The following is a 129,584-nucleotide window of genomic DNA, read 5'->3' on the forward strand; positions in this document are numbered from 1 at the left end:
TTTTAACTATATTTATTCTTCCAACCCATGAGCATGGAATGTTTTACCATTTCTTTATGTCTTCTTCAATGTCCTTCATAAGTTTTCTATAGTTTTCATCATACAGATCTCTTGTATCCTTGGTTAGGTTTATTCCTAGGTACTTTATGGTTTTTTGTGCAATTGTGAATGGGATCAGTTTCTTGATTTCTCTTTCTGTTGCTTCATTGTTGGTGTATAAAAATGTGACCGATTTCTGTATGTTGATGTTGTACCCTGCAACTTGGCTGAATTCTTGGATCAGTTCTAGTAGGCTTCTGGTGGAGTCTGTTGGGTTTTCGATGTAGAGTATCATGTCATCTGCGAAGAGGGAAAGTTTGACTTCCTCTTTGCCAATTCTGATGCCTTTGATTTCCTTTTGTTGCCTGATGGCTGATGCTAGGACTTCCAGCACTATGTTAAACAACAGTGGTGAGAGTGGACATCCCTGTCGTGTTCCTGATCTCAGGGGGAAAGCTCTCAGTTTTTCCCTGTTGAGGATGATGTTAGCTGAGGGCTTCTCAAAGATGGCTTTTATGATGTTTAAATAAGTTCCTTCTATCCCGAATTTCTCGAGGGTCTTTATTAAGAAGCGATGCTGTATTTTGTCAGATGCTTTTTCTGCATCTATTGACAGGATCATATGCTTTTTGTCTTTTCTTTTGTTGATGTGATGTATCACATTTATTGATCTTCAAATATTGAACCAGCCCTGTAGCCCAGGAATGAATCCCACTTGATCTTGGTGGATAATTCTTTTTATGTGCTGTTGAATTCGATTTGGGAATATCTTGTTGAGGATTTTTGCATTTGTATTCATCAAGGATATTGGCCTGTAGTTCTCCTTTTTTGCTAGGTCTCTGTCTGGCTTGGGAATCAAAGTGATGCTGGCCTCATAAAATGCATCTGGAAGTTGTCCTTCGATTTCTATTTTTTGGAATAGTTTGAGAAGAATAGGTATTAATTCTGTTTTAAATGTCTGGTAGAATTCCCCAGGGAAGCCATCTGGCCCAGGGCTCTTATTTGTTGGGAGATTTTTGGTAACTGATTCGATTTCCTCACTTGTTATGGGTCTGTTTAGGTTCTATCTCTTCCAGTGTGAATTTTGGTAGTGAGTGTGTGTTTAGTAATTTGTCCATTTCTTCTAAGTTATCTAGTTTCTTGGCATATAGTTTTTCATAGTATTCCCTGATAATTGTTCATATTTCTGAGGGGTTGGTTGTAATCAGTCCATTTTCATTCATGATTTTGTCTATTTGGGTGCTCTCTCTCTTCTTTTTGAGAAGCCTGGCTAGAGGTTTGTCAATTTTGTTTAATTTTTCAAAAAACCAACTCTTGGTTTCATTGATCTATTCAACTGTTTCTTTGGTTTCCATATTGTTTATTTCTGCACTGATTTTTATTATTTCTCTTCTTCTACTGGGTTTGGGGTGCTCTTGTTGCTCTCCCTCTAGTTGCTTTAGGTGCGCTGTTAGATTTTTCACTTGTGCTTTTTCTAATTTCTTGAAATAGGCCTGGAGTGCAATGTACTTTCCTCTTAGGATTGCTTTCACTGCATCCCATAGATTTTGGATTGTTCTATTCTCATTTTCATTTGTTTCCATATATTTTCAAATTTCTTCTCTAATTGCCTGATTGGCCCATTTGTTCTTAAGTAGGGTGTTATTTAGCCTCCATGTTTTGGGGGGTTTTCCAGACTTCTTCCTATGATTGATTTCGAGTTTCTTAGCATTTTGATATGAAAATGTGCATGGTATGATCTCAGTTCTTTTATATTTATTGAGGGCTGCTTTTATGTCCCAGTCTGTGATCTATCTTGGAGAATGTGCCATGCGCACTTGAGAAGAATGTGAATTCCATAGCCTCAGGATGTAGAGTTCTAAATATATATGTGAGATCCATCTGGTCCAATGTGTCATTCAAGTCTATTGTGTCTTTATTGATTTTCTGTCTAGTTGATCTGTCCATTGATGTAAGTGGAGTATTAAAGTCCCCTACTATTAGCACATTCTTAAAAATAAGAATGTTTCTGTTTGTGATTAATTGTTTTATGTATTTAGGTGCTTCCATATTTGGTGCATAGACATTTATAATTGTTAGCTCTTCCTGATGGATAGACCCTGTAATTATTAAATAATGCACTTCATCATCCCTTATTACTGTCTTTACTTTAAAGTCCAGTTTGACTAATATAAGAATAACTACACCAGCTTTCTTTTGACTTTCTGTAGCATGATAGATATTTCTCCATCCCCTCACTTTCAATCTGAGGGTGTCCTGCTGTCTAAAATGAGTTTCTTGTAGACAGCAAATAGATGGATTTTGTTTTTTTATCCACTCTGCTACCCTTTGTCTTTTGCTTGGGGCATTTAGTCCATTTACATTCAGTGTTATTATTGAAATAAATGGGTTTAGAGTCATAGTGTCATTTGTGGGATTCATGCTTGTGGTGTGTCTCTAGCATCTTGGGTTCCTTGCAACATTTCCCTCAGAGAGTCCCCCTCAGGATTTCTTGTAGAGCTGGTTTAATGGTGACAAATTCTTTCAATTCTTGTTTATTTGGAAAGACTGGAAAGACTTTTATCTCTCCTATTTTGAATGACAGGCTTGTTGGATAGAGGATTCTTGGCTTCCTATTTTTTCTGTTCATCACATTGAAGATCTCCTGCCATTCCTTTCTGGCCTGCCAAGTTTCAGTAGATAGGTCTGTCACCACTCTGATAGGTTTCCCTTTTTTTCTTAGGGCCCTTTTCTCCCTAGCTGCTTTCAAAATTCTCTCTTTGTCCTTATATCTTGCCATTTTCACTACGATATGCCATGCAGAAGATCAATTCAAGTTACGTCTGAGGGGAGTTCTCTGTGCCTCTTGAATTTCAACGTCTAGTTCACTCCCCAGGTTGGGAAAGTTCTCTGCTATAATTTGTTCCAGGACTCCTTCAGCACCTTTCCCTCTCTCTTCCTCTTCTGGGATTCCTATGATATGGATATTTTTCCGTTTGATTGTATAGCTGAGCTTTTGAACTCTTCTTTCATGTTCCTGGATCAGTTTATGTCTTTTTTTCTCAGTTTCTTCTTTTTCTATAATAATGTCTTCTAAATCACTTATTCTCCTTTCTGCCTCTTCAATCCGTGCATTGAACGCCTCCATTTTATTATGTATCTCATTTATCACATTTTTAAATTCATCATAACTATATTTAAGCTCTATAGTGTTTATAGCCATAGTTCCTCTGATGTCCTCCATTCTTTTTCAAGCCAAGCAATTAATTTTATGATTATTGTTCTAAATTCCTGTTCAGTTATTTTGCTTATATCTGTTTTGAGCAGTTCTTTAGCTGTCGATTCTTCCTGGAATTTCTTTGGAGGAGAGCTCTTTCGTTTCATCATTTTGGTTAGCTTTCTATCTCTTGTTAGTTTTAAAAGCTTGTTATGCTCTCTGCACCTGTGAGTGCTGCTGTACCAAAGAAGGCTCTTTGACTGTCCAGGGCCTATCCATTCAGAAAGTGTTCTTTGAATGGTTTTTCTTGGTCTCTCTTGTTGAGACCTTGGTTATTTTATTTTCCTACTCGTAGTGGTATTTGGGACTCTCCACCATGTGTACTTTGGCTTTTTCTTGAGGTAGCCCTGGAAAAGAAAACAGACAAACAAACACACAGGGAACAAAGGCACACAAATGCACAGACAAATCCAACAAACATGCAAACTGAAAGGGAAAACGAAAAAGAAAAGAGAAAAGAGGAAGGAGGGAAGGTGAATAAGAAGAAATAAAAATACATAAAAAAGAAGAAAAGAAGAAAAGAAAAGGAAAAAAGAAGAAACCCAATAGACAAAGAACAGTTTAAAGCCTATAACCAGATTTCCCAGCTACAAATAAATAGCTGGGTGTATGCAGTGCTAGTTGAAGAGCACAGAGAAAGAGAAATGACAGGGCAGGGATGAGGTGAAATTGGAAATGAAATGAACAGGCAGAAGGAATAAGTTTTTTTCAAAGAGTGAAAGAGTAGAATATGGTTGGAGAAGAGGTGAAAGAAATGATGATGGTGTTATCCAGAGAAAGTATGTATTCTGATCACTCCAGAGAGAAAGAGATGAAAAGGTAGGTAGGTGTAGAATTTACATCTAGAGAATGGATTAAATGTGACTGTTTAATCAAGCCAGTGACCAGAATTAATCAGGGCAGTGCATCCATGTTGGTCTTGCCCCGGCTCTGGTAAAAAAATAATAATAATAATTTTTTTTAATAAATAAATAAATGAAAAAGGAAGAGGGCAGCTCTCTAGCAGTGATGGGCATGGTTTGATCCTATGCATCAGGTGGGAATTCTGCCTTGATGGTTGTGGGGAGAAGAGTGACTGCGCTCCAGTCCCTTCTTGAACCAAGTGCTGCAACTCACTTTTTTGGGTGTGTAAACCCCCTGTGCCAGGGACGCAGCCAAGGCGGGCCATGCTCTATATCCCAGGCCAGGCCTCGTTTCCAGATTCCAGTCCGCGCACCCCACTGAAATTGCTGGAAATATAAACTCCCAGGTGAGCTCCTCAGGGCAAGTCCAAGCCTCTTGCCTTCCTGCTGGGGATTGAGCCAGAAGCCGCTGCTCCCATCTCCTCCAAGTCGAGCTGGCAAGCAGGGAGTAGTTTCATCTGGGGGTTGCCTGGGACAAGTGTGTCCAGCCCAGGGTCAGCTGGAGAGCAGGAAACTGGGTCCCACTGGGTCCTGTTGCCCGAAACACAAACTCGCTGGCAAATCTCCCAGTTTTAAGCCCTTTGCCTCCCCTCTAGGGATTCAGCCGAGCCAGAAGCACAAAGGTGTGGGCGCCACGCATCCCCTCCAGGTCAAGCTGGCAAGGGGGGAGCAGTTTTCCCAAGGGTCGCCTGGGAGGCCTGCGTCCCACCTAGGGTCAACTGGAGAGCAGGAATCTGGATCCCTCTGTGTCCTGAGTGGAGGTCTTTCTCTTTTCCAGCAACAGGGACAGTGTCTTGAGCAGTTTTGGCCACTCTCCCCTCTAGACTCTCCACAGAGGGGGATGCCCCTTGTCCCTCTGTGTCTCCGGTCCCAGCCTGATTTTATCTTCCCCAGTTCACACTCACGCTAGAAGGTTTTCTCAGTGGACTCTGTCTCCTTTTTCTCCCAAACTCCTGGATTCTGTAAGTGTTCCTATGGCTTCAGGCCTTCTCCATGTGAGATATGGGGGCGAGTGCAATGTACGGAGTTCCCTACTTCTCTGCCATCTTGCCCCCTCCCGGGTTTTGTACTTTTAAAATCACATTAACATAGTCTAACAATACTAAGTAGTAAACACATATCCCAAGGAAAAGTGAATTCCCTCCTAGATTCATATTTACCAATTTATCGTAGTAGCTAGGAATATTTAATGTGGCTTACTGTGCACCTTACTTCCTACCAGATGGCTTAAGTATTGGCTCAGACTGAAATAATTTGAGTATATGGTTCTTATTAAAATTTTGGTCTTGTTTCATAGACATTAAAAAGTGTCAATCAAAAAATTTCAGGTAGCGTTTTTATTTGAAATGACTAAATTTTGTTATTTGTGAAGTTGATGTTGAAGTTGGTTCTAGCTTGTTCAGCATCAATACAGTAGATTTTTTAACTTTATAATGTATGAGATTTATTACCTTCAGTTCGAGAAAATATTAGATTTGTTTACATTATTATATGGAGGTTATTTACCTCTGCTATTGATTACTTCCTGATCTATAATCACATATAAACATTCATGTATTTCCGTTCATTCCCATTCAGCCATGTTTACACACCAAAACAAGTGGTAAAGTCATTGCCTCTCTTACTGATTACAAAGAATAGTAAGCTGCTTGCTCCAGGCTACCAGTGTCGACTTTGTTTGAAGGCATTTCGTCTTGGTCAACATACAAGATTGCTACCGTGTGCTCACAAGGTAGAGGTCACATCATTTTAGTTTGTCTTTCCTTATAGGGAAAAGGAAAATATAAATGTGTTTATAAATGAATGGACAGTTTAAGTCTCTCCTTTCACTTTTTAGTTGTATCATGTGCAGAGATGTTCATATTGAACAGTATGTGTAGAAGAGCTGTAGCAGAGACTATTGAGAAGGCAGCTCTGTCCCCTGTCAATGGATATCTATTGATTAGGACTCATTTTTGTATATGCTATCCAGAAAAGATAAATGGCTCTTCAAGTTAGATTATTTCATCTACTTCAGTTACTCACAGAAAGAAAAAGCTTATAGAATAATAACTTAATGTGCTTTGTGATTCTTAGGATGAAATACATGCTAAATTTGACATAGTTATTATTTCAAATAAATTCACTAGAATTAAAGTCTAATGTTTGATCATTATATATTTGGTAACCAGGGTTTTTTTTTTCTGAAATAAAGTTACTTTAACTAAATATTTATGGCTTTAGAGTCACTTTTATTTAAAATGTCTGATAGATTGTTTTCTTCCCAAGAATGTGATTTTTTTATACCTTTCTATTACCAGATATGTTTCCAAGTCTAGTTGGTTATAACTATTTTTATTATTTAATAAATGTCATTCATTAGAAAGCAACAGTGAAATTAATGACTTAAGTAGTAAGATTTAATGAGATTACAAAAATAATATCCATAAAAGGCTTTCCATTTTAATGTTGAAAATAGACATCAGTCCATAAGAAATTCCATTTTCCTCTTCAAAATATTTCCATAAAACTGGATAAATTATAATTATCTTCCATTTTGCAAGTTTTAATAATAATACAATAATGAAACTGGGAGAAACTTACATAGATAATGTACATTATAAACAAGACAATTATATATTTAATTAATTTATAACTTTTTTTTAAGTTTCATAGGAAATGTATTGACAGGTGGTTATTGCACAAATGCAATTCATGCCCTATTGATGGACAAGTTATATATAACCCTTTAATCTGGAAAGATAGAAAAGTAAATGGACACACCCATCAGTCCATTTCAAACGCAAACATCAGTCATCTGTCAAAACATGAAGAAACAGAACTTTTCATTCCTGGTACTGGATTAGTCTTAAAACCAAATAGACTTGGAATTTTACCTAGCATACCTCAACATAATTCTGAAAAGTTGAATACACCTGAAAGTCCAACAGATACCTCTCAGAATATAACAATAGATGATCTATTCTCCATCAAGTTAGATGATTCAAACTCAAGAAAATTAATTTATGAATATAAAATTAGCCAACATTTCCCCAAGTATCTTCAAGATTCACCCACTGGACCCATTGGAAAAATGTCATCTCAAACATTTCTTCCTTCTGTTGCTCACAAGAATATTATATGTCCCACTGCAATGGAAAGCTCATGCATCGAAGAAAAATACCACCCTAGTCAAAGCCAGAAGATGGCCAAGGACTGTAAACATATTAACCACAATCCAAAGAAGACTCTTGGTACTAGCATAAAAGAAGACAAGAGATCAAATACATCACTACAAGAAGATTTAAATCTTTTTGTCAGTTGGGGTACAAATAAAATTAGTTTGTCTGAAAGATGCAATAATTGCATGAGAAAAATTAGATAAAAATGTAATCTATCAAAGGCTGCATCTCACCCTTTAAATACAAAAAGTACTGAGCTATCTTTAATATTGGAAGGAGTTCAGTTATGAAGATGCATGTTTATTAACATCATAAAATGTTTGAATCTTGAACATAAAAATGTTTCATTTGTTTATGTATACATACACATCGTATACTCTTGACAAATGTGTATAGAATTCTTTGTTGTCATTTTGCCTACTTGTCTCTGAATGACTAGCTACACTTAAGTGATTCCACTCCTTACAAGACTTAAATCATTGGGTGTTTTGATCAATATGTTTAAGATATTATTAATTATTAATAATTTTTAGAAATTTTATTTCATATTGATTAAAATAACTATTTTCACTTAAATTAAGGAAATAGATTTTTCTCATATGGAGCCACTCTTTTTAAACATTGCACTTCATAACATGTAACATGGAAGGATTCTCTCCAGGTTCTTGTGTATTTTTTGCATTTTCTTGCATTAATATTCACCACAAACCTCTAAGAAAATCCAGATGGTAGTTGTCTCTTTCACTTTATCTCTATAAAAGTATTTTTATACATGAAAAGAAAGTAAAATATACTTATAGTGCTATAAGTAATGCCACATTTAGAATGGTTTCACTTATTTCAAGAAACTTAAGTACTACCAAATGTCCTGATACAATCAATATTAAAGCATCTGTTTTTTTAAGCCAGCCTTATTTCCAAAATAATGAACTATTGTTTCAAAATATTCATTTGAAAAATATAACCATTAAATTCTTATTTTGCTTATTTTTTAAAAAATTTATGGCTCAGTATCTTTTCAAATTTTTATATTAAAAACATCGGTAATTTCACTGATTTTTATTATCTATGATAAGGAAAAAACCTCACATAATATTTTTGTCATAGTGATAATGGAATACATAGTTCTATGAAACAAATCTTGAAAACATCAGAGAAAGTTCTTTGAAATAGCACTTGAATTTAAAGATGAAGTTAATCATAGACAGAAATCACTGCAATGTAGTTCAGAAATAGTAACCGAAGGCTCATTAGAACATGAGCTACATTTTTAAATGAATGGAAAATTTGGCCTATTTCTGATATGTGAATGGAGGATCAAATACATTTGTCAGCAATCCAAAATTTTATTAGCCTCTTTTCCCCCTTTGGTACGTTAGGGTGAAAGAAACTGCAAAATAACTTTCCAGTTAATCAAATGTTATTTATGTTCTAATTGATATTCTTTTTAAAAGAATTCTTCCCCAAAAGAGTATAGAAAATGCTTTGGAAAGCAAAATGTATGAAAGAGATATAAAAGAACCATAAGAAATTGGGATGCTAGTGGAGAAAAAAAGGTGTATTATTTACTTTAAAGAAAAATATAATATGAACACTGTTCCTATACTAGTCAAACTTATCATGATCGTTCTGCAATTATTTGAGTTTTTATTATTGCAGTAGTATACTATACACAAAATACTACACCCATGATTTTAAAAGGAGAGTAGGTAAGTACTGGAGTAAAAATTTCTTAGATTATGAACAAGCTTTGCCTTGAAAGAGTCAGGGATATGAATTAGGTGACAAAGAAGAGGAGGTTAAATAGTTCTTTGGTTTGTTATTTATTAGACAAAATAAATTTCACAGATGTCTGATTTCTAAGAATGAAGGTAATCCTATTTATGAAGAAGAAGATATGGCCTGAGACTAAGATAATAGACTCGAGGGCAGCGATGAATGACCTGGCAGACTGGTCAGGGACCTAGAAGAAGAAACATTTAAAGACTGCAGACAAATAGGTTAGGTGTGGATGGACACATGAGTATGGGTCCTGCCCAAAGGTCCACCCATTGGGAGAATTTTCTTTCACCACTGCCTTTTAAGGCTACTCCTAGTCAGGCTACGGGGCAGTTGGACATCCATTTTCAATCTGCACCTATATATCCAGCCAACCCATGCAGAACCCACATTTTTTTTCTCTGTCATAGATTATTAACCAAGGGAGAGACACTGGTCCAACATTAATATTGATGAACAACATGGAGGTCTGGGCTCTCTGCTCATGCAGCTTGCCTTCTGATATTGCTAATGCTCACTGGATGTACTGCTTCCACACTATGATGGTTTGCTGCTGGGCCCAACCAACTTTATGACATGGGGGCTCTAACAGATTCCAGCTTATGATGGGCATTTGTGGATACATGATAAATCTATTGGTACACCATGGTCAGAGGCTCCTCCACCAGAGCATGCATGAATTGTTTTTCAAAAGTCAGATTTCATGGCCTTGCTCCAAAACCTCAGAAACCACATGTGATTCCCCTCTACATGGGCTTGCCATGAGCTCCACTGGTCATGTTACTTATCATCAATACTTCTAATAGCAGGTGGGATGGCCGAAGCAACATTATTGCTTATATCACAGCCTAGATCTGTGAAAGAGCTCTTTTCTGCTCCAAGTGCCAAGCTGGTAGCCATTAGTGTCAGCCAGCATATGGGCCACAGCAGTATTCCCATAATGGAATGTACTGCTCTATAACTCGAAGATACTAACCAGGTATTAAACTTCCTTTTCTGTTGTGGGGAGTTCAAGATGTGATCACTTGTCTTTTATGTTGGAGTGGATATCCTGGCATTCCTCTGTCCATAGGAAACCCCAAATTTTACTAATGAGAAGACCCTGAATCTTCTCTCTGGAGCACCATGTGTCTACCAAGGAGTAGGGTCAGGTTTCCTGGCTACTACTTTGAAATTGCCACTTGTTGTAATGATTTCATCTACCTGGATTTTGATATTTAAGTACCACCACTTGGCCTTAACTTAGATCCAATCACCCCTCATTGCTATCAATGAGCCTATTAGTAAGAGCCTTTCCTACTGTCAGCCCTAGGGTATAGAACAGACCCACTGCTGAACTTTTAGTGATTCTGGTGCCTCAAAGCAACACAGTTTATAACTTTGGTAAATGGTATATTTTGGAGGCCTTTCATGGTGGGGCTCTTGACCTTACAAAGTGTATTTACTCCAGCATGCTGACTTCCATGAGTTTTTAAAGCTCTTGGTCTACTGTTTGCTATGGCGTTCTGATATTTCAACTTTACTCAGCACTGGGCATTGCCTTTTCTATGTCTCTAGGAGTCATCTCCATAGTGAGTACACCATCACCTGTAGTCCTCACCAAGCTGATTAATCCAATATCCCTAGAAAGCTCCTAAGTTAATAAACTCTCCCCTGCCCTATCATATATTCTGGTTCCCTTGATTAAGTACTCTCAGCATTCAGACCCACAGGTTCTCCTCCACTACTTGCCAGTACATAATGACTAGGTCTTACATATTATTTAGGATATTTGGCCTTATTAGCACCAGCATCTTCCTGAGCTTTTCTGTGACTTAACCTTAATTATATGCCTAGTGGCCATAACATGTAAGGGCAGATCCTGGAGGGGGGAAATGATGTTTTGTGGGGAGAGGACGCTGCATTGCCTTTAAGCAAGGGAGGTGGGCAGGCTAACTCTTAAGAGGAAGGCTTGGCTTACTTTTGCATTTTCAGAGAGTTCAGAAGAGTCAGGTGGTTCCAAATGTGCAGGGTCATCCACCCAAATGTTCTCTTCCCAAATGTCAAGATCCCTTTTTTTTCCCAACCAGACCCTGATCCTGTCATAATTAACCTGCCTTGATTGGGGATTTAACCCTATCTGAAGTTCTACCACTCCACTAACTCCTGATCCTCGGTATTTCCTCTGGCCCCTGCGGGAGAGTGTTTTTTTTTTTTAACATTTTTTTATTTATTTCTAGGAGAGAGAGAGACAGCGTGAACAGGGGAGGGTCAGAGAGAGAGGGAGTCACAGACTCTGAAACAGGCTCCAGGCTCTGAGCTGGCAGTCAGCACAGAGCCCAACGCAGGGCTCGAACCCATGAACCGCGAGATCATGACCTAAGTGAAAGTCGGACGCTTAACCGACTAAGCCACCCAGGCGCCCCTGTGGGAGAGTGTTTTTGTAAGCCACCAGAAATGTCTATTGGCTTTCACACATGGAGTTGCATCGTGCATCTTTTTCTCGGTAGGAATAGGGTTGACAATAGCCATCCCTTCTCATTGTCCTTATAATTAGTTTCCCCAGTACTTCTCAAAGGTCTGATACTATTTGCCAGGTAAGGCATATTTTCCTAACCCAGGGTATACCTTCATATCTCACCAAGAAAGAGAATTTTAATAATTGGGCATACACCCTATGTGCAGGATGTCTGTGTTCCATTTACCAATGACAGGGTCCTCATTGCCAGCTGAGCTGATTCATCTCCCAAATCCCAATATATCACCTAATTTCTCATATCCCTCCCATTGCCAACTGGCATAGGTTATATCTTCCAAAAGCAAATGTAGAAATAGAATTTGGTATGCAAAGTTTTTATTAACTATCAACACCTGTGGAAAGGAGGAGCACGATCTTGTCTTTATTTAAAATTTTTATGTTCTTCATTTCTTCTTACCCTGGTCCCTTTCCTGGGGAAAGAAAAGCAAATTTGTCAGAGGGAGAAGTAGAACTGTAAAGCTTTGTTCATACTCCTGCCACAATCAGTCATGGGATGTAGGCCATCACAGGAAGAGTATGCTCTTGGCCAAGGTAATGAAATGCTCTGCAGCTGAGGCAGACTCTAAAAGAAGAGACAGCTGCAGGCTGTTAGCAGACTGCACGCTCGGGAGCCAAGACAACAAGCCCTTCTTTGAAGGCGGATCTGGGTACTGCATCTCCAGTTCACTGTAAGTATAGAGAAAATTATTGAATTAAAGAAATACTTAGAAGGTGATTTGTAAGGGAAAGGAGGAAATAGAAGTCTAAAGAACTTTTTTCTGTGGTAGCTATTACTTGTGCTCAGAAATGTTTGGTTCCTTTCCGGCCATTTCCTGCACTCCCCAGCCCCTTTGTAGAACTCTGTGATTAGTTCAGATGAAGGAAATGGAAGAAAAAGTGAAGGCTGTCACTTCCTGCTAAAGAGAGTGAAAAGCTCCTCCACTACCCAGTCTCTCTTCTGCAGCTACAGTACTTGCACAGCCGCAGAAAGTTTGTTCCAGGTGATACAGCAACAAAAGAGTGGAGTGTCCCGTAGGCTGAATCCCTGAGGTAAGCATTTAAACAGAAGTTTGGAGGTCAGAAGAAGCTTGGGGTGAAAATATAAATTTAAGAGTCATGGGCATGCAGATGGAACCTAGGTGAATAGATACTAGCCAAGGAGTGAACACAGTAAGTGCGTGACACTGGACAGAGCTCTGAAGAATGCCAACATTAAAACTCAGGAGAATAGGCTAGCAAAGGAGGCTGAGAAAGAAAGAGTGAGAAATGTTCTCATGTGGGATCTAACAATATAACTATTCTACTGTCTTCATAGAACTTTGAAGACTCTGAAATTACTTAATCCTTCCCCCCACCCCTTAAAATATAAGATATTTGGGACAAGGACCTTGTCTTACTTACTGCTGTATGCTTAGCATACAGTGCTTGACAAACATGAGTATTCTGTATTTGTTGAACCACTGAATTATGAAGACAAGTGACAAGATAGGAGGGAGGCAAAAAGAAAAAATTATGTGGTATTAGCAAATCAAAGCAAAAAAAATGTCAGTTAAATAGGTATTGGTCAGGTAAGGTCAGGACTGAAAAATGTAATTTTGTTTTAGCAATAAGAATATTAGTGACCTTAGCTAGGAGAGTTTTGGCGGGTGGTGGGCGCAAAGTCCAGATAGGATTGGGTTGAAGAGAAAATGGCAGGTGTGACATGGAAACGGAGTATATACAACTCAAGACAAGAGATTATGAATGAGAGAAGCGCAAAAAGTAACTGTAAACAGATGTTTGTTTCAGGGTTGTTGTTGGTTTTTTTTAAGCTACAACTTAAACCTATTTAAATGTCATTAAAGATATATCTGGTGGGTGTGATCATTGGTAGCAGACAGATACAGCTGGTGTGTATGATAATTGATAAAGACAGAAGGCTCTAGAGCATAGGTGTCAGGATAGCCTACAGCAGGATGCAGGTGTATAACCAAAGAGGGTGGTGCCTATTATAGATATAGATAGGTTTAGATGCAGAAGGTGGTGAAATTGCAGTCTAAGTCAGCAGAGAATGAAGAAGGAAGTGGTTTAAGGTCACTGGAAAAGGATTAAAGAAACTATTTTCTTGAAATAAATGGAAAGTGAACTGGTGAAACATGGTAGCAATTCAGACAATTTTAAGGTCTTTTTAAGTTTGCTGGCTATGAATTTATACAGTGTTACCAACCTGACTTATTTGGATGATGTTCAGCTACACAATGCAATCTATGTGTAACTGTAGAGAAGTTGGAGGGTTGAATTCATCATGGTTTGCGTTTCAGCAGGCAATTACAATTAAAATGAGCAAAGGAGTTTGAGGCCTCAACAAGGGAGAGATCAAAGGGACTCAAAATCTGAACCAGTTAGAAGAAATTATAGGAAAAGGCTGATTCATAAGAAAAGATAAATGAGTAAATGAATTGGAAGGCTAAGATTGGTCAAATAGAAGTACTTAGGCAGGCAAGCTGCAAAAATAGGAGGTGTGGGTCGGATAAAGTATTACCCGAAGAAGAGATTTCAGACAGAGGCAGGTTTCAGTGAGGTTCCAGATATGGCCACAGGTTGGTGGAGGTGACAGAAAGAACCTGCAAGAATGAAAACATGAAGGAAGATGAGAAGCAATGGCAGTAACTGGATCAACCTCATAGACATTACAGCCTTCTTGATAAGAGGAATTAGGGAGGAAGAAAGTTCATAAATCTGTTGCCAAAAGTCCTCAGTAGGGGAGTGTCTACAAAGGAAAGGATATGTATAAAATGAGCGAAATCAAAAAATGGTAAACCTTCAAGGAAACTGGCATTTTTATAAGAAAGTCTGGAGCTGTGATCTGAAAACATCAACGAGGAGTACAGAGAACTTGACCCACTCCCTGTTCCTTTTTTAAATTTTTTTTTAATGTTTCATTTATTTCTTGAGAGAGAGACCGTGTGAGCAGGGGAGGGGCAGAGAGAGAGGGAGACACAGAATCTGAAACAGCCTTCAGGCTCTGAGCTGGCTGTCAGCACAGAGCCCGACGCGGGTTAAAACCCATGAACCAGGAGATCATGACCTGAGGTGAAGTCAGACACTTAACCAACTGAGCCACCCAGGCGTCCCTTCCCCACTCCCTGTTCCTGATGCAAGGACAGTATGAGAAAATATGTTTTCTGACAAGGCTGCAGGGAAGCAAAGTTCTCAGATGGAATGCAGGTTAAAGCAAGGGGGGCCGGGGGGGACGGGAATGAAGCATTTTATGAAAAGACTACAGGTGTACCGAGCTCTTGGTAGTGGAATCAGAAGTTCAGAGAAAAAAGGCAGGGGTTTGAGTTGGGAAGGGGAGTGTGCTGTTAGGGAATTGTGGGGAAGAAAGGAAACACAAGGTATTATAGAAATAAAGGGGGCTTTGCTTAGAAATGACCAACAAATGGAAATTTGAGGCCGAGTTAACAGATCATTTCAAAGATTGACTTGGTTAGTTGCCACTCTGTTGTGGACAGGTGGGGAGACTCACAGGTAGATGTGACCTTCAGCACTGGATGATCTTTACACTCAATATCTCAGTCACAAATTTCTGAGGCTCAGTAGTGTTGCCAGGTGTTATGGTAACGAAGGCACGTAGTGAGGCGGCAGGAGTCTAAATCAATGGAAGGTTGCTGGGCGGTGCGGCTGTGCCCTGGTGGAAAGTAGCTCAAAACCCAGGGGGATCATGGCAGGAGACTTGGGTGTAAAGGGACTGGCTGGTTAGTTGGCTCAAACCCTCTCCTGTGTCTCTTAATTTCACCTGTCAGAGTGTAAGAGCTAAAAGAATTTGGAGGAATCCTGGGGTTTTTTTTTAATGAGGAAAAGAAAATTTAAAGGGTTTTAATGTCAAACCCAAGGTGAGAAGGCAAAACAACAACAAAAAGTCAATTTTCTTGCTTCTAGTCTGAAACTAGAGCATAGTGTGCTTTCTCAGTCTCTTTCTCCAAGTTTCTCTTAGTTTTTAATTGAGGAAGTATTATATTATCCCATTTTAAACCTTTTTTTTATTTTTATGTTTTCTAGAGATTGTAAAGACAAAATATTGTTCTTAACAGTGAAGTGTAGTTATGGAGTCAGTGTTAATATAGAGCACATACCTTCATGAATATTATCATGTTCAATCACCACGTATATAATGTGTTCCTTTACACATGGTAATAAATATTTTATTCAAAGCCATTAAAATGAAATATTCAGAGGTACACATTTGCAACATTTCCAAAAGCAATTAGAAGATTCGAACTGATGGAACTATTTTCTAAGTGATGTCTACTGTGAAACAACTTTTAATCTGTTCTTTGAAGAGGATGACCTTTTTTTTTAAGTTAAATTGTCATATGGCTGGATGAGTGAGTGATCCCTTTGGGGTGGAAGGAGCATTTTTCAAGTTGGAGTAGGAAACATTGATTCATATAAGACAATTTGGCATATCCTAGATGTTTAAATCATTGAAGAGACTCTGGTGTTTGAAAGTTAAATTTCAGCTGGTGAATAAATTTTACTGTTTTGTGGCCATCTGTTCCATAACTGAAACACATTCGTTAGATGTATACTTGTTCAAATATTTGAAATCCTGAGAGAAAGAACTGGAAGATGAAACACTAAAGATAAAATTGTGCTTCAGATGCAACTTAATTAGCATGTTATTCTTATAGTGTAAAGGAGCAAGGTAGTTAAAAAAAATTAAATATTTTAAGTAGTTGCTTTTATTTGAAAAATGTCAGGGGCACCTGGGTGGCTCAGTCAGTTAAGGGTCCTTTGGCTCAGGTCATGATCTCATGGTTTGTGGGTTCGAGCACCGCGTCAGACTCTGTGCTCCCAGCTCAGAGCCTGGAGCCTGTTTCAGAGTCTGTATCTCCCTCTCTCCCTGACCCTCCCCTGCTCATGCTGCCTCTCCCTCTCTCTCAGAAATAAATAAAAAAAAATTTTTTTAAATGTCAATAATTAACCTGAGGTATTTCAGTGATATTTCAATAATATCTGAAAAAAGAGTGCCTGGGTGGCTCATTTGGCTAAACATCTGACTCTTAATTTTGGCTCAGGTCATGATCTTATAGTTATGAGATCAAGCCCTGCATCAGGCTCTGCACTGAACATGGAGACTGCTTAAGATTCTCTTAAGCCTGGGTGGCTCAGTTGATTAAGCATCTGACTCAATTTTTGCTCAAGTCATGATTTCGCCATTCTTGAGATTGAGGCCTGCATCAGGCTCTATGCTGACAGCAAAGAGCCTGCTTGGGATTCTCTCTGTCTCCCTCTTTCTCTGCCCTTCCCTTGCACTCACTTTCTATCTCTCCTCCCACCAAAAAAAAAAAAAAAAAAAAAAAAAGAATTAGAAGAAGAAGAAATAAACTTTAAAAAAAAAACACAAAGTAGTTGGTGTTAATTACAGATAATATCAGTTGTTCACACTGAATATTTTAGAACTTTATACCTTTCCTAAAGTAATAGTTAAAACTCTGATTCAATTCCGAAAATGCATTCAAGGGGCTCCTGGGTGGCTCTGTCGCTTAAGCATCCAACTTCTGCACAGGTCATGATCTCACGGTTTGTGAGTTAGAGCCCCACATCAGGCTCTGTGCTGACAGCTCAGAGCCTGGAGCCTGCCTCAGATTCTGTATCTTCCTCTCTACCCCTCCCCTGCTTGCACTCTGTCTCTCTGTCTCTCTCTCTCTGTCTCTCTCTCTCTGTCTCTCTCAAAAAGAAAAAAAAAAGAAAAATTAAAAAGAAAAAAGAAAATGCATTCAAGAGCATACACAATTACATTTATTGTTCTATTAGAGATTTGACCAAAATAATTTTTAAAAATTAAGGCATTAATTAAGGCATTAATATCCTGTTTATATAGCATCATGATGTGTTTTTGAACTGGAAATATTGTAAAATATTTTTGAGTTTTAAATATTTTGCATTTGTAAGATAAACCAGGTGAAGAAATCTAGTCAACACTTAGCTAGTCTGACACAAACATTGCACCATATTAGATATTCTGAGATTTTTTTAAAAAGCCATTTGCTTCTTGATGCTTGAAAGTAATCTTTTTAGAGATGATGGCCTTATAGTTTTTGCCAATATGTGTAATTCTTATAATTGCTATAAATGTTTTGCAGTTACAAGACCTAGAAAAATTGCTTTTAAGATTCAACCAAGTAGAACCAGTAAACGGTTTTTGGAGTGTGTTGTCTTTGTGTTTGGTAGGACTTTATGAAATGAACGGGGATTAGGAAAGGAGAAGGAGCCACCTGAAGGAATAGTACTCAGCTTACTGATGTTAGGAAGGAGCACACTGTTTCTACAGGGTAATGTTTTATTTCCTTTGTCCTATTCTGTCCCAATGCCAGGAGTTACACAGCCCCTTGAAATGGAGCATTTTGATGGTGATGGTTAATGCCCAGATAATGCGCTCCGGACCAAGGCTAAGGATGCATCCTTACTCTATACATTTCTAGAAAGAATATGAGTTAATGTCCATTAGCCTCCAAATGGTACATTTCAGCAGCTACTTAGAGAAGGTGGTGGGGAAAAGTTGAGGGTCTGGGGAATCATTTCCTTAAAGCAAGATTTAAGAAACCTGGAAAGTTTTTAAGACCTAGTATGAAAATGAAAGCTAACTTGTTTGGCATCTAACCTGGTTTTCCTTGGATTAAAAAAAAAAAAAAAAGTTGTTTTTATTGAAATAAAATTTGCCCTAAACCCTGTATTAGTTTCAGGCATACAGAATAATGATTTGATATATGTATATATTGCAAAATAATTACTATAATAAGTCTAGTTAACATCCATCACCACACATAGTTATATTTTTCTCTTATGAGAACTTTTAAGAACTACTCTCATCAAATTTCAAGTATACAACACAATATTATTAACTAAAGCACCATGTAGTACATTCCAACCCTATTGCCTATATGTAACTGGAACTTTGTATCTTTTGACCACCTATTTCACAGATAACCCACCCCCCAGCAACCACCAATCTGTTCACTGTATCTGTAAGTTTGGTTGGTTGATTGTTTTTAAGGTTCCACATATGAGTGAAATGACACAGTAGTTATCCTCTGTCTGATTTATTTCATTTAACATAATGCCTGCAAGGTCCATCCATGTTATCCAAAATCTACACACACACACACACACACACACACACACACACTTACTCACACACTCACACACCACATTACATTTTCTTTGGCTATTTCCATCAATGGAAACAGGTTTCCATGGCTTGGCTATTGTAAATAATGCTGCAGTGAAAATGCAGGTACAGTTTTGGTATATTATATTTCCATTTTCATTTCTTATAAGGTCTTTTTGACTTCTCTTTTAAATTTTAACTTCTTTTTTGACCTATTGGTTGACTATAGCATATTGTTTAATCTCTGTATTTTTGTGCATTACAATTGTCTTATAATTTCTAATTCCATACCACTGTGGTCAGAATAGATGTTTGATATGATTTCAATCTTCTTAAATTTATAAGAATTATTTGTGATCTATCTTAGAAAATGTTCCATGTATTCTTGAGAAGGATGTATATTATGCTGCTGTTCAATGAATTGTCCTGTAAATGTCTGTTAAATTCATTTTGTTTAATGTGTTGTTTAGGTCCAATGTTTTCTTATTGATTTTCTGTCTGGGTGATTAATCCATTGATAAAAGTGGGCATTAAGGCCCTCTACTACTGTATTGCTATCTATTTCTCACTTCAGTTGTGTTAATACTTTGTATATTAGGTGCTTCTATATGAGATACATAAATATTTACAAATATTATAATCTTAGAGTGACAGTTTTATCATTACATAATGACTTTTAACTTTTTACGTTGCTTTCTTTTTGAAGTATAGTTGACACACAATGTTACATTAGTTTCAGATATATGACACAGTGCTTTACCAACCCATATGCTATGTTATGCTCGCTACCAAGTGTAGCTACAGTGCTAGTACCACTTACTATATTCCCTTCGTTGTGCCTTTTATCCTCATGACTTTATTCCATAAATGAAAGCTTGTGTCTCCCACACCCCTTTACCCATCTTTGCCATTCCCCCACCCCCTTTTCTTACAATCTTAAGTTTATTCTCTGTATTTATGAACCTGTTTCTGCTTTTGTTTATTCATTTGTTTTTTAGATTCCACATATAAGTAAAATCATATGATATTTGTCTTTCTCTGATGTTTTCCCCAGCATAATACCTTTAGGTCCACCCTTGTTATTGCAAATGGTGAAATCTCTTTTTTCTTCATGGCTGAGTAATATCCCTGTGTATGTGCGCGCGAACATGCGCACATGTCCTTTTTATCAATTCATCTGTCAATGGACACTTGGGTTACTTCTATATCTTAGCTATTGTAAACACTGTGCAGTAAACAGAGGTGCATATATCTTTTGGAATTAATGTTTTCATTTTTTTTCCGGGTAAATGCACAGTAGTGGAATTACTGGATCATACAGTAATTGTAATTTTAATTTTTTAAGGAGACTCCCTACTGTTTTCCATAGTGGCTGTACCAGTTGCGTTCCCACCAAAAGTGCATGACGGTTCCTTTTTCTCCATATCCTCATCAACACTTGTTATGTCTTGTCTTTTTATTTTAGCCACTCTGACAGGCATAAGGTGATGTCTCATTGTAGTTTTCATTTGAATTCTACATTTGAATTCATTGTGATATCGAGCATCTTTTCATATGCCTATTGGCCATCTGCATGTCTTCTTTGGGAAAATATCTATCCAAGTCCTCTGCACATTTTTAAATCAATTATTTGGTTGTGTTGTGTTGTGTTGTTGTTTGCTGTTGATTTTAAGTTCTTTATTTATTTTGGGTAGTAACTCCTCATCAGATATGTTGTCTGCAAATATCTTGTCCCATTCAGTAGGTTGCTTTTTCATTTTGTTTTTTTTTTTTTCCACTGTGCAAAAGCTTTTAATTTTGGTGTAGTCCTGATATTTTATTTCTGCTTTTGTTTCCCTAGCCTGAGAGGAGATATCTAGAAAAATGTTACTAAGGTCAATGTCAAAGAAATTACTGCCTGATTTATTCAGAGATTTTTATGGTTTCAGGTCTCACCTTTAGATCTTGAATCTATTTTGAATTTATTTTTGTGTATGGTGTAAAAAAGTGGTCCAGTTTTATTCTTTTGCATGTAGATGTCCAGTTTTTCCAACACCTATTTGTTGAAGAAACCATCTTTTCCCCATTGTATATTCTCTTTTCTCATAGATTGACCATAGAGATTTGGGTTGTTTCTGGGGTCTCTGTTCTGTTGATCTATGTGTCTATTTTTGTGTCAGTATTTTACTGTATTGATTACTACAGCTTTGTATATATCTTCAGATCTGGAATTGTGATACCTCTGGCTTTGTTTTTTCTATCTCTAGATTTCTTTGGCCTCTCTAGATTTCAGGGTCTTTTGTGGTTCCATAAAAATTTTAAGATTATTTGTTATAGTTCTGTGAAAAATGTTGTTAGTATTTTGATAGACATTGCATTGACTCTATAGATTGCTTTGGGTTGTATGGGCATTTTGATACTAATTCTTTCAATCCTAGAGCATGGAATATCTTTCTATTTGTCATATTCAATTTCTTTCAATTGTGTTTTAAAGTTTGCATAATAGAGGTCTTTCATCTCCTTAGCTAAGTTTATTCCTAGGCATTTTATTCTTTCTGGTGCAATTGTAAATGAATTTTTTTTTATTTCTCTGATATTTCATTATCAGAATATAGAAAAACAACCAATTTCTGTGTATTAATTTTGTATCCTGCAAATTTGCTGAGTTCATTTATTAAAGTTGTTTTTTGGCAGAATCTAGGGCTTTCTCTGTATAGTACCATGTTATCTGTGAATAGCGACGATTTAATGTCTTCCTTAATAATGTGGATGCCTTCCTAATTCTTTCTCTTGTCTGATTGATGTGGCTAGGACTTCTAATAATATGACGAATAAAAGTAGCAAGAGTTGCCATTCTTGTCTCATTCCTGATCTTAGCAAGGAAAGCTCTGTTTTTCACCATTGAGTATGATGTCAATTGTGTCTTTTTTACATATGGCCTCTATTAGATTGAGGTATATTCTCTCTAAATCCACTTTCTTGAGTTTTTATTATCAATACTATGAATTTTATCAAATGTTTTTATGCGCCTATTGAAGAAATAATATGATTTTTATCGTTGCTAATGTGGTATATCACTTTGATTAGCAAATACTGAACCACTTTGCTGAATGATACTTTTCACTGTACTCTTGAATGCAGTTTGCTAATATTTGGTTGATGATTATTGCATCAATGTTCCTCAGGGATAATAATGATCTTTTAAATATTATTATAACATAATTAATATTATTAGAAATTAATACAATAATATTGTGCAAATTGTCATGGAACAGTTTACTAGAGAATGATTTACTTAAGGTCATAAAAATTCTTGCCATCATTAAATGTCAAACAGTTTTGACCCTTATTAAAAAAGAGAAGCCAGCCAATGTTGAGTCAAGGTAAATAATGTAGTATTTTAGGAAGTTCAGCTTGCAGGAGTCTGGGGAATAGGTTGGGGATGGTGGAATACAAGAGATACGAATACCAGTGAGATTGTTGCTATAGCCCAGGCAAGGCAAGAGTCAAGGTAGAACATGGTGCAAAAGAACCATCCCAGGCAATGTCACCAAGTTGAAGTTCAGATGCTGGCTTTATCACTTATCAACCATGTAGTATGGGGGAGTCATTTCTATATTCTCAGGATCAATGATCAATTTTATAGTGACCTTCTTTTCTGTAATCAGTCTTTATCCTGAAGTCTATTTTGCCTGAAATAAATATAACTTTAGTTTTCTTTTAGTTTCCATTTGCATGGAATATCTATTTCCATTGTGACACCTGTAGTCTGTTCATTCCATTGGTCTCTGTATTTGTTTTTGTGCCAGCACCTTACTGTTTTGAATACTATAGCTTTATAATATAGCTTAAAATCAAGAAGAATGATGCCTTCAGGAAGAATGATGCTTCCAGCTTTGTTTTTTCTTTCTCAGGATCGCTTTTGCTATTTAGGACTTTTTTGGTTCCATACAAGTTTTAGGATTTGTTTCTACTCTGTAAAAAATGCCATGGGAATCTATATAGGAATTTCATTGGACCCCTATAGGTGGCTTTTCATAGTATAAATATTTTAATAGTATTCTTCCAATCCATGAACATGGGATAATTTATTTGTATCCTCCTTTTCTTTCATTAATGTCTTACAGTCCTCAGTATAGAGATCTTTTACCTCCTTGATTAAGTTTATCTCTAAGTATTTTATTGTTTTTGATGGGGATCAACTTCTATATTTTTTTGATAATTTATGGTTAGTGTTTAGAAATGCTACTGATTTCAATTTAACTTTGTATCCTGAAAATTTTTTTAATTCATTTATTTGGTCTAGTATTTTGGTGGGGTCTTTAGGATTTTATACATATAAAATATATCATCTGCAAATGGAGACAATTTTACTTTAGTTCTTTTTTTTAACTTTTTAAATTTTTTAAAAAATGTATCAGCAAGTTAGCTAACATGTAGTATGTACAGTGTGCTCTTGGTTTCAGCAGTAGATTCCCATGATTCATCGCTTACATACAACACCCAGTGCTCCTCCCAAGTACCCTCCTCAATGGCTATCACCCATTAGCCCCTCTTCCCTGCCCCCCCCCATCAACTCTCAGTTTGTTCTCTGTATTTAAGATTTTCTTATGGGTTTGCCTTTCTCTCCGTTTGAAACTATTTTTCTCCTTTCCCTTCCCCTATGGTCTTCTGTTAAGTTTCTCAAGTTCTAATATAAGTAAGAACATATCTGTCTTTTTCTGACTATTTCACTTAATATAATGCCTGCAGTTCCATCCACACTGTTGCAAATGGCAGGATTTCATGCTTCCTCACTGCCAGGTAATATTCCATGCATATATAAACCACATCTTTATCCATTCATCAGCTGATGGACATTTGAGCTCTTTTCATGATTTGGCTATTGTTGAAAGCACTGCTATAAACATTGGAATGCAAGTGCCCCTATTAATCAGCACTCCTGTATGCTTTGGATATATACCTAGTAGTGCTATTGCTGGGTCATAGGGTAGTTCTATTTTTAATTTTTTGAGAAACCTCCACACTGTTTTCCAGAGCAGCTGCACCAGTTTGCATTCCCACCAACAGTGCAAGAGGGTTCCTGTTTTCACATTTTCACCAACAGTTGTTGTTTCCTGAGTTGTTAATTTTAGTCATTTGTACTGGTGGGAGGTGTTATCTCAGTGTGGTTTTGATTTGTATTTCCCTTATGATGAGTGATGTTGAGCATCTTTTCATGTGTCTTTTGGCCATCTGGATGTCTTCTTTGGAAAATTGTCTATTCATGTCTTCTGCCCATTTCTTCACTGGATTATTTGTTTTTCAGGTGTTGAGTTTGGTAAATTCTTTATAAATTTTGGATACTAACCCTTTATCTGATACGTCATTTGCAAATATCTTCTTGTATTCTGTCCTTTGCCTTTTAGTTTTGTTGGTTGTTTCCTTTACAATGCAGAAGTTTTTATCTTGATGAGGTCCCAATAGTTCATTTTCGTTTTCATTTCCCTTGCCTTCAGAGATGTGTTGAGCAAGAAATTGCTGCAGCTAAGATCAAAGAGGTTGTTGCCTGCTTTTTCCTCTAGGGTTTTGATGCTTTACTGTCTCAAGTTAGGTCTTTCATCCATTTTGACTTTATTTTTGTGTTTGGTGTAATAAAGTGGTCTAGTTTCATTCTTCTGCATGTTACTGTCCAGTTTTCCCAGCACAATTTGCTAAAGAGACTGTCTTTTATTGATTAGATACTCTTTCCTGCTTTGTCAAAGATTATCTGGCCACACATTTGTGGGTCCAATTCTGGGTTCTCTATTCCATTTGTCTATGTGTCTTGTTTTGTGCCAATACCATACTGTTTTGATGATTACAGCTTTGTAGTAGAGGCTAAAGTATGGGATTGTGATACCTCCCACTTTGGTTTCATTCTTCAATATTACTTTGGCTATTCAGGGTCTTTTGCAGTTCCATATAAAATTTAGGATTCTTCTAGTTCTGTGAAGAATGCTGGTGTTATTTTGATAAGGATTGCATCGAATGTGTAGATGCTTTGGGAAGTACTGACATTTTAACAATATTTGTTCTTCCAATCCATGAGCATGGAACATTTTTCCATTTCTTTGTGACTTCTTCAATTTCTTTCATAAGCTTTCTATAGTTTTCAGCATACAGATTTTTTACATCTTTGGTTAGGATATTCCTAGGTATTTTATGGTTCTTGTTACAATTATAAATGGGTAAGTTTCTTTATTTCTCTTTCTGTTGCTTCATCATTGGTTTATAGAAATGCAGCTGATTTCTGTACATTGATTTTTGTATCCTGTGACTTTGCTTAATTCATGTATCAGTTCTAGCAGCTTTTTGGTGAGGTCTTTCAGATTTTCCATGTAGACTATCGTGTCATCTGAAAAAAGTGAAAGTTTGACTTTTTTGCCAATTTGGATGCCTTTTATTTCATTTTGTTGTCTGATTGCTGAGGCTAGGATTTGCAACACTATATTAAACAACACTGTTGAGAATGGACGTCCCTGTCATGTTCCTGATCTCAGGGGGAAAGCTCTCAATTTTTCCCCATTGAGGATGTTAGCGATGGGCTTGTCATATATGGCCTTTATGGTGTTAAGGTATGTTCCTTCTATCCTGACTTTCTTGAGAATTTTTATTAAGAAAGGATGCTGTATTTTGTCAAATGCTTTTTCTGCATCTATTGACAGGATTATATGGTTCTTATCCTTTATCTTTTGTTAATGTGATATATCAGATTGATTTGCAAATATTGAACCAGCCCTTTAGCCCAGGAATGAATCCCACTTGATCGTGGTGAATAATTCTTTTAATATACTGTTGATTTCGATTTGCTAGTTATGTTGACAATTTTTAGACCCATGTTCATCAAGGATATTTGGCCTATAATTCTCCGTTTTGTGGGGTCTCTGTCTGGTTTGGGAACCAAGGTAATGCTAGTTTCATATAATGAGTCTGGAATCTTTCCTTCCTCTTCTATTTTTGGAACAGGTTGGGAAGGATAGGTATTAACTCTGTTTTAAATATCTGGTAGAGGGGAGCCTGGGTGGCTTAGTTGCTTGTGCATCCGACTTCAGGTCAGGTCATGATCTCGCAGTTCATGAGTTCAAGCCCCATGTCGGGCTCTGTGCTGCCAGCTCAGAGCCTGGAACCTGCTTTAGAGTCTGTGTTACCCTCTCTTTCTGCTCCTCCCCCCTTTATGCTCGGTCTCTGAAAAATAAATAAACCTCAAAAAAAAATTTAAATAAATAACTGGTAGAATTCCCTTGGGAAGCCATCTGGCCCAGGATTCTTACTTGTTGGGAGATTTTTGATAACTGATTCAATTTCTTCACTGGTTATGGGTCTGTTCAAAATTTTTGTTTCTTCCCATTTGAGTTTTGGTAGTGTGTGGGTGTCTAGGAATTTGTCAATTTCCTCCAAGTTGTCCAGTTTGTTGGCATATTTTTTTTCATAGTATTCTCTGATAATCATTTGTATTTCTGTGATGTTGGTTGTGATATCTCCTCTTTCATTCATGTTTTTATCTATTTAGGTCCTCTTTTTTCTTTTTGAGAAATCTGGCTAGGGATTTATCAATTTTGTTTATTTAAAAAAACAGCTCTTAGGTTCATTGATCTATTCTACAGGGTTTTTTTAGATTCCATATTGTTTATTTCTGCTCTAATCTTTATTATTTCTCTTCTCCTGCCTTTGGGATTTCTTTGTTGTTCTGCTGCTAATTCCTTTAGGTGTGCAATTAGGTTTTGTATTTGGGATTTTTCTGGTTTCTTGAGATAGGCCTGGAATGTATTTTCCCCTTAGGACTGCCTTTCCTGCATTCCAAAGGGTTTGGATTGTCATGTTTTGATTGGGGTTCCATATATTTTTTAATTTTTCTTTAATTTCTAGGTTGACCCATTCATTCTTTAGTAGGATGTTCTTTAACCTCCGTGCATTTGGAGGCTTTCCAAATTTTTTCTTGTGGTTGATTTCAAGTTTCATAGCACTGTGATCTGAAAATATGCATAGTATGATCTCAATTCTTTTATATTTATTGAGGGCTGTTTTGTGACACAGTATGTGATGTATCTTGGAGAATGTTCCATGTGCACTGGAGAAGAATGTGTATTCTGCTTTTGAATGAAATGTTCTGAATATATTTGTCAAGTTCATCTGGTCTAGTCTATTTTTCAAGGCCATTGCTTCTTTATTGATTTTCTGCCTAGATGATTTGTCCAGTGAGTAAGTGGAGTATTAAAGCCCCCTGTAATTACTGTATTCTTATCAATAAGATTGCTTATGTTTGTGATTAATTGATTTATATATTTGGTTTCTTCAAGTTGGGGGCATAAATGTTTATAATTGTTAGCTCTTCTTGATGGATAGATCCTGTAATTATGATATAATGCCCTTCTTCATCTCTTTTTACAGCCTTTAGTTTAAAATCTAGTTTGTCTGGGGCTCCTGGGTGGCTTAGTCGGTTAAGCATCCGACTTTCGCTCAGGTCATGATCTCGCGGTTCGTGGGTTCGAGCCCCGCGTCGGGCTCTGTGCTGACTGTCAGCTCAGAGCCTGGAGCCTATTTCAGAGTCTGTGACTCCCTCTCTCTCTGACCCTCCCCTGCTCACGCTGTCTCTCTCTCTCTCCTAGAAATAAATAAAAATTTAAAAATAAAATAAAATAAAATAAAATAAAAATGGCTAAGATGGTAAATTAAAAAAAAAATCTAGTTTGTCTGATAGAAATATAGCTACTCTAGCTTTCTTTTGACTTCCAATAGCATGATAGATGGTTCTCCATCCCCTTATTTTCCATCTAAAGGTGTCCTCAGGTCTAAAATGAATCTCTTGCAGACAGCATACAGATGGATCTTGTGGGGTTTTTTTTTTTAATCCATTCTGATATTCTATGTCTTTTGATTGGCGCACTTAGTCCATTTACATTCAGAGTTATTATTGAAAGATATGCATTTAGTGTCATTGTGTTATCTGTAGGTGATGTCTCTGGTCCTTTGTAGTCTTTTCAGCATTTCACTCAGAGTCCCCCTTAGGATTTCTTGCAGGGCTCGTTTAGTGATCATGAACTCTGCCAGTTTTTATTTGTCTGGGAAAGTCTTTATCTCTCCTTCTATTCTGAATGACAGCTTTTCTGTATAAAGGATTCTTGGCTGCCTATTTTTCCTATTCAGCACATTGAATATTTCCTGCCACTTCTTTCTGGCCTGCCACGTTTCAGTGGACAGGTCTGCTACTACCCTTATGTGTCTAACTTTGTAGGTTAAGTCCTGTTTATCCCTAGCTGCTCTCAGAATTCTCTCTTTTTCTTTGTATTTTGTCAGTTTCACCATGATATGCTGTGGAGGAGATATATTCTTGTTAAATCTGAAGGGAGTTTTCTGTGCCTCCTGGATTTGGATGTCTGCCCCTTCCCCAAATTAGGGAAGTTCTCAGCTATAATTTGTTCAAGTAAATCTGCCCTTTTCTCTCTGATAGTTCTTCTGGAACTCCTATGATATTACTATGTTTCATTGAATCACTTATTCTCTAATTCTCCTTCATGGTCAGGTATTTTCTTATCGCTCTCTTTCTTGGCTTCATTGTTTTCCATAATTTTATCTTCTATTTCACTTATTCTCTCCTCTGCTTCCTCTATCTTTGATGTCACAGCATCTAGTTTATTTTGTACCTCATTTGCAACATTTCTTAATCGGTCGTGACTATTTCTTAGTTCCTTGATCTCTGTAGCAATAGAGTCTCTGCTGTCTTTTTATGCTTTTTCCAAGCCCAGCTATTAATCTTATGACTATTATTCTAAATTCTTGGTCAGATATATTGTTTATATCCATTTTGAGCTTCTTCCTGGAATTTTTTTTGAGAATTCTTCCATTTCATCGTTTTGGCCAGTTTTCTATCCCTTATGTGTTTTAGTAGCTTATTGTGTGTCTTGCACCTGTGAGCACTATTATATTAAAAGGGGGTCATACACTGTCCAGGACCTGACCCTTCAAGAGGTGTTTTTGGAGAGTGTTGTATGCTCTCTGATGTTGTGACTCTGGTTCTTTATCTCCCTATTCATGGTGGTGGGTTGGGGTTACCACCAGGTGTGCTCTGATTTCTTCTTTGAAGTAACCCTGGGGAAAAAAAATTTTAAAGGGTGGGAGAGTGATGGAGGAAGCCTTATCCCATACAAAGAGAGAAATGACAGGGGTGGAAAAAAAGAAAAGAAAAAAAATTGACCAGGCAGACAATCAGAGAATGTATAGGGCTTAATCTAGAGAGAAAAAGGAAAATAAGAAGGAGGAGATACAGAAGAGTGTAAAAAGAATAGTTTAAAAATGTCTGCTTAAACAAACCAACAACCAGAATAACCAGAACAGAGAAGGGAAGGAAGTGGAAGAAATGGAAGAAGATGATGAAGAAGAAGAAAATAATAATAATAATAATAATAATTTATAATATATAATAAATAATAGTAATTATTATTATTATTATTTAAAACAAGAATTGACCAAGAATCAAATCAGAAAATGCAAAACCACTGGACTGATATATGATGGTGCCTGGGAACCAGTGGCTGTGCTGATCTGGGGGAGGGGCCGTCTGGGTTGGACAGTTTCTATCTTGCTCTGGTAGATATGCAGTTACCAGGCATGGAGGGGTGTGATTTGGTGTAGGTGGGTCCCACCTCCACTGTGGGCCCTTTGTCTGTTCCCTGAAGCCCCACCTTGTTGGTGATGGGGAGAAAAATGGTGACACCCCAGTCTCTCCCTACCACACCAGGTGTCCCACACCACTCTGTTTAGGCAGTCAGTCCTCACAGTGCTCTGTGGACACAAGTGTGCTGGTTTGTTCTGTTCCACAGTCTTCCATGCCTCCCGGGTGCTCAACTGGGATTTAAACCTCAGTGTCTTTTTTTTAATAGTTTATTGTCAAGTTGGTTTCCATATAACACCCAGTGCTCATCCCCAGAAGTGCCCTCCTCCATGCCCATCACCCCACATCGTCTCCCCCCAATCAAACCTCAATGTCTTAAAGGGTCCAGCTCCACATGCCATGGTTCTAGGGAAGTGCCATTCTGTCCAGCTCATCAACTAAGAGTCTCTGGCTCGTGGGCACCTGTAGGGCCTTTTGTCCTTGCAGGCTATATGCCTTCTTCCCACAGCACTCAAGAGAGTGGACTGCTTTCTCCAACTGTGCCTCTGAGCTGACTACTGAGCCCAGAGCTGGCTCGCCTTCTCCCCAGGACCAGGACCAGGGCAGCCAGCCGCAGTCCAGAGAAAGCCCCACAACCCTAGAATGAGGTAGAAATCGATTCTTTCTCCATTTTTTTTCAGTTCCCCAGTCTGTGGTTTTTCTCTTGTCCAAATTCAGTCCTACACTTCCACAGACTCTTTCTCTTCCTTTTTTCCTTCCACAGAAGGAGATCCCTCCCCTCCATGCCTGCACTGCCTGTTTTATCTTTCCCAGTGTACAAGCACGCGCCTATGGCCCGCCAAGTTTTCCCTGTGGGCCCCTGGAGATGTTTCTGACACTCTAGCTAAGATTCCTGAAATTCCAAGTCTTCTGGCCTTAATCCTGCTGTGTTTGAGGGATAAGGGAAATTCAGGTCCCCTTACTTCTCCACCGTGTTAAATCCATGCCCTTTAACTTTTTCTTAATGTTTATTCTTAAGAGAGAGAGAATGTGAGTTGGGGAGAGGTGGAGAAAAGGGGAAACACAGAATCTGAAGCAGGCTCCAGGCTCTGAGCTGTCAGCACAGAGCCAGATGCAGTGCTCAAACCCACAAACCATTAGATCATGACCTGAGCTGAAGTCAGATACTTAACCAACTGAGACACCCAGGCACCCCAATTTTATTTCAGTTCTAATTGTGATGCATTTTATTTTCCTTGTCAGATTTCTCTGGATAGAACTTCTACTACTATATTAAATAGCAGTGGTAAGAGTAGGCATCTTAGTCTTATTCCTGATCTTTGAGGAAAAATTTTCAACCTTTCACCACTGAGTATGATGTTAACTTGCGTTTGTCATATATGGCTTTTGTTATATTGAGGTAGATTCCCTCTATGTGTATATTTGTTAAGAGTTTTCATCACGAATCAGTTGTATTTTGTCAAATGCTTTTTCTGCATCTATCGAAATGTCCATATGACTTTTTTCTTATATTTTATTAATTTTTTGAGCATTTTTACATTCATATACATCAAGGATATTGGCTGTAGTTTTCCAGTGGTGGTCTTTTCTGGCTTTAACATGAAAGTAATGCTTGCTTCATAAAATGAATTTTGAAGTATTTCCTCCTCTTTGATTTTTTTTGAAAAAGTTTGAGAAGGATTGTTGCTAATTCTTTAAATGTTTTATAAAACTCACCAGTAAATCTATCTGGTCCTGAGCTTTTCTTCATTGGGAGATTTTTTTTATTACTGATTCAATCTTCTTACTAGTAATTGGTCTATTCAGATTTTTTATTTCTTGTTCAGTCTAAGAATTTTTTATTTACTCTAAGTTGTTCAATTCATAGTTGTATAGTTTTTCATAGTAGCTAGCCTCTTGTGATCCTTTATATTTCTGTGATATCAGTCTGTAATATCTCCATTTTATTTATAATTTTTTGAGTCCTTTCTGTTTTTTCCATGGCTAGTGTACCTAAAAGTCTGTCATGTTTTTTTATCTTTTCAAAGAATCTCACATTGTAGTTTTATGTTTTCTATTTTTTTCTTGCTCTTTATTTCAATTCTTTCTGCTCTAATCTATATTATTTCTTTCTTTCTGCTAAGTTAGGGCTGTTTTGTTTTGTTCTCCTAGTTCCTTAAACATTGAGTTATGTTGTTTGAGATCTTTTTTGTTTCTTAAGTAGGTGTTTATTGCTATAAACCTCCCTCTTAGGACTCATTTTACTGCATTCCATAGTTTTGCCATGTTGTGTTTTTATTTTCATTTGTCTCACGATACTTTTTTTTACGTTTCTTTTTTTCTACACTTGTTATTCATGAGCGTGTCATTTAATTGCATGTATTTGTGAATTTTCCAGTTTTCCTCCTGTTAACAATTTCTAGTTTCATATCATTGTGGCCAGAAAAGAAATGTGGTATGGTTTCAATCTTTTTTTTCCCAGTTTTGCTGAAAAATTGTTGACACACATCACTGTATAAATTTAAGGCATACAAAATAATGGTTTGATTTACATATAATGTGAAATGATAAAAACACTAACTTCAGCTAACATCCATTCTTATCTAGAAACAATGAAAGGAAAGAACAAGGAAAAAAATTTCCCCTTGTACTGAGAACGCAGAATTTAGTCTCTAAACAACTTTCCTATATATCATACAGCAACATTAGCTATAATCATCATGCACATGGCATCACAAGCACTTATTTATCTTACAACTAGAAGTTTGTACTTTTGAGTACCCTCCTCCACCTCCCCCTTCCCCCACTACCTGCCTCTGGCAACCACAAGTGTAATCTTTTTTTCTATACATTTGGGATGGGATTTTTTTGTTTTCTGCTTTTGTTTTTAGATTCTACATATGAATGAAATCATAGAGTTTGTCATTCTCTAACTTATTTCACTAAGCATAGTGTCCTTAGGGTCCTTCCATGTGGTTGACAATGATAGGAAATTTTCAATTTTGTGGTTGAATAATATTCCTGTGTGTGTGTGTGCGCGCGCATGTGCGCACACACACACACACACACACAAACTTCTTTATCAATTCATTCATTGAGGGAAGCATAGTTTGTTTCCTTGTTTGAGCTACTGTAAATAATGCTTCTATGAACATGGAAGTATAGATATCTTTTTGAATTAGTGTTTTTGTTACCTTTGCCTTATTACCAGAAGTATAATTGCTTGGATTATATAGTTGTTCTATTTTTAATTTTTTGAGGATCCTCCATACTTTTTTTTCATATATACATTTTTAATATACATTTCTGCTAATAGAGCACAAGTGTTCCTTTTTCCACAACATGTAAGCATTTGTCATCTCTTATTCTTCTGGTGGTGTCCATTCCAAAAGGCATAAGGCAATATCTCATAGTGGCGTTTTTTGTTTAATTTTGGTTTTTTTTGGTTTTATTTTTATAGTTTATTTATTTTGAGAGAGAGAGAATGATCTGGGGAGGGGCAGAAAGAGAAGGGGATAGAGGATCCAAAACACGCTCCATGCTGACAGCAGAGAGCCCAATGTGGGGCTCAAACTCACAAATCCTCAGCTCATGACCTAAGCCAGTCAGATGCTTACCTGACTGAGCCATCAAGTGCCCCTATTTTATTTTTTTAATTCTTTTAAAATTTTATTTTAGATTGATGTCTTTGCTATTGGTATGCTTTAACTTCTTTATCATGTTCTTTTGTGTAATTACTACAGATTTTCTCCTTGTGGTTTCCATGGGAACTATATAAAATACCTTAAAATTGGGGGCACCTGGGTAGCTCAGTTGGTTAAGCGTCCAACTTCAGCTCAGGTTATGGTTGCATGGCTCATGAGTCCAAGCCCTGCATCAGGAGCTATACTGAAAGCTCAGAACCCTGGAGCCTGCTTTGGATTCTGCGTCTCCTTCTCTTTCTGCTCCTCCCCCACTCACACTCTGTCCTTCTCTCTCTCTCAAAAATAAACATTAAAAAATTAAATTTAAAAAATATATGTCTTAAAATTGTAAAGCCTATTTTAAACTGATAACAACTTAAATTCAACATGGTGCCTAAATTTTACACTTTTACTTCTACCCCACCTCACATTTTAGGTTGTTGATATTAGTTTCTATATATTTTATATTGTGTAACAATAGATTATTGTAGCTAGGGTTATTTTTACTACATTTGTTCCTTAACTTATAAACTAGAGTTTTAAGTGAACCGCACACCACTGTTACTATATTATAGAATCTAATGTCAACTATATATTTACCATTACCAGTATATTTTGCACTACTTTCTTAAGTTTTTGTGATGTGACTAAGCATACTTTTACTACTACTCAAAGAAGTTCCTTTAGCATTTCTTGTAAGAAAAATCTAGTGATATAAACTTCTTTGGCTTTTGTTTGTTCAGGGAAGTCTTTATCTCTTCTTCATTTCTGGTGAATAGCTTTAATGGTATAGAATCTATAGATAGGGGCACCTGGGTGGCTCAGTCGGTTAAGTGTCCAACGCCAGCTTAGGTCATGATCTCACTGTACATGGGTTCAAGTCCCTCATAGGGCACTGTGCTGACAGCTCAGAGCCTGGAGCCTACTTTGGATTCTGTGTCTCCCTCTCTCTCTCTGCTCTTCCCCCACTTGCATTTTGACATTCTTTCCTTGTCTTTAAAGTTTGACAATTTAAATATAACATGTTTTGATATGAGTCTCTAGATTCATCTTGTTGGATTTCTATGGGCTTTCTAAATCTGGATATCTGATTCATTCCCCAGATTAAGGATGATTTCAGCCATTGTGTCTTTAAATAATTTTTCTGCCCCTTTCTCTCATTTCTTCTTCATCTTGGATCCCTATAATACAAATATTGTTCCTCTTCATGTTGTCCTGTAAAGTCCCTCTTTCCCTCCTTTTTATTCTTTTTGCTTTTCACTGCTCTGACTGGATGAATTCCACTGCCCTGTATTCAAGTTCATTGACCCCCACTTCTGCTTTATCTAACTGGTTGTTGGACACTTCTATTGAATTTTTCAGTTTAATCATTGTATACTTCAGCTGAGTGATTTCTGTTTGGTGCTTTTCTTACATTTTCTTTTTGTTGAAATCCTCACTTTGTTCATGCATTGTTCCCCTGAGCTTTGTAAGCATATCTTTATGACTGATATTTGAACTCTATCAGATATATCACTGTCTCCATTTCATTAAGGTCTGTTTCTATAGTTTTAGTTTGTTCTTTTGTTTGGAATACATTCCTCTGCTTATTCATTTTCTTTGAGTCTCTGTGGTGGTTTCTGCACATTAGATAATGTTGTCACATTTCCCACTTTTGAGGAACAGTACTGAGCAAAAGATGAAACTTATTGTCCACTTGTGTCTGAGCTCTTGGTTGTCTCTCAATTTTTTGTGATTGTTCAGGTTACTTCTTTGTTATTAGTGGCTCACAGTAGTTGACCATGTATCAAAACTATCAGTGTCCCAAAGGAGAGGATCACAGACAACACCTGAATGAAACCTGTTTGGCAGCAGGACCCTCAAACAGCAGCTGGGAAAGTACATCATTGGGTGCCTCCATGGAGAAACTAAGGGATGGGCCCTGGGTATAACTGTGGGAGGCAGAGAATGCTTCTGCACCCATTAAGAACTGCTTCATTGTTTGCTACTGTCCTGTGGGTTTGTGAAGGCAGTCCCTGGGAAACAGTTAAGAACTATTTCTTTGCTATAGTCATGTGTGAATCCTCATGAATGTAAGCCCTGTTGGCTACGAGAGCCAGATGATCCAGGTGTCTGTCCCTTGGTTGACAGCCCCAATAGCTGGGGTACTGGACATGTGTGCAAGTTCCTTCCTTGGAGATTTTGGTTACTTGGAGTGGGCTAGAGAAAGAGGTCATGGGAAATATCCATAGATTTCCCTGGTCTTGCAGGAGGATCACATGGTCATCCTCTATATGAATGTTAAATTAACAGTCGGACTTTGGCAGAAATTTTTAAGGTATACAAATAGGTTTCTTTCAGGGAAAGATGGAGGAGGCATTTTTTCCCCCTACTGCCTCTGTGCTGAGCCCTGGGGGAATAGCCATAGTGAATTCTTGTAGGCTCCTTAAGAACTATTTCTTTGCTTGCTATAGTCTTTTGGTCCTTCTGGATGTGTGCCTCATTGGTTTTCAGAGCTAGTTATTTTAGGGCTTGTCCCTCAACTGGAAGTCTTAAAATCTGGGGTGCCAGATTTGGAGTCCAGACATCATGCTTCTCAGGGAGAAGCTGGGAGTTGGGAGTTTCTTCCTGATTTCACGGTTCTATGCTAACAGTAAAGTTCATGATAAAAGTGTGTCTCTGCCCTCTCTGCCCATTTCAGTATAGATGATGTGGATATTTTCTTATTTTCCTGACTATAGGATTCACTCAACTAATCTCTGGATTTCTTTCAGAGGGACTTGCTTCATGTGTAACTGTTGATTCAGTTGTGTGCTTGGGAGGAAATTAATTTACAAATTTGATCCATCTTGGATCAAAACTCCAAGAAGCTCTTGTCTCCTTTTTTTAAGACTTTATTTTCTTAGGCAGTTTTAATTTCACAAAAACACTGAGAAAAAGATACAGAGTACCATATACCTCTTACTCCCATACATGTATAGCCTCTTCCATTATCAATATCACTCACCAGATTGGTTCCTATTTTACCAAAGGTGAATCTGTATTAACGCATCATAACCACCCAAAGTCCATAAATCACCAAAACCCATAATGCATGAATTTTAGGATTTATTCTCAGTATTGTCTACTCTGTGGGTTTGGACAAATGTTGTAATAACATATATCCAATATAATTATCATACAGAATATTTTCACTGCCCTAAAATCTTCTGTGCTCTGCATGTTTATCTTCCCTACAACTAGTTTTTTTACTGTCTCTATAGTTTTGTCTTTTCTAGAATGCCATATTGTTGGAATCGTATAGTATGTAGCCTTTTCAGACTGGCATGTCATTTAGTAACGTGCATTTAAGTTTCTGTTAGGTCTTTTCAAGTCCTAATAGTTCCTTTCATTTTTGCTCTGAATAATATTCCATTGTCTGGATATACCGCAGTTTATTCATTCCCCTACTGAAGCCTTGTAGGGCTTCCCAAACTTCCACTTTATGCAAGGATATATTTCCAAGGATCATTTCAATTACAAAATGGGTTATGTATGGTTACTTTGTTTCTTTTAATTTTACAAATTTTTGTTGTGGTTAGACCCCTACTATAAATTCTACAAGTTTAAAGAGTTTCTCAACTACAAATATTATTCCATTGAAGATCTATTCTCTCTCTCTTTTGAAAAGACAACTTACAAGAAATATTTCTTTTCAAAAATAATTCTTATTCAATATATCTCACTGAGGTTCTATGCTTTTGACACTGAGAACAAGAGACTGTGTGTGTGTGTGCGCGCGTGTGTGTGTGTGTTTCCACACAGATATGTATCTTTTGAAAATTTTGAGGCCTCAGGAAATTATTAATTTGAAAAAGTAATGAAGACATAACAATTCAAATTTGATATAGTTCAGAAAATAAATGAACTACTCACCATATTATGGAATCTCTATTTCAAGGGACAGAGAAGGTCCTTTTCCTCCAGAAGCTTCCCTCCAGGGAAGGGAAATAAGTATGATGAGGAAGCATAAAGGAGGCTGAGGGTAAAGTACAAGATAGCACTCCCTTCCCCCCCACCTCCAAGGTGGGATATAATATGATATTCTTTGGACACTCCTGGCTCTCCAAAAACAGGAAGGGACAAAACAAACAAACAAGCAAACAAACAGAAATGGTTAAGCTGATAAGAGTCCCCACTAGTTTAAAAGAAAAAGGCAATCCCATCAATAGCCTAAAGTCCAGGAACTCCCTACTGTCTTAGTGTTAATGCCTTGCTAGAGGGAAAAACAACCTTAGCTTGACAATAGCTAGGCTTCCAGTAATCTATGAGTCTTTAGCATATGAAAATCTCTTTGGAAACTTTCCCTTTTGACTTTACCTCCTCCACATCCATAATATATAACCAGTCATTCTTCACAAACCCGTGCAGCAATTTCTACCCATGGGTCCTATACCTGTGCTTTAATAAAATTACCTTTTTTTGCACCAAAGATGTCTTCAAGAATTCTTTCTTGGCCATCAGCTCCAAACCCCACCATGACCCCAAAACTTCATCAAGTAGACAACCTAGGTAATTTCAAATAGTGAGAATGAACAGAAAGAATGAGGCAGGATAATATGATAGGGAGTGTCTAGGGATTAGGGTTCAGAAACCAATTTAGACAGGGTGAGAGGAGGTCTAAGGAATTCAGCAGAAACCCTAATAACAACAATCAGAAATAGACAGGAGCTCCCCCAAAAGGGAAGGACATCCCAAGTCCAGAAATAATCATAGGAATTTCAAGGAATTAGAAAAATAAAAATAAAAAAATAGTGGGTTTAGCATGCACTGTTCCCGTGTGGGGAACAATAGTAGAAATAAACGTTCATCTATATGGGCCAAAGAAAGAATGAGCCAGGGGGTTTTCCAGATAGTCCATGAGGTTCTCATAGCATTTAGTTCAGATCCTGAAAGATTTTGCTTGCAGAGATGAGTGTTAGAGTTATGCTTCTCAAACTATATTGCCTACTAATCACCTGGGAGATCTTATTAAAATGTGAATGTGAATAAAGTGTATCTGGGAGCAGCACTGAGTCGGCATTAGTAACAAGTTCACAGGGGATGCTGACCTAAGGACCACATTTACATTAGAAATATATTAGGTATTAGATTTACAAATCTTGCTCATCATCAAAATCACCTGTTTATCTTCTAGTAAATATATTTTCTTGTGGGTCAGTCTACTTGGAATTTCTGAAAACAGGACCCAAGAATGTTAAAACAAAAACAGACCCCGTGGGTGGTACAGCTACCAAGTTTGAAGAGGACTGACGAGACTACAGGCCAGGGAAATAAAATACGTTAAGTAGGAAGGTGTAATCTGTAAATATAAGTTAGCTACTCTCTCTTGTTTAGAAAATGTTTTACTGTTAGGAACTTCAGAAAATATTCTGTAGTTGAAACCAGCCAAAGATTACTTTAAAGTGAGATAACATAATGATCTCTGGATTAAAAGATCAAGAGAGAAAGAGTTCAAGTTACTGGGAGGAAGAAAGAATAAAGTAGGTCTGAAACTAGGGAAACTTGATCCCTGTAAAATTTCAGTTTCTAATGGGCTTTATAGCCTGGTGTGAACCACTGGAACTCTCTAACTCACACTTTCTCATAAATAAGATCTCAAGAGTCCTTACACTCTAGGCCTCTCTGGTAAAGAAGTAATTCTTCCCACCTGGTCAGATTCACAATGCCATGTCCCTAATGCTCTTTCCCCACGTGTACAAGGGCAAGGCAAGAATCTTTTTGTAATCAAACTAACCTGAGTTCACTCCTTGGTGAGTTACTGTCAGGGAGTAAGAATTCCTGTCCCCTCAAAGATCCTTCTAGCTGGACTAAGAATCAAGTTGCCATGAGACAGATTAACAGGAGAAAATAAAATTTAATAGCGTATGCACAAGGAATCTGCACAGACCTGGAAATTCCAAAGACAGGTAAATGAGGTATATATGTCATCCTGAACTAAGAAGAGGGTGGTGGATCTGGGACTTCAGAGGAAAGGAATGCAATTCACAGGGTGATAAGACCACATGTTTGGTAATTAGGTGTTTGCCCGACCATATACATGGGTCATTCAGATAAAATTTATCTGTTAATAGCCCTTATTCTGGGGAAGACCAGCAGTTTGGCTGCTTCTGTGTGGTTAAGGGAGGGACAAAAGTTTCTCCTGAATCCAAAGGGCTTCAGCCGCTTTCAGCTCAAGATACTTCATACGCCAAAGAGGCACATCCGGCGGGAGGGAGAGCTGTCCTGAACCCAGTCATTACAGATAGAGAGTGCACCCCGTGGAGGTGTCAAACAAAGGAAACTTTATTTACAGCAAATAAGGAGATCACAGGGAATAACTTCCAAAGACATGACTCCCCATGTGAGAATGAGTGGATTTTTTTTATTTAGGTAGGATGAATATTCAGAAAAGGGAGTTTTGTCATCATATGTAGAGGTGGGCTTAAGGTTGCGCAGGCATACTTAGAAAACAGGTCTAGGCACGTATCCTATGTTTTGTTAAGAAGCTTGTGTTCCTCACTGGGTGGAGGTAGAAGTAACTGTGGGACACTCCAGGGTCCGTCTGCATAGTTGTGTCACTGGTCAAGCTTAAACTGGTCTAGGCCAGCAGGAGCTCTTCCTGTTATTGGCCTCTAAAAGATGAGGTTAAAATATTCCTGTGAAGAAAAAGGGAGGTCAGTGGAGATCTTGCTGGTGATTGTTTTAAGCTCATTAACCCTCTGGCGCACATTTTCACTATCATGGAAAAAGGTGTCTGTGTCCCCTTATTGTGGACACCCCCAATTGTCATCAGTGACTTTCCTATTCCCCACCCAAGGTTCTAGAAGAAATACCAGTAAAATGCTCTCTTCACCACCGTAGAAGGTGAGGTGAAGGGTATAGCTACCTTCATAAACACCCCTCTCCAGAAAAGGTACTTCTCAGCTTCCTGGTGTTCCTCCTACATTAATGAGATGGAGGTAGAAAATGTGAAGTGAGTACCAGCTCTGTAAAAGGGCAGGTCTCCATAAACCCTTTGGAAAAATGGTTGGCCTGATAAGTGAGCATTCTCTGTACTTAAAACACATGTGTTTTTTTCCTAAGGACTTGAGTCTTCAGGCTAACAGGAAAGCTCCTATTTTTTGGTACATTCTCTTAAAAGTTTAGAATATATTCAAATTATGAGTGAAGAGATCAGGAAAAATTTTCTAGAAGCATTTATTTTTCTGAAGAAAATTGTATAATTCAATACTTCAACATTGTGTAATTTATACTTCAGATTAATAAAAAAATTAGAAAAAAATAATAGGGTGGCAGATGTTAAAACTCAGTTTTCTTTGATTCATAAGTCAGTGAATAACAGGCTAATTAAAACCCTCTTCTTAATACCTTTTCAACAGTTATTGCTAAATCATTCTAGATAGCTGAGCAATTATTACAGTTATAGGAGATTTAATATGAAGTGTGAGAAGCAAACTATGCATGAGAGCATCAGAGCTCTCCTATTAAATCCCCTAAATGATTTTTATTGATTTATAATTGGCCTATAATGTTGTATTAGTTTCAGGCATGTAACACAGTGATTCATATTTTTAGACATTATGAAACGATCACCTTCATAGGCCCAGTTACTATTTGTCACCATACAAAGTTCCTGTATTGTATGTAGGGAATTGACTGTATTCCCTATGCTGTAAATTACATCCGTTTGACTTCTATATTTTGTAACTGGAAATTTGTACCTATAATCCTCTCCACCTATTTTGCCCATTCCCCAACTCCTTCCCCTTTGGCAACCATCAGTTTATTCTCTGTATCTATGAACTGCTTCTGTTCTGTTTATTTTTTAGATTCCAAGTATAAATCAAATCATACAGTATTTGTCTTTATCTTATTTCACTTAGCATAATACCTTTTAGGTTATCACAAATGGCAAAATTTGATTCTTTTTAATGGCCGAGTAATATTACATCATCTTATATGTGTGTACATACATACATATATCTCACATCTTATTTATCCATTCATTTTTTGATGGACAAAGATTGCTTTCAGATCATGGCTGTTGAAAAAATGCTGCAAAGAATATGGGGTATATATGTCTTTTTGAATTAGTATTTTCATTTTTGTTGAACACCCAAAAGTAGAATTTCTAGACCATATGGTATTTCTATTTTTAAATTTTTGAGGATCCTCTATACGGTTTTCCAAGTGACCGTGCCAATTTACATTCCCACCAACAGTGCACAAGGGTTCCATTTTCTGCCCACCCTCATCAGCACTCGTCATTTCTTGTCCTTTTGATAATAGCTATTTGGATTGGTATGAGGTAATCTCTCATTGTAATTTTGATTTGCATTTCTCTGATGATTACTGATGCTGAACATCTTTTCATGTGCCCATTGGCCATCCATATACCTACTTTGGAAAATGCCTATTCAGGTCTTCTGCCCGTGTTTTAATTGTGTTGATTTTTGTTGTTGTTTTTGAAGTGTATGAATTCTTTATATATTTTGGATACCAACCCCTTATTGGTAATAATTACTCAGCTACCATTTGCAAATATCTTCTCTCATTCCATAGGTTGCCCTTTAAATTTGTTAATTTTTTTTTCTCTGCTTTTTATTTTTGGCATAGGCCCATTTGTTTATTTTTGCTATTGTTGCACTTGCCTGAGAAGACCTGTCCAAAAAAATACTGCTTTGATCAATGTAATATAACTTACCCTCTGTTTTCTTCTAAGAGTTTTATGTCTCATATTTAGGTCTTTAATCCATTTTGAGTTTATTTTTGTGTATAAGAAAGTGGTCCAGTTTCATTCTTTTCTGTGTAGCTGTCGTTTTCCCAGCTTCATTTGAAGAGACTGTCTTTTCCCCATTGCATATTCTTCCCTCCTTTGTCATAGATTAATTGACCATATAAGTGGGGGGTTTATTTCTGGGCTCTCTATTCTACTCCATTGATCTGTGTGTTTTTGTGTCAGTACCATGATTAGTACAGCTAATTTGATTAGTACAGCTTTACAGTATATCTTGAAATCTGTAATGGTGATTCTTCCAGCTGTGGTCTTTCTCAAGATTGCTTTGGCTCTGTGGGGTCTTTCGTGGTTCCATGTAAACTTTAGGATTATATGTTCTACTTCTGTAAAAAATATTATTTTGATAGGAATTGCATTAAATCTGTAGATTGCCTTGGGTATTACAAACATTTAAAAATGTTAATTTTCCAATCTCTGAGTACCAAATATCTTTCCATTCACTCGTGTTATCTTCAGTTTCTTTCATCAGTGGCTTATGGTTTTCTGGGTACAGGTATTTCACCTCCTTGGTTGAATTTATTCCTAAGTATTTTATTCTTTATGATTCAATCATAAATTGGATTGTTTTCTTAATTTCTCTTTCTCATAGTTGATCATTAGTGCCTAAAAACAGATTCTTATGTATTAATTTCATATCCTACAATTTTACTGAATTCATTTATTCTAACATATTTTATGGGTTATTCAGTGTTTTCTATATATAGTATAATGTCATCTGAAAATAGTGACAGCTTTACTACTTTTATTTTTCAATTTGGATGACTTTTATTTTTGTTTTTTTGTTTGTTTGTTTCATTTTGGTTTGGTTTGGTTTTGGTTTTGGTGTTTTTGGTTTTGTTTTCGTTTTTTGCCTAGTTGCTCTGGTTAGGACTTCCAATACTATGTTGAATAAAAGTGGCAAGAGTGGGCATCCTTGTCTTTTTCCTGATCTTAGAGGGAAAGTTTTCAGATATTCACCATTTAATATGATATCAGTTGTGGATTTGTCCTATACAGCCTTCATTATGTTGAGATATATTCTCTCTAAATGCTCTTTGTTGAGAGTTTTTATCATAAAAGGATGCTGAGTTCTGTCAAATGTTTTTTCTACGTCTACTGAAATGATCCTACAACTTTTATTCCTCATTATGGTATGTGGTGTATTGTGTTGATTAATTTGGGGTGTTAAACCATCCTTACATCCTGAAATGAATCCCACTTGGTCAAGGTATATGGTGTTTTTTAATGTTTTGTTGAGCATTTGTATTTATGTTTATCAGGGATATCGGCCTGTAATTTTTTTTCCTGTCTTTGATTTTAATAACAAGGTAATGTTTGGCCTTGTAAAATGAGTTTGGCATCATTCCTTCCTCTTAAATTTTTGGAATAATTTGAGGAGTTTAGGTATTAACTTATCTTTAAATGTTCGTTAAAAATTACTTGTGAATCCATCTGACCTAGACTTTTGTTTTGGGGAAGTTTTTGATTATTGTCTCAGTTCCATTACTAGTAGTTGCTTCATTCAGGCTTTCTATTTCTTCACGATTCAGCTGTATGTTCCTAGGGATTTATCCATTTCTTCTAGATTGTCTAATTTGTTAGCATATAATTATTCATAATAATAATGAGAACGTTATTTCCCTTTGATATTATCTATGAGCTCCCTTAATGTATCCTCATTTCTTTTAACTCCTTTTTTCATTTTGCTGCTCTGTCTGGATGTTTTCTGTTGCTTTGTCTACCAGCTTGTTGATTTGTGCTTCTCTTTCATCTGTAATGCTGTTATTCCCCTATAGTGCATTTTTCAGTCCAGTTGTGACTTTTGTTTGGTACTTTCTTTTATTTTCTATCTCTTTGTTAAAGTTCTTGCTGTGTTCACCTAACTGTTCTCCCGAGTTCAGTGAACGTCTTTATTTCCATTACTTTGAGTTCTTTGTTACATAGGTTCCTTATTTCCATCTTATTAAGATCTTTTTCAGGGGTTTGCCATGTTTTTGGCTTGGAACATATTCCTCTGTCTTATTTTGCCTATTTCTGTTTGTTTTTATGTATTAATCAAAAAGCTACCTCCCTTAGTCTCGAAGGACTGGTCTTCTATATGAGTTGTTCCATGTGGGCCAGAAGTACAATCTCCCTTGGTCACGAGAGCTAGGCTTGGTCACCAGAGCCAGGCACTATACAGGTATCCCTCATATAGGCTATTCTCCAGCAGCTGTGATAGGGCTACAGCTGCTGTGCAGAGCCCAGGGCACTCACCCATCCCATTTATGTGCAGGGTAGCTGTGGTTCAGGATGCTCACCCAATCAGTTGTATCTTGGGTGCCAACAGGGAGGGCAAGGCTCAGGGTACTCTGTTAGCCAGTTGTGTAGCCCAGTATCTGTGAGGGCTGGACAGGGCCCAGGGTGCTTACTCAGGCTGTTTGCCTCTCCACTGATGAGCAAGGAGCATGGGGCTCAGGATTCTGACTTGGCCCTGTTGGGGCTTGGGTGTTATGTTGTATGAGTCAGGGTCTGGATTCTCACCCAGTTCAGTTATGGTACAGCGTAGGCAGATCATTCTCTCTGGTATGCACAGGTTAGAGGGAGGGCACCCAAAATTGTGCCCTTTGGCTCTGTTACCAGCACGTTAAGGATGTGATTATAAAAATGGTGTCTTCCAGGACTTCCATCCCTGAATAAAGTCCCTGAAGACTCCTGCCTCTCCAGCAGCTGCTTTAAAATTAGTGTGTCTCCCTTGCTTATGGCTTAGACACTTTTCAATCTGTTGCTTTTGTCTTGGATCTCAGGGTGGATGAGTTTGTGCACAAGTTCTGTAAGAGTGGGATTTCTGTTCCCTATAGTTTTATGATTCTACTGATTTTTATTGCCCTGATTTTCACTGCCAGATATTTTGGGGGTTCATCTTTCCAGTGCCAGCTCAAAAGGTTGGGATGCCTGGTGTGGAGAACAGTCCCTTCACTGCTTAAAAGAGTCCCATATTTTGGGGATCCTTCCTGACTATGGGGTCACCACATCTTCAGTGGGGTCCAGAGCAAGTTCATGTCTTTCCTTTTATTCTTCTCAGTGCATCTCTTGTGAATATGTTGAATTGTTGTGAATACATTGTTCATCTAACTATCCAGTTCCTCCATGTCAGAGGAAATATATTTTATAGAGAGTGGTAAGTTTGTTGTGTTCCTGAGAGGAGATGAGTTCAGGGTCTTCCTACACCACCATCTTAGATCCCCTTCTCCCTAATTTTAGTGATTCTCTCCCCCGCCCCAATATCTAGTGGTCCTGATGAAAAAAGTACAATAATGGCTGTATGAACTCAGTCGATTACCAAAGTGTAGCCTCAGTTTGCAGTGATGCTAATGAGGACTTAAATGAAGATAACCTTTGTTAACAAGGTTGTTAACAAGGTTGAACCACAAAAGGCAACCCCTTATAATTTAAATTCATCAAACGTAGTATCAAAAAAACAAGAATTAAGAATATCTAGGTGGCTCAGTTGAGTAAACACCCATCTCTTGATTTCAGCTCAGGTCATGAACTCACACCATGCTCCATGTTGGGCTTCATGCTGGATTAAGATTCTCTCTCCCTCTCTCCAGTCCTTTCCCCTCCCCCACCATGTGCACATGTACTCACTCTCTCAAAACAAACAAATAATAACTAATATTTGCCTAGCCTGTGCTTTTCCTCTATACCACCTTATTTAAGTTTTCCATCAGCCATGTAAAGGAGGTATTACTATTGTGGGCATAGCTAGACAGATATAACATGAGGAAACTGAAATTTGCTAGAAATGTGAATCACCATGATTTGAACCCAGGGCCTCCTGACTTTTCTTCCTATGTTTGTCAAATATTTATTGAAAATCTATATTATGAAAATGCTGTACAGGAAAAAAAGTTCTGTAAGGAAGGTAGAAATTAACATAAAAATAGTTGTTCATCACTTTTTCTTAATAAAAATAGTTGTTCATCACTTTTTCTTAATTATTTAAAGAGAGAGAGAGAGAGGGAACACACCTGAGTGGGGGAGGGATAGAAAGGTAAAAAAAGAGAATCCCAAGCAGGCTCTGGACTGTCAGTGAGAAGCTCAACATGGGGCTCAGTCTCACAAACCGTGGGACCATGACCTGAGCCAAGACCAAGAGTCAGACACTTAACTGACTGAGCCACCCAAGCACCCCATCACTTATTTTTAAATAAAATTCTACTTATAAAAATTGAATTCATACCCAATGACATATAAAGTGAAAGTGACATAAAATTTAAGAGGAGACACTGAAGTCACTGTCTTTTTCCAACTGAAGTTTTATAATTAAACATGCATTTAATACTATTGAATTGATATTTATATTTTTAAGTTATTTATTACACAAATAATAATTTAACTATTTCAGTGGAAATCTTTTCTCCCCTTACACACTGAGACATCTCCCCTTCACCTTTAGTTCCAATCAATCATCTGGAATTTTCCAAGCTTCACTATCTGCATAGGAACTGACATCTGATGTTACCTTAGTAGCTAATGCAAGAGTGGATTCAAAGGTGCAGTGGAAATCTAGATGACCCACCAATCCTTACAACTCAGAACACTTGAAAGAAAAGGACCGATCTCCCCCCAGACATCCCAAAAATCAGTAATAAACACTAAATTTAAAAAAATTAGTAACAATAAATTATCTGTAAGAGTACGTGTTAATAATGAAACATTTCTGTATCTAATTTACACAAATCTTTCAGAAGTTATCTAAATTGGAAATCAGGGTTTCAAAATAGTATTTATTACAGAAGGCTGGATATTAGAGGTAAATTTAAGCTGAATAAATATACTTTTAAGGAATATTTCCTATGTAAAACAAAAATCTACATTTTCTAGCCTAAACTATAGAAATATATAAAATGAAAATCATTCTCAGTTTTTACTCCATGTTGCTTAATAGCCACAATTATCTTTTCAATATAGTATTTAGGAAAGGTTTTTAACAAAGCTGTTCAAGTGTAATAAGCCCAGAGACTCCTGGGAATGTAATTACCTGGTTTGTTTTGAATCAGACTGTCTGCAGTTAGTCTGGTGTCTTAATAAGGTCTATAAGGATTAGAATCCGTCAACATATGACTTATGAAACTTCTAGTCAAGTTGAAGTACAGACAAAAAAAAAAAAAAAGGCTAAATCATGTGGGAAATTGGGTATCCCTACAGGACTATGGAATATTATTTGCAACCATAGCAAGTATAGGTTTGAAAACCAGGAAATAAAAGCTTCAATCAAGAAAGGTTTTGTCACTGAAGGAAAAAAAAAAAATCCTATACTTCTCAACATGTAAGCTTTCCCCACAGAAGCAGGTCAGTATTTATCTACTATGGCTAACAAAGTGGAAAGAAGGGTTGTTGCAATATTTTGATAAACAACCCAGGTAATTTTAAAACATGATCTTTAACTTTATCTAATTTAGAAAGAAAATAATTATCACAACTTTAGAAAGAAAATAATTATCCAAACTTTTTCCCCAAAGAAATTTGCCATATATATTAAATGACAGTGTTTTTACATCATTTGCAATTGATTTTATTACCTTTTTGGTATTTAACATTATAAATTGCTTATAATCATTGTGGTTTATTTCTAGATGATTTTCTTCTAGTCAAACTCTGCAAATGTTTTTATTAAAAAAATCCAATATGGACATAAGTCCACAAACATAAAATAAATAGAGATTCAAGATAAAGGATAAAGTAAGCAAGTCAAGGAAAGAATATCTATTTTGAGGGAGCAAATAAATCCAAATCTAGGGACAATAGAGCAGAGTTCTTGAATTAACCCCACAATTGATTCAGAGAGGGTTTACTGATAGAATTAATTTATTTCACTGTAAACCATAATAGAGAAATCTACCTCTAAAAAGAAGGCCAAAAAGTGATTTTAAGAAGTCTAGATAAAGCAAGACTGTGGTATAGTTTTAACTGGTACTATATGAACAGCACGGAGTTTAGGGAAAGGTCCTTAATTAGCTGTCACAATTATCAAGTACTGATAGGTGACTCACTTCTGATAAATTCATTTAAAAAACTCCTAACTTGATCTAACGACCTCTCCTCTAGTTCTTACATACTAGTCTTCCCATGTTAATTTCCCTTCTGAGATGAGAATGTGATGGCCGGCTCAGGAGCATCATCGGTTTGGCAGCTATGACTAAAATTGATTGTGATTTATGAAATCCATTTTCTATTACAATCCATTCCCTAGGAGTCTGGGCTCTGCATGACTCCTCCAGAAACTGCATTATTTCTCTTAAGACTCTAGACCATCCCAGTGGGAGACCGGGCCTTGGAACAAAGGTAACCACAGCCTGGTTTAGACTCTGCAGGGATCCAAATGGAAGTGTCTATTTCCAGTAACAGTGCAGGGTCATAATCTCCCCTATAAATGTAAATGGATTCAGAGCCCAATTCCCATTAGAACCAACCAAAGGTATTTCTACTACCATATTAACTTACATAAGTTACACAAAATGTCTGAAAACATGGCAGCCAAGATAAGGATTCTAGGTGTACTTGACTGGCTCAGTCAGTAGAGCATGTGCCTCTTGATCTCAGGGTTGTAAATGTGAGCCCCATGTTGAGTATAAAGATTATATTTTAAAAAATAAATAAATATACATACAGACATACTAAAACCCCAAAATACAAACTGCCTGAACTTAAGTATGGTTCAAGTAGGTGAGCAGAAGGGCTCTTGAAGATCTAACACTCTGAAGTATGAACAACCTTTGTGTTAGTATCTTGTAAGTGGACAGAGAGGGGATATTGTATCATTTTCTCACTGCAACTTAGTTTATATACTATCACACAATCTTAAGGGCTCTTCTTGTTGAATGGGAAAATAATTGGTCTATACTTAGCTTTAACAGTAAAAACGTGAACTTTGGAAAACATGAAATAAAAAGAAAGATCAAGTTCATTATATAAGCAAAGGGTATTCAAATATATAATATTTATTGCGCCATAGGGAGTGTAATAATGAAAAAAGTAATAGCTGAGTTACTATTCATTATTAAATAACAGTTTAGGGAGAAATGTTTTGTAGTTTACCCAAAATTAAAGAATGAATCAAGTACATTTTTAGATTTATTATCTTTAATGAACTATGTTTAATATTTTACAAATCTTCAGATTGTTATAGTTTTCAGCAGTAAATATAGTAACAATGGCAATAAATACAGTGAAATAGGAGATTCCTCTGTTGAAATACAAAAGATAGAAATACTTGGAAACAAGAGGGAAAAATGTCAACTTAAGGTCTGAGATGGAAACTAAAATGGTCAAATTCTTCACGATGCCAATACATGGGTAAATGAATAACTCATTCCCTAGTTCATGAATACGAACTTTGAGCTTCACCTTTCTGGGAAGTTTGGAGGGACATTATTTGACCCACGGATTCCTAAAATTCTTTATGTATTGATATCAGAGGATTCAAACACAGAAAGTGATCTGAAAATGATTGCCAAAGCAAAGAAGTGCTTTTATTCCTCAACATTTGTGACCTTCGTGGTATACTGTGTATTATATAAAAGGGCATAAACCCTAAACAACTGCATAAATGTCATAAAAATTGATTTTTATAAAGTCTCAAGATCATAATATGTATTCAAAAATACATACAACTGTGCTTTAGTAAACGATTCCATCAGTTAATTGAGGGATACTTTTGTTTTTAATATATATCCAAAGTATATACAAAGGATCCACAAATGTTAACAATTTGTGATCAAAATTCTCTAGAGTTACATTTGCAAAAAACCTGTGTTGGTTTTCAATTTAAAAATTTAAGAAAGTTGTGAATATTGTAGGCTTATTATTACTTGGGTTAAGAAAAAGTAGATGGCTTCAGCTTTTTAACAGGAAATTTGTGAACTACTCAAAATGAGAAGTTACACATTTTTGATCATTAGAAAAGGTAAACTGACTGTACTTCCCCACTGAGAACAGAATGTGCAGTGTATTAAAAAAAATAAGGTTTTATTCAGAAACCAAAAAAAAAGGTATTTCTAGAAAAGCCCCTGGGGATATATCTTCTAATTTCCTTTACACAAGAATGAATAAGTGGCATACTTCAACGGTATACCATTCTGTCAACATGTGTACTCCATTACCAAACTAAAAGATGAAATATTTTTATTTAAAGGTAGAGAAAATATAAACTGAAGATATTGAAGTGCAACATCTTACTATATAGTTTCTAACTTCATTCCAACATAATTTACAAATTTAACCTGGATTCAAAAAAAACACACAAAAGAGAAATGTTACTTGCATGCAAAATTGATTGTTCCAACATGAAACACTAGGTCTATATTTTTTAATTAAAACCTGCACATCTGTTTAGTTTGGCTAACAAAGAAAATGCACATTAAAGAAAGATGTCCTCATATCCTTCCAATAAAGCAAGTCTATATCAAAGGCACTTCAGCAGAGCACTAACTCCTTAACCTTTTCCACATCATTTTCATTTATGCCACTTTTAATGCATCTTTCTGTAGACCAACAAGAAACCTCCTCCTCAAAAAACTAAACCTAGGTATTACCCTAAATATTTATCTCTTCTGTGTATTGGGCAAAATATGGCAAACTTTTGCCTAGGTTTTTAAGTTCTTTGGGTTAATACAGAAAGGGGGGCATGTGATCTGACAGATTAGGTGTTCTAGGAAAAACAGAAGTAATTATAGGGGAAAAAAACTGGCTGAAGTCTAGAGGAAAAAAGTAACTGCTTTCTTTCATTGGGTATACATCTATAATTTGACTACAGCTAACATGGCTAATTTTGTTTCTTTCAACTTGTTTATGTGCCTTGGGTCTCTATGTTGCTCCCATGTTAAGTAGATGAGAATTAGAAATAAAGTAATTTAGTTTTATTTTTCCCTCAAGGGAAAGGGGAAGCTCCTTGAGACATTTGCCTTCGTGGAATTTTTAAGAAAATTGGATGACTTGATTTCAATTAACAAACAGCTTTATTTTTAGGACATATGAACGATAATTCAGAGTTGAAGACACTTATAATTAAAAACAGCTGTTGAGTGTGTTCATCCTAAACTCTTTGCTATGATGAAAATAATACGGATATATTACTTCCAAACCTAGAAAAAAAACTGTAAATGCTATCAGTGATTTAGGAAAAGACCACCTGGATATATACCTAAATTCTGGAGGTATTTTTGAGTCTTAGAACTTCTGTTTATCAACATTTCAGAAAAAATGATATATTTATTTCCTTAGTTTCACGTATTTTAATAAGCTAAAAGTTTCTTATGAACACCTATAGATTAATTTTTTAATCAAGTTTAAAAGGCTTAAGTGAATGAATTAAAAAATATTTTAAGCTGAGTTTAGCCTACATGTACCAATGAGTCTTAAACTAAAGATATGGATTATTTTGTTTTTGTTTCGTTTTTCAGATTGGTAAGTGTTCCTTGACAGCTAAGCTCATTTCCCTTTAGAAATAGGGGGAAATTTTTTAAATTAAAATGCAAGTATCAGAGCATTCATTTTCCAGATTTCTAAATAATAAATTAACACCTTATCACTTATTCTGTGAAGTTATATCCAAAAAACAACCAAAAAGCTGGGATTTCCCTCTCTAACCACCAAGTAGCTTCTTGCCCATCTTACAAGAGTAAGATTTATTTTGGGGTGGACATGTACACATGCTGTGGACTGGAAAACAGAAAATATTGTTTGGCCTTTAAATTCTAGAAGAACATCAATTCCGAACATTTATCCTTATTTTCACGGGTAGGCAGAGGAGAACATAATAGTAACATTTCACAAGACTACGGTGCCTGACGAATATAGTTTCATTTCTAAATGTTTCACAGGGGCAGTCATCAAAGCAGAGGCAACATTTTTTGAAAGCAACTTTAGGAGTACACATTTCACTGTTATTCTTAAGAGAGGGCTGAAGCGGCTGACTGAGCAACATTTTCAGATAACTCCCATCTTTACTTTTTGAACTCTTGGATACTTCAAATTCATCACCCAAAAATAAACAAAAAGAATAGGCCAGAAAAAGCATTCCTTGGTATCTTTCTCTTTTGTTAGTGAATTGCCATTTTACTATTTACTCTGCTTGAGACACGTCCAGGGACCATGAGATTGCTCAGTCTCAACCTCTCAAAAAGTTCATACAGCAATTTACACGAAGCAAGAATAAACCACACGAGGGAGCAGAGATGCAACCACCCTGGATGTTAATTTATGGGAAGCAGTGGGCGTTCCTCGCGCTTCTTCCAGATATTAGTCTTGCTATCTTTTTTGGCTAGTGGTGGTCTGCCCCTTTTTTTAGTGGGGGACATATTGGCTTCGAAATCTTCAACAGTGTTTTTTCTTCCTGGAGACTCTTCCGCAGGGTGCTCCATGATCGCCCCACTCCCTCCATCTAGAATGTGCCTTAAAGCTGGGTCCTCAGGGGAGCAGACGGTGGTTCCACTCTCACTGCTGCTCAGGTCTAAATCTTCTAAGTAAAGGATCTTAGGCTGATGCATGCTCTTAATGAAAGTTTTCTCCCTCTCGAGTTTTCTGCTTGAGTGGTGCTCATTCATGTCCACCCCAGAGTCCAAACTCGTGTCATTGCTCTGGGTTCTCTTGCCCTTTTTTAGATCTATGAAGGAATGCCTCACTTGTGCGACTGGTTTTCCATCAAGAGATACAAACCATGCTCTGGGATGGGGGGAAGGCTTTCCTTTGGACAACTCCAGGAGGGTCTGTTCTGAAATTCCTTGAAGCTCTGATGAAAAGGGAGTCATCACAACAGCTTCATTTAGTGTTCCAGGAACAGAAACAGATTCTAGTAAGCTGTTTGAATACCGGCTCCAATCTGAAGTTTGGGATGGCAAGCTCTGTTGACCTTCGAGTGGAATGTTCTCTTCCCTGGCATCTGGGGGTTGTGTGTGAGAATGCACTGGCATTTTGGGCAACGTCTGTGTAAAGTTCTCTCTACTAACTGGTTCCATCAATTGGCCATAGACCAACTGTCCCTTTCTTGGCAAAGTAGCTGACTTGGCAGTATGTAACTGCTCTGGAGTGGAGAAAAGGTCAGATGTTTGAAGGATGGCAATGGGCTGGCTGTAGATGTGCATAAGCTGTTCAGGAATGTGGGAATGTGCAAATACCTCTTCATTGCCTGTGAGATACCTCTTTTCCTCTTGTGCATCACCTAGAGATGAAGATGGATTATTGTTAATATGTTTGGGTTGTTTGGACCCTACACTGGGCTCCAAAGACTGTGTTGGGTTTCTTGAGTAATTATTTGGATTGGCTGATAGAAATGAAACCTCTTCATTGTAGACTTTAAAATTGTCCCGAGTTTTTACCATGGAAACTCTTTCTTCTGCTTCTGCCTTTGATGGTTCCTTTTTCTGAGGGCTATATGAGGAGTTTTTGGCATTAAATAACTGTGACTTGTCCTCAGCTTTTAATGCAACTTTGACTGAACTGATGTGATTTATGTGTGTTGTTGAAGTTGTCTGGTCTCTCTTGAGGACCTCGAGTTTAGTGATATTTCTTTCTCTCTTCTGCGGAGTACCACACTTATCCCTAAAGGAGAAGAGATAGCAAAAAGCGTTCAAAACTTATGACCTGGAAAATTTATTTTTAAAAACCATCCCATGATATGTGTATTATATATGCAATGCTCTTAGATTGTATCCACTTTTATTTTAATCAACATATTTTAAAGGTCACACTGACTTTGTAAATAAACTTTGTCATACCCAGAACACACTGACATAATACTATGCTCAGATAGTTTTGTGTTTATACATATTAATATTCTTCTTACCTGCAATAACAAAGAAGTACAGCAAAAAATCCAATGACAATGACTATTGTTCCTCCTAATATGGCTGTAAGAAACACTGTGTGGTAGGCAGTTATATCCCTTGAGTCTCCATTTATACCTGAACCTAAATGGTTCAATATAAACAAATAAAACAGAGAATATATTATTTTAGATCAAATTTTCAACCATGTCCTATCCTAGGTAAGGCAGATTAAGTGTGCATACACGGCTGTATTTGTTCCATTCCGATGGCAGGCTTCCCTGTGGGTAGAACATATACTCCCTGTGTGTTGGGCTTAATCATTTCTTGTTCTGCTCAATGAAATGTGAGCACCTTAAATGAAGTGGCGTGAAATGGCCCTGCCCTGCCCTCTTGCTAAGATCCTCTAATATCCAAATAGAATATCCGAAAGTGCTGCTATTCCTTCCACCTAGGTTCTGGAATGAGATCAAATGCTGTCAAACGGTAGCAAGATAGGTGTTGGAATAAACCAGGAGAAAATATTTCTGTGCAAAGAGGATTGGGTATAGAATGTTGATAGTGAGGGCTGACTTCTTAGCTATATTCAATTAAAAGCTTTTAAATATAAATTCAAAAAAGAATTTGCCAAGGTAAATAGGTATGAAAGATTTTCTAGAGAGAATCTAAAAATTGGGGCAGTCGAAGGATTCAGAGTTGTAACTTTGAGCCTGGCTTTTAGGATAAGACACCATGCAGAGGCACAAAATACCCACTATCTTCCTTTATGAGAGCACATATATACACTGCTGCTGTAATCAGCTTAACTGCAGGTAAAAGTAGATTAATGCACTAGGATGATTAAGATTCTATACGAGGGACGCCTGGGTGGCTCAGGTGGTTAAGCATCCGACTATGGCTCAGGTCATGATCTCACAGTTCGGGAGTTCGAGTTATGCTTCAGACTCTGTGCTGACAACTCAGAGACTGGAGCCTGCTTTGGATTCTGTGTCTCCTTCTTTCTCTCTCTGCTGTTCACGTTAGTACTCTGTCTCTTACTCAAAAATAAAACATTTAAAAAATTAATGCATACAACATGTCTACTTATCATTATCAACTAGAGTCTGATATGAATTCAGGGTGGAAAAAGTGTTAAGATTGGTGATACAGGCGGTTCTCTGGCAATCTCTACCATGAGAAACAACCAGAAGGAGGCATTCAGCTTCACTAAGGACCCTAGAAAAGCCCGAGGATCACAGTCTTTAGATCCTTTAACTTTTGCATCATCTTATTTGATAAAAATAAAGTAATAATAATGGTAACAGGAAAGGTTTCAGGGAAGTAGTATTGTGGTTATGCATACCAACTTTGGAGCCAGAGTGCCTTAATTAGAATCCTAGTCTATTTCTTTTTCGTTTTCAGAGACACTAAATGTAATTTCTTGGGGAGCCTCGGTGGCTCGGTCGGTTAAACATCCAAGTTCAGCTCAGGTCATGATCTCACAGTTCATGGGTTCAGTGATTCTGTGTTGACAGCTCAGGACCTGGAGCTGCTTCAGATTCTGTGTCTCCCTCTCTCTCTGCGCCTTCCCCGCTCACACCTTATCTCTTTCTCTCAAAGATAAAATAAACATTAAAAACAATTTTTAATGTAATTTTTAAAAATATATACCCCTCTCCCACCCTCACCCACTCCTTTCAGGAGATTCCATGTATAAAGCCTTATATGGGGAGGATGAAGTATAAAAACACTATTTACAAAAGGGAAGAAGGTAGCTGTTGTTCACTTAGCCTTCAGATACCCCCATTACACATGCCCCTTTTGCTCCTTTAGATTCGAGTGTAGAATAAGCCTTTCCTCTAGAGGAGGACTCAAAACCCAACATCACCATTTCTTTATAACATTCTCATTTATTTTCATGACTTTGTGTCTCATTTCAAACTTATCAAATCTCACCTACATGGGTTGTTACAAGGATTGAGAGAGTTAATACTTATTAGGGGTGCCTGTTTAAGTATCTGACTCTTGATTTTGGCTCAGGTCATGACCTCACATTTCCTGGGTTTGAGCCCTGAGTCAGGCTCTGTGCTGACAGCACCGAACCTGCTTGGGATTCTCTCTCTCCATCTCTCTCTGCCCCTACCCCACTTTCACTCTTTCTCAGAACAAATAAACTTAAAAAGAGTTAATACTTAGTCCTCAGCACATGATAAGCACTCAAAGTGTTAGCTGTATGACATCATTGTTATTAAATGAAACTTCGCTGGCACTCCGGTTTTGGCCACACTTCCCTACATATGCGGTACGTAATAATAAAGTGCTTATCCTATCTGATGGACAACCAAGTACAGCACTCACAATATGAAATTTCTTCAAAGAGAAAAGAAATAAAAGTAACAATTCTATCTGTAGATTCTTACTTGGGATCCAGGGTTGCAATGGAGCAACGTATGATTAGAGAAGTTGAATTTCACCCAGTTATAAACGTCTATGAATATATGTTTTCACAATAGAGTAACACTAATACTTTTCATAGCACAGGATTCCAACGGAACTCCCTTTTGGACACATGAGGCGGATACTTTTGGGTTTCCCCCAAATTTTATATGTACGACAACAGCAAAAAGTATCTATCTGTGTGTTTGTATGCCGAAAGAGAGAAAGGCAGAAAATTATATTTTCATTTAAATATACTTGAAAATACATATTTAAAAATAGTCTTAAGTACTTGTTTATTAAACTCTACTCAGCTGCCTACTTGCCTATAGCAATCACTCGATTTTAATTTCTTACACTTATTTTCCAAGGAATTCTAGAATTCTATTTAAAATGTATTGAAAAACCAGATCTAGTATGTTATTGGCCAAACTTTAAGAAAAGTAGCTCCAGCACCTAGACCATCAGAGGATCAATGCTGATTTTGCAATATGTGATTTTACTCACAATCTAAAATTTTAGGGGACATCAGGGATCATCATATCCAACTCCTGCAATTTAGAAATAAGAAAACTAATGCTCAGATTGGTATGTATGTATTCAAATGCAGCCAGATAATTATTGGCAAAGCCAGAGCTACAATCAAGCTATCTACATTTCTAGTATAGTATTCCTCTGCGATAGGCTCACAGAATAGAATTTTCAAAACCCTCACTAGAAGGTATTTAATTCAAAATAAACAGGAATCCCTCATTTCTATTTTCATACTCTGATTGACACAAAATCTTCTCTGACCTATAAGCTAAAACAAAACTCCCACCTACTTTGGAAAATTTGTCTTTTGTAGTTCATAGTCATCTTCTATAAATTGATTTCAGGTATATATATTTTTTTAATATTTTTATTTATTTCTAGGAGAGAGAGAGAGAGACCGCGTGAGCAGGGGAGGGTCAGAGAGAGAGGGAGACACAGACTCTGAAATAGGCTCCAGGCTCTGAGCTGGCAGTCAGCACAGAGCCTGACACGGGGCTCGAACCCACAAACCACGAGATCATGACCTAAGCGAAAGTCGGACGCTTAACCGACTAAGCCACCCAAGTGCCCCGATTTCAGGTATATTATTAATGGAAGGTATACTTCTCTATAAAACTCAAGTGTTCCCTGGGTTATTTTTATTGGAAATGAAATAACTGGGATTTAGTTGAGTTGAAGTATTAAATATTAATGGTTCTTTTTCATCAATATTTCATTCTAGTTGCAAATCTAGAATGAAATAAGGCCAGACAGCTGGCAAGACTGCAGGATACTTTGCATCATGAAGAACATACATGACCACTCTCTGGTTTCTGAATAAATAATCTCATAAGTACTAAGTTCAAACAAAACAGAACATTCCCCTTGATCATAATGGTTAAATGGCTCATATTTCTTCCACTGGAATATTAAATGTTGGCTTCATTGGGTGAAAAAAAATTCTTGTTACCCTGCATGGTTTAAAATTCAAAGCTTGTCAATATAAAATGATAAAAATTAAACTACTGAAAAAGACATTTTCAGAAAGAACAGAAAGCCTTCAAATTATTAATAGGCCACCATAACAAAGTCAGGTGATAGAATGCTGCAGAGAAATGTATGTAAAATGTCATCCACATCCTGGCTCAAGGTGTGCCCTGGGACTGTGCCTGACTAGCATGAAATAGCCAGGTTGCAGCTGCCTCTCAGCTGGGAGCCAAAACATTCAACAAACCGAAAGAATTCTCTGACACATGATTTAAAGATGTAGGAATGACATATGCATTCAACCTTCACACTCCTCCAAAGCTTCACTAAAATGACCCTCATGGTTTTGCTTGGTTTTGTTTTTATAAACAAACCCACAGGTTAAAGGAGAATGACCTAAGAGACCAGAGCAAGAAGATGCTGGTAACAGGCAAAGCCAAGAAGCAATTCAACTGATACCAGTGAGCACCCAAAAGGCCCAGAAAATGATCACAAGCCTGTGGTGCAACCAGACTACACTACCACAAGTTAGACGGCTTTAAGAAGATTTAATGGATAAAACACACAATGTTTGAGTGTTTTGAGAGATTTATACGACTCAAGATGCATGTACAGGATTTCTTTACTTTAGTATATGTGCTGCTGAAGCGAGCACAGGATTTCTTTAAATCATATAGATAATCTGATAGCATGTCAAATCTAGGAAAAATAAATATTCATTTGACCTAGAACATGAATAGATCATTCCTAGTGTACAAGTCTTAGTTTCTGTCCACCTTCAGTTCCTATCTCAGGCCAACCTTCATTTGGGGTTTCACATGTCTTATACTGGGAAAAATCTGGGGACACTATTTTCAACAGCCCTCACCCCAGGGGTGTGCTCATGACCCAAGTCTGGGCAAACCAAATTCTTTATGCCTAGAATGAAGGAACAGTGTGAGGAAAAGAGAACAAAGGGTTGGAGTCAGCTGTACACGGAGCAGCAATTCTGCAGACAGTCAAATAGGCCTGCTAACTGGGTCCCCTAGGGTGCCTGTCTTTTAGAATCTAGTTCTTCAGCCTTCCCTGGGATCCTATGAACTCCCTGTACCCTAATACATTTTATGTAATTATCTAAGATCTGTTCCTGTTGCCTGCAACCCAATGCTCTAACTGATTTGGGTAAAATTTATTCATGAAAAGTAAACACTTGAACAAACTTCATACTTCACAGATTCATCAGACATCATGCTATAAACCCTTAGAGTTCCTAGAACTTAATCATTTCTCATACACATGAAAAGAAATTTTAAATAATGCTGAGATCAAGGGACTTAGAAGCTTTCTGCAACATCATACAGTCTGTAAATGGCAATGTTTAGAATAAAATCAAGATCTAGTGACATCAATTCCAGTTTGACTATGTGGATTTTTTCAAATTCCCTGTTTCATTTTTACAGTACCTCTAGTTCCTGGAAGTGAAGCCGCTATCCAGTAGCCCAAATGTGGCGCATCATAGGTCCACACGAAGTGATTGTTATATTCCTTGACGGTTCCCTGGCCATGATTTACCCACGCACCTAAAAAGGCAAGTAAAAAAATCCCAATTAGTGTATAGATCTTTAAGACTGATAGGAGTTTGCTGATAGTCATGTAGAGACTGCTTTGCAGAGCTCTTTCAAAAATTATGAAAACTCTGGCAATATATTATCATAAGATAATATATACTATATCAAAATATAGTGCATATTGTAATAATACAATAGAATGATTTGAATGATTGTTGTGACTAAAGGAAATCATTATAAATAAAGAATAAACACATATTTAGGGAAGTCATGACTTTCCAAATAATGTTTAAATTGTACAAATTGAGATAGGTTTTAAAGATGTGAGTAGTGAAATTCAAATTTATCAATAGGTAGTTATTTGTCACCTGTTCGGGATTCTGACTAAACACTTGTAATATGTGTTTCATGGCCTCATTATTTTTTTTTTTATTAAATACTGTTTTGGTCTATTACTATTGGCATAACTCTTTTAGAACCAAATTTTTAGGAATGTTTTAAAAATACTATCTAACAAAACGCCATCCATAGAAAAATTCAGTAAAACCCAGATCTTTTATAAAGTTCAGCTTAACAAAGCTTTTTATAAATTCAGTGTATATTTGTGCTTGGTTCATTAATTCACTGTAATGATATATCTACAACATGTAAAACAGTGTTTTTAATAAGATAGACAAATTTGAAATGACAGAAACGGATCAACTCATTGTTTTTTAAATAGTCAATTACAATATACTATATTTGGTTTTAGTCCCCAGTCCTTGCACAGAGCTTTGGAAATCCTTGGAGTTACTATCCTCTAGCATTTCTTAACAAGCCACTTTCAACCACACCAGGGTTTATGCTAATGAGTTGATTTTTGGAAAGTGCCCTGTGGCTGGTTGCAGGCAAACAACCGAGTGATTAGAGGGTTGTCATTTTCAGCTCCACCCTAACATCCCTGCAGAAAGGGGAGATGGGCTGAAGATTAAGTTCAATCACCAATGGTCAATGACAATCATGCCTACCATAATAAAGCCTCCATAAAAATACCTCAACTACAGGGTTCAAAGAGCAGAGTAGGTGAACACATGGAGGTGGAAGGAGGGGGATGCACCCAGAGGGCAGGATATTCTTCCATGATAAATTGATAATCTAGTAAGTAAAAGTAAAAGTTTTCCTGGAGCTGTTCTAGCAACTATCAAGGTTGAGGAGAGGGTCATGGGAACCCCCAATTTATAGCCAGTTGGTCAGAAGCATAGATGACAAACTGGACTTGTAACTGGCCTCTGAGGTGGGGGTTAGGGAACACTCTTGGGGGACTGTGCCCATAACCTGTGGGATCTGATGCTAATTCTAGGTAGGTAGTGTCTGAATTGAATTTTAGGATACCCAGGTGGTGGAGAACTGCTTGGTATGAGAAAAACACCCCACATTTGGTGACCAGAACTGCAGTACTGAGTATTGAACTGCATTGAGAGACTTTTTTTCCCTCTTACAACTACCACTTTTACTTACATAGTTGCCACTGTTTCTTCAAAACACGTATATATTATTAAGTTCTGTAGTGAACATATGTTTGGATTTTTTTTTTGGGGGGGGGCGCCTACCTATCCTTCCAATTGAGTGAAATCTCATTCTAAATCTCCATTGAAGGTTAACTGCTCCCTTTTCTCAGTTCACATGATTAGTTTGGGGCTCCAGCACAGAATCTTAAGCCTAAATCTGTACATTCTATTTGCAGACCACAAAGGCTGGTTTGGAGATGGGCACCAAAACTCTATAATTGCAGTGAATCCAAGAACTTGTGCAATTGCTACTGGCCAAAGAATCTTTTTTCCATTGGACTTCAACCTGGGTTACAAGTCAGAAAACCTACACTCTCTTCTTGACACTCTGAAGGTAAATCTTCCAGAAAGGTATTAACACAGAGGTAACACATGAGAGAAACCAAGTCCTGTGAAACTGTCTAGGCTCTGTATCTTGATTCACCCAAAACAACTGTGGATCATAACCCTGCCTTTTTTTTCCTTTTTAGTAATTTAAAGACACTCCTCTTATTTACATGGAAACACAAGAACAAAACCAAGGGAAGCAGAGGAGGAAAAAGTACTTCTACTTAGGAGGCTACACTTAGGACCAAAATTGGTACCTGATTTTTTTTTTTTTTGGAAAATAATCACTCTGTATCTTAACAACACAATGTTATTTATTTTCATGAAGTTAATATACATTTCTCAATTGTCTTAACCAACCCTTTTAGACAGAAGTTCATATTGACTATCAAAACAGAAACCTGTAGGAGTAGAAATAATTTTTTAAAAAGTAGAAATAAATTTTCTATTAAAGACCTTGGTAGATATAACAGGCAAGGGAGGGGTGCCTGGGTGGCTCAGTCAGTAGAGCACATGACTTGATCTCAGGATTGTGAGTTCAAGCCCTATGTTGGGCATAGTGCTTACTTTTAAAAAAAGGAATAAATAATACTATTGTGAGTAAATAATACTATTCTTTAAATGTAATATATTAGCATCATTTCCCCCACAGTTGTATTATATTAATCAAAGTGGGACCAATTCTAGTCATTGATAAGGCACTTAAAATTGTAATATTACTATTTCGTGCTCTACTAAAGATAGATCATTCAAACATAAATGATATATTTTAATGTTTTAAATAAGACACATTAAATTTTAATTATTCTCTATTCAATGTATGAACATTTGCCAATTATACCTCAATAAAGCTAAAAAAACGTTTAATAGTAATATGGAAACCTATTGTTAAAATCAAACATTCAATCATCCAAAAGGAAAATATTCAGACTATTTTCACCTAGCTCACATACCTATGTTCATATCAAATGTCCAGGCAGGTATCTGATCCCCTGCACTTACATCACTTGTATGTAGAAGGGGAAGAGAAACTTGAATAGAGCCATCCACCTTTAATTCTTTTCCCCCAGAATATATTTTCACACATATTGCAGCAAGGGGAGTCAATTCATTACTTTCAAAACCTAAAAAATAAGAGAGTTTATTTAAAACCATATGCAAAATATAGGTTGTAGTTACACATTGATAACAAAGTAATATGGGCCTAAAATATCTAATTCCTTTATTTTACCTAGGGTTCTCCACTTTAATGAGGATCCAGTATCTGTTTGATATTAAAGAATTTTAAAATATATCATAAATGTAGGTTATACTCCTATAACTTGACAAATCAACATGAGACTAGAGATATAATTCTTTCAGAGTCATGTGACTTAAGGTCACCGGAACCTAATTCAATGTTTTAAAAACCTACAAAACAACAGCAAAAAAATACAGGTCACTAGGGTCCCACACATATAAAGGCTTTACCATATCAAGTGGTCACTGCAGACACGGGTCTAAAAGCTGATTTCTCCTGTCCCCAAGAGCATCTGTTTCAGGTATAACTACCATCAGACTGAGCTGTGCTCCCTGAAGTTACCCGTGGGAAAAACATTTTGACTCTAAACACAAATTTTGATAGGTTTTACAAACATGAAACAAAATCAGCAATATTGTTTGCTGATAAAAGTAATAAGCTTTGATATATATTTGATTAATAGCATAACTGAAATATAAACAGACTATTAATATAATATTACTTAGACATGAAAGCTTGAAAAGTAGGGAAAGTGTGATTAATAGAAGAATTGGTTATAGTGTTTTGCCAGAGGTTTTAAAATATAATTATACATACAATTTATAATATGCCTTCTTAAATATCAGGAGCTACCTATATTTCTCTATTACTGACAGGAAAAGAGTAGAAAATGCCTTTGTTTTGTTTTTAAATCACTAAATTGCTTTTTAAATTCCTTTTTAAATTGCTAAATTATCACTTTAGCAATGCCAAAGTGATAATATATACCAGAGTATTTATAATGAATAAATATGGTTGCAGATGTTAAAATTTAATATAAATTTTCTACAAATAATTTGATAATTTTAGTTTTTACAAGTAATTCACTAACACATTAGAAAGGGGTGACTCAAGTATATTTATTACATCTTATTTGCTCTTGGTAGATAAGCCAAAGATTCGGGTCTAAAAGCTAGAGTTTTGTTCATCATTTAACAAATATTTATAACAGAGCCCCTATTGGCACCAAGTACTCATCTTGGTTCCAAAGATACTGTGAGTACATGATCTCTTGCAACACTTTTTTCACAATCTTCATTACCATCAAAAATGCTTTTTCCCCCCATTTCATTGCTCTTTATCAGTTTTTCCTCCATTGGAATGTAAGTGTAGGGTAGAAGGTAGCTTACCAGGGCTTTGAAGAAATTCTGGAAAGGCAATGTAATTGCATGGTCATAAAAGTCACCTCTCTAAGGAGGGGATGTTTGAACTGTGGCCAAAGGAAAATGTGCGCTCCGTACAAGGACCTCAGAGAAGAGCTTTCCAGGAAGAAGAAAGAAGTGAAAAGCCCCCAAATTAGAGGCGATCTTGGCATGTGCAAGAATGAAAGAAGGTTAGAGGGCAGAGAGGTAGAAATAGCAGAGGTCTTCCAGGCCCTGGAAAGGAATTCTCATTATCCTACTACTACTACCTCATATCACTACTACTACTACATCTGGTGTATATCTGCAGTTATTAGACAGAGCAACTACTGGCTTAATGAAAAACTGCATTTGCATAAAAGAATTAGCCTTGGTAAACTTTCTGAAACACTAATCATAAGATGAGCAAAGTAACTAATCCCATACATAGTCTCTAGACCAGTTACACTAGTACAAATCCAGTGGAAGTAGTTATAATAAATAAATTTATGTAATCTGTAAGTAGTTATAATTTCTTACATCAAACTATTTAGTAAAGCCAGCTGACTTTCTGAGGTGCCTGCCTTAACTCCACCCTCAGTTCTGTGCAGTCAGTGGCTTTGCATACTAAATGCAGCTCAAATTAGGAGATCAACTCCACTATTTGGGATAAGGCCAACTCGAAGAAGGAAAAGAGAATGGTACAAGAGAAAGAGACTAAAAGATCATGAGAAGGAGGCAACTTTAAAAAACTTTTACTCACAGACCACTTGAACTATGCAATCCAACACAGTAGCCACCAGCAACATGTGACAATTTAAAGGAAACTAGTGCTTTAGTTCCTCAGTGTACTGGTCATATTTCAAGAGCTCAACAGATACATGTGGCTAGTAGCTACCATATTGGATAGAACAGAAGAACATTGCCATTGGTGGCACTGCTCTAGAACTTTTAAAATGTTAGCAGCACTCTCAGGATAACTGAAACAGTAAATGAATAATCTCAAAAGCAGGTGGTAGAGGAATGCTGGAAGGAAGTGCCCATTATGTCCCCTTCCCACTGAACCTAATGAGTCTTGTCCATAAAAACTCCCCAGGGCTACATGAGCTTCATTTGTGATATGGTATACTGGTCCCATTTTTGTAAATGTTTTATGTTGAGCATCCCAAATTTACATCTGGAAAATTTTGGCAGGGGTCTTAGATTGGCTTCTTCAAGAAGCTGAGCCTGAGACAACAAATTTGGGAGGAAGTACCCACCGCTGAGGGAGTGGAGGCATATAAAGAAGGAAGACAAAAATGGATGTATTAAGAGTATAAAGAGAGTACATATCTGTTCCTTGTCTATTAGTTAAGAGCTTGCCCTAGCGAGGGCCTCGCCTGCTTCCTGGACCACGGAATGCCTTTGGGCAGAGTCACGAATGTGTGCAGTAGGAAACACAGGTCCATAACAGAAGAGGGAGGGTCATCTTGCTGGAGCACTGATAGCATCGGCTACAACAGGTAAGAAAAAAAGACAAAACTAACCAAAAGATCTATACGCTTATTACTCTAACTTCTGGTTGTTCCCGAAATGAAACGGAACAAAATTTGACCTAACTGAAATCATCAAAATTATAGACTGAATTTCAGTTATATGTTGCCACAAGTGGTAGAAATGGTAGAACAAAGGTGGATGTACAAAGAGATTTTTATGGGGTTTATCATGGGTATATTAAATAAAATGTAAAATTCCATCATCCTCTTACCTGTTAGGTTGTGACAGCCATATACTGTATATATGTGCTGCTGAATCTGGAATACAGCTGACCCTTGAATAACATGGGTTTGAACTGCACAGGTCCACTCATGTGCATTGTTTTTGATACGTGCAGTACCTACCAGAAATGTATTTTCTCTTTCTTAGGATTTTCTTAATACTTTCTTTCCTCTAGCGTATTGTAAGAATGCAATATATAATACATATAATATTACAAAATACGTGTTAATTGACAGTTATCAGTAAGGCTTCTGGTCAACAGTAGGTAATGAGTAGTAAAATTTCTGGAGAATCAAAAGTTATATGAGTGTTTAACTGGGGGGAGGCAACCCCTGCATTGCTCAAGGGTCAACGTACATACTTTTTAAAAACTTATAATTTTACTAACGTAGAATATCAAATATATTTAAGAAAAACGCCAGTTGCTTATCCCATCTATGAAAGTTTTGATGTCTAACAGTTATTGACAGTTCTGATTAACTTGATAACAACGAATTGAAGGTCAAATTATAAAAATACATACTTCTTTAAGTAAAATTTTCATTTTTATGTTTTTAACTTGCAAAGTTATACAGTATCATTACTATTTTCTTACCTCCTTCAGATAGAAATATCCTGTACATTAAACTGTCCATTAATTTAACATATACAGAAGATTCTGGTATAATTTATCTTTCATTGGATAAAAGGGAATTGCCTATTAGCATTTTAATAACTAGCTTTATGTACTGTTTCTTATAAACATGATTATATAAAAGCTAGATCGTACCTGACTTATTGAGAGTAATTCCAGTTGTATACAGGAAATTGTCCACTTTCAAAAATTGTTGTAGAACTGTAAGATAGCCCGTTACATTGCTAATATGATGGTTGTCAGGTAGTTTAATTAAGGCTTTTGAAAACTGAACACTTGGTTGAGATTTGGCATCTGGAAAAAGGAAACCTCATTAGCAAATGGACAAAACAAATGCCTATTAGGCAGAGCATTATTGCTCAGCACATTTTACCTTAACATCTCCTTATAATTAATATTTTAAATCCTGAACCGAAATAAATAAGGAATCTTCCTTTCTTTAGATCACATAAGGCACCTTTACCCTGGAGACTACTTGATTCTACCGCCCAGAATTTCTTCATCTTTTTTGGGTTTTACTCTAGGAAACCACATACTGACCACTTTAGCCCATTTGGTTCACTTGGGGTTTCACTTCTGTAACAGGAGCTAATGGCGCACACCAGAATGGGCTGGAACCAATCCAAATATCAGGTATTCAATTTGTAAATGTTATCTCATGTTAGCAACTCTGAATTAACTATCCTTAATATAACTTACATAGTGAGAACTCAGTAGCCATATTATTTCTGTCATCAGTGTATTTTTAACAATTTAAGAGTCAACTCTTAAATCCTTGAAACTTATCAGAAATACCAGCGATTGCTTTGGACTTTAAGGTCACTGACAAAAACTAAAGCAATCAGTTAAATTGTTAGAATTTTTTCAAAGTGTCAGGTTCTAAATAGTTACATGACAATACAGGACAAATCAAATGTAATATAATTCTCAAAATCAGTGTACTGTTTACATATGAAGCTAGAAAAATAATTCCTGTAAAGTAAGGGATATAAATAAAACAACACATTTATATTATTCTTGTTTGGTTAAACTGTTTGAGGGTATAATCTAATACCTTCTAATCACTTTACAAGTACTATCTACACCCCACTCTGTTAAAATATCTGCCTTAAAAAAGGGCTGTGGAAATATGTCACATTAATCAAAGCTGAGACATGAAAACTGAATGTAATACCTCACCCTAAACTGTAGTGGGGGGAAAAAAAAAAGCATCAGTGGACAAAGTTGGAATTTGGATGGTTAAGTTATCCTATCAACATTAAATTAGCTGAACTGTGTTGTAGCCAGTTAATATCCCAATTGTTAGGAAATGCATGGTAAGTATCCAAAGGTAAAAGGCCACAAAACATGTAATTTACCTTCAAATGGTTCCAAAAATAAAGCATGCATACCGAGAGCACAAATACATATACAGTAAAGCAAATGAAATAAAATGTTATCAGTAGTAGGTGAATTTGAGTAGAGGGTACACAGGAGTATTTGTTACTCTTGCAACTTTTCTATATTTTGAAATTATTTCTGTATTTGACATTATTTCCAAATATAAAGTTAAAAACTTAAAAATATACACGTGCCTTAATTATGCTGAAGTCCCAAATTTCTTATAACTGAAAACATGTACACTAAAATGTTTGTTTGAGCTTCTCTAAGGTTTTGTACATTCCTGAAATTTCTAATCTCTCCTGCTCCCTTTTTAATCACACACACAAACCTAATACCTTTTCATTGTACAAACTGAACAGCTTTCTGATCAAATCCTGGAAGAAAAAAATATCAATGTTTTACGGAAGCTGAGAAATGAGGATGTGTATCTTCTAAGGAAGGATCTGCCATCTGCAGAGACACCACTCCTCACCTGCTTAGCCTTATCGATGGGTCATCTCAGGGCGGTGAAGCGATCTGAGAAAGAACCTAAGGGAGGCCCGTGTTCCCACAGACACAGGCAGTATTTCCCTGACAAACGAACGCTCACCATCGCTTGGTAAAATGCAAAGGAGTGGCACGTGAACATGTTCACACTCATCCACCTCATATGTTCTGGAGGAAATTACAATTTGTAACGGGGTTTGGAGAGGGCAGTAAGGCGGAGGAGTGTGTCAAAACCTTAACAAGAAATTGCTGCTGAAGAGGGACTGTTCTTACTAAAGTCCCAGCAGCATAACATGTAGCCTTTCTCTGTAGTAAATGGTTCCTATTTACTTTCCATCCTTCTGCACACCATGCCACATGCGCGCATGCTGCCATGCAGACCAAACTTGGCAGCTCAAAATTCTGTTAAGTCAGATTTCAAGAGTAAGAGATTCTGCTACTTTCCTTGGTAAATTATTCCAAAACCAATCACACTCTAGTTTATTTTTTTTCCCCGAAATATTTTCTTTAATATTTTTGAAATAAGATAGCTTCTGAGGGGCACCTGGGTGGCAAAGATGGTTAAGCATCAGACTTTGGTTCAGGTCAGGGTCTCACAGTTTGTGATTTCAAGCTGTGAATTGTGCTCTGAGATAAGAGCTCAGAGCCTGCTTCGAATTCTGTGTCTCCCCCTCTCTCTCTGCCCCTCCCCCACTGGTGCTGTCTCTCCCCACCTCCCAAAAATAAATATATTAAAAAAGATAGCTTCTGAAAATGAACTTTCACAAACGATTTCTTTTTACTCTACTTTGAAGATTTTATGCCTCTACCAGTCAGTCATTTCTATTATGCTTTAGTCTTAAATACTAATTCCCCAAAGCAAAAAAAAAAAAAAAAAAAAAAAAATTGTCCTCTATAGAGGTTTTATGTAACATGCAGTAAAAGAATGCAAAATGCTGGGGTTTCCCCTAAGAAATAGTTACGGAAGATGGCCAGGGGAAAAAGGTAATGCTGAAACTGTCATTCTCAGAGTTGGTAAAGTAGAACTAGTTTAAATCAGACCCCAAAGAAGGCTTCCTGTATTCTTCCCCATGAGATATGCAAGTGAGGTAAATCCCACTTGCTGAAAAAAGACCTTACCTGCTCTCCTGCCCTTCCCACTCAGGGATGGAGATGCCTGCAAATCAGCCCCCAAATTCCAACCTTTTCCTAATTTCACTGACTATTCAAGCCCAGTGAGAGATGTGAGTTGGAAAGAAGTTCAGAATTTCAGCACAGTCTTTCCGAAACTGAAATGTTCCTACTGGGGCCAAGATGCTACAATGGTAAAGAATGGTTCCCACTACACAAAACCCCATAACCGCTGGCTGACAGTGAAATAGGAAATCAGTTCAGAGCGGTACTAGTCATCCTTGAGCAATTTAGACTTTTCTCCAAGTTATAACCAACATGGATTCATTAATTAAAGAGATTATTATCACTTAGATTTTACATATAAGTTGAGAAGAAGTGTTGTACTTACCAGCTAATTTTCCAGTAATTAAAACAGTGTCTTCAAATAGCCATATATTTGCTTGGCTTTGCGGGAACAGTGAAAGTGTAACTGATGAATATACTGTGAAATATAGCACAATTAAATTATCTTATTAAATGTGGGGAAAAACGAGGTTAAATATAGTCTGTTCCAGCAGGCCCTAAAAAGTGGAGGGGGGGGGGGTAAGACTGTGGAAACAAAAATAAATGTAAAATATGGAGTGGAGAGAAAGAGGGTAACAGTCAAGCGAGGGGAAAAAAGGTCCAACATCACTATTTTATTTCACTAATCCCTTCTATTTCCCATAGTTTGTACCAAAATTATCAGTGATGTTCTCTAACTAATCCAGACCTGTATAGTCAAATTAAATGCTTGAATAATCCTGTTTTCTCTATATAATTGTTACTTGTTATTTCCTCATGATAAAAGAAAACCTTAGGTTCCACAATTCAAGTTCTCTAAGATAGAGACTACATCCACTGATTTTTTCCTAAGTTCCCGTATAAGGATGCAATGCTTTTCATCACACAGTATGGCTTGCCAGACTCTTAGCTGGCAGAAGAGGAAACAGTTTAATGCATAATGGAACAAGTTATCCACAGGCATTGGTAGTAATGCAGGATGAGTCCAAATCTGCCTACAAGATTAGAATCTTAAATAACGGGTGGGTGGGATCGGTAAGTGCAGATGGCCTGAAACATAATGAAATTTCACTATCAGAAGCAGGGTGGGGGGTGGGGGGACCATTTTTTAACCAAGAACAGATCAAATAAACTTACTAAAAATGAGTTCTCATTTGATAGCTCTCCTCTATTCACTATAAGCACTTAACATTAATAGAAATAACGAAATCCTAACTCACTTAGGACAGGATCAAAACACATTTGCATGGAAATAGGTTTTAAGATATTTCCAAGAGCTGTAAAGGAAATCCTGAAAAGAGGGTAAAACACAAAAATATATGAATCGGTGTATAATGTAATACACATTTTTCCTACAATAGGAAAAGAAATACCGAGCAAAAGTATAATTTCAATTCAGAATACATTAATAGCTAGACTAATTAGTGGCCTTATGAGATTAGAAAGTGTCACGGTAGTAGCTTGGACCTGGAGATGATTGATTACAAGGAGGGCACATTCCGATATTTGGATACTTTGTTAAAAGGGGGGCAGCCCTGACAGCTGAAGGTTATTAAACCTGAGGAGAACCTTTCCAACTTCACTAAAACTTACATGTGGATTTCCCTTCACTTACAAAAAAAAAAAATATTTCTCTGTATAAAAGGGAGGACTATCCACTCTGGAAAGGTTGAGAAATACAGAAAAAGAACATGTGATGGTCCCCCCAATCCCATGACAAAGGCAACCACTATTAATATTTCAGTATACTCTTCCTGGCTTTTCCTGTGACCTTTGTTTAAATTGGGAGTGCAATATTATATGCAGAATATTTTTACCCTGCTTTTTTCGTTTAAGAGAATATAAGCATTTCCGTCCCTCACTAGAAACTCTTCCTAACCTTTCCAAGGTCCCATATGTCCTTTCTTGAAATATCAAGACTTACTTAACCACTATACTAATATCACATATTTAGACTGTTTTCATTTTTACCATTGCAAAAAATAACATTCGAATCAACATTCTTTTGTACGAATATGTCCATTTTAGTTATTTATATATCTGTTTTTAGGATAGACTCTTAGCAGTGGAATACTGGGTCAAAGGTGATGAAGATTTTGAAGACTTTTGACACACATATTTCAAAATTGTTATCCAGATAATTTTGATGACTTGTACACCCACCAACCACGTTCAGGAATGATCACCATACCTCGTTCTGTCAGTACTGAGTATGCTCACTTTTTAAAAACTTTTCTAAGGTGAAAAATCTAAGAAATGTGTGTCTTTGGTACAACGAATCTGGAACTGTTATGAAAATAAAAGTTTGTCACATCTAGTAATCCTTTGTTTTCTGGTTTCGAAAATTGCCAGGTAAGGATTCTGCTCATTTACCTTATTTAGTCAGGACCTGGGAGTTTTCTGACTAAGTTGTATGAATTATTTACATGTTAAGGCTATTACTCTTTATTGTCTCATATTTCTCCTACTTTTTTTAGACATATGACTGATGTATGACTTATTAGCTGCAGGTGTACAACATACTGCTTCAATATTTATATATACTGCAAAATGATTACCACAGTAAGCCTAGTTAACATCCACCACCATACATACTTTTTTCCCCCTGTGATAACAACTTTTAAGATCTACTCTCTTAGCAACTTTCAAATATAGAATACAGTATTATTATAGTCACATGCTGTATAATATCTTTGTTAAAAATAGTGCAATCTACCGTTTACAATATCTTTCATTGTTCTTAGGTTTAAACAGGTCTTCCTAATAAAAAATCATTTTTATTTGCTTGTATTTACCATAATTTGATTTTCCACATTTGAGCTCTATGAGCAATATATATGGACTATGAAGCCAACATATCTTAACGCTACTTTTTTGAATATTCAGCCTCTTCTCAAAGATTTATAATGGTACCTTATCATAGATTACATTCTTATACATGCTACTTAGTATCTAATTCGTACCACAGTATTGGAGTTTTCACTGTGTAGCTACGTATTATTTTAGTTATACGAAATGGCAAATCGCCTCTAATCTTCCTTTAAAATGATTTCCAGCTTTTTATTCTCCAAGAATTATTTTGCCAAGTTTTTTTAATGCATTAAATCTATAAATTAGGAAGAAGTGAAATCTTTACAATATTCAGGCTTTCTGAAGAAATACAATGCATTCCATTTATCCAGGGTTTTAGCGTTTTTTTTTTTTTTTTTTAAGGTCAATCAGTAACATTTGGTAGTTTTATTTTCCCCAATATATGGTTATTTTACACTTTTTGTAGGTTTCCTGAATATTGTGTTTGTCCTTGGTGTTCTGAGAGGGGTTTCTTTTCATTATTTTTCATAACTGGTCACTACTTCTGGTATATAAGAATATGTATTGACTTGTACCAATGCTAATTCTATGCTTAGTAATTCTGACAAATTCCATTAATTCCATTAATTTTGAGAGTTTTAAGATTCATGCTTTGTAATTTTCCAGGGATATGATAACTGGAAATAGTAATGTCTTTGATTCTTTCTAATAGCTATTGCCATCCTTGGTCTCTTGATATATTTTTGCTCTGGTAAGAAACTGTAATGTAAAATAATATGGACATCTGTGTTCAGTTTCTTATTTTAGTCGGATCACCTCTAATATTTTATGAGATATTTACCATGTCAAGGATATCTTTGCAGTCCTTGTTTTTAAAGAGCTCATTCTTAGTTAGGCATGGATGGCCAACTTATAAAATGCATTTCAGATCATTGCTGATGTTATCTGATACTTGTAATGTGTTCCACTAATATGACATTTAAAATTAAGAGTGACACATTTCACATCCTCATAATCCTGCAAAGAAGAAAACTCCTACTTGATCTTAAAAGAATGCTTTATTTAAATAATAGTGAAACTCCTTTGTATTAGGATTTTTATATTTAAAGTTATAAGTAAGATTGGTCTATAAAGCAGTATACGTGTATATGAGAGAGAGAGAGAGAGCACATATAAGGACATTTAATTTTGTATTACCTTTGTTAGGTCTCAGATTCAAGGCCTCGCTGGTTTTATAAAATGATTTGGAGTAACTTTTATATAGCCTTTACAGGGGCACCTGGGTGACTTCAGCCAGCTGGGCATCCAACTTTGGCTCAGGTCACAGTCTCACAGTTCGTGGGTTTGGGCCCCGCATCAGGCCCCATGCTGACAGCTCAGAGCCTGGAGCCTGTTTCAGATTCTGTGTCTCCCTCTCTCTCTGATCCTCCCCCGCTCACAGTATCTCTCAAAAATAAACATTAAAAAAAATTTTAAGTCGCCTTTGAATCATGCTGTTTTTATTCAGAACATTTTATCCATGGTTATTGGTCTACCTCATCTAAAACCAATATAGTCATTTACATTATCACAAAATTATTAGATTTTTTAAGATTACTGCTTTGATACAGAACATTTTTTTAATATTTTAAACGTTTTATATATTTTTTCTTTTTCTTGTCTTTTACTTCCCTGTTTAGATTAGCCAGATGCTAGTTCTTCAAAAGACATTATACATGCATTTTGTCAATTACCTCTTCTTTATATTTTCTAATTAATGTCCATCTACTTTCACCTCTGTTTCCTCTTTCCCATCTTTGTTTCTTTCATTTTCTAATTAATGTCCATCTACTTTCACCTCTATTTTCTTTTTCCCATCTTTGTTTCTTTCATTATTTTTCTAACTCTAATTTAATGAATGTGCTTGATCTCTCTTATTAAAAAAAATAAATAAAGTATACAAGACCAAGAATTCACCTTAGACTTTTATATCACTATTCAGATTTCCGAGTCATGATCTCATTCACATGAATCTTATTTTTCATTTTCTTTCTCATTCTAAACTTGAATAAGAATTCAAAAATTCAAATGTTTCTAATACAAAACCAAATAAAGTATCTAAATTCTAATAACCATCACACAAAAAAGAAAAAGATCAATTACCTAGTGTATCATCCTTCCAATCAATCAGACTTGCATTCTAGTATCTTCTACCGCCTGTAATTCCCAATATCCAATTAGTCACACTAAGTCCTATCCATTCTTATTTTTTTCCTCAGATTTAATGAGCTGTAACTGATATAAAAGTGTAAGTTTAAGGTGTATATGACGATCTGCACAGTAGTTACCAATTCTTTCCTCAGGATGCCTCTTATTCTTACGTCTTCCCTTTCATTCCCTCCCTTGCATCAGACTGTTCCTGTCCACCAGGAGCACAGCCACAGCTTTGTGACAAGGCTCCCTGAACCCGTTCTAGCCCTGCTGTTGACCTAAACATCATACACTGTTAAGTAAATTCAGCGTCCAAACAACTTACAGTTATTGTACTCAAGAATCTGACTAACTGCCTTATGGTTCAGCACATACATCTAAACATTTTGTCTCTACTTTCAAGAACGCCCTTGTACCATCTGGCCTGCCCTGCTCCTCGCTAACCCTCTGGGCGTGCCAAGCCTCTCGCCGCCACCTGCAGACAAGCCCTGCACCCAGAGGAGAGCTCTTGCTCAGGACTCTCAAGCCTCTGTGGGAAGGAAAAGAAAAAAAGACCTTCATGTTTTCCTCAAACTGGCACTCCTTTCTAACCTCTCTCTATTGACTTCACATAGGTTGTCTCACTTTCACTTTATCAGAACAAGAGATTTCCAAAGCAGGGGGGGGAGGTCATGTACACGAAGTAAAGGCTTTTACACTGTTGTAAGTGCTTACTTGGCATTTTCCCAGTCTTCCAAGGCAGAGGTGTCAACACGTAGCCATCCTTGTACGCAATAATGGTTAAGCTGAGCCCTAGTTTATAGGGTACTTTTATCAACACTGCTCCATTGTTCTTTGTTACCGTGGAATTTGTTTTCGTGTAGTTTACAAACACTTCTACAACTGCTTGACTCAGGTACTGACGGCTGATGATGTCATTAACCTGTACTTTCAGCGTAAATACAGACACTGGAAGAGAAAAAAGCCGGAAATGACAGCATGTCAGAGCCTAGAATGCATATGTCACTATACCTTAAAATGTCATTCAAGACCTCTGAATAACAGAACAAAGCTGCCATTAAAATCTGGAAATACGTATGCCTATGGATCCATTGACACAGGTGGAGAAGCGTTCCAACAAATTCATTATTTCTAAAACTGAACATTTGAATTTATTATTAATAAGGCACAGTGTTATTATTCCAATGTTTTTCTGCCAATAAAAAGGAGGAGGAAAAGGAAGCAGTGAGTAAGGGGAGGACAATGGTCCTCTCTTGAGAAAAACCCATTTTCACTCGGCCTCACTAAGTCTAATGCTACCCAGTAACTAATTCAAAATATAGTTAAAGTTCCTAGAATAAAATGCAATCTCACTAAGCCTTAGTGCATGACTAGCTCCTTTCTTTTGTTCTGTTGTCTAGAAAGCAAATGATGTGTTTCAGTTCCAAATTACCAAATATCAAAATAAAATCTTTAAAATATCAAAAAGTATTATCTGTTAAATATTTAAGAAAGCACAGTAAGAGGAAATTGAGGAAAATAAGAATTCACTGGTTTCTAACTTAAACCTCTAGCTTTACACATCTTTGGCAATATGTTCACAGATATACCAATGTTTTGGTGTCTTATTAAAAAAGAACTTGTATCACCATGGAAATTCCTTTGAAAGCTGTATCACAACACCTTTGCCAAAGATGCCTTCTCTTCCACTATTAATGGGCTCTGGGGTCAGTCAAGGCCCATCTCTGCCATTACCGAAGATGTGTGACTTTGGGGAAGTTACCTCTCAAAGTCCATTTGCTCATCTGTAAAATTAGAAGAATAGTAACTACTTTGGAAATAATGCAAATAATGTGTTCAGCACAGAGGTTGGCTGTCACTTAATATTAGTAATAATAATAATAATTTCTCCACAATTGGTGACCATTTCACAGACATCAGCATCATCTATAAGAAATACCAGGGCACCCGGGTGGCTCAGTCAGTTGAGCACCCGACTTCGGCTCAGGTCATGATCTCATGGTTCTTGGCTTCGAGCCCTGCATCGGGCTCTGTGCTGACAGCTAGCTCAGAGCCTGAAGCCTGTTTCAGATTCTGTGTCTCCCTCTCTGACCCTCCCCTGCTCATGCTGTCTCTCTCAGAAATAAATTTTTTTAAAAAACATTAAAAAAATTTAAAGAAATACCTCATGAGGACTGATGTTTCAGGGACACATTTGCAAAAACCTATTTCACTCCAAATAGTTTTTAGCAAGAATAGCAGGTCAGATAAAAACTCCTAGTTAACACCGAATGAGCTGCAAGATTACTACCAAATTATTCTTACACCTTATATACTCTTTGTTAAAAATAAACTAGATTTTAAATTGCTTTTGGGGCATAACAAAGACATTTTATATATAAATTGAACTGCTGCAATAATCACCAAGCCCTAGAAAAGATGCTATCTAGCAGGCTAGAAAATAGCGCCGATCCTTTCAAGATCTAAAATTCAAGTTAAATGTTATGCAAACATTATTCTCTATTTAGACACAAAGGGTTTCTAGTATATTTCCTCTTATGTATGATAATATGTTAATAATATATATGTAATAATAATTATAACCACAAGAACTAAAATGTGTTGCGGGTTAATAAGCCAGGCATTGTGTTTATTTTTAAGTGCATCATTCCATTTACTCTTCAAAATCCCAGTTACAGAGACATTATTGTTTTCTTCATCATATATATTGCTAACTGTGGGTTAGAGAGGTTTGTAAATTAGCCATGGCCACCCTACAGTAGATGAAGGAAACAGGACACAGGCTTGGGCCCATCTCTCCTCAAAGTTTGTGCTCTTAAGCCACTGCACTACAACTGTCTGATTTAACTCTTTTTTTTTTTTTTTTAAGTTTGTTTAAGTGTGAGAGAGCATGAGCTGGGGAGGGGGAGGCAGAGAGAAAGGGAAAGAGAGGGAGGGAGAGAGAGGGAGGGAGAAGGGGGGTGGAGAGAGAGAGAGAGAGAGAGATTGAGAGATTCCCAAGCAAGCTCTGCACAACAGTGCAGTGTTGAGCCTGATGCAGGGCTTGAACTCACAAACCTAGAGATCATGAGCCCAAACCAAGAGTCTGATGCTTAATTGACTGAGCCACCCAGGCACCCTGCCTGATTTAACTCTTAAAAGCAATTCTAACCCCAGTTTAGAGTGCAAACATGGGAAGAATGAATTGGGAAAATGGAAAGAGAAGGGAGGATTATATTCTGGATTAGCTATACCTTAAAATAATGGTTTATTAGTCTGTCTAAAATGCTGTTAATTTCCTGGACAACAGTCTCCTATATATTCAAATATATATATGGAGAATAGATAACAAAGCAAAATATAGGTTACTGATATTTATCCACACCTATGCCCTCTCAGCATTTTTAATAATAGGCAGCTTTGTGGGAGGTTAAATTACTTGTGAATAGTCATTACTATTATTGCTTTCAATAGATAAATTCAGGAGCATCAGGTATTAGAAGGTCAACTAACCCTTGAGTTTTAGCATCTACTGTTTCTCAAATTATTTAACTATCTTCCCATCATTTTAGAAGTTCAGCCCATTACTCTAAATTTTTTTTTTAAATGTTTGTAACATTTAAAATCAAAATATGAAGAAGGACTGGGGATAAACACACGTTTCTAATGCCAAGCCTCACATGTATATTATCATAAGAATCTCAATATACTTTTGTAAAATATGTGATATCAAGTCCACTTTACCAATGAAAAACATGAGGAATCAGATAGGTAATGTGGACTACTCCAAGTCTCACTCATTTGAAGAGCTCTTGACAGCTGTCACATGTCCTTGTGAATGACTCCAAAGCCATCTTTACACCATGTAACAAGGACTCTTGGGGTCACACTACGAAAATTAATTCAAGGAATATATTGCTGCAATTATGGAAAATGCTTATATAACATCAGCTAAAAAGAAAAAAAGGGAGACACCTGGGAGGCTCAGTCAGTCAAGCGTCAGCTCGTGGATTTGGTCCAGGTCATGATCTCATGACTCATGAATTCAAGCCCTGCATCGGGCTCTGTGCTGACAGCACGGAGCCTGCTTTGCATTCTCTGTCTCCCTCTCTTTCTGCCTCTCTCCTGCTTGCACTCTCTTGGTTTCAAAAATAAATCAGGGGCGGCAGGGTGGCTCAGTCAGTGGAGTGTCTAACTTCAGCTCAGGTCATGATCTCACAGTTCACGGTGAGATCTGCTGGTCTCTGTGTTGACAGCTCAGAGCCTGGAGCCTGCTTCCGATTCTGTGTCTCCCTCTCTGTCTGCCTCTTCTCTACTCACTCTCTGTCTCTCAAAAATAAACAAACATTGAAAAAAAAAATCAACATTTAAAAAAAGAAAAAAAGGGTGCTCCCCAACAGACACACACACTAAACCATGGCCTTAAACTCATATGGGAAATATAACTCTTGTGTAAAAATTAAAAAGCAATACATGAGACGTGACGGCCTCCTAAATTAAACGTCCTTGAATAGGTCCACCTAGAATAAAAACCGATTTATGTGTAGAGGACAAGTAGTTGCCCCATTCAAAGTAATTCCCCCCCAGCTACCCAGCTCCAATCCCCTAGATAAAATTTACTGAGCTGTTGGCACAAAGTACCTAACTAATAGGGGCCAGAAAGATTCAGTCAGGACCTCAAAATGTGGCTGAAGATACATAGAGGCTAATGGCTACTGAAGCTGAAACATCTTAGAAAGTCTAGGAGTGCCTACACACTGAATCTTCCAAAGTCTCTCTGCCCTGTCCTTCCAGAGGTGGGCTGTACAGCCAGCCCCTCCTGCTGATCTGTGAGCTGTAGCATAATCCCTCCCCAAAGGCCCTCTAGTCGTTGTAGCTAGAGTCAGATTCTGTTGCTCGCTTCCAAAGCAAGCACCTTAAATGATACAGGATACAACTGTAAACATAGCATGTGTTATTTAATGGGCTACTCTATCTTTTTAAGAGAATGTACAGGAAGGAAGGATAATGTTCTGTACCAAAAACAGGGTAAAGCATTTAAGAGGGAAACTGCACATAACTAAAAGGGAATTAAGATTCTCTAATACAACTTAATAACAGGTCTTATTCAAATCAAATGTACCTACAATGGCTCCTTCAACAGCATATTCAGGACTGGGAATTCGGATAAATTCCTTTGATCCAAAGATTAATTTCAGAAATTCTCAGAGCCTTTGACTTATAGACAAATTTCAGTGTATAGTAAGATCTTAAGCTAACTTCATTAAAACAAAAAAGACCTCCGCGTCTTCCATCCGTCTCGTCCTGTAAAAAGTACAGTTGCCAAAATAAGACACATGAAAGCCTCCTGACACTCTGAAGTCGGGTTTGATTCATAAATGTTTTCTAAAACATTTTCTAATCCAGAATGGATGGTTTTATTTTTCCTCATATGATAATTAGGTTAAAGAATAAATTTGATGAGAAACTGAATATCAAATTCAGGAAAAAAATGATTTGCAAAGGTCAAATCTTGTCTATCAAAATCACAGTGCTCCTATGAAGAGATCCCACATTTCTGCACCTTAGGTCATCTGTTAGATCATCTGTTAGACTCAGAACATAATGTAGTGCTGACCAGCAGGGTCCTCTCTAGCTCAAATTGGAAAAAAGTCATGCTATTTATGACATGCATACACACACACACACACACACACACACACACACAACCACAAGCTCAGTGCTAGAAACTTTATCCATATTATCCAATTTTATCCTAACACAAACCTGCAAGACTTTCCCCCCATTTTAAGGCAAGGAAACTAAGGCTACAATTACATAATTAAAAAGGGTATAGTATAGACAGGATTCACAGACAGGGTCATCTGACTCCAAGTTCCATGCATTCTACTCTCCACATGTCTCCTTGAAAAGCCTTTGGGTTTTTACCATATTCAGTAGCCTACTTGTTTCCTTCCAACCAGTGCAGAGAACAGCGTGCTTGATTTGCTAGCCCTCTGAGCCTTTCACCTGATCCCTGGGCTGGGTTTGTCTGACCCCAGCATAAGCAACAGCAGAAAAGCATTTAAAAAAACAAAAATAAAAAATCTCAGCTGGAAGCCTGCTCACCGCAATTAAAGGGGCATAACAATTTTTTTTTTCCTCCAAATAAAAAGACAAGAATAAAGAACTGCCTGCCCATGACTTAAGTAGGACACTTCTGATTTCCATGGTGTTAACAGTTTGATCAGGAAAGAGGGCTGGCAACCATGAGTTATGGATGTATATATATAATCTCCATAACAACCCCACTTACTAATCCTCCAAGAAAAATACTTTGGCATTTAGATGGGGCAGACTGTGCAATTAAATATATAATGTTCAACCACAGGTGCTTTTGTCTCCATAATCTTTCCACTCTTCTCCATTGCATGTTTCAGCTTTCCATGAACTTATTATTTTCTCTGTCACTTAATTATAATCATTATGTCTTGCCCACATAATCTTCTTTTCAATATGTCACCAGTAGTTTAAAAATGGCTCAATATCAAATGATTTCAACTAAACGCTTAGAAAACATATAATCTAGATGTTGAGAGAAACAAGTAAAAATAAAATACACATCAATGAGCATGGTCCTGAGGTCGCTGGGGAAAAAATTAGCTATCACATAATTAAAAGCATTGTTAAGTAGTGAAAAATCACTAAAATTCAAAAGACTACTCTATACAAAAAGAAGTGCTCTTGAAAAAGCATATTAGAACCAAGACTATATTATAATTTTGCTGTAGGATACAGATGAGTAAGTCAGTCAAAGAAAAGTAAAGCTAGCTATTTGTTTGGGTGACAGAGCTTCATGAAGTGGGGGGGCTGATAAATTATAACCCCACTTCTTTTCAAAAGAACTTGACATCATCTTATTATGTTGTTACCATCATGTAAGTTACAATTGTGCCCATGGAGAAGCCACCTTATTTTCAGATTTATATAGTACAAAAACTAGCCCACTTCTTTTCCATTATATTTCTAGCATCTCCAATAATTTCATTTAACATACATTTTTTTTCTCTATGAATGTAACGCTAAAAACACACTAGGTTTATAAAGCTTTTATAGGCAGATCAGAGATCAAATTTTAAGGATAAGATACTCTAACAATAAAATAAATTTTAAAACTTTGCTGAGGTTTAAGCATTCAAATGAGAACTAGACTGAAAATGAAGAGTACAAAAATATAGTGGAATAAAATAGTTGGCTGGGAACAATTAGAAATATTCACCGACATTAATTCATCAACTGTTTATTGACTGCTCACTTTGGGCCAGATCTGCAGTAGCTAGGTATTAAGGACAAAAACATTAAGAAGACACAGTCTTGCCTTGAGGCTTAATTTAGAATCTACGTATATGACAATCTGTATAATAAGTATCCATCTCAAAGAGATACCTTCATTCCCAGGTTCACTGCATTATTCACAATAGCCAAGATATGGAAACAACCTAAATGCACATCAGTGGATAATGATAAAGAAAATATGGTCTATACATACAGTAGACCATTACTCAACATTAAAGAAAGAAGGAAATCCTGCCATTTGCAATAATACGGATGGACCTGGAAGGCACTATGCTAAGCGAAATATACCAGACACCTAAAGACAAATGTTATGATCTCACTTATATGTGGAATCCAGAATAATCAAATTCACAGAAGCAGAGAATAGAATGGTGATTGCCATTGGGTGAGTGGAGGGGGTAGTGATGGTCAAAGTGTACTATTTCAGTTAAGATAAGTTCTGAAGATCTATACAGCATAGTGCTTATTACTAAGACTACTATATATTTTAAAAATCACTAAAAGAGTAAATATCTAAGTGCTTTCCACAAATAAAACCTGTTAATAATAATAGGGATGAAAGGAAATTTTGCAAGGCGATGAATACATCTATGGCCTTGTTGGTGATGATGGTTTAATGAGTATGACTCCAAACTCATGAAATATATACATTAAATATATATGACTTTTTACATGTCAATCATACCTTGATAAAGCAGTTTTTAAAAGTACTGAAAACTGTGGGTTTAATATTTACTTTAGAATCAGTTTACACTATCATTTTTTGAACAGGGAGAATGTTGATATTTTGAGTTCAGATATCTAAAGGGCTTGCCCACTTATTCTTTCCTGTTTTCCATAATCTGACTTTTTGGTCCATTAGAGTTGAGACTTTGTGGGGAGAACTCAAAAGATGACAAACTTCTGGCTATGACCCAAATCAGGCTTTATTTGTACTTCACCATTTTCATACAAGATATCCAGTCACAGACATTTTAATTTAGGGCTAACTATATAAATATCTTAAGATGTAAACAGAAAACACCTGGTCCCAAATTTAAATGTCTGTGTATTTAAAACCTTTAGTAGAGACATAACAATAATTTATATTCTCTTTAGTTAAATCATTAATTCCTGCCTTTTAGCCTGGCATTCAAACTCTAAGATCTGGCCATCACTTTCCTTGCTAGCCTTATCCAATTAGGGATTGACAAATGATGCCCTACAGGCCAACTGTGACCCACCACTTACTACTATAAATAAAGTTTTATTGGAATACTGCCACAGTATTCATCTATGTATTGCCTGTCTTCTTTCACTGAAGCAGCTGAGTTGATAGTTGCACCAGAGACCATATGGCCTGCAAAGATCTATCTGGCACTTTACAGAAAAAGTTTGTGGACCTCTGCTCTAGTGTCACATAATGGGTCAAGGGTCACTATCCAAGACCAACCTACTTTCCTGCCATATTATTCATTTCTTTCTTTTAGCTGAAAATCCTCCCTTTTTTTCATCTCCACCTGCCAAATCCTACTCCATTCTTCAAAGTTTAGCTCAAACACCCCCTCTCCAAATAAATTTACTCTTCTTTCAGTCAGATGGGAACTTTTCTTCTGTACCTGCTAATCTAATGGCACACGATATACACTGGTCTTTGCTTTGCTTTCCGTTTATTTGTCTTCTCTGTGAGAGTAAGTCTGTCCACAGCCCATACATTTCAAACTCAGCCTTGTTTGGCCAGAGTTTAGTAAGGGGTTTAGAATATGTATTCTGAATGGAACAAAAGTCAGGAAGAAGCGTGGGAAGCATAGGAGGAGGGTAGGAGAAAGAGGAGAAATGAAGCAAGAGAGGTAGAGGGGGGAAGAGAGATCAAAAGTGGCCCAACACCGGGGAAAGACTGGTAACTGTAGGATTTCCACAGAGGCCACCTGAAATTATAGCCAGCTTTCTAACTCCAGTATTTGGCAAAATTTTGAGTTTAATCTCACAGTTACCCAGTGAGAAATGTATTATTGCAATGATCACAGCAACAAATAAATACTACGATTCCTTTTCCTTTTGGAACCTAATACTTTTCCTTCTTTTTCATAAGAATATTTAACTTGGAAATTAGGACTAGAGAATAATCTGGAAGTAGCAAATCTTGCTAAATAAATACAATGCAACTGTATTACAGCAAAGATTAAATTTAAGTTTTTTACTTCTGTTCCAGAACAATACCAACTTAGTATGACAATTCTTTCGCCCAGGGCACCAGCACAATTTCCCTATTTGAATTGGAAGGAGGGTGGAAAGTTTAGCAGAAGAGCAAGGACAATAAAGAAGCTCGTAAAGACAAAGGAGCGTCTGATTCCGCATTCTGTAAGGCTGAGTGGAAAGGGCTGCAACAGTTTAATCTTTCCGGCATTTCAAACGTGGACACACAGCCTTCTTTTAAAGGAAAAGGGTGCTGAACTAAAAAAACAAAACTCACTAAGACAGAAAAGCCTCCTTTTCATTGCTGGAGTACCAGATTGGATCCAAAATTCTTACTGGCTCTAGAGTTTAACAAAACAAAATAAAACAAAACAACAAAAAAACAACAAAAACAACCAAAAAAATCTGTTCCTGTTTGAAGCAGAAACAAATTTATTTGCAGTAAATTAATTATAGAGAAAACATCAAATCTAAAAAGAAATCAAAGAGTTAGAATAAGAACATATTCTCCAAAGGTGAAACATGCTATGAAGCAAATGAAATACACGTCTTCTCCATTCCAACGAAGGGCTTCAATGAGTATGATTCACCAAAACTAATGATATGGATGACAGAAAAAGAATCCTTATAACGTAAGAATAAGCACATTGCAGGGGCGCCTGGGTGGCTTAGTCGGTTGAGCGTCTGACTTTTGCTTAGGTCATGATCTCGCGGTTTGTGGGTTCGAGCCCCGCGTCGGGCTCTGTGCTGACTGCCAGCTCGGAGCCTGGAGCCTGTTTCAGTCTGTGACTCCCTCTCTCTCTGACCCTCCCCTGCTCACGCTGTCTCTCTCTCTCTCCTAGAAATAAATTTAAAAAAATTAAAAAAAAATAAGCACACTGCAGACGACTCAATAGGGAACAAATGAGATGGCTGGGCCATTAGCACTTGGACGCTGTTCCTTCTTACCCATGCCGAGGACTTTTTCCTCAATGCAAATAAATCAGTCTGACTCCAGCTCTAAAACATACTGTCCAACTCACTCCACAGGCATTTCTCATCCTGACTTTTATCTTCTCCCAATTTTTCATCCTGCCTCATAATCACTTACAGTTTCTCCCTCCCTCACTCACAGATTCACTTACATAGACGCTACACAGGGGCGCCTGAGTGGCTCAGTCAGTGAAGCCTCTGATTCTTGAGATCAGCTCAGGTCATAATCTCACAGCCATGAGATCGAGCCTCTCATTGGGCTGAGGGTGTAGCCTGCTTGGGATTCTCTCCCTCCCTCTCTCTCTGCCTCTCCCCCATCCAAGCATGCCGTCTCTCTTTCACACACTCTCTCAAAATAAATATTTAAAAAAATTTTTTTAAATAAAGTATGCCTTACATGGAGTCACTAAACGTGGTTCTCCAGAAGAACCCAGAACCCAGAGAGGAAAGATTAAGGATCAGTTTTTCACTTGTTTGAAAGAGCATTGGCCCCAGCTGCCACCGAACTCCTGGGCACCTAATGCAGACTGAGGTGGAGGAAAGGGCTTGCTTGACAAGCTAAAAGCGCATGCCCTGCTGCTCCAGGCATATGCAAGAGAATTCATCAGTAACATAAAGAACATTGCAAGGGCCACATTCCCAGGGTCTAGCCAAGGAGCTATCATGGTCGCAGGCCCCGCTGGACACATGCAAGGACTGAGCAACCAACTCTGCTGTGTTAACACTCTCCTTGCACCCTATTTTTCCATGATACTTTCTTCACATACTATATAACTTACTCATTATGTTCATTTTCTGTTTCCCCTACTAGAAAGTTAGCTCTGTGAGCAGCCCCCGGGTGGCTCAGTTGGTTAAGCATCAGACTTTGGCTCAGGTCATGATCTCGCAGTTTGTGAGTTCAAGCTCCACGCTGGGCCTGTGCTGAACAGCTCAGAGCCTAGAGCCTGATTTAGATTCTGTGTTTTCCTCTCTCTGCCCCTCCCCCCACTCACACTCTGTCTCTCTCTCAAAAATAAATTTAGAACATTAGCTATATGACATCATGGACTTCTTCATTTTATTTACTCCTGTGTCCTCAAATAACAATCCTTACTTCTGAATGAGTGAGTGAGTTGGTGAATAAATTCTTTCTTCTAATACCATTAGGTAAGACCACTGGCTCAGAACTACTTAATTGCAAGGGAGGATGCAAATGTGTGAACTGAGGTTGATATGCCTTGAAGTAGAGGGCAGGACAAGGAGATATGTAAGCAACCATTTCTGTACACAGACTATTTGTAACCTATGTACTTCAAGCTAAGTGCACAGTCTTTGATTCATTACCACTTCTTCCTTCAGTAACTTTTTTTTTTATTTCTGAGAGAGAGAGAGAGTGAGCGAGCGAGCGTGAGCAGGGGAGGATTAGAGAGAGAGAGACACACAGAATCCGAAGCAGGCTCCAGGCTCTGAGCTAGCTATCAGCACAGAGCCCAATGTAGGGCTCAAACTCACCAACCATGATACCTGAGGTGAAGTCAAGACGTTTAACCGACTGAGCCACCAGGCACCCCATTAACTTCTTTCGACAGATACATTCATATCTGATTTAGAAAGAACTTCAAAACACAAGTTTTTTTGTTAGAGCAACCATTGTTGCTTTTCTTTAGAAAAGCAATTATATGAAGATTAGTTTCCACCAATTATTACTCAACTTTAAGTAATTTGTAGGATAATACTCTAGTATATTACCAAGAAACCAAAATTGAAGTTGGAAGTAAAAATGGAATGAAGTAATTTAAGCGGGGGGAAAAAAAAAAAAAAGACTGCTATAAGGGTAAGAGCCCATTTGGGAAAATAACTAAAGAATATTTTTAATATAAAGTTTTTATTAAGTCTATTTCACAATGACTCATGTTTCTCAATAAATTGCTACTTACAGGCAATAGCCATTAGGAATCTTTGAGTAGCTCATATTTTCCCCTAGGTGTTTCAAATATATTGATGAAAGTATATGGGAAAGACAAGAACAACTTTGGACAAACATTCGTGAGAGGGAACAGTGACGAAACAATGGACATCGGGTCGGATGTGTTAGCTAGGGTACAACACCCTGATGGGAAGATCTAAGTATAAACTGCGTGAATTGGACACAAAGTACTATAGACTCCTTTGCAATTTAATGACTCAGTGTTCTTAAGTAGTCCCAATTAATATAATTTATGAAGTCTAGAAAAGACTGTCATGCAGGCCAAAAATAAATCAAGTTATTGCTATTTATATACAATCCTGAGAAGGACTTAGCATACCAAACTGACAATGCCACCAAAATATTATCCCCCTCCCCCACCCCAAGATATTTTACACCAAGCTTCTAGAAAGGATGGAAAATCTCCAAGCTAAGTAATTGTGGAGTGTGATTATTATTTTGAGCTGCACAACTGTGAGCCAGGAGACCCGGAGTAAGAGAGAACTCATTGCTGAAGTCCCTGTTAATACCTTTCTCTAGACTGGGCTTTAAGGTAGGTCAACTGTCTGTACCAACTGGGATGGCCAGCAGTCTTCCCCTCCTGCCAGGAGACCTGTCCAGTACTGTCCAAAGACCGGCCTCTCTAAGCCCCATGTAACCGGACAGCCCAGTCTTCTCTATGCTGCAAGCAGGGAAGTTTTCTTTACCATGGTTTATAAGATGAATTCAAATTTTAAAGATAACTTAGAATCAAAGAATATGGTACTATAAAATACTTATTAGTACAGTGCCTTGAATCTAGTTAAATGCCTTTTAAGCACCTATTTTTAATGGTTCCAGATCTTAATGCTATAAAGAAATAGTGTGATTAATCTCCTCTCTTAGAATATTATATGCATAGGCTTAGCAACTGAATATCTAATTCAGCCAATGACATAATCAACAAATATATAGTAAACAAATCTTCCATGATACCTAAAACAAACAAAAAAACTTCAAAAGCCTGAGATTTGGGGCCACAGTTCCCAAACTGTGCTCAAAACCAACAGAGGAGACATATGCACAGGGGTAAATTTCCATGCAGGCACAATGATAACCACATCCACTGGACATCACAGAAACTGAAAAGTGCCCATGACTCAATGTATTACATTCAAATCAATGACATTCCATTTTGTGAAACTGGGTGTTCAGCGACTGCTCTAATAAAAAGCAAATACTGCGTGAAAATGAAGGTCAAACAGGAAATGAAGATGGCAGTGTTCAATCTCATTCCAAGGTTTGTGTCGTGTCTTAACAAATACATCCCATTAAGTAATTAGCAAGTATGGTTTTTTTTCAAATGACTACTAACTTATTAGGTCACACACACAAAAAATTACTGAGACACTAAAGGATCTGTGAACAAAGAAACTTTAGAAGCCTTTGTATTTATTTGCTATACAATTTTATTAAGTACCTACTATATGTAAGGTCTAATTGATCACTGTGAGAGACAAAAAGAAATTGGTTGCCTTCGAATATGTATATGAGTCCACTGGAAAGTGAGGGTACCAAGAAAGTGTATGTAAAGTGTTTGAGTTCAGAGAAGTGTATGATTACACTATTCTGGTGAACAATGTTATTAAGTACAAAATGAGTCATATGTAAATTCAGAATGTAGATCTTTCTACAAAGTGCCTGTTCACTTTATTGTCTTACTATAAATATTCTGGGAAACAACCATTCTTTGAAAACACATATGTTATTGTAAACACATATGTGTCTACTTAACTCTTTTCTGAATGCATGACTAATTGTTTGAAAGAACAAATAAGTGAAGTATTAAATGAAAATCGTACATAACCTCAAGATTCTCAGTTTGCATAATGTGTCACTATTGTTACCTTTTCTAGTACACTCAACTCCCTTGACCTAGGACACTGGTTCTCAAGCTGGGTAAACATTAAAATCATCTGGGGGAACCTTTGCTGTATTCCCAGGCCCCACTCTGGTCCAATTAAGTAAGAATCATTGCAGATGGGGTCCAGGGAGTCACAGTTTTAAAAGGTCCCAGATGATTCTAATGCATAGCCAAGGTTGAAACCACTGACCTAGGATAAAGAATAAGTATATCCCAAAGGGGTAGGGAGATGACCTAAAGCCATCCTCTTCAGTTCAATTGTTCTGTCTCTTTTAATATAAAAGAATTTAAATTACTTCTCTTGAATTGAAATGGGCATGCACATTTACTCCATGGCTCGCTGGTGGTTCCTCTGTTGCACACCCCTAAAGGCATGAGCACCCCAGAGAATCTGAGATAGAGGATACAAATGTGGAAAAAAAAAAAACTAACCTCACTGGCTGCATCCACAGACAGTTGTTGTTCGCTGTTTATTGTTAGTTGTTTAGGTGTGTGTGTTTTTTTTTTTTAATCACTGAGAGCTGCCACTTTCTAATCCCTTATCTCTGGGTCCTCATTTATTTTTTTAAAGTAGGTTCCATGTGCGTCGTGGAATACAACATGGGGCTTGAACCCATGACCCGGAGATCAAGACCAGAGCTGGTATCAAGAGTCAGATGCTTAACTGACTGAGCCACCTCCGTGTCTCAGTTTGGCACCAGTCAATATTTTCCATTACTTTTCTTCTTTTTTAATGTTGTGTATAGAAAATACATTAAAAAATTTCCTAATTCAATTTCTCAGAAATAACTTGGATTCCATCCAGGTCTTTGAAAAGCATAGTGAAAAAAATATTTACAAAATTAGGATTATATTGGGTATATGTGTGTAACTGTGCATATGGTTATAAAAGTATGAAGTAAGGTATGAAGGAAACTCACCACAATAATATTGACTACATCAATTGGGCCATGGGGTAACAGGATACCATTTCACTTATTACAACATGTGACGTGACCTACTACAGTGAGCTTGCATTATAGACAGGAAAGGACAAAGAAAATAAACCAGTAAGGAATGTTATAAGCTGTGTTTTTCAGTTAAGATTGTATTGTGAACATATATCCATGTTATTAAATATTTTTCAAAGTTACCATGCTTCACTATTGAAGAACATTCCATAGGTTATTATTCACTTAACTTTCTCCTATTAGTGTATGTTTAGTCATTTCTATTTTTCACATTTGCAAATAACATTTTAATTAAAAATCCATGTACATAAATGTTCATCTGAATTTTCAATTATTTCCTTGGCAGGAGAAATAAGAGGTCAAAGGTATAAACTGTCTAAAGCTTCTTGATTTATATTACTAAAATGCTTTCCAGAAAGTGATTATCAATTTACACTATAAATGGAGAGTATTCATATTTTATTTTACTATAGTCAATATATCAACATGACTGCTCCCTTACCCTAAGGAGTTAAGGTGAAAACCAATATTCAGTAAAGTTTCAAAATCATTCTATTTTCCTTTAAGTTTACCTTTCATTCCCAACATTGCTAGTTGCTTTGTCTTGTTTTTCCTTCATACGTCTTGACAGGGTGAGAGAGCCTCTTATGAAGAGAATTAAATATACGAACTACAGCCTAAGAACAACAGGAGTCCATCATATCCTCTTTGGTTGTTTTGGGATTGCATTGGTGAATTCATGGACTTTACTCACAGTAAAATCAAATGGAAAGGACTTAATAAAACATCCATTTTCCCTCTTACAGTGTCTTTCTTCTTTCTACACGCAAAGTATGTTTAAATCAATAAAGAGAAAATGGAATTTATTTAGAACCTGCCAGACACATGCTTCAATGTGTCTTTTAGAAAGGGTTTGAAATCTACTGTCAGCAATTCGTTAAAGCAGATGAGACCCACCCTGCTGGGAGGAGAGTGGTTAGATTTAGACAGAACGAGTCCCAGCATTTTCTCCAATGCTTCTCTGACACCTCGGTAAAATGTAGCCTTTTCCCGGTAATTAGACATCTGAGAGGAATACTGACCAGTAAATAGAAATTCATGCGCTACACAGAAAACATCAAGTGCCTTAAGCATTAGCACAGCATGAATTCTACAACATGTACAAGATGCAGCCTAGTATTAGTACATAGCCAGGATACTTCCAGACCTGAAAATTCTAAGCAAAATGAATCATTCATTATTTTGGGGGTGAAAAAGTAACATGAAATTGAAAGATCTTAAAAGACAAAGTAGATATGCATATTGTATGAAAGTTCTATAGGTAACATCACAATATTTTCAGAACTTTAGATGTCAATTACACTCACTTAAATTAACATTCACTGAAGCCTGACCAAGCATCAGATAAAGTGCCAGGTCCAGAGGGAGCATATACCACAACTTCTATTTATTCAACAGTTTCTTTGTGCAGAAACTGTGCCAGTTTTATGTATGTTATTATGTTTGATATTACAGTTTCTAGTCTGAAGTAGTTGAAACTCCAGTGGGAAAGGTGTAGAAAAATAATATGCACAAAGTATTATGGGTGTACAGAAAAGGGAAACATGAATTCTAAATGAGGGATGTTTTCAGGTAGGAATTGAGGCTGAACTTGTAGGAAGAGATAAATTTTAAAGCACAGAGTATGTACATGTAAGGAAGAAGGAACAGCATGAGAAAGGGCACCAAAGTTGGGGGGGGAGAAAGGAAATAAATGCAATGTTAAGGGAATAACAGTCCATTGTAGCAAGCGAGAAAAATGGAATCTGGGAACAATGGGAGATGACTGAATCTCATTCCATTGTCTATGTAATGAAAGGTTGAGCAGCATATGTAAAGATCTTTCAGGAGAGGCATGCACCATCTCCCTGGGAGCAATCTGTAAAATGGACTTGGATAGTGAGAAACTAGAGGTAGTTATTGAGATAGTTTAGGATCAAGTAAAGAAAGTCAAAATTAGTGTAGAGACAGTGTTAAGAAGGATCAGAAGCAAAAACATTATCTGGCAACTGATACAATATTACAGCTGAGGTCAACTTACAATAATAGGAAACTTTTGAGCTTCAGTGATTAAGAGAACAGAAAAAATATTTTTTGATTCAACAATTATTGAGTAGCTGAGACTTGATTAAGGTGATAGGCATTGATGTTTAGCCAATTATATAAGTATAGTGCAATAGAAAAATTAATAATTACTAAAAATATTAAGTGAATTTTGATAAATGATTCACATTTCGGAGTTACCAATGAGGAAAAAGACTTCATTTGTCTTTATTCTGTTAGGCAAAGGTGTTAATCGGATATTTTAACCTTCATTTAACTGGATATGAGCTATATAAAAAAGAAGTCTAGTTCAAATAAGAAATTTTATGTATTCAACATTTATTAAGCAAGAAAGGTTAACACTGGTCTGATAAGAACACTTTGCCCAAGGAGTTACATTGTTCTAATGGTCTTGTATCTATTAACTTATCTCAGGTCTCACAAACCCAATTTACAAATGAGGAAACAAGATTCATAAACTACTCAACGTCTCCTTGCTAAAAAAGTAGTGAAGATAGTGTGTTGCTCAATTAAAGACATTATTCTTTCTCAATCAGAAAATTCAGCATCCAAGAGGTGACATCAGCCACTACAGAAGATTGTACAACATAAAATGAACTTCTGTATAATTCTTTTCCCTATCTCAAGCAATGCCAAAGCTGTATATATAGAAAGGCATATTTATTACGGAACAAGATACACTGCTTTTTTCCACCCCCAAATCTGAATACAAGTTTCTCTGCAGAAGCTATATAACCCAATTTCTGAAGCAGTAAACTCTAAAAACAAATCATACATGCAAGAATAAAAGAAGGCACGCTCACTTCTAAGACAGACTGTTCTGTAACCATGGTAATAGGCAGCCACAAGAAAGAGCATTAAATATGCTTAATCAATATTTAGTTCTATATAGCCTTAGAACCAGGGAACTGGTTTGAAGCCTCTTTAACCAACAAATCATTGACAACTTGCCTTGTTGAACTCATTGGTTGTCTGTAAGGCAACCAATCAGTAACCAACAGTCTCAAACATCAGCCAATGAGGAATGGACGCACTCCGATAACAGTGCCTCTGTACGCCAATGAAACAGCAAAAGTCTCAGAGAAGCCAGATTCTGTCGCTGTTATCTATCCCAACACCATCTCAGAAAGTTCCTCAACCTCTGAATTCAATCCTTCCCCAGAAACACTCTATGTGAGTTCAGTTTCTTGTTTTGCTGAGAAAAATCTGCGCCTGACTAGCATGGCTCTCCCTCTCATTAAGCAATAAATTTAGCACTTTTTGTTTCAGATATCAAAGGGTGGTCTCATCCTTTGATACACAGATGCGGTTTCAGACATTAGCAGATACTGAATACAAATTTTCCACACGAGAAAATAATTTCACTAACATTCTTCTAATACTGCTGCATCTTTCACACCAGTACTAGGTATGACATGACATCATTTTCCATAAGGATCCTTTTCACTTTGAAAGCAAGACTACTTCATAAAGTAATTTAGGAGAAGATACATATTTAAATAAATATGCATCAAATACAAAACTGTACACACTGCATTAAAAAGTACAGGTACTTTTGAAATGTTCTAATATTTCTTGAAGCTAACTGAAAACTAAAAACAGAAGAATGTAATATATACAGGTTTTGAAGGATTTGAAAGATTTAAATTATTTCATCTTATGCCTGTACCTAACTTCTTACACAAAAATAAATTCCAGATGGATTAAACACTTAAATATGAACCAAAAAACTTTTAGAATTAAATACAGAGGGTTTTTTCAATTACATCAGATTAGGGAAAGACTTCTTTTTTTATTAATTTTTGTAACTTTGTATTTATTATTGAGAGACAGAGAAAGTAGGAGCAGGGGAGGGGCAGGGAGCGGGGAGACACAGAACTTGAAGCAGACTCCAGGCTCTGAGCTGGCAGCACAGAGCCCAGCACGGGGCTTCAAACTCACAAACCATGCGATCATGACCTGAGCCAAAGATGGACACTTAACCGACTGAGCCACCCAGGTGCTGTGGGAAAGAATTTTTAAGTTGGATACATAAAATATGATGATTAAGAAATTTTGCTACATCAAAATATTTAAATCTGTTCACAAAAGACCCTAAAAAACACTGTTAAAAGACAAGCTAGACCCTGGAAAAGAACGTGCAAAAAATATATAAACTACAAAGACTACTATTCAAAAGGTACAGAAAACTACAGGATGTATAAGAAAAAAGAAGACACAAAGAGACAATGCATACAAGACAACTCACAGAGAAGAAAAACAGAAGAAGATTTTGAAAACAATGTTGGGCACCTATCCAGGAAAATGCAAGTTGTACAATTACTTTTGAGGGCCACTTGGACAGACCCAGAAACATTAAAAATGTACAGAGCATATGACTTGGCAATTCCATTTCTCTGTATGAACACCATATAAGTTCTCAGATTCACCTAAGAGACACCTGCTAGATTGACCACTACACACTACGTAACAGCAAATTGTTACATAAAACCTATTGTACATCAATGTGCCTTATTTATAAAATGGAATACTATGCAGTAATTAAACCAAATTAATGAAATATGAAGTGTATCAACAAGTCCCCCAAATACTATGTTGAATGAAAAACTTCAAACTGCAAAATAATATGTATAATATGTACATACATCTCTTATAGATTTTCAAACAAAAAGAGTGATACCCACTTCAGAATAATATTGTATAACATATAATGTAATAATTCTGGATAATGTAGGTAAAGAAATGAATCTTCAATCTTAATTTCCTAAAGAGGGAATGAGAAATCTGAAGCAAAGACAGCAAACAGTTAATACTAGATTAACTTCAGTGAGGAGTACATGGATGTCCACTATATATAGATCATATTTCTAGGTTTGAAATATTTCATAATTAAGATGAAACGGTTTCTAAAAAAACAGAAGTAGAGGAACTTATTCCTACGGTGAAGATATGAGTAATTATAAAAATATAAAACAAAATCTTAGTTTCTATTTCCTGCCTTAAGTTCTACCAGCTAGCCTTACTTTTAGACATAATAGGAAAAAAGAATTCTCCTATTTCTTTCCAGCCACCCTGTCTTATGTAGGTTCTAAAACTGTGGCGATCAAAAAGCAGGTAATTAAACTGTAAACATCAGAAAATCAGCCCCTTAATAATTGAAAGTCTGTCTCATCATCATCCTGTTCCCAAAGCACTTTAAAACTCTAATGGGCATATGATAACATCCTGCCTTGTATTGTATTTATATATGCTCACGTCCTCTCCTGCTATAAACATTAGATATCTTGAGAGTAGAAAATTTGCTCTTCAAAGTCCTTGCAAAAAGTCAGACTGCATAGTAAACAATCATCTGCATTTGCTACACTGAATTTGAGTGCTCTAATATATGCCCATCTCTATTTGACTGAATACTTTTCCATCTTAGAATCTCGATATATATTTAATTTTTTAAAATATTTGTTTATTTTTAAGAGAGAGAGAGAGAGAGCATGAGCAGAGGAAGGGCAGAGAGAGAGAGAGGGAGACACAGAATCTGAAGCAGGCTCCAGGCTCTGAGCTGTCAGCACAGAGCATGATGTGGGGCTTGAACTCACAAACCAAAGATCATGAGCCGAGTCGAAGTCAGACGCTTAACTGACAGAGCCACCCAGGTGCCCCTCATATTTAATTTTTAATTACTGAACTTTATAGACTAAGAAATTATCATCTCTAAAGTATTCTAATTCTTTCTCTTATAACAAAGCCTAAGAGAATAGCATAAGCTGCTTTATGTTAAAAACTGAGTGACAGAGTGAGGCAGCCTGGGTGGCTCAGTCAGTTGAGTGACCAACCCTTGGTTTCAAAAGCTTAGGTCATGATCCCAGGGGACGTAAGGATCTAGCCTGGGGGCTCCATGCTCATTGCTTGAGATTCTCTCTCTCCCCCTCTGCACCTCACTTCTCCCCAGCTCATGCTTGCTCACTTGTGCTCCCTAAAATAAAAAAATGAGTGATAGAGGTCAAATCTTATATTTAGCCAATCATCAATTTAGACAAAGCTGTCTTATTAGCCTTTGCTACACCTGTCAATCAATTTCACCTAACCAATCAAGAAGCAAACATTTATTCATTGATCCTACCATTCAGGAAGCTATTACTGTGAACCTAGCACAAGTCCAAGGTTAACACTGCATTCCTGCCCTTTGCCAGGCTCTGGTAGTTTAGAGGAAAAAGATCAGTTTGACATGATCCTTTGTTTTCAGTTGTATTCAAAGAGGACAAAAAAATAATTCCTAAACTACTTGGTCAATTAATTTTTGTCCTATCAACTTTCCAAACCTTTGTCTCGTTTATTACTTTAATTTAGACACAATCCACATATATATCATAACTAGGAGATTTTAATAAATTCCTGATGAATTCTATTTGGCCTTTATAATTCATTACTTTCTTCTGCTTCCTAGTAAGAGAAATAAGAATGGCAAATCATTTCTGAACGCTTTTCTCTTAATATGTAGTTTATAATTCTATCCCATTCCTTCGTCTCATCTTTTAATGAGAACTGCTTAAATTTGTTTTATTTGCGAATATTGTTAACACTGGAAACATTTTAAACTGGTTAGGTGCAACGGCCATACCAACTAGAATTCAATCAGCCTGTATGTAATGTCCCAAAACTCAATCCTCAAAACTCAATCCTCTAGATCCAATCAATATGTTAATCAATCAGCTGCCTCCATTAGGATGTGAATGTCCCTCCCAGCTGCAGGGCAGTAACTGGCAGTAACTGGAGACCAACAGGATTTACTGCTCCTCTGAGGTACGTATTCAAAAATAAATAAGATTCCATCTGCTTTGCAGAACTCTGTTCTAAGGAGAGCGGTTCAAGACACACCAACTTAATGGACAAATACTACTCCCCACCATACTGCCAAGGCTAGCAAAGCGAAGGGAGGGCTGCAAAACGTTTTTGTTTTTTCCATAAAGAAGAAACACTATCCTCTGAATACAAAGTCTTCCAAAGGACTAGAGCCAGTCTTCCTTGGCTTATTTGCATGCTGAGAATATTCCAGCTCATGTTAAGATTTTCTGGACAGAAAAAAAAGAATAATAAAAACTACTGTTTGAATTCAGTCTTTCCTAAAAGCCAATTTGTCTTCTCAGCAAAACAAAAGGAATCCATATAATAGTGAAAACTTGAAGCTCGCAGATGAATACATCACTGTTTTTTGGCTTTCAAGTATATTTTGCTTGCTTGCTTGAGGTAACATTCCAAAGACAATGTTGTTTCTAGGTTGTTTTAAAAGAAAAACAGTAATTTTATTCCATGATAAACTTTAATATTTCTTATTACAGTAACAGATGCGCTTTTGGAGTCTAATTTACAAAGAAATCTAAGAAAACAATGAAAACAAATCCAGCCTCATTTACTAGAAAGTTGTAAAACTGGCCCGTTTACCTTTTCTGTCTACCTATTCAACCATTATGAACAAACTCTCAAGAACATAAATCAAAACAGAATATTTGTACTTCTGAAATATTTAATTGACTAAAAATAATCTCTATTAAAAACAGTATTGACAAGCATCTGTTAAGTTCCAGATATTTCACATATATCAACTTAATACTTAACAACAATTCTGTAAGGCACCCCAGCTCCCAAAAGCACACCTAAGGAGGCAAAGCAGATTTCTGAACTCCAGCTGCCCGAACCCTCAAGCCCATGTTCTAGCCGCCAGCCCTAGAATGATGCCTCTCTTGGTAAAGACATCAACCACGGATGCACGTGTGGTTACACAGAACCCCATTCTCTGCCCTACCCGACAACACCTAAACCCTGCTTCTCTCACACTCTCCGTCTTCTAGGTCTCAAATTCACCACGGCCCCTTCCTCTCCAACATTACAACTGTGAGCTAATATTCAGCTGGGCACCCAGTTCTTTAAAGTGTCCCTAATAGGGGCACCTGGGTGGCTCAGTCGGTTAAGGGTCCAACTTCGGCTCAGGTCATGATCTCACCGTTTGTGGGTTCGAGCCCCGCGTCGGGCTCTGTGCTGACAGCTAGCTCAGAGCCTGGAGCCTGCTTCAGATTCTGTCTCCCTCTCTCTCTGACCCTCTTCTGCTCACGCTTTCTTTCTCTCTCTCTCTCAGAAATAAATAAAAACATTAAAAAATTTTAAAGTGTCCCTAATAAAGTTTAATGACTGCACTCATTTATTATGCTTTCTGTGTGAAAGAGGACTTTTGTTTGATAATCACTGCAAACTGATTAATTAAATGTACTTGTTTCCAATGTTGATTTAGAAATTTGTTTTTATAAGTCAGAGACCCTGCGGCAGAATTTTGAGGAGTAAAAAGGTTCTTGTCTGCAATCCCACATCTAAATTAGCACCTGGAAGTGACGAGAAAATGAAGGTGGGAAAAGGAGGGGAGCAAGAGTGAGAGGCATAAGGTTATCATCATGGACCAAAAAGTGACAAAACTAAGTGTTAACAAGAGACAAAAATAAATAAATAAAAGTAAAAATGGAACGAAACAAAAATACAGGACAGGGAAAGGAAAAGACTCTGAAAAGTGCTCCAGGTTTAAGCCATAAAGTCTGGTATAATAACATCATGGCTGACTGACAGTTTTCAATCTTAAAACCCCATAGAGTATTATTCAATTCATCATCTTTAAAAAACACATAAAAATGAACTTGAAGATTTTATGTTCTTTTTTTAACTTAAATCCAAGTTAGTTAACATATAGTGTAATATGGATTTCAGGAGTAGAATTGAGTGATTCATCACTTACATACAACACCCAGTGCTCATCCCAACAAGTGTCCTCCTGAATGCCTCTCACCCATTTAGCCCATTCCCCAACTAACACCCTTCCAGTAACCCTCAGTTTGTTCTCTGTATTTAAGAGTCTTTACGGTTTGTCTCCCTCTGTTTTTACCTTATTTTTGCTTTCCCTCCCCTATGTTCATCGGTTTTGTTTCTTAAATTCATTTTAATACTGTCAGCATCTGCCGCAAACTCTTAAGTCTAAGAACACAACACACATTTAATTAGCAAGTGTTTGGAATATGTACTATATGTCCAGCACTGTGACAGGCATGAGGGGTAAATACATAAATAACAAAAGATACTGAGAGTTTCATAAACATTTCTAAGGATGTGGTCATAACATGTTATGAATCAACACACTTTTATTAAAAGCTTATGGATGTTTGGCATTCCAGATGTAAATTGAGTGAATGAATACATCTATGATCTGAAGAAATTCAGAAGCTCAAGAGAAAGACAAAATAAACACACCAGAAACCTAAAATTAGAGACTAATTTAAAACACCATGTTATCAAATATTGAATCACCAGATGGAGATTGTAAGTGGTCTAGTAGGATATAACTATCGACCGGAAAAGCTTCACAGAGAAAGCAGAACTCGGCTGGAGTTAGGGTCAGATGGGTAGGGCAGTGCCACTGGGGAGAGAAAATGTCTACCGACTTAGAATTTTCTTAGAGTTAAAACTTAGTATAGGAAATAACATATTGAGCTAGCTATGGCTTTTTAGTTAACAGAAACCCAATCAGTATACTTCAATTTGCTGAGGCAAGAATGAGAATTTATCAACTCATTCAAAGAAAGGCTGTACAAGCAAAACATGAGGCTAACAGTTAGCTGGCTGAATCTTGGGAATGACTGAAACCAGGAACTCCACCTCTGTATACTGGCTTCTTCCTTTCCATACACACGCTACTGGCTCTCATCCGCATAGTAGCATGCAAGGCTGACGATAACTCTCAGGTTTTACAGGTTACCATTTCCATCACCAAACTCGGACGGATAAGGGCAGCAAAGGAAAGGGGAAGTAAGGTACCAGACATTCCATATATGACCGCTTAGAGGTTACATGTCAAACAGCTGACCTAGATTGATGGGAAATGACCAAGGAACAAATTAAATTGGAAGCCTAGCAGAACATCTCATTTTGGAGAGCCACCTATTTGACTAAAATGTTCCCCTTATACAAAGCATAGTCTTACCACAACATGGTATACATGTAATATAAATAAAATGTTATTTGCATAAATATAACCAATCAAAGTGAAACCTTAAGAATTGGCCACATACAATCTATAAGGTTTCTTTATTCATTTGTTACTTGAAGCTCTGCCTTTTCCTCATTCATTTTTATATAGCTCACTAAAAAGTGGTTAATAATTATTTTACCATTTCTTTTTTTTTTAATTTTTTTTAATGTTTTATTTATTTCTAGGAGAGAGAGAGAGAGACAGTGCGAGCAGGGGAGGGTCAGAGAGAGAGGGATTCACAGACTGAAACAGGCTCCAGGCTCTGAGCTGGCAGTCAGCACAGAGCCCGACGCGGGGCTCGAACCCACGAACCGCGAGATCATGACCTAAGCGAAAGTCAGAGGCTTAACCGACTAAGCCACCCAGGCGCCCCTTACCATTTCAAAAGAATTACTACTAGCTGTGAGGAGAGGTATGCTGAAGCTTTCAGGGATGAAAAGTCAGGATGCACAGGACTAAGTGTCAACTGGTTCTACAACTTTGAGTGTGTGGGTGTGTATGTACGTGTGTGCGCATTTGTAGAAAGATAGGCCGTAACAGAGATAAAGCAAACATGACAAAATTTTGACAACTGCTGCATACTGGTGAAGGATATGTGGATAGCTATTATACCATTTTTTCCATTTTTCAGTATATTTCAAAACACTCAATATAAAAAGTTGGAAGGAAGAAGAAGCCTGACAGAAGACTTCAAATTTTAATGACAATATAAGGAAAGCTTAAGAAAAGAAAGCAATGTTGCAGGAAGATGCATGCAGTAAGGGTAGATGGTCTGAGTTAGAGGGAGAAAAAACAGGAAGACCTAATAGATTGTTGTAATAGGCCAAACAAATGGAGTGGGCACTCGGACAGAGAAAGTGGCTGTAAAAATAAAACAGAAGGAATGGACACTAAAGACATGGTGATGGATCCTTAAAAGAACTCATTGAGTGACCAGTGACGGTAAGAGAGGGAGAAGACAGAACCAGTGATAATTCCAGGTTCTCCAGGTTAGAGAAAGGACTGAAATAGATATAATGGGCAGGAGGGCAGATCTGCTGAGTTAAGACAATGTCTTCCACTAAACATATTTATATATTGCCTCTTCCATCTAAAAACTGTTCACATCTGGAATGGTGGGGTATGAGGTACAGTCTCTTCCTTAGTCTCTGAAAGCCATGAAAGACAACACGCCACACAAGTACCCTGAGAAACAAACACGGTGGGGCTAGAGCCCAAGGGAGAACAGCCACAGGCAGCCCATATGCTCTCCCTGGTAAGCCACCTGCTTCCGTGTCTCGATTCCCCTAGCCTGGGAGATTTACAAGACTTCAGGAGTTTAAAAAAATTCAAAAACTGCATGACAGAAAAATGTTTTCAGTGGTAACAGCAAACCTCAATTATATCCACAAAAAATATATCAAAGAATACAGCTGAAAGTAAATGTGATACCCTTTCTCTTGCTTTGGTAACTTTCAGCTAAATGGCCTCTTACTAGGAGTACGTCTCTAGATTAACCTTCATGGAGAAAAACTTCATGAATACATAAAATCCCCATCTATTAGGTTTTATAAACTTTCTGATTTAGCAAAAAACCAGGTAACTGCTTTGTGCAATTACCTTTCTCCATTCAGATGGTCAACCGCAATCGTTAACAAAATTATTATTTTAAATCACTCACTTTTTTCTGGTGAGGTGTGGATATGAAATTTAGGGTCACTGAAGGGAAAAGAAGAGAAGCCAAGTTGTTTTCATGACAGATTTGGGAAATAGCCACCAGGCTATTGCAGATGAGGGAGAAAGAGGTAGGAGACATCAAGATACAACTGGTCTGTGCTCTGTTCATGTTGAGGACTGACGTATTAAGAAAACAACACAGGAGAGCCTGGGTAGCTCAGCAGGTTAATCGTTCAACTTAACCTTTCTCAATTCAGGTCATGATCTCACCATCTGTGGGTTCGAGTCCCCGGTGTTGGGCTCTACACTCTCAGCGACGAGCCAGCTTCAGATCCTGCCTCCTCCTCTCTGCCCCCTCCCCTACTCACTCTCAAAAATAAACAAACATTAAAAAAAAGTAAAAACAAAACAGCACAGTTTGGTCAAGGTGGTGACACCCCAACTATTTTAATGGCAAAATACTTCAATGTAAAGGCAAAAAGTACTGATTACTAGGCCACAGCAGATCTACACTGAAGGAAATGGGTTTATGCTTGAATTCTGGATTCAATTCCTTTAAAAGCAGGGTGTGTACGGGTGGCTTAGTCGGTTAAGCGTCCAATATGGTTCAGGTCATGATCTCATGGTTAGTGAGTTCGAGCCCTACTTTAGGCTCTGTGGTGACAGCTCAGAACCTGGAGCCTGCTACAGACTCTGTCTTTCCCTTTCTCTCCTTCTCTCTCCCTCTCTCTGCCCCTCCCCTGCTTGAGCTCTGTCTCTCAAAAATAAATAAACATTAAAAAAAGAGAGAGAGAAGAGTGTTTATCATCAGTCTGGTGTCCTTAAGAAATGCGGGCACTGTGAAAGAAGCTACATTATTTTGTTTTTCTTTTCTAAACGTCTCAAAATGATGAACCATAAAAGTAAGAAATAAAATTCATAATATTCTAGAGAATACCAAAGATAAAAAGGAATAGAAATATTATATTGTTATATTATTATATTGTTATCACAGAAAGAAATGGAAAAAAGTTCTAAATCAAAAATAAGAAAAAATTTCCTTCTTTTGCTTTTTTACATCACTTTGAAACTCCCCTTAAGTGTACTGTCTTCCAGGAAACAGGCCAAATTATTTCCCCAAACCTGTGTCTTCACAGTGTCCTATATACTCCTGCACCATAGCTCTTACCACACTCTATTATCATTTATGGTCTCTTTATCTATGTCCCCACTGGGTATAATCTGTAATCAGTGATGATGTAGTGCCTGGCAAATAGTAGAAACTCAGTGAGTTTTGTTTTAAAAAAAAGAAAAAAAAGAAGATGAATGAAATCAGTCACTGTAGGAATCTTGTATACTATCTCTGGCCCCATATATAAACCAGCATGTATTATACTGAATTCAAGTAAATACATCCCTCCTCCCATGTATTTTTTTTCAAACCAGGCATACTCTTGATCCAAAACATATATACTTAGGCCACTTCATTCGGAAAGTCCTACAGCCTTTTCTCTATAGGATATCCTTTTTCTACATGCACTCTCTATAAAAGCCAACCCAAAAATGGGAATAAAAGAAGGTATTCAATGAAATATTTCTCTATATGGAGTCATTCAGATACTCAATAAATATTTATACAGGAATACAACCCCAACCAAAATTGCACCTGGCCTCAACTGGCTTCTAATCTAGAGAAAACAAATATGGAAATATGGACTGGGTGCCCAGCTACAAATCAATTACATACCTTGAACAAGTAGGAGGCACCTATGAGAGCACATAACAGAGGAACCTAGCTCAGTGTGAAAAGCCAAAGAAAACCTGTGTAAAAGAAATAGCATTTAAGCCAATATCTGAAGTTTGAATGCAATAACCCGGTGAATTGTGTGTGTGTGTGTGTGTGTCAAAGGCTGTAAGGTACAAAACCTGTCACACTCAAGACACAGAGAAGTGGAGCATTAGTGATGCAGAGAAAATGGAGCATAGACTGGAATGGTATATCATGCAAAGCCTTGTAGGTCAGGTTAAGACCTTTGACTTGGTTCTCAATGTCATGGGATGCTTGGTCAGATCATTACTTAAAAATAAAATAACCAGGGGCACCTGAGTGGCTCAGTCAGTAAGCGTTCCACTCTTGATTTAGGCTCAGGTCACGATTTCATGTGTCATGGGTTAGAACCCAGCTTCAGGCTCTGTGCTGAGCATGGAGCCTGCTTAAGTCTGTCACTCTCTCAGGCTCTACCCCTTCCTCATTCACAAGCACTTGCTCACTCTTGCATCACGCGCTCAAAAAAAATAAAAATAAATAAAATAACCACTATTGTGGGGGAGGAGATGATCTCGATCATTTGCTCTGGGAAATGCAAATTTTCAAGCATGGAGAACAGACCACAGGAGGCCATTACCATGCTAACCTGAACCAGAGTAGAAGAAAAACCTCAGCCAGAGCAGGGGCACTGAAGATGGACAAAAAGTAACAGGTGCAGAATACTTGGGAGATGGACTCGGGATTTAGTGACTGACTAGATGAAGAGGAAGGTGGAGCAAATGACAAGCTCTCCTTTCCTTCACCTTTCCTTCACAGGCCAGTGAGGCACTTTACTGGTTCTCAGTAACAATAGGAATGGATGGAAGTTTGAAGAAGGTGGTCAAAAGGTAAGTCTTCCAGTTATAAGGCACATAAGTTCTGAGGATTATAGTTTTTTGGTTTTGAAGGTTTTTTTAAATATTTTATTCATTTTTGAGAGAGAGAGAGTGAGAAACAGAGTGTGAGTGGTGAAGGGGTAGAGAGAGAGGGAGACACAAAATCCGAAGCAGGCTCCAGGCTCTGAGCTGTCAGCACAGAGCCTGACACGGGGCCCGAACCCACAAACCATGAGATCATGACTAACAGACTGAGCCACCCAGGTGCCCCTGAGGATTAGAGTTAAAGAGAACAAAACAATAAAGGAGATTTTTCTGGAAGCTGTGGTGAAAAATCAAGAGTTCAGTTTTAGATATGCTTAAACTGAAATACCTATGATATATCCACATAAAGACGTCAAAATAATTGGTAGATATATTCAGGAGCGAGCTCTAGGGAGTCTTAGCATACAGATGGTATTTAAAGCATCTTAAGTGGATGAGATCACCTCATGAGAGGCGAGAGTGGGAAGAGAGACAGAGAATGTTAAATTAAATGAAAAAAAAATTTTTTTTTCATTTTTATGTTTTAGAATATAAAGATATTTTGACTACCTATATATTACTGTATCAAACATTTGATGGTTGTAATATTAATACTCAAGCATAACTTTTTTTAAAATAATATAATTATTGCATAACAAACTATTCAAAGCTCTAGACCTGAGATTGAATTATTGATAAGAAATACTGATGGGTTGGGGCGCCTGGGTGGCTTAGTCGGTCAAGCATCCGACTTAAAATAGGTCATGATCTCGTGGTTCGTGGGTTCGAGCCCCGCGTCGGGCTCTGTGCTGACTGCCAGCTCAGAGCCTGGAGCCTGTTTCAGAGTCTGTATCTCCCTCTCTCTCTGACCCTCCCCTGCTCACGCTGTCTCTCTCTCTCTCTCTCCTAGAAATAAATAAAACATTAAAAAAAAAAAAAAAAGAAAGAAAGAAATACTGATGGGTCCCGGGGGGGAGAGGGAGGATAGGGGCTTAGTTGGTTAGTGTCTGACTTTGGTGCAGGTCATGATCTCGCAGTTTGTGAGTTTAAGCCCCACGTTCTCCTTTGGATTCTGGGTCGTCCTCTCTCTCTCTCTCTCTCTCTCTCTCTCTCTCTCTGCCCCTCCCCCGCTCGTGCTCTCTGTCTCTCAAAAATAATCAATAAAAACCTTTTAAAAATTTAATAAATACTGAGGGGGAAGAAAGGGGAGTACACTGGGCCAGGAGAGTTTCATCTGCCTTTGATAGATCTCTGTCTTTAAGCTGCAGGATCCATGATGGGCCCCATGCATAGTCCCTACACAGAGTTCCAGACCATGGGCCAGTCCTTATGTACATGAAGCACGATGGTCACAGTAAGACTTGGACTCATCAGGAGCGCCTATTCCTTTTCTACCTCCATGTCTGTGCCCCATGCTGCTCTCTGAAGCTGCAACTTTCCAAGTCACAACACATGCTATTATTTATCTTCAGAACATCAGAATGTGTTGAAATACAAATTTCTCCATTTGGATTTACAAATGAAAGAAAAATTCTGCAGTACAAAATTATTCCTCAAAACAAAGAAAATTCTTCACTCTGCCATTCATCTTCATAGCATCTAACTCTTCCAATGTAATCAGTTATTAGTGAAACTGGGAAAGGCATAAATCAAGAAAGTGAGTAGAAAAATATGGGTTTCAGTGAGTTTAGAAACAATATTAATTTTCAAAGCCCAGAAAATAGCACTCGTAATGAAAACAGTAAGTTCAATTGCTGGCAGATTTAAATCACTGTAAGCTAAAATTACTATTTTGACCCCAAAACTGTTTAAAGACAAAATATTAATGCATGTTTCAGTGGGTGAGGAAAGGCTTAGGTTTTTATAAATGCCTTCTTAGGGAATTAATAACAGCCAGTGTACATCCTCTTCTACGAAAACTGATTGAGGTTTATAATCAGACCTGGAGGGATTAGATGATTTACAGAATCATCAGAGCCCTTATTAAGATGATTAACTTAATTTCAGTGACCCTATCCTTCAGTGGAAGGGCCAAGAGCCAAGATGCAGAGAGTTTCTGGGTGACTGCCAAAGAATTCTGAACAGAGGGTATTTTCAAGTGTAAGGTGTCTTACCAGTTCATTAATTGTATAATGAAACCTGGATATAAAACAATTCAAAGTCATGTGATCTACCAAAAGATATATGTTGCATATTGGTAGCCATTCTACAAATGGAATGGAAAAACCAAGGAATGAAAGACATGACCAAGGCACATTCGTCATAAGCAACCAGTTCTTTTAAGGGTTAAAGCCTTTTGGCAGGATTAGTTATGCTGCGGTCACACTTACTAATTTTACCCATCACATGTGCACAATAACAGAGAAACTCCACATGTTAAGAACATACAAAACTGTTATTTGAGTCCGAATGTTACCTTTGTTCTTTTCCTGAATCCACTTACAAAGGCCTAATTACCCATGGCCGGTTTTCTTAACATTTCTGGGGTCAAGGATTCCTTTGAAAATCTTACAGATACTCCAAATACTAGATAATTGCAGACTACATAATTAATTTCAGGCTGTTCATGAATGCCCTACACCCTTCCACTGGCTGCCTAGAACCCCTATCTTAATAAGGTATAAAGGACAGTGAGTCCCTGATACATACAGGAAGAAAAAACAATCACAACTTGTGAGTGATTTTCACTCCCATGAAATTGCTTACTTGACCTCCTCTCCAACTCGTCACAGTGAGTTCTATTACTTCTGACTTCTTTTCTCTTCGGCCTCAGCCTCCAGGCTTCACTTCCTACATTTTTACATCCCACACCTACCAAGCTTTGTTAATTCACAAGACTTCTTTCCTACTTGAAATACTATGAATCAGAAGCAATTTTAAAATACACATCTTTTTGATTCTTCTCATTCACAAACCAGAATCGGTTGGTTGACAAAGTTTAGATTATAAAAAGGCTCACTCGACTTAGTCATATTTACTATGAAGGAAAGCATCAAATCATTAACTATCAGTTTTTATCAGACTTTGTAACTCTCAGGGGGTACCACAACATCTCTTAAGATGTGAATGTGCTCCAGCTTACGTCATATACTTTTCAAACATTGCCAGGGCAAAGCACTTAGGGGAAGGCCATTTCTACCATTCTAGTTCTAAGAGCATAGGATTTCAAGAAGACTTATGATAATCTACAGAGTGAAAAAATTTTAATTACATATTTAAACTGATATTAGACACTATTCCATTCTAAACATCACTGGAAGATCAATTAGTTGTTTCATACATTACTATCAAATATTTTTCTTGTATATGATTATGAATGAGAGTTAAACTCTGATTTAGGAAGTATTAAGCCACAGCTTTTCTGCTAAATGTCCAGAATCTAAAAGCAGAAATATATTATAAACTGAACTTTGGGAAGTACTTGTTTTATGAAGAGAAGTTATCTGTTTTTAAATGTAAATACTTGGGGGGTCTTGGGGGGCTCAGTCAGTTAAGCATCCAATTTCGGCTCAGGTCATGAGCTCATGGTTCCTGAGTTCGAGACCCACATCGGGCTCTGTGCTGACAGCTCGGAGCCTGCAGCCTGCTTCGGATTCTGTGTCTCCCTCTCTCTCTGCTGCTTCCTCTCTCTCTCTCCTTCTCTCTCTCTCAAAAATAAATAAACATTAAAAAATTAGAAAAAAAAAGAAAATGTAAATATCGGGAATATACCAATTCATTTAATATAAGTAAGTAGATGGACTTTTTTTTTTTTTTTAACTTCAGGCACATAAATTGAATTGAATGTCATCTGTTTCATGACGTACTCTCATCATTGGTCCATGCACAGTTCATTTTACTTAGTGAAATGTTTTAAAAAACACTATTATACCCATAATCTTGGAGGCATTTTCCCCCCTTACATAAAAAGCATGGCCTCCCCATATTTCATTTTTAGAATGAATTGTAATTAATTTTAAATTGTTGTGGTACCTTTGATAATCTTGTCTCAGTCACCCAGACATTTATAAACAAACTCTACTCATACAAACATGCAGCATGTTTAAAGTTTTGAAGAAACATAATCCACTTAACTATAAAGAGCCATATTTTGACAACTTAATTTCTATCCTTTCCAAAAACATGACAGCAAGCAAGGGTGGGATGGGTCACAAAATCCAGTAGTCACAAACCCCAAGACCCTTCTATTCAACTCCTGGTTATAGTTAACCTATTAGGAAAAACAAATCATCCATCTATCCATTCTATTTCTGTTATAATAAAAGAGGAATTGGTAGGTGGGAATAAAACTATGGATGCTGGCTTTATTTTACTTTAGAAAGGCCAAAGGATGTAGAATTATGCAATATCCCTAGAGTACTTAACCCCAAAGATAAGCCAGGGTCCTCAAAGCATGAGCTCTGGCTTGAGGCTGGACATTTCTACGAACTTCCAACTAACTGGTCACCTAAAACCCAACCAGCATTTAGGTCCATAAATGTGAATCGGTACTGGCTTAGCTGTATAAGTGTTCTACATTTCAGCAGACGTAACAAGTGAATTAAAACTACATAGCTTTTAAATAATTCTCTACTGAACAGAAGCAAAACTGGACTAAGTACAACAACTGATAACGCGAATGAATGTTTAATTTTCAACAACTTAGAAAATAATTATGATATAAAAACCTACTTCAGAAAAAAAGTGCACTAAATAGAAATTGAAATCTCACATATAAATGAAATTTATTCTAAATCTTAATTTTTGTGCAAGACGTAGAGCCTTAACATGGAGATCTTAACAGGCATTATGAACTGAAGGTTTCAGAGAACTGTAATACAGTATCAAGGCACGTTACAGTCTGGGTTCACGAGATCACAGAGCAGATTTGACATGTTAGTAATGATGGAAAATGATTACCACTTCCTTGACACACTCTACCCTACATAAAATGAAATACCCTATTCAGAATCACACATTTCAGGCCCAAGTGATGTGGCCTTGATACTCACAGACATCATCGGCAAGTTCTTAGGAATACTGTCTTGTCCCGATGACACACACACGGTTATAAAACAATTCAAAAGGCACAGAATCTGGTATGGTTTAGACATATGGATTGTGCATACACAAAAGGCCAATTAAAGAGACATCTCCAAACAATCTTCAGAGCAAACAGAAACTGTTTCTTAAGCTTATGATTTATCGCATTACAACACATAGCTTTCAAAGTTTTAGAATTTTCCAGGTAACTACTATAAAGTACAGTTTTTAAAAATAGCAGGTGGAAAATATTGTATCCATCTCCAAGCTAAGGCAATTTGGACAAAAGGAAATTAAGGCACATTACACTAAGCCAAGTGAATGAATGACAATACTGTAGCTAACCTAGTTAGACAGAACACTGAAAGAGAATTGAGTTCAATATTTATATACTTGGCTGTAGGGGTGTGTGAGGGGGAGGGAGTTTCTTTCAGAAAAATATTTGGTAGTTTTTGTTCAGTCACATTAAAAAACATTACAAAACCACCACTAAAACAAACTGGACTCAAATTCAACACAATGGCATGTGTTTTCACCAAGAAATAGCACCCTTTGGTTACTAAAATCCTGGAAAGAAATCATAATTACCCCATCTGGGAATATGGCCTTTAAAGTATGAGTACTTTAGATAGAACAGTCAATTTCTAATCCCACTTCTCCTACTGATTTTTAAATTCATTGAAACAGAAAAAAAGTAAATAAATAAATGCTTTCACAGACAGATCTCCATCAGGGTTGTTTAAATCGGTAAGTCTTAAACCAAGTTATTTGAATGTAATAGAAAGTATATAGTTATAGTCCATATCAAAGTTCATAATTTTTAAATTGATTGCTATTAAGTGTGGGGGCGTCTGGGTGGCTCAGTCAGTTAAATGTCCAACTTTGGCTCAGGTCATGATCTCGCAGTTCGTGGGCTCAAGCCTCGCATCGGGCTCTGTGCTGAGAGCTCAGAGCCTGGAGCCTGCTTCGGAGTCTGTGTCTCCCTCTCCCGCTGCCCCTCCCCTGCTCACTCTCTCTCTCTCAAAAATATATAAACATTGAAAAAATGTTAAGTGTGGTGGGTTCCAGCAATTCCACTCCTAGGCATTATGCACGTGATATGAAGATGTACTCACACAGAGATTTGTCCAGGAATGTAGCAGCTTCATTTACAATGGCTAAAACTGGAAATAACCCAAATAGCCATCAATAGAAAGAAGCAATAAACCAAAGTGGAATAATTCATACAATGGAATATGGCTCAGCAGTAAAAAAGAAATAAGCTATTGAACGTGCAATATGGATGAAACTGATGGAATTAGAGTGAGCTAAAGCAGCCAGATACAAAGAGTACCTGCCATATGATTCTGTTTTATGAAGCTCTAGAAAATGCAGAATTAATCTATAAAAATAATTAGAAAAGTAGTCTTGGGGTGCCTGGGTGGCACAGTTGGTTAAGTGTCCAACTCTTGGTTTTGGCTCAGGTCATGATCTCTTGGTTCATGGATTTGAGCCCCACGTGGGGCTCTGTGCTGGCAGTGTGAAACCTGCTTGTAATTCTCTCTCTCTCCCTCTCTGCCCCTCCCCCACTCGTGCTCTCTCTCTAAATAGATAAGCAAACAAAAAAAGAATAGTAGTTGTACCTGGATAAGGGGCAGGGATTGCCTGGGAAGCAGGCAGGAGGGAACTTTCTATGGTGATGTAAAGGTTCTATATCTTCAAAGGGGTGATGATGGTTACATGAGCCTATCCATATGTGAAAAATACAAAATAGTACAGTTAAGGTATGTACATTTCAATGTATGTACATTCTCTGCCCCCCTCCCCCCAAAATCCCATACAGTAGAAATGGGTGGAGGTGTGGGTGAAACAGTAACAGCAGAATTCAGTCACTGTTAACACTAGGTGACGGGTATGGGCTTTTTTTTTAATGCTATTCTGTTTACTTTCTATATGATTAACATTTTCCAAAATAAAAAAGGCCAAATATATATATATATATATATCAGTGAAATGTACAATCAAAATTTTATACCATGAATATATATCTCTCAAGAAGCTTTTTCTGTGTGCAGAAGACATTTATAAAAATTCATGGAGATGCCCTGCGTCTGTTCTTCACGCGGAGAATTTGAAATGGAGCTCATTATTTCCTCCGGCGGCCCTCGCCCCCACCCCCAGCATGCCTCCCATCTAATGGACCATCAGAGTGAATATGATATGGTTTCTCAGCTACCACCAGCCCCCAAATTAATTCTCCCCTGGTCTCTCAAATGTTTATTTCTAACAAATCCTGGTGCAGATGGAGAAATTCGAACTGCTGCATACACTGGAGAAAACAATGGATCTGACAGATCTCAACCTCGGTCTTTATTCTCACTACTCTCTGAAGATGGTGTTTTATAACTTAATGAGAAAATAAAAAATCAGGGGGTGTTTTTACATCATGATTATTTCAATCTCTTATTCAACTTCTTTAACCTTACTTTCTAATTTCTCAGGAATACAAAGAGGCATAAATTTTCAGAATAAAAATATCCAGAGAATACTAATCAAGGCCAATGCTCAATTTCTCTACTATGGACTGACAAGGCTCAGTCAGATACCATTCACTAACTATGCTTTATTAGTTTTCTAAATTTTGCCTGTGATAAGTCCTATAGTTTTTCACACACATGTCCAAAGAGTCAGAAGCACTGAAAAGAGGCAAAGAATAAACTCAAGCTCAATCACAGCTATATAAGGTATATTAATACCTTCCTAGGTCATAAGAGGATTGTAAGTGCACTTGGGTAAAGAATCTTGACAAGACATAATAAGAGCACTCAAGTATTATCAATCACTTCTCTGTGGTCAGAATAAGATAAACACCGTAATTAGCTAAAACTAAATATCTAAATTTCATAACTTTTACTTACAAATACTTCTACCTAACATTCCTTTATTTTTTACATATCCCTTGCTAAATTTCAGTGAAGAATTTCACAAGATAATTGAATAGCAGACACTCAAAAGATCCTTGATGCCAGCATTTTTGTTTATTCATTCATCCATTCAACAAATCTATCTGTGCCAGTGTGTAACAGATGCTCTTCTAGGTAGATAGATGTATAATAATTTCATAGCGAACAAAACAAGGTTGACGCCCTCACAGAGCTTATGTTCTAGTAAGGGGAAGCAAGCTTATAAGGAGGATTGAGGGTAACAAGTGCATGGAGAAGAATCAATACAAAAGGGCATGCGGATTACTATTGAATATAGCTGGTTAGGAAAGGCTTCTTTGTTACAGTGACGTGGAGCAAACCTGAGGAATGTGAAGTTCCAGAATTCTGAGCAGAGAAAAAGGCAAGTGCAAAGGCCCTATCCCAGAGAGGCATTTGGGAAATGAAGAAACAGCCAGTGTGGCTACAGTGGAGTGAGTTAGGGTCTGAGATGTGAGAGATAGGAGGGGGAGGGGCACCGAGAGACTCTCAGCCTTCCTGGGCCATTTTCAGGGTCTGGGCATCTAGTGTGAAAGAGATGGGCAGCCTCTGGAGGACTGGGAGCAGAAACAGCCCTATTTAATGTTGTTAAAAAGATCAGTAGCTGTGAGAGGAGAATAGGCAGTGGGAGAACAAAGGTTGAAACAGAAAGACCAGTCCGATCCAGAGATCACAATGCACGGAGAGGAACATTTTAACTCGTTTGGTTTTTGCCTGTACTTCCTTATACAGCTCCTCAATATTCCGTAACTAAAACTGCAATCAACTAGAGTGCTCTGTCATTTGCCACTGGCTTTGGGGAGTTAGCTTTCGAGGGAAAAGCAAAAGTCATAAGAGGTTACTTTTCAGGCTCTCATTTGATCTACTTGATAGGTCTATCAAAATAAAAGAATCACTAACAATAGGTAAATAAGACAAAAACTGCTACTTTCCCAAATAACCTTTTTTCAAAATTACTTTCAGAAATATCAGGAAACAAATAATTTGTAGCTACCTACAAAGTTCTCATATTATTGCAGTTTTTCATAACCTTCATCACAACATGTATCATAGTAGTCAAGACCCCTCTAACTACTAGTCCTGAAACACCTAATTTCAATAAATCTATTGAAAGAAAAAGACATTTCAAACCATGGAGTCCATAAAGAGTTTCTCAGAATTCTGTTTTGTAGTTTGCGAAACCCCCCTCATTATGAAGACAGGCTCTCAACTGTGCTTTTGTGTCTAATTTCCATAAGTCTAGCAAATAGCACGTTTGACAGCCTCGCCCAAACCATGTTGGTAGCACTTTTAGTTATAAAAAGCTAGGTAGGAAAACCATCACACACTGCATACCTTTCAGGACTTCTCGCCACGCTTGAGTGTTATTAATTGGTTTAAGAGGGTGTGAGAAACACATGCTTTCCTGCACACTTTGGTGATTTCATCCTATGCTCCCAGCACTCTGATAAATTAAATCATCTTGTCTGTCATGAATCGCAGCTGGCATGCCTGAGTATTGCTCTTTGATGATGAGCAAGCAGTACAAAATAAGATGCTGATTCCACTCCTCAAAATCTCATTTCCAGCATTTCGTATGTTACCAAGCAGAATTTTAAAAACAAAAACAAATGTCAAAATAGAATTCTCTTTGGTTTTGTAGGAACCTAGGCCCACTTGCCAAAAACATCAATAGCTTTTTTTCTAACTAGCAGGCAGCATCTATAGCAGAGAAGAGCACTGGGGTGGGGGGTGGGGAGAGGTTATTAAAATGGATAATCCAGCTTTCTGTTTACCCATTTAGCTTTAATGGGGGGAAACGCGCCAGGAACTGAGGGATTGTTACAGCCACACATACTACAGTGTATTTCCTCACCCTCGTTGAACAGCGTCAGGAATCTGCCTCATTAAGTTCCACTAACAAGTAAGGAAAGATTCCCCTCTCTGGAGGCAGGCTTTGCTGCGCTCACATCACTACAGACTTTATCCTATCTGTCCACCTCCCCTTTACCCTTTTCCTTCAACTACAAAGTCCTAATCCATTTTGTTTTATTTCATCCTCTTATATTGAAGGCATTCTTGCAAACTGACTTAAACCCTTCCTGGGATAAGAAGAGGCAGAAATAATAAAATAAATCAAGATTTCTTTCTCCAGATCTAAATTTAAATATGCCAGGCGGGGCGAGATGATGAAAAGCCGTGTGGGTGTCTATTGCAAGATTTTCCAGTCTCGAGGAAAGAAAAGAATAAAGGACAGAATGCTAAAGGGATGTGGGGAGAGAGAGAGAGTGTGTGTGTGTGTGTGTTTACAGTCATTCCCTAGGCAAAGAGAAGAATTCAGGATGGGGGAGAGAAAAGAAAAAGATGAATCGAGGCAGTCATTCACCCCTACCCCCTCCTGACCCCTCCCCACCTTACTGCAGTGCTCTGCGCTTCCCAGAAAGCTCAGCACCCCAAAGGGCAGTTTCCCGAAACCAGAGCACAGCCCGAGTCGCGGACAGGCAGTCTGGGAAGACCGGGGAGATGGGGATGGGCAGGGACAAGCGATTGGAAGTGAGCTGGCTAAGGAAGAAGCGAGGAGGCCAGCGACGCCAGCTGAGATCCCCCGCGGTGATGGAAAGGCAGGGCCGGGCAGCCGGGACCTACCTGGAACAGTGAGGGTGGAGGATGCCCCCGGCACCTCTGGCCTCTCCTCCTCAGCCTCCTCCCGCTGCCTCTGCTGCTGCTGCTGCTGGATGAGGCTGAGGTCGGATCGGCTGAGCTCGGCTCGAGCGGCCGCGGGGACCAGCCGCGCCTTCAGCAGCACCGCGGCCAGAACGAGCAGCAGGGTCCAAGGGACGCGCCGGCTGAGCCTCGCCATGGCCGAGAGCCAGAGGGCAGCGGCGGCATATTGCGGGGCTCCCGGCGGCGACGGACGCCAGGGCTGCGGGCTCCGGCAGCGCCCGCTCCCGCTCGCTCGCTCCCGCTCGCGCGGTCCGCCTCGCACGCCCTCGCGGGGAGGAGGAGGCCCGGGAGGCGGAGGGGACGGGGGTGGAGGAGGAGGAGGGGAAGTTAGCATCCTCGCGCACGTGATGCGCTGGGCGGGGCGAGCGGGGAGCCGGCGGCCGCGGCTCAGCCGTCACCCGCAGGGGCGCCGCTCGGAGGGCCGGGGCTGCGCGCAGCGCTGGGGCGGGGGGCCGGGCGGCGGCCTGCGAGCGTGTAGGGGAGAGAAGAGCCTTTCCTGGGGCTGGTCGGCTTTTCAGATCCTCCAGGCTTACGGAAACACCGGAAAATTTTGCAGAAATGTGAATAAAATTGCCCCCACCTGACCCCAAAGTAGAGGCAAAGGTGGTGTATTGATTACTCCCCTAAAACCCTTAACGCAGCACCCACCCATCAATTAGCCAGGATCTGTGGCCATAGAGGCTCTGCCGCATCACAGCCATCATTGATTAGCCAACTTAAAACTACAGTTCTACCAATTTTACTTTTTTTTTTTTAATGTTTTTATTTCTGAGAGAGAGAGAGAGAGAGAGAGAGAGATACAGCATGAGCGGGGGAGGGTCAGAGAGAGGGAGACACAGAATGTGAAGCAGGCTCCAGGCTCTGAGCTAGCTGTCAGCACAGAGCCCGACGCGGGGCTCAAACCCACAAACCGTGAGATCATGACCTGAGCCGAAGTTGGATGCCCAACCGACTGAGCCACCCAGGCGCCCCCAGTTCTACCAATTTTAATTACACTTCCTTTCTTTCTGCTCCAGTGGGAATTCCATTCCTTATTACAAAATATTCTTGCTTACATTTTGTGTGATTGTAGCCTACACTTCTCACATATTCAAAAACCATTTACTAAATAAATGCACACTAGGTGCCTACTATGTGTCTTCAGTCAGTCAGATGCTTGAAATAAGCAAGATACAATCTTGCTTGCATTGTAGAGCTCATTACCTGTTAGGGCAGGGGAACATACAACCAAATTATAGTCCAAGGCATGGTTGCCACTGGAGACATAGTAAACAATGTGCAGAAGGTTGAACTGAGTTTGGAAGAAATTAACTGTGCTATATGGAGGTGGGCCATGAAACACTAGGGGACATTGGGTTTTAAGAAGAATTAAGAGTTCCTCGCATAGATGGGTACAACCAGGCAGTCTTGAATAACTGGGGCAGGGGTGTCTGAGTGGCTCAGTCTGTTAAGTGTTGGACTTCAGGTCAGGTAATGATCTCAGGGCTTGTGATTCTGAGCCCTGCAACCAGCTCTGTGCTGACAGCCCAGAGCCTGGAGCCTCTTTCAGATTCTGTGTCTCCCTCTCTCTCTACCCCTCCCCCATTCACTCTTTGTCTCTCAAAAATAAATGAATGGGGCAGCATCTATGTGTGTGAAGCCCAGAGGTGTGTAATAGTACCTTGTGCTTAGAAATTTGAGTAATGATTATGACAGAGTGGCAATGCTTTATTTATTTATTTATTTTATGGTTTTTACTTATTTTTGAGAGTCAGAAAGAGACAGCATGGGGTGGGGGGTGGGGGTGGCCAGAGAGAGAGAGATACAGAATCAGAAGGCAGGCTCCAGGCTGGCTCTGAGCTAGCTGTCAGCACAGAGCCCGACGCGGGGCTCAAACCCACGAACCGTGAGATCATGACCGGAGCCAAAGTCGGAAGCTTAATTGACTAAGCCACCCAGGTGCCCCAAGAGTGGCAATGTTTTAGATTGAAAAGGAGAGTAAAGATCAGGTCCTTAAAAAATAATACCAGACACCTCTATAGTATTTACTGTGTCCACGCACTGTTTAAGACGTCATGTATGGTAACTCCTGTAATAACTTCAGATGTACATAAGGAAATTGAAATACACTGCAAGTGATTATGAAATTAATCAGGAAAAGGACTTGATACCAGTCTACCTAGCACGATCACTTCGCTATCAGTATGGAAGTTGGATTACTGAAGGATAGATTGAGGGAGAGGAGGCCAGTTTAGAGGTGTTTCCAAAAATCAGTGAGGAGATGCAGAAGTCTTGTGACACTGGAAAGGAGAGGAAAGGCATGGAGGATTCAGTATTTAGGGCTAGAATCAACAGAGATAGTTGATTGTTTAGGTGGGGAAGGGACATATGTCCCATATGACACCCAAATTGTCAGACTGAGGATCTTGGGCGGCTGCTTCTGGCATCATTAAGATTGACTGGTAATAACAGTTGACAGAATAGATGATAGGCCATGTGTTCAGCTGTGGTCTCTTTGTATTTGGAGATCTCTTAATATAATGTAAATGTCATCTGATCGTGACATCATATCACTTACCATCTTAGCTGATTCAGCACTTTTGGCTGATTGGATGTCTCTTTCCACACTCACCATTTTTATGTGTGTTCCTCCCAATGTTCCAACTTCCTGGAAAAAAAACGCAAACTCCTTGGTAACAGAAAATTATTCTTCGCTCAAGGGCGTGAAAATAGTGTCTATTTAACCACAAAGAAAATAATAATAATAACAACAACAATAACATGTTATGTATATTATCTCACAGTATCTTTAGAGCAATCCTACAAATTAGTTTTCATTATCCTGTTTATCAAATGGAAGATCAGAGAGGCCACTGTCTTGCTTCAGCCTGCACTAATAATATGTGACTTTATCTTTCTGCACTTTTTGAAACTACGTGAGCTTTTTAGTGATTTTTAGACAAAAATAAACAACGTGAGCTACCTAAGTTTTGGAAAATAGATGCCAAAGTGAGGTCCCTCACATGAAACACCATTGTTCCACCACTGCTTTGCCCCGCCTGTGTGAGCAGAAACTACTGGGGGGAGGAGGCTGAAGGCAGGGAGCGTTTAGTAGCCCCATCAAGCTGTTTTTGTTGCATTTTCTTCCAAGTTACCTCTGCTCCTGGAGAGAGGAAAGGAGAAAATGGAAACGGCTCCAAAACCCTGACTGGCAGATCAGAAGGGAAAGAACGCTGCCAGGACTTCAGTCATCAGCCTTATGGTGGCCAGGTCTTCTTTAATATGTTAAAACCTGACCTTCCAGAGGCAAAGCCACTGATTTCATGGCCCCAGTAGAGGGTGGACATCAAATCCTTCAATACTGTGGAGTGTTTAAAGAAATAAGCTTTGTCTATCAAGATGGTTTTTAGAGGACTTTTAAATGTTCCAATACTCATATAGTTTACGCGTAATTTCTGTGCAATATACAAAAAACATATTATATGATGCAATCAGGTAATCGAAAAAAAGTTGGTCAGGAGACAAATCAATAGATCTTAAATATATTTTAAACTCCTTATTTTATCTTAAAATAAGTAAATGTATATTTATTTATCACTGTTTTGATATAGAGTCAAGATTTTTTTTAAGTATCTAACCACAACCTAGGTTTTGAAGTCATAAACCACAATTATAAAGCACCTCTATGACTTGCAGTGAGAGTTTAAGTGGAAGGAGCTCTTAAAGACGCTTGACAAGCAAGTGAGTGTCAAATCGTTCTATTTAAATTTTTCCCCAAATTTTACAATTTTTTTCACCTAGTTCATATTAAACTTTGTTTCCACGGAAAAATACACTTTGTTCAAATTTATATTTCATCCATTCCTTAAAATACATAGCAAAAACAAGTTTCAGAAGAAACACAACTGACTTCTGGGCACACACACAAAAAGAAAACCAAGCTGACCTTCTGGAAGGTGAATCCTGCTAACTGCATGCGGGTTACTTGTCAATCAGTGTGTTTTACAAAGGAACAGAAGCTCCCAGATGATGTAGGAAGTTATTTTCAAGCTCATAATCTAGGATACTGTTTATGCTTAAATACAATGTAACCACTAGTGTTAGAAATTCTTCACTTTTATTAAAAAAAAAATACTGCCAGAGCCACCAGAAAGCAAAGTATACTACCATACACATATTATATAATAATAATTTTTTACTGCTTAAGACCTTCTGGTACCTCCCAATTGCTCTTAGCATAAAGTCCAGAATCCCTAATAGACTTACAAAGCTATGTACAATCTGCATGTACCAGAGAAAGAGAGAGAGTACCAGAGAGGAGAAAAATGATTTATTTTACGCCCTCAAATTAGACTTATTTGAGTTGCCCCTAGATCTTCACATATTGCTTTCTTCTGCCTGGAACGCTAAGCCGTCACATCTTTAACTGGTAAGCTCCCATCGAGCCCAAAGGGTTAGTTTAGATATTCCTTTCTCCAGAATACATTTCCCTTAGTTTTGATTAGGTCCTCTTCTATGAGCTTTCACATCACCTCATATTTCCCCTTAGAATTCTATTATTGAAAAACGGATTGCTCTTAAGAAGAATACAGAGTCAGGCTCCTGTGAGTCTCTGGTCACAACATTTTCATCAACTGGTCAATGCATAACTTGTTTTATGTATGTCTCTGTTTAAAGACACCTTATTTATTATGTTTTGTTAGTTCATTAACACTGAGCTCACAACCAACAATACTATAACTCATGCCTAACACATGGGCTTTCTCTATAAGGAACATCACAGCCTTCTTGGGCTTTGGAACACTTGATGGCACTTCAGCACTGTAATTATGGCCATTTTAAACAACAAAATAACCAATGGAAAGTACAAAACTGAAAAAAAAAAATGGCACTAAATAAACCACCAAAAGGACACTTTATGTGAGAACAGAAAGAAGGAAGGGCATCACCTTGTTTGACTTCAGCAGGCAATGTGACTGTTGTGTAACTCAATTGTTCACTGCTCTGCATATTTCCATGAATAACCATGAAAGTACTGATTTGGGAATGACAAATACATTTCAGCAAATAGGCAAATTCAGAAATATGGGATCATGAATGATGAGGAACTACTCATAAGTGTGTGTGATCTGTATATAAGACATTTCTTTTGGTGTAAATAAGAAATATTGGGTAACAGAAAATACAGGGAAGTCAAATGATTCTGGAAAAAAAAGATATCAAGAATTAAGAAAGAATCTGCCCCTGCAGTCCCAGAATCCAGGCGTCCCTTGATGCAAGGGTAGCCCCCTATGCACCAGGCCAGCACCTTCACACTCACCCTCCTGTCTAGCCCCTATGGCCCCAAATTCCAGGTCTGCTCCACTGCCAGACTGGCCCCTATGGTCCCAGTCTCCAGGTCCACCACAGTAGTAGGCCAGCACCCAGGCTCTAGTGGACCCCGTGACCTCCTCAGATTCAGGCACCAGGCTTTCCTCCATCAACATCCATCAACATCCACAAATTGGTTGTTGTGATACATCACAGCAACAAAATGAAGGATAAAAATCACATAATCATCTCAACAGAGGCAGAAAAGGCATTTGACAAAACTCAACACCCTTTCATGATAAAAAAACATTCTCAACATATCAGATTGAAGAAATGTACCTCAACATGATGAAGGCAGATATGATACCACAGCTAACATCATACTCAACAGTTTCACTGAGGGGCACCTGGGTGGCTCAGTCTGTTGAGCATCCAACTTCAGCTCAGGTCATGATCTCACAGTTTGGGGGGGGGGGGGACTAACATTTTTTATTTATTTCTGAGAGAGAGAGAGAGACAGTGTGATCAGGGGAGGGTCAGAGAGAGAGGGAGATACAGAATCTGAAACAAGCTCTGAGCTAGCTGTCAGCACAGATCCCAACACGGGGCTCCAACCCACAAACCGTGAGATCATGACCTGAGCCAAAGTCACACACTTAACCGACTGAGCCACCCAGGCGCCCCTCACAGTTTGTGGGTTGGAGCCTTACGCTGTGTTCTGTGCTGACAGCTCAATGCCTGGAGCCTGCTTCAGATTCTGTGTCTGCCTCTCTTTATGCCACTCCCTAGCTCATTCATTCTCTCTCTCTCTCTCAATCTCTCCCCCTCAAAAATAAACAAATAAACTTTAAAATCTTTGATAAAAGTACTGAAAATTGAAAGCTTTTCTCCAAGATCAGTGAAAAAAATGATACCCACTGTTACCACTTTTAATAAATATAGTATTAGAAGTTCTAGCCAAAGCAAATAGAGAAGAAAAAGAAATAAAAGGCATCCAAGCCAGAAAGGAAGAAATACAATTGTTTGCAGATGACATGATCTTATATAGAAAATCTTAAAGATTCCACCAAAACTATTAGGACTATTAACAAACTTAGTAAAGTTGTAGGATACAAAATTAGCATATAAAAATCAGTTGCATTTCTATATACTATTATTGCACGATTCAAAAAATAAATCAAGAAAACAATTTCCTTTATAATAACGTCAAAAAGAAAAGCAAACAAAAAATCTTAGGAATAAATTTATCAAGGAGGCAAAAGACCTGTACACTGAAAACTGTAAAAATTGATGAAAGAAATTAAGACACCAAAATGATGGATAGATATCCCTTGTTCATTAGTTGGAAAAAAAAATGTTGAAATGTCCGTACTCCCTACAGCCATCTATAGGTTCAATGCAATACCTATCAACATTATAGTGGCTTTTTTCACAGAAAAAGAAAAAATAAGACAACACAAATAAAAGGCATCCAAATTGGCAAGAAGGAAGTCACACTTCCACTCTTCACAGATGACACGATACTCTATATGAAAAACCTAAGACTCCACCAAAAAATTGCTAGAACTGACCTATGAATTTAGCAAAATAGCAGGATATAAATCAATGTACAGAAATCAGTTGCATTTCTATACACCAATAATGAAACAGCATAAAGAGAAATGAAGGAATCAATCCCATTTACAATTGCACCAAAAACCATAAAATACATAGGAAAAAACCTAACCAAAGAGGAGAATAAGCTATACACTGAAAACTGCAGAAAGCTTATTATAGAAATTGAAGATGACACACAAAAAAATGGAAAAACATTCCATGCGCATGGATTGAAAGAAAAAATATTGTTAAAATGTCAATTCTACCCAAAACAATCTACATATTCAATGTAATCCCTATCAAAATAACACCAGCATTCTTCACAGAGCCTGAACTAACAATCCTAAAACTTTAATGGAACCAGAAATGACCCCGAATAGCTAGGGCAATCTTGAAAAAGAAAACCAAAGCTGAAGGCATCACAATCCAAACTCCAAGCTGTGTTACAAAGCTGTAATCACCAACACAGTATGGTACTGGCACAAAAACAGACACATAGATCAATGGAACAGAATAGAGAACCCAAAAATGGACCCACAAATGTATGGGCAACTAATCTTTGACAAAGCAGGAAGGAATATCCAATGGAATAAAGACATTCTCTTCAGCAAATGGTGTTGGGAAAACCGGACAGCAACACGCAAAAAATGAACCTAGACCACTTTATTATACTATACACAAAAATAAACTCAAAACAGATGAAAGACCTAAATATAAGACAAGAAGCCATCAAAATCCTAGAGGAGAACACAGGCAACAACCTCTTTGACCTCAGCTGCAGCAACTTTTTACTTGACATGTCTCCAGAGACACGGGAAACAAAAGCAAAAATGAACTACTGGGACCCCGTCAAGACAAAAAGCTTCTGCACAGCAAAGGAAACAATCAGCAAAACTAAAAGGCAACAAAAAGAATGAGAGAAAACATTTGCAAATGACATATCAGGTAAAGGGTTAGTATCCAAAATCTATAAAGAACTTATCAAACTCAACACCTGAGAAACAAATAATCCGGTGAAGAAATGGGCAGAAGACATGAATAGACAGTTTTCCAAAGAAGACATTCAGATAGTAACAAACACATGAAAAAAATGCTCAACATCACTCATCATTAGGTAAATACAAATCAAAACCACAATGAGATACCACCTCACACCTGTCAGAATGACTAAAATTAACAACTCAGGCAACAACAGATGTTGGCAAGAATGCGGAGAAAGAGGAACCTTTTTGCACTGCTGGTGGGAACGCAAGCTGGTGTAGCCACTCTAGAAAACAGAATGGAGGTTCCTCAAAAAATTAAAATTAGAACTCCCCTATGACCCAGCAATTGCACTACTAGGTATATATCCAAAGGATACAGGTGTGCTGTTTTGAAGGGGCACATGGGCCCCAGTGTTTATAGCAGCGCTATTGACAATAGCCAAAATATGGAGAAGCCCCAAATGTCCATCGACTGATGAATGTATAAAGAAGGTGTGTCATGTACATATACACAATGGAATATTACTCAGTGATCAAAAAAAAAAATGAAATCTTCCACTTGTAACAACATGAATGGAACTTGAGCATATTATGTTAAGCAAAGTAAGTCAGTCAGAGAAAGACAAATATCATATGATTTCACTCATATGAGGAATTTAAGATAAAAACAGATGGACATAAGGGAAGGGAAGCAATAAAATATAAAAACAGAGAGGGAGCCAAACCATAAGAGATTCTTAAATACAAAGAACAAACTGGGGGTTGCCGGCAGGGTGTTGGGTGGACGGAAGGGCCAAAGGGGTGAGGGGCACTAAGGAGGACACTTGCTGGGATGAGCACTGAGTGTTCGATGTAAGTGATGAATCACTAAATTCTATTCCTGTAATTATTATTACATATATGTTAACTTAGATTTAAATTAAAAATAAATAATAAATAAATAAAATTTAAAAAAAAGAAATAGAAATAAAATAATCCTATAATTCATATGGAACCACAAAAGAATGTGAATTAGCCAAAGCAATCTTGAGGGCGAGGAATAAAAAAGCTGGAGACATTACATTGCCTGATTTCAAAATGTGCTACAAAGCTGTAGTAGTCAGAACAGTACGGTGCTGGTGTAAAAATGGACATATGGATGAAAGGAACAAAATAAAGAGCCCAGAAATAAATCCAAACATTTATGGTCAGTTGATCTTTGACAAGTTGCCAAGAACACAATGGAGAAGGGTGGTTTCTTCAATAAATGGTATTGGGGAAACTAGTTATCCACATACAAAAGAATGGAATCAGGCCCTCATCTCATTCAATAAGTAAAAATCAATTCAAAATGGGCTAAAGACTTAACTGTAATACCTGAAACTATACAGCTATTTGAAGAAAACAAAGGGGAAAACTTCTTGATAGCAATCTTGTCAATGATTTTTTGCACATGACAACAAGAAGCACCATCATTAGGAGCAGAAAACAAGTGAGACTACATCATACCTAAAAGTTTCTGCACAGCAAAGGAAACAATCAACAGAGACAACCTATGGAGTGGGAGAAAATATTTGCACACCATACAACTTACAAGGAATTTAAACAACTCAATAGCAAGAAAACAAATAATTCCATTTTAAAATTGGCAAGTAGAATAGAGAGCCAGGAAACACACCCATGCAAGAACTGTCAATTAATTTATGACAACGAGGCAAGAATATACAATGGGGAAATGAGTCTCTTCAATAAATAGTGTTGGGAAAACGGAATTGGGAAAACGGAACAGCCACAAGCAAAATGAATGAAACAACTACTATTTCACACCGTACAAAAATTAACTCAAAATGGATTAAAGACCTGGGGGGCATCTGGCTGGCTCAGTGGGTGAGCATGTGACTCCTGACCTCGGGGTTGTGAGTTTGAGCCCCACATTGGGTGTACAGATTACTTAAAAATAAAAACTAAAAAAAAATGGATTGAAGACTTGAACGTAAGATTTAAAACTATAAAACTTTTTAAATTTAAAACTATGAAACATAAGCTGTAAGCTCCTTGACAGTGAGTTTTTAGATCTGACTCCAAAGGCAACAAAAGCAAAAATAAAAAAGTGCAACTACAACAAATTAAAGAGCTTCAGCATAGCAAAAGAAGCCATCAGCAAAATGAAGAGGCAAACCAGGGCATCTGGGTGGCTCAGTTGGTTAAGCGTCTGGCTTTGGCTCAGGTCATGATCTCGTGGTCCGTGGGTTCGAGCCCCACATCGGGCTCTGTGCTGACAGATCAGAGCCTGAAGCCTGTTTCAGATTCTGTGTCTCCCTCTCTCTCTGCCCCTCCCCTGCTTGTGCTTTGTCTCTCTCTCTCTCAAAAATAAACATTAAAAATTTTTTTCCAAAAAAAATGAAAAGGCTATCCATGGAATTTGGAGAAAATATAAGTAAATAATATACAGTGGGCAAATAATCCAGTTAAAAACTGGGCAAAGGACTTTGGTGGGGCTCCTAGTGGTTCAGTCAGTGAAGTGCCCAACTCTTCATTTTGACTAAGGTCATGACCTCACAGTTCATGAGACTGAGCCCCGAGTCCAGATCTGTGCTGAGAGCATGGAGCCTATTTGGGATTCTCTCTCCCCACCCCCTGCCACTCCCTGCTCATGCTCTCTTTGTCTCTCTCTAAATAACTAAGTTTATTTTTAAATGAACATTTTTAAAACGTTGGGCAGAGGATCTGAAGAGACATTTTTGCAAAGAAGCCATGTCAATGGTCAACAGATACATGAAAAGATGCTCAACATCACTTGTCATGAGGGAAATGCAAATCAAAACCAAATGAAATACCACCTCAGACCTGTTACAATGACCAGAATCCAAAAGACAAGAAATAACAAGTATTGTTGACGACATGGAGAAAAGGGAACCCCTGTGTCCTATTGGGGGGAATGCAACTTGGTGCAGCCGGCAAGGAAAACAGTATAGAGGTTCTTCAAATAATAAAATATAGAAATACCGTACAATTTAACAATACTTCTTCTGGGTATTTATCCAAAGAAAATGAATAAACTAATTCAAAAAGATATCTGCACTCCTATGTTCTTTGCAGTGATTTTTTTTAGTAGCTAAGATATAAAAACGATGTAAGTGTCCCTTCAATGGATGAATGGACAAAGACAATATGTTACACACACACACACACACACACACACACACACACACACACAATGGATAAATATTTAGCCATAAAAAAGAATGAAATCTTGACATTAGTGACAACATGGACAGAAATTGATGGCATTATGCTAAATGCAATAAGTCACACAGAGAAAAAAACCCTATGATTTCATTTATTTGTGGAATTAAACAACACCAAAACCAAGCTCATATACAGAGAATGGATTGGTGGCTGCCAGAGGCAGGGGGTGGAGGGTGGGAGAAATAGGCAAAGGGGTTCAAAAGTGATTAACTTTCAGTTATAAAATAAATAAGTTATGGGGATATAATGTGCAACTATTGTGAAACACTGTATTGTGTATTTAAAGTTGCTAAGAGAGACCTTAAAAGTCCTTAAAATATATATTTGTGTAAATAAAAATATATATAGTAACTGTGTATCGTGACAGATGTTAACTAGACTTAGCGTGGTGATCATTTTGCAATATATACAAATATCCATCAGTATATTTTACACCTGAAACTGATATAATGTTAAATGTCAATTATACCTTAATTTTTTTAAAAAAGCAAGCAAACAAAAAGAAAACCTCAAAACTCTCCATTTTGACCTACAGAATGCAATCTTTATCAGAATCCCAGATGACTTCTTTGTAGAAATTGACAAACTGATTCTAAAATCCATATGGAATTTCATAGGACCCCATATAGCCAAACAATCTTGAAAAATAAGAACAAAGTAGATGGCCTTCACTGGAATCCCAGCTGGCTACTTCTCTGTAGAATGCACAGATTTGTCCACGGCTAAGACGGGTTTGCATAAGTATAATGGGACACTTCTCCAGGAGCCACACCTGCAAAATGCTTTAAACTAAACTATGCCACTTATGGGCAATAACCAGATAATAGCGCTGAGTACTACCTTTGCAGGGGCAGGGGTTAGGGGGGTGACTCCAGATGTTGATTTTGGCATGTTGCATGGTTGACCATTAACATCTGCCCCTTCTGTCCAAACCAAGGTGGTTTTGGACCCAGCAGGCCGGTGTGATAAAGGTTTTGGTTTTATGGAATTCGTGGATGAACTGGAACAGAAGCAAACCCTGACAGAATGCCAGGGAGCAGTGGGACTGGGGTCTAAAGCAGTGCTTTTGAGCACGGCAATGGCTAATGTGAACCATATGAAGCCAGTGGAATATAAGCAGATGTGCCTTTATAGCTACAACCAGTGTTACTAGCAGTACTAGAATGACCACGTCTAGTGGAACTATGACCAGAACACAGGTAACAACAGCTATAGTTACTCACAACATGGCCATACCCAGAGCACCACACACACATATGAAGAAGTTGGAGACAGTGCACTGAATGACTCCTCGCCATAGCTGGACGTGACTAAGGGCAACAAGGAGCTCGTGGAGCAGAGGAAGGAGCTGTATGATGCACGAATGAACTGTCACTGACAGCCTCTGTACATCGTGTCTTCAGAGACCCCACGGTGACATAGCCATGACAAAGGAGCAGCCAGAATGAACTATGTGAGGCAGAAGACAGAATCTTTTTATTTATTTACTCCAAGGTTTTATTTAAATTCAAGTTAGTTAACATATAGTAAAGTACTGGTTTCAGGAGTAGGAGTTAGTGATTCATCACTTACGTCTAACACCCAGTGCTCATCCCAACAAGTGCCCTTCTTAATACACTTTGCCCATTGTAGCCCATCCCCTCATCCACTTCCCCTCCAGCAACCCTCAGTTTGTTTTCTATAGTTAAGGGTCTCTTATGGTTTGCCTTGCTCTCTGTTTTTATATTATTTTATATTTCCTTCTCTCCCCTATGTTCACCTGTTATGTTTCTTAAATTTCACATATGAATGAAATCGTATGGTATTTGTCTTTCTCTGACATTTCACTTAGCATAATGCACTCTAGTTCCATCCACATCATTGTAAATGGCAAGATTTCATTGTTTTTGATGGCTGAGTAACATTCTACTATATATATATATAGGTATATATATACCAGGTCTTTATCCATTCATCAGTCGATGAACCTTTGGGCTCTTTCCATAATTTGGCTATGGTTGATAGTACAGCTATATACTTTGGAGTGTATGTACCTCTTCAAATCAGTATTTTTGTATCCTTTGGGTAAATACCTAGTAGTGCAATTTCTGGATCATATTTTTAACTTTTTGAGGAAACTCCAGACTGTTTTCCAGAGTGGCTGTACCAGTTTGCATTCCTGCCAAGAGTAGTCCCCTTTCTTTTCATCCTCACCAACATCTATTGTTTCCTGAGTTGTTAATTTCAGCCATTCTGACAGGTGTGAGGTGGTATCTCATTGTGATTTTGATTTATATTTCCCTGATATTGAGTGAAGTTGAGCTTTTTTTTCATGTGTCTGTTGGCCATTTGTATGTCTTCTTTGGAGAAATGTCTGTTTATATCTTCTGTCCATTTCTTCTTAACTGGATTATTTATTTTTTGGTGTTGAGTTTGGTAAGTTCTTTATAAATTTTGGATCCTAAGCTAACCTCTTATCCGATATGTCATTTGCAAATATCTTCTCCCATTCCCTAGGTTGCCTTTTAGTTCTGTTGTTTCCTTCCCTGTGCAGAGCTTTTTATTTTGATGAGGTCCCAATAGTTCATGTTAACTTTTGTTTCCCTTGCCTCCAGAAACGTGTCTGGTAAGAAGTTGCTGTAGTCAAGGTCAAAGAAGTCGCTGCTTTGTTCTCCTTCAGAATTTTTGATGGTTTATTGTCTCATATTTCAGTCTTTCCTCCATTTCAAATTTATTTTTGTGTATGGTATAAGAAAGTGATCCAGTTCATTTTTCTTCATGTCACCATCCAGTTTTCCCAACACCATTTGTTGAAGAGACTTTTTTCTATTGAATATTCTTTCCTGCTTTGTCAAAGATTAGTTGACCATATACATGTGAGTCCATTTCTGGGTTTTCCATTCTGTTCCATTGATCTATATGTCTGTTTTCGTTTCAGTACCAAACTGTCTCAATGACTATAGCCTTTTAATATAGTTTGAAGTCTGGATGACTCCAACTTTGCTGTTCTTTTTCAAGATTGCTTTGGCTATTCAGGATCTTTTCTGGTTCCATGCAAAATTTTAGGATTGTTCTAGCTCTATGAAGAATATTGGTGGTATTTTTATAGGGATTGCATTAAATGTGTAGGTTGCCTTGGATGGGATGGACATTTTGACAATATTTGTTCTTTCAATCCATGAGCATGGAATGCCTTTCCATTTCTTTGTGTCATCTTCAATTTCCTTCATAAGTGTTCTACAGTTTTCAGAGTACAGATCTTTTACTCCTTTGGTTCGGTTTATTCCTAGGTATCTTATGGTTTTGGGTGCAATTATAAATGGGATCAATTCCTTGATTCAGAAAGATTCCTTGGGGCACCTGAGTGGCTCAGTCAGTTAAGCGTCCATGTCTTGGCTTCAGCTCAGGTCATGATCTCATGGTTCGTGAGTTTGAGACCTGCATCTGGCTCTACGCTGACAGCATGGAGCCTGCTTGAGATTCTCTCTCTCTTTCTCTCTCTCTCTCTGCTCCTCTCCTGCTCACTTGTGCACATGATCTCTATCTCTAAATAAATAAACTTTAAAAATTTTAACAAAAAAAGACAGAGTCCCTTTTAAACAAATTATTGCAAGAACTTTTACCTTTTGGGAAATATGATTTTTAAGATTTTAGTAATTGACCGTTTCCTTACATTATGACTATTCCTGGAATATTGCTGTCTTCATCTGAGAGTGAACCATTTCATTTGAGTTTGAAAACCAAGGGACCAACTGTTGAAGAGGGTTGAACAAGGTTGACATTTGTATTTCTTTGAACAAAAATCATTTACCCAGCTAGGGCTATCCACACTCCTGGAGATAAGGACAGTTTGGGATTATTAACCAAAGCAGATCATATGATTCAAACAGCTACTAAATCCCAGTTTTAGAGGTCTTCTTAAGTGACAGGCATGTAAGTCATTAAGATTATAGTCAACATATGTAGATTACCTGCTGTAGGTCAAAGACTGGGCAATTTCATCTATGGGATTTCAGGTAACCTTCTCCACCCAGCAAAATTTCCCCAAGTCTGGTGACTAGGTAGAAGAGAGTTCATTAGCCATTCTAGCTGGGATGGCCCAATGTGTGGTAGGAAGTGATGGAGCCAGATAAATATAGACCAGTCTCAAGATTTGGAGTTTGCTAAAAGACCGGGTCCAGATTTCCAAAAGCCTAGATTGTTTTAGGGGCAAGCCTGTTGAAGAGCATTACTGGGCCATCTATGTGCAAGCACTCCAACCTTGACCTGAAGTATATAAATTCCATTAAATAAGTATACATTTTAAA

General features: G+C 37.6%; 2 protein-coding genes and 1 pseudogene across 2 annotated transcripts in view; 2 read left to right on the forward strand and 1 right to left on the reverse strand.

Moving 5' to 3' along the window:
- The window catches only part of ZSWIM2 (zinc finger SWIM-type containing 2), a 37,536-nt gene extending 29,875 nt beyond the window's left edge, over positions 1-7,661 (forward strand). The window contains exons 8-9 of the mRNA XM_039246569.1: positions 5,776-5,929; positions 6,845-7,661. Coding sequence (XP_039102500.1) covers positions 5,776-5,929; positions 6,845-7,561 — 871 coding nt within the window. The 3' untranslated portion in view covers positions 7,562-7,661. The remainder of the gene's footprint in view (positions 1-5,775; positions 5,930-6,844) is intronic.
- Positions 7,662-48,942: 41,281 nt separating this feature from the next.
- On the reverse strand, positions 48,943-114,377 carry FAM171B (family with sequence similarity 171 member B). The gene is made up of 8 exons (XM_039246555.1): positions 114,125-114,377; positions 74,509-74,742; positions 69,140-69,232; positions 65,905-66,063; positions 61,931-62,101; positions 58,999-59,115; positions 53,662-53,785; positions 48,943-53,417 (listed from the first exon to the last, which is right to left on the reverse strand). The coding sequence occupies exons 1-8, from the start codon at positions 114,336-114,338 to the stop codon at positions 52,073-52,075; spliced, it is 2,457 nt and encodes an 818-aa protein (XP_039102486.1). The 5' UTR covers positions 114,339-114,377; the 3' UTR covers positions 48,943-52,072.
- Positions 114,378-125,959: 11,582 nt separating this feature from the next.
- Positions 125,960-126,715, forward strand: LOC120241464 (annotated as a pseudogene).
- Positions 126,716-129,584: the final 2,869 nt, after the last annotated feature.

This window comes from Hyaena hyaena, unplaced genomic scaffold (genome assembly GCF_003009895.1).
Source record: "Hyaena hyaena isolate Hyena2069 unplaced genomic scaffold, ASM300989v1 scaffold_283, whole genome shotgun sequence".
NCBI classification, from domain to species: domain Eukaryota; kingdom Metazoa; phylum Chordata; class Mammalia; order Carnivora; family Hyaenidae; genus Hyaena; species Hyaena hyaena.

Bases quoted from the DNA above. Each gene is read 5' to 3' on its own strand.
- FAM171B (XM_039246555.1), bottom strand. From the start codon at position 114,338: ATGGCGAGGCTCAGCCGGCGCGTCCCTTGGACCCTGCTGCTCGTTCTG. The intron at 62,102-65,904 runs GTACGATCTAGC...CTTATTTTTTAG, and splicing joins AATTACTCTCAATAAGTCAG to GTTTTGAAAGTAATGAATTG. The intron at 59,116-61,930 runs GTATGTGAGCTA...TTGCCTTTTTAG, and splicing joins GACATTTGATATGAACATAG to GTGCGTGGGTAAATCATGGC.